Source organism: Sphaerodactylus townsendi, linkage group LG05 (assembly GCF_021028975.2).
Source record: "Sphaerodactylus townsendi isolate TG3544 linkage group LG05, MPM_Stown_v2.3, whole genome shotgun sequence".
NCBI lineage: Eukaryota > Metazoa > Chordata > Lepidosauria > Squamata > Sphaerodactylidae > Sphaerodactylus > Sphaerodactylus townsendi.
Genome location: NC_059429.1, coordinates 109,941,312 through 110,085,490, shown reverse-complemented (window position 1 = coordinate 110,085,490; position 144,179 = coordinate 109,941,312). Strand labels below are relative to the sequence as shown.

The 144,179-nt window shown below is 44.8% G+C and overlaps 3 protein-coding genes across 5 annotated transcripts; 1 reads left to right on the top strand and 2 right to left on the bottom strand.

Annotated features, from left to right (window-relative positions):
- Window positions 1-58,847: 58,847 nt before the first annotated feature.
- SDC4 (syndecan 4) lies at window positions 58,848-115,814 on the bottom strand. Of its 2 annotated transcripts, none has more exons than XM_048496394.1 (5): window positions 115,792-115,814; window positions 64,989-65,133; window positions 63,633-63,670; window positions 62,762-62,942; window positions 58,848-61,597 (listed from the first exon to the last, which is right to left on the bottom strand). In XM_048496394.1, exons 2-5 carry the CDS (start codon window positions 65,113-65,115, stop codon window positions 61,446-61,448), a joined length of 498 nt encoding a protein of 165 aa, XP_048352351.1. In that variant the 5' UTR covers window positions 65,116-65,133; window positions 115,792-115,814; the 3' UTR covers window positions 58,848-61,445. The 2 variants fall into 2 exon arrangements, with proteins under 2 accessions (XP_048352351.1, XP_048352350.1); XM_048496393.1 differs by lacking the exon at window positions 115,792-115,814 and adding an exon at window positions 86,277-86,428.
- Window positions 115,815-115,868: 54 nt separating this feature from the next.
- On the top strand, window positions 115,869-126,598 carry SYS1 (SYS1 golgi trafficking protein). Of its 2 annotated transcripts, none has more exons than XM_048496395.1 (5): window positions 115,869-116,135; window positions 116,856-116,955; window positions 118,984-119,253; window positions 121,537-121,604; window positions 124,978-126,598. In XM_048496395.1, the coding sequence occupies exons 3-5, from the start codon at window positions 119,092-119,094 to the stop codon at window positions 125,216-125,218; spliced, it is 471 nt and encodes a 156-aa protein (XP_048352352.1). In that variant the 5' UTR covers window positions 115,869-116,135; window positions 116,856-116,955; window positions 118,984-119,091; the 3' UTR covers window positions 125,219-126,598. The 2 variants fall into 2 exon arrangements, with proteins under 2 accessions (XP_048352352.1, XP_048352353.1); XM_048496396.1 differs by lacking the exon at window positions 115,869-116,135 and adding an exon at window positions 116,292-116,492.
- A 2,562-nt stretch (window positions 126,599-129,160) lies between these two features.
- On the bottom strand, window positions 129,161-141,611 carry LOC125432634 (neuritin-like). The gene is made up of 3 exons (XM_048496397.1): window positions 141,320-141,611; window positions 140,196-140,358; window positions 129,161-130,078 (listed from the first exon to the last, which is right to left on the bottom strand). Exons 1-3 carry the CDS (start codon window positions 141,360-141,362, stop codon window positions 129,862-129,864), a joined length of 423 nt encoding a protein of 140 aa, XP_048352354.1. The 5' UTR covers window positions 141,363-141,611; the 3' UTR covers window positions 129,161-129,861.
- Window positions 141,612-144,179: the final 2,568 nt, after the last annotated feature.

Genomic DNA, 144,179 nt, shown 5'->3' with positions numbered 1-144,179 from the left:
GAGTTTGGATTTATACTCCACTTTTCTCTCCTGTAAAAAGACTCAAGGCAGCTTATAAACCCCTTTCCCTTCCTTTCCCCACAACCGACATCTTGTGAGGTAGATGGGGCTGAGAGACTTCTGAGAGAACTGTAACTAGTCCAAGGTTACCCAGCAGGCTTCACGTGTAGGAGTGGGAAAACAAATCCACTTCACCAGATAAGAGTCCACTGCTCATGTAGAGGAGCAGCGTATCAAACCTGGTTCTCCAGATTAGAGTCCACTGCTCTTAACCACTACGCCATGCTGATTCTCACTTGGTTACATATTATACTACACTATTCTCTCCAGTGAGGACCCAAGTTATTTACATTGTCATTTGCCAGTCCTCCATATTGTCCTTAGAAAAACCATGTGGTATACCTGTGTCAACTCTAAACTGCAAAATTCCTGTAGTTTTGGAGATGGTGCCCAGAGGAAGGTGGAGCTTGTAGAGGGGAGAGACTTAGCAGAGATGTAATGCCATGGAGTCTACCCTTTGAAGTTGCTTTTTCCTTCCTGAAACTGGTTTCTGAAGTCTGGAGATCCGTTGTAATTCCAGGAGAACTCCAAGCCCACCTGGAGATTGACAACATTACTGTGGTAGCATAGGCTTAGAGAGAGTGTATGACCCAAGGCTACCCAGCAATTTTCGATAGCAGAGTAAGGATGTGAATCCTTTATGCACGCAGAACTTACCCTGACGCTATTTGCTCCACAGTGGGATTTTCCCTGAATTTTTTTCATTTACACAGTACTCCTGCTGAGTCAGGCTGCCATTTACCACCACCACCACCACCACCATCATCACCACCACCACCACCACCACCACCACCACCACCACCACCACCACCACCACCACCACCACCACCACCACCACCACCACCACCACCACCACCACCACCACCACCACCTCCACCACCACCACCACCACCTCCACCACCACCACCACCACCACCACCACCACCTCCACCACCACCACCACCACCACCACCACCACCTCCACCACCTCCACCACCACCACCTCCACCACCACCACCACCTCCACCACCTCCACCACCACCACCACCACCACCACCACCATCATCACCACCACCTCCACCATCATCACCACCACCACCACCACCACCACCTCCACCACCTCCACCACCACCACCACCTCCACCACCACCACCACCACCACCACCACCACCTCCACCACCACCCCCCTCGATTCCTTGTTGTTTCTTCATACTTCAGTGGGGGAGGTTGCTGGCCGCTTTTTTTGCAGGGGGAGTGTTTCAGTGGTCAGGGATTCTCCTCCTGCAAAGTGTCCCTAGCTGATGTGATCCACCATTTTACCTGCCCACAGCTTCCTTGTTGTTTTTATGCAAACTCCAATTGATTGCAGTTTTTGGTCTAGTGTTACTTTGTTAGACAGGCACCCCAATCTGGAGGAAAGGAGGAAGGATCTTACTCGGGAGCCAGCAACCCCCTGCACTGGCATGGTGCCCATCCCACTGGCGCAAGGGGCAAATAGGGCACCACGCAGCTCTGCCTGAACTGGAAGAAGCTGCCGTCACCCAGCCCACCAGTGCAAAATGCTGTGCTGGTGTGGCTGGGGAGTGGGGCTGACCTTAGTCTGCCTCCACGGCCTGCCTGGGCCCTGTGCACTGGCAGAGATATGCCATAATTTTCTGGTGTATCTCAATTCTCCCCTATGAGTGAGTTTCGTGGCTTTTAAAAAAACTTTTGGGGGACTCCTGTACAGCTGTAAAGCCCTTTGGAGAGGGGAGGCCAGTGCCAGAGTGGTGCTGTCCTCACCCACCCACCGACCCACTCAGGACTGGTAAATTTCATGTCAGTTTCAGGATCCATAGCACCAGTGATAGACTTTAGGGCAATGGTTCTCAACCTGGGGGTCAGGACCCCTTTGGGGGTCAAATGACCCTTTCACATGGGTCACCTAAGACTCTCTGCATCAGTGTTCTCCATCTGTAAAATGGATAAATGTTAGGGTTGGGGGTCACCACAACATGAGGAACTGTATTAAAGGGTTGCGGCATTAGGAAGGTTGAGAACCACTGCCTTGGGGGTTAAAACAAAACAAAATGAAAAAGATGAAAGCCCCTCCAATCGCTCTGACCCAGTGGCTCAAAGAGTGGAAGAAACTGCTGTTGTGCAGGCAGGGCAAGGTGAGGAGAAGCAAGAAAACCCAAACAAAGGCCCTTCCCGCACGGGCCATTTACAGCAGCCCAGGGACGGCAAAAACGCCGTCCCTGGGCAGCTGTTCACACAGGAGGCGCTGCTGGATCGCAGCAGCGCTGTCCTGGTCGCCCAGGTCCGGCTTGAAGCTGCTCCTAATGACGAGCGAGGTTATTCTAAAACGCCATCTTCCCATTGGCGCAGTGCGAACCGCACCGCTGGGAAGACGGCGCTTCCGCCGCGCCCTCCATTCACCTCGTCCTCCAGCGTGCTCTGGAGGCCGTCAGGGACCCGCCCACGCTGCCCTCCGACCTCCAGGGGTCAGAGGGCAGTGTGGGCGGGTCCCTGACGGCCTCCAGAGCGATGCTGGAGGACAAGGTGAGGGGGGGGGGATGCAGAAGAAGCGGCTCTGTACGAAGCCACCTCTTCTGCGCCGGCTTCTGCGGGACCGCTCGCACGTTCCAGTGAAAATGCCCCCCACCCCTCCACCAGCATAATTTCTGCTGGTGGAGAGGCGCCCTTTCCGCTGTGCGGAAAGGGCCAAAGCTTAACACACAGTGATCTCCTTCACTATCCCTGCAAAGAGAGAGAAAAAGTTGCACTTCAACACATTTTGGTAACTGGGAAGTCCCTGTTTTGAGCTCAGTAACTTCCAAAGAGGGAGAAAGATGTGCATCACCAAGAATCCAATCCAAAAGGAATATTCACTAAATATGGAGACCACAAGTACATAAGTGGCCTTAATTATTTCCTCCACTTTTACTGGCGTTGTTGTTATGCTTTCCTTACTAATCGTGAATTTGCTGTACTGCCCTCTGGCTTGATCTGTTCTTTTGGGCTGAGTTTTTGGTTTACATTAGGATTGAAATTGGTGCGGCACATACTTTTGCTTTGCTGATTTAAATCACTTCTTAGACACTTAGGTTTTTTAAAAGTGCTACTGTTTAAATCCAATATAACTAAATTATTAACTATAGCTATTTACACATAGTTTATTTGCTCTGTGATTCAATAATGCTGGGAAGTGTGGAGGGGGTTGCTTGCATCCCAAAAGCATTGTGTGCATTCATTCATTCCTGAGGTTTCCCTGTTTTTTCCTCCTATCTTTTGCAAACCAGCTTTGCTATGAAGTCCCACCCACATGGCAGCTATTTTTCCAGATCCTGTCTGCATGGCAGCCCCAGCTGGGTGGGGGATTTCTTAGAGTTATCTGACTTTGAGGATACATAAAGGATAGATTTGTTACCCAGATCTGTGTACATATGTCACGGCCTTAACATCCAAAGGAGTTCCCCTGTTTGCACGGAATAAACATGTGTATTTTGGGCACCTGCGTACTTGGGATCTTTAGCCTTAAGACAGTTTCAGATAATACTCGGAAAAACGGGGGGGGGGAGCAGGGAGCTCTTAACCATGTGTTTTATTTTATAAACAGCAACACAGACCAACTCAATCAGTGAAGTGTAGAAAAGGCAGCTATGAAAGTTGGTATCCTGCCATTTGAGAAATGTAGGACTTGTTGTAATGAACTGATAGTCACTGAACTTTTCATACTGTCTCATTGGGTTTGAGTGGTAATTTCTTTTCTTTGCTTCCTGGGCACTAAATAGTACAGAGAGGCCTTAGCAAAGGGGCTGCCAGGAGTCACCTGCCTGGATGGTAGACAAACACAAGCGTTTGCTTCTATAGCTATATGTTCAGAACAAGGTGATGCAATAGAAAGGGTTCAGTCTGCAGGGGTTTGGAATTACTCTCAAGCAAAGGAAGGAAGGAAGGAAGGAAGGAAGGAAGGAAGGAAGGAAGGAAGGAAGGAAGGAAGGAAGGAAGGAAGGAAGGAAGGAAGGAAGGAAGGAAGGAAGGAAGGAAGGAAGCTTTATTCCCTTCCTTTGACTGCAAGGATGCAAACCTGATTTCACAACAAAGTTGCTGAAAATCCAAACCAGAAGCTCCTGCATAGCTGAGCTGGACCCTGGCTGTTTCCTCACTTTAAAAAAAAAACAGAGGCAAAACGGTTTTGTAAGCTTCATGTGTTTTTGAGCGCGCAGTCACGTTCCCCACTGCAGTTAGTCAAGCGGGGTTTCCCAAAAGGCGCTCTTCCGAATAGGAACAGAAATGACACGCGCTGAGGGGTCGCGAGGGTGGCAGAATTGGGGCGGCTGCGTTGTTGCCACTCTGGTAGTGGGGAGTGCCGCTGGAACTCGCGTTACTTGGAGTGAGTAGCGCGCAACAAAAGGTGAGTGGGGAAACGGCCCCTGAAAAACATGGAAGAGATGAGTCACATCAAAAGGGAATTCAACCTAGCAGACAACCTTCAGAGTTAAAATGAGAAGTGCTGTGAGATAAATAATAGATAAGATATATAACAAGGACCCTTTGTAGTGTTCCATGATACATAACTGTTTGCCAACAGAATTGCTTGCAGCTTTGAACCAACACAGGGAAACAGCTCAGTGTCAAGAGTACATAAGTTTCCACATTCCATAAAACTCTTTGTGAGAAAGAATTGCAGGCGTAGCCTTTCACAAGTAGAGATAGATTCAATGAAGGTGACACCTGGCATAATGAAGCCTGACCACCGTTTGTATGTGTGTGTTTACGTATGTGTATGCGTCTGCGTCTGCCAATTTTTATTTGATTTTTTTCTAACACATGAGGCTAATAGCTTGTGCAAACTAGACCTTTTGTCCTGCCCTTATATGGGCTGTACTTTCTGGGCTGTTTTAATGCAGACACTGTAGTACAGATAACTGCTTAAATTATTTTAAGTTGAATAGAAGCATAGAATTATAAGAGCTGACAAGGGCCATACCGGTCATCTAGTCCAACCTGCTGCTAAGTGCAGAATCAGCCTAGAGCAGGGGTAGGGAACCTTTAACACTCAAAGAGCCATTTGGACCCGTTTTCCACGGGAAAAGAAAACACTTGGAGCCGCAAATAATTTTTGACATTTAAAATAAAGATAACACTGTATATATATATTTTTTTACCTTTTACTCCACTCATTCTGAGAAGCGCATGGATGCGCCCACCCTGCTGCCTGCAGGGCGGGCAAGGATGAAGCCAGCGGCTCGACCTTGCCAGCCACTGGGAAAGCGCCCGCCCGGCTCCAATGGGGCAGGCGAGAGGGGAAGCCCGCGGCGCGGCCCAGACGGCTGCAGGCAATTGGTGCGCTCGCCCTGCTGCCTGCAGGGCAGGCAAGGATGAAGCCGGCTCGTGGAGTTGCAGTGCAAGGGCAGAAGAGCCGCATGCGGCTCTCGAGCCACGGGTTCCCTACCCCTGGCCTAGAGCATCCCTGACAAGTGTTTGTGCGGCTACTGCTTGAAGACTGCCAGTGAGGAGAAGCTCACCAAGTGCCTAGGTAGCCCATCCCACCATTGAACAACTCTGACTGTAAAAAATGTTTCCTAATATCCTGCCAGTACCTTTTCAACTGTAATTTAAATCCTTTGTTGTGAGTCTTATCCTGTTCTGACAACAGGAACAGCTCCCTGCCTTCCTCTCAGTGACAGCCTTTCCATTCTTAAAAAGAACAATCGTGTCCCCCCTCTCTCCTCTTCTCCAGACCAAACATTCCCAAGATCCCCAGCCTTTCCTTGTAGGGCTTGATCTCCAGACCCCTGATCATCCTTGTCATTCTCCTCTGTACCTGCTCCATTCTGTCCACACCTTTTTTGAAGTGAGGCCTCCAGAACTCCACACAATACTCCAGGTGCAACATGACCAATACAGGGTACAGTGGGATAATGACATCTTGTAATTTGGAGGTTATCTCTCTGTTGATACACCCCAAGATCACATTAGCCTTTTTTGTTGCTGCATCACACTGGCTGCTGATATTTAGCTTATGGTCCACCCATACCCAAGGATCTTGTTCACCCACACTGCTGCCCAGAAGTGTACCCCACATCCAGTTATGTGTTCCTCATTTTTATTATTCAGATATAAAACTTGGCACATCTCTGTTGAATTTCATCTTGTTCATATTGTTGAAGCAGTGGTTACTCGGAGTAGACCACCTTGTAGGATGCAAGGTAGAAACAACTGACAGACACACAGTCAACAGTGCAGAAGTTCTATTTATTGCTATCAACTATCAAAGTGCTTTGCCAGACCACAGGTGTTCGTAGGCACACATCACTCTGTTGTCTGTGCCAACTATATACGTATCAGGTTCCAATCAGGTGCTCAGGTCTTATCTGTTATACACACATTACTCTTTTTGCACCCAGCACTAAATCTGCACACGGCACCTGCTTAGGGGTGGATACAACTGTCATTTTGATTTTGCTCATCTAAACATTTACACATGTTCTGACACATATCTGCTCACATTTCCACCATGTTCCAATCTCGTTGAATTCTATCTCTATCTTCTGGTGTGTCTTTGCTGCTGCTCCCAATTTGTCATCTGATTTCCAGGTGTTTAGCGATGATGATGAAATAAATTTGATGAAATAATTGATGAAATAAATTTGCATATTACCAAGTTATTTTGTTTTAAATGAAGGAAGAAATATATCCTTTATCAATAAACAGAAGCTACCACTTATTCTTAGAAGGAAGCACCATCTTTAATGTCAACTTTCCCATCCCATGCTGTAATAACACAATACAACCATCGCTTAAAAGTAAGTCCTCAGTTCTCCATCTCACTAGTTAATCAACTGAATCTTCAGTGGAGTCATTCACCTAATACAATGGTTACAGGTACAATCATATCTCCAAGACTGATAATGCTGCCCTAAAACCCTCTTTAGCTCATGGACTTAAATTTATTTACTTACTTCGTTTATATACCAGTTTTCTCCCCAACGGGGACCCAAAATGGCTTATAGCATATTCCCCTTCTCTATTTTATCTTTACAATACTCCTGTGAGGTAGGCTTGGCTGTGAAAATGTGACTAACCCAGCAAGTTTCCCTGGGGCAGTAGAGATTCAGACGTGGGTCTCCTAGATCCTACTCTGACACACTAACTACTATACCACATCAGAACTCTGCTTAGTATTACACTTTAATTGCTTTCTGGCATCATACCTCGCTGTATTGTTGTGCTCTGTGTCTGGTTGCAGCTACACGTTGTAGGATACACTGCTATTGTTGCAGATGATCGCTGTAGTGCCCTGATAACACCCTATCTAATAATGTGTGGTTGCAGTCCATCTAAACAGAGTCATATTCTTCAGAGCCCTGTCTTTGCCTTTTCCCCCTTTAGGGCATGGTTGAGGGGGAACAGATCCAAACAGCAAAGCTACACAGGAGAGAAAGTGAAATCCATCTTCCTTCCACACTACAATGGTGATTTAAATCAGTGCCCCACCTAGCTATTTTCACTTTTTAAAAATTGCTGGGCTACATCTTTTGATCTCTTGTCTAGCTTGGCCTTCAGACACACACGCACACACACAAAAGGCCTGTTTGTTTTGGAATATGCTAGCCTTACCCTGGGAATTAATTTAAAAGGTTATGAGACACTCCCAAAAGCAGTGCCTTGTACATGAAATAAAGGCGGGGGGGGGGGGGAGTTCAATGCCTTTAGAAACAACACCCAGTGTTGTTGTAAAATAACAATTTGTGTCTTTCATTATAGGCACTCTGAAAAGGGTGTTCTTGCCCAACAGGTTTGCTACATGAGCTCACTCTTGTTTACGGGATAAGAACTGCGCCACTCCATCTCTTTGGCACCTGGTTCTAGCACCACACCTTGCCACGCCCACTCCAGGTTCACATCCGCCCTCTTTTCCCTTCCAGGAAGTGCTTTGTGAGGCCTCACCTGACAAGCTGTCAGAGAGAGGCCAGGCCTCAGTCAGCGGGACTGAAAGGTCCTCTTTGTTCCTCAGGGCAATTATATCCACAAGAGGGAATATAAATGTGCTGAAAATACCTGAGTGAAGGGGTAGCCTCTCAGTTCCTTGTGAAGGTTTCTTTAAAAAACAACAACTACTCAGTTCAAGGACCAACAGAGAACACTTTGTTTCCCCTGGCGTTCCTATATTTTTGGTGCTGGTTCCCCACCCTACCACACTGGAGCTGATTTCAAATGTTAACCTGGAATAATCGGTCGTAATAAAACAAGCCTTGTGCCTCACAAATAAAGGACAGGGCAAAGAACATCTTGAAACATTCTCAATCACATGCAGTTGAAAACCAGGCTGCATGGGAGATTATTAAGGAATACAGTTTTCTCATCTCTCTTCTTTGACAAGCATGAAAGCTCTCTTCTCATTACATATAAAATATATCTCAGACAAGAATAATCTATACCAAAACTCCTATTTATGAGGGAGAATATTTGAGGGGTACACATAGCACCTTTCCTTGCTTATAATGTAATGTGTATGTACTTAATTTGGACATACAAAATGGTAGCAGAACTGGTGCTTATGGAATAAATTATTGTGTGTATGTATTGTACATACTCCACTATTTTTCCTCAATGGGGACCCAAACAGCATGCAACATTGTTCTGTCCTGCTCCATTTTATGCCTACAATATAGTTTCTAAGTCCAGGTTTGGAAATTTGCAGAGGTTGTGGTGGAGCTTGGGTGGAGCTGGGGTAGGGTGGAGTTTGGGAAATTCCCCCCGGGGAACTGATCTCTATAATTTGGAAATCAGTTGTAATTGCAGGAGAACTCCAGGCCTCACCTGGAGGTTGGCAACCATACTTCACAACAGCAAACTTTTGAGGAAGTGAAGCTGCGAGAGACAGATTGACTGGCTTGTGGCCACCCAGTGAGTTTCCACAGCAGAGTGAGGTTTCAAACCTGGGTCTCCCGAATCCTTGTTTAACATTAACCGCTACACCAGCCATGAGTATATGTGAGTTTATTATGTACAGTGCTATTGCACGTTTATTTGCTTTATCCCTTCCTAACAGCAATGTAAGTGCCTCTCCCATTCTTCATCATATCCTCACAAAAACTCTGCAAGGTAGTTTAGGCTTAGAGAGAATAATGCACCCAAGATCACCCTGCAGGGGTTTTATTTTTGGAATAGTGTGGATTTGAATCCAGGTCTCCCTACTCTTAGACCTACACTCTAACTCCTACACTGCACTGCTGTACTTCACATACTCTGTTGGTGATGAATGCAGGTGGATGCTGCCTGGCCTACATTTGACCTGTCCAGTTGGTTTTCCAGTGGCCATGCCAATTGCCAGTCTCAGCAACATAGAGGCAGATCACTCGAATGTGGTGTGCCCATCAATCACATGCACTTTGAAAGGAGGTCAGAAGTGAATCCACCTGTTAGGCAAGATTTTGTCCAAGGGGTGCTACTGTATTGCTCCTGTCTCAGGCATGGGGAAGTTTACACGATTGCTACGGCAATGCAATATGCAGTGTGTGACTCCCTTCCCAATGCATGTATGATGTTAAATGTGTGATGTGGAACAAACATACATTCATATGCATGCATGCCTGGTTTCCACAATCTCATTAAAAATTGGAACATTCTATGTGTGGTTCTACTGTGTAATAAATGTTATATCATGTGTATAATAACAGCTAGACATATACTCTGTGCCAATACACACATGTAGGATTTTTGCGATGATATAACTAGAGGAACTTGTCCATAACTGAATAAGCACAACAAGGAAGCCAATATGGTTAGAGACCAGGACTGTGAACACTGGCCCCTTCCGCATATGCAGAATAATGCTCTTTCAATCCACTTTCAATGCTCTTTGTAGCAGTGCGGAATAGCAAAATCCACTTGCAAACCGTGGTGAAGCTGGATTGAAAACGCATTATTCTGCATGTGTGGAAGGGGCCACTGAGACCTTGAGTCAAATCCCCACTCTTCTATGAAGCTCACGAAGTAGAGAGACAATAATTCTGTCTGTCTACTACCTCACAGGGTTACTGTGTGGGCAAAAGAAGGGGAAGGGACCATGCACAGCGGGATAACAAAAATAAAATTAAAAGCAATGTATCTTTGGGGTCAGGTAGGGATTCTCCATCAGACCAGATTAGCCCAGGAATCCTGGGTTTGATTTTATTTGTTTGTTTGTTTGCTTGCTTGCTTGCTTGCTTCTGGTCATAAGAGCAGGGGCCACTAGGTTGGGTTTACTATGAATTTCCTGCATTGTACAGTGAGTTGAGTTTGATGAACCTTGGGATCCCTCCCACATTGTTTCTGTCTCATCAACCTATTTTCAGGGTATGCCGGAAAGGATCAGAGCTGGATCTCTATGCAGTTGTATCAACGCAGGCAGCGGAAGACAAAAATAGGGGATACATAACTGTTTTGCACAACCAATGTGTGGGAGCCACTTGCACAGTTTGTGCCAACAGCAGCTCACTGTCGTTGTGTGATGGCCTGCTAAGGGCTTGAAAACATCTCTGTTTTTCCCTGGCAGTAAAAATGGGTGATTGTTTTAGCTCCAAGTTGGCTGGTGAACTGCCTACTTGGCTGGCTAGTTTCATAGATTACAAGACACAGAGGTCAGATATCAAGAATGTGGCCAAGGTCCTCGGACAGTTACCATACATCATTTTGTCCCTTGATCTTCTAACTGATCAAATCTGCCAGAGAGGGACTGGCTGAGTGGGTGACAGGAGTGGTAAAGTCTTCCTTAGGAGTGGAAGTTGTGCTACCCATGTTCAAGGAGGCTGTGATTAAACCTGTTTTGAGGGGGGGTCTTTTATGTTATTTTTATTGGATTTATATCCAATCAATCCTAGTTCCCAGATTGCAGACCACCACTCTTGACACCAAGAGTGTGAGACCACACCATCAAGGTATTGATTTTACCCTTTAAAGCCCTACATATTTTGGGACCATGATATCTGAAGGACCATCTACAGGGTTGCCAAAAGTCAGTTGTGACTTGATGGTAACACACACAAGCTTTTATTATGGGCAGTCCAATTTGAAGTTTTTTAACTGTGACTTATAAGTTTTATAAACAGTCTAAGGGCAGGGGGACTCATGCTTGAAGTGAAAAGCAAAAACTGCCTGCCATTTGGCACAGAGCTCATTTACTGCGTTTGGTTTGATGTGGAGATGGTAGGTGGTTACACACGAGCACTATTCTCTGCAAACATGTTGTTGTTGTTCCAGCATTGAGTGTAATTACAATGGAGGAATCACACCTTGGTAGGTATTGCACCATTAAATTTACCTCCTAATTTTGCCGTCCACATAGGATCTCCTCTGTTGGCATCATGAACTCATTCCCCTCTGTTCATTTGCATTTATTTATTTGCATCTGCTTCTTAATTTACTTTTCCGGTTTGAGCTGGGAGCAAGAATATATTCCAATGGCAGAAGGAGAAATTCTGGTGTACCAGCACCAATGTCATGTGTTTAAAAAGAAAATGGCAACTATAGCAAGCAGTTTGGAGGCCGGCAGGCAGATCTGTGCTATCAAATCACACACACATTTTGAAACACATGCTATCTTAAAAACATGGAAAACTAGAACAAAGACCACTCACAGAAAACAAAGACCATGCTTGTATTCCACACACACACACACACACACACACACACACACACACACACACACACACATCACAATAAATCAGCTTCATGGGGGGGAATGGGAACAGGAAAAGAACAATGGAACAGCAGTTTAAGGACAGCAACATCTGGAAGCTCTGTTACAACTGTCTGTACAAATAATGGTCATTGCTCTACATTTTGCTTGTATGGAACCACCCCTTATGAATGCTGCTGTCTTCCTAGGGATGCTACAAATTTTGCCAGGGATGTGGGCGACAGTTAACTTAACTATTCAAAGGTGTTTATCATACATGAGCTGATCATCCAGCCTGTGTGGGTTAATGCCAAACAGTTACAAGTGACTGCTGGACAGGATTGCATCTCTCTCTCTCTCTCTGCAAATTTGCACATGTGCAAAGTCTCTGCTGATTCAAACCAATCAAAAGCAAACAAACTGAAGTAACATGCTTCATAACCATGGGCGTTTCCCCACTTGCCACGCACTTCCTGGTATGTCACAAGCCAGCTGCTCTCAGCGCATCATCATTTACTGGAGCGATACCGAAGTTTCCCCACGACCCCCGCTGCTCTGCATCGGGAACATCAAAAGGCGCCGTTTGGAAGAGCGCCAGGAATGACGTGCGCTGAGGGGGCGCGACAGCGACAGCGTTGGGGCAGCTGCGTTGTCGCCGCCTCTGTAGTGGGGAGTGCCGGGGGACCCCGCGCTACTTGCCTACAGTAGCGCGCAGCTACTGGTAAGTGGGAAAACGCCCCATGAACCAACTGATTAACAATTGAGCCTGTCCTCAAACAACCAGTTCCCTGTTCATGACTGTTGAACAGGACATGTGGATGTTCAAGCATCCTTCCCCCTAAATGAAAATAGACTGGAGCACTGCATCAGCCAATTTGATTCCTCTGAAGTCATGCTAACTGGTTTCTTTCTCCCCGCTCCCCTTTCTTTTTTCAAAATCTTTGGAAGTGCTATGATTGTACATTTATTTGGTTTTTCTGTACCTGCTTCCCATCATATTGGCTGCATTGGAATACTGCACAAAGCAAGGGGGGGAAATTATACAATCCCATGGGGAGAACTGCAATTGTGCCTGCTTCTTTTTATAGTTTACAAGTTTTTGAATGTAGATAGCGGTGCAAATTATATTCAGAAAAACTCTCCTTTAAGAACATAAGAACTAGCCTGCTGGATCAGACCAGAGTCCATCTAGTCCAGCACTCTGCTACTCGCAGTGGCCCACCAGGTGCCTTTGGGAGCTCACGGGCAGGATGTGAAAGCAATGGCCTTCTGCTGCTGCTGCTCCTGAGCACCTGGTCTGCTAAAGCATTTGCAATCTCAGATCAAGGAGGATCAAGATTGGTAGCTGTAGATCGACTTCTCCTCCATAAATCTGTCCAAGCCCCTTTTAAAGTTATCCAGGTTAGTGGCCATCACCACCTCCTGTGGCAGCGTATTCCAAACACCAATCACACGTTGTGTGAAGCTCTTTTGGAACTGTGGGGGGGGGGGATATTTGTGCAAAATACTTATTAGTGGAAACTAGCTGTACCTTAATAAGCCTTCTCTGGAAGGCATAGCCACCCTGGACCACTGCCACTGATTGAAAAGCATCAAATTTGCCCTTACTGATTTTGTGTGAGGAAGGCAGAAATTGCTTTCCTAGCTGATTTCTTCCCTGACTCCTTCAGTTCTCCTTTTCCACTTTGCCACTCCTCGACACAACTTGTGGGGGAAATAAACTCCAGTTTGTCAAGATGCTTGCATTTCATCATTACAGCAGACTGGAGCAGCATCACACTGTGAAGTGTTCAAAAGCCCCACACGCTAGAAGAGGAGGCAGGTGGAGGAAGCGTGCAAGCTAGCAAAGAAGCTATGTTTGTGCACGACTCAAACAACCACCTGTTTAATTACTTTGTCGTCACATCCGATCATAGCCATACCGCATCATTTGCACAAGGGATTAAAAGCGTTGACCCCTATGCATGGATCGCACACTTTGCATTTACATAGGCAGGCCCTGCGCAAATGTCAAACTGCATGCACGGATCCTAGGCATGTGGAGGAAATGAGGGCAGATTTCGCAGTCGTGGTCCCCCTGTCTTCACATGAGTATTAAATGGTGCTGAACATCTGTACAGGACTTGTGTTCGACAGAAAGAAGGCTTTTATAATTAGGCTGTATTATCCGACAGATTGTGTTTGTTCAGCTCTGAAGTATATATTTCAATGAATTTGGCTCAGCAAAAATGCCCCTTTTGTTAGTCAGACTGTCTTCCTGATAAACAAGCTTTTCTGGTAAACAACCAACAGGTTTGTTCCTGTCGTTAATGGCCTTTTTCAAACATTTCCCTTTAATCTACCTGTGCAGGCTGCAGATAGGGTACCTGTAAATGCAATCTCTTTACACCTATTTATTGGCTGCACATTCCTCCCAGCATATGAATGCCATTTCTTTGTTCAGTTCTTTTTGGTTTGTTGATTTTTCTTGGGCATAACAAAATAGTGTTACTTTGCACATTTCCTCTTTCCGTAAATCTGAGCAGGGTATTACCTCTGTTGTGAGTGACCATGGAGTTTATCTTGTATGCTTCTGAGCTTTGCATTGATCTGCCACGGACTGTATCTTCTGCCTTTCACTGAATTTTGAACCAGTGTTTGCAATATTTTCTTTATATATAAGGGAATAGATGCGTATTCTCAACTGAGGACACGCTTCATGAATCTGATGAAACTGTTTTTTCCCCCAAGGAAAGTGTATTCTGCAATATGTCTTTGCAATCCTAAATAGAGCTACACCCTTTTAAGTCCATTGAAGATTTAAAAGGGTATAACTCTGTTTAGGATTGCACTGAAAAGAGCCCAAGATGGTAAGTTTTTGCTCTGACATTTCTAGCAAAAATGTAAACTGTTAATTAGTTTCATTAGAGCTGGTTGTCAGAAGACTGACAAATTTCATTCTGTGTGTTTTAAAATCAGCTGTTGGGATTCTCAGGTAAGTCTTTGCCATCAAGTCACACTTGACTTATGACAACACTGTATGTTTTTCAAGGCCAGTGACTTTGAGAGGTAGTTCACCATTGCCTGCCTCTGTATAGTGACCCTGGTATTCTTCAGTGGTCCCCCATCCAAATACTAACATTAGAGTACATTCCTAGGGGAGGAGCCATGGCTAAGTGGCAGTGTTGGCATGCAAAAGATCTCTGGTTCAATTCCTGACACCTCCAGTTAAAATATCTGACAGTAGGTGTCACAGAATATCTCTGCCAGACCCTAGAGCTGTGGTGGTGAACCTTTGGCACTCCAGATGTTATGGACTACAACTCCCATCAGCCCCTGCCAGCATGGCCAATTGACCAGGCTGGCAGGGGCTGATGGGAATTGTAGTCCATAACATCTGGAGTGCCAAAGGTTCACCACCCCTGCCCTAGAGAGCCACTGCCAGTCTGAGTAGACAGTACTAACTTTGATGGGCCAAGAGTCTGGTTTAGTATAAGGCGGCTTTGTGTGTTGTGTGTGTGTGTGTGGCTTGTGTCTCTAACCCTTGGCTCTCTTAGGCCATTTATGCACGTTTGTCTCCTTTGTATCAAGCACTACTACAATCCCTTCAAGTTGGATTCTTGGTTATGCTCACAATGCCCCCTCTTCAGAACTCACCGTGCTGTCAGATCAGAGAATCTCGGTGGTTTCTGAACGTTTTCAAAGTATGACTTTTTGTTTCCCTCACAGGGAAATCAAAGGGAATCAGCAACCATTTTGCTCTCTTCGTGTTTTCCTGCTCCTCCCTGCCATCCCCTACCCACATTCAACAGCAGTTTCTCCCACTCTTTCAACCACCACTTCAGAAGAATCAAAAGAGCTGGTGTTTCTTTTTTTAATTTTCATAAAATAGATCCTTTGACATAAAACTTACATAGTCCAGTGAATTAATGCTAGACCAAAGACTAAAAAATAAAAATAAAAAGGTGACAAGCAACCTCCCCAGATGGAGGTTGCACAGAAAGGACCAAAAAAAGGGAATGGGGGGGGGGGGGCAAAATTGTGGCTTGGCTAGGAATACTTTACAGCAGGGGAATCCCTATCTAAATTAAAAAAACATAGGGAAAAGCCATTGTGAACCACACAGCCACAGGGTAAGTAGTGTATGTATAAATGCCCTTAATCTGCTTCTCACAGTCTTAGCCTTGACATGAGTGAGGTCATAAATCTGATCCCTCCTTTTCATGTGGGTCTCACACTATAGGTGGGTCTCATACTGTAGGTGGGTTTTGAAAGGTTTTAAACAGACATAGACCCAGAGTCTCAAAACACTGACAATAGCAGAAAGTTTAGAGGGGAAGGCTGATATGAATGGATCATTTTGGAAAGAACCTCACTGGATACCAGTTGCTGCTGGTCTTTGGGGCCAGAGACCATGTGTTCTCCCATCATCTACATGCTGACATCTTCTCCCAACCCCCTTCCATTAGAGATGAAACGGACAATGTTCTGGCTTGATAAAAAGAGCTTGAAGCACATTCAGTAGCTGGGTGTGAAGTCCAGTCTTCTAGGAGCAAGCTAACCATAAAAACTTGTTGAACCAGCAATGCTTAAGTATCCTGGCAGGTAAGAGGCGTCACCTGTTTCTGAGCTTCACCTGTCCAGGGCTTGATTGAGCTTGATCCTGCAAAGCACTGTGTGCACTTAGACTGTGATCTGACTCAGGGGCTGGAAGACAGGTTGCGTGCCTGGTGGTTCTTCATTGCTGAATTGCCTCTTCATGAGCTCACTGTCTCTGTCACACTCACTGGAAGGGGAGAGAATTGAGGAACTGTTGAGTTGTCCAGGATCTCAGCCTACGGGGCAGGGGACTGGATGCCCTGAATTCCAGCATGAGAGCGGTGCCTGAAGTTAAGTCTTCAGTATGCCTTCCAATGAGGTCTGTCAGCTCCAGGTTGGGAAATACCTGGACATTTTGGGGGTGAAGTCTGAGGAGGGGAGAGTTCGGGGAGGGGAGAGACTTTCATGGGGTACAATGTTATTGAGTCCCCCTTCCAAAGCGTCTGTTTTCTCCAGCTGAACTGATCTCTGTTGCATGGAGATTGGTTGTAATCCCAGGAGATTTCCAGCCATCACCTGGAGGTAGAAACCATACTTTTGACTGAGGCCTTAGGATTCAGGGGCTCTAGACCTGAAAGAGGCTCTGAGTCTGGAGGGGATCTGATAGTGTTGAGTATTCCCATTTGGTCTTCCCTCCAAATGTCCTTCGGCTCCCACAGTCATGATCTGAGAAATCAACTCCCGAATCCATCACCAGGAGAGTAAATGACAGGTGACTATTCAGAAATGACAGGTGACTCCCTTTGTCCTAGCTTTCATGCTCCTGGTTAAAAATGATCCTTTTCCAACAGGTATTTGGCATTAATTAGTGTTGGTTTTCCTGCCCTACTGGATGTTCTTGTTTTGCTTGGTTTTTCCTCTGCTAGGCCTTGAGATTGACTAATTAAATATTATTATTTATTATGAGCCTGTGTTGTTGTTTTTTAAAAAAAATGATTGATTTAAATATTGCTGTAGATGGAGCAGCAATATTGGTAAGCCAAATGGTCTGACGGGCAGCTTCATATGTTCACTGGTTCCAGTGGGCCAAAATGCAAAGTAATCATTTTAAAATTTAGTAAAAATTGATACGTAGCTTTGTTGTCATGACTAACAGAGGTCTGCAATAACATGAGCCAAATCTTAGATTTATATGCCTCTTTTTTTCATTTTGAGTCCAACCCTATATAGCTCTACTGGCAGTAAAAGCCCATTTTTAGAGGGAATAAAATGGGCTGTAGATGGAGCAACAATATAGGTAAGTAAGCCAAATGGTCTGACGGATAGCTTCATATGTTCACTGTTGTCATGTGCATAACAGAAAAAGGCTGTTGCATTTATATTACATTTCTGAAGGGGGAAAGCCTGATTTCATTCAACAGTTCATTCTTCCTGTACTTTGCAATGCATGTGTGATTTTGGTGCTAACTAGCAGTTTCCACAGACCTGGAATATGTAAAGAAGCCAGTAGGTGGCAGAGCAGGATCTCCTCAGATTTAGTATCTATTCTGAGGGCTCCATTCGCCTTCAGGAAATGAATAAAACTTCCCACACAGCTAGTGTCCTACATGAAAGTAGAATAAATGGTCTACTAAGGACACTCGGCCATTGTGAGGTATCTTTTCCATTGCACTTATTTAAATATTTGTAGGCATTACTTAGACATTGTAAGAGAACAGATGACTCCTCCACGCTTCCTTTCAGCTATTTTGACTGGAGATACCTTACTGTCCTGGGTTGTTGCTGAGATGCTTTTACTAGTCACAGCCCCATGGAGAAGTTTCAGGTTATTTCAGCATCATAGAGAGCATTCAAAGAGATTTTCCCCCCCAGAAGATTAACAATTTTGTGAATTAAGATCAGGAAAATAAAGAGTAGGGAATACACCTGAAAGCATCATCCTTGCTTTAAGCACAGTTCAGAGCGCTACCGGTAGTTCTTGCTTGTAATGGCCGACATATCTTGGAACCCGAAGGACTAACTCTTCCCATACTATCTAGCCCACCAGTTAAGTTGCCAGCTCTGATTGAGGAAATATCTGGAGATGGGAGGCGGGAGTGGAGCTGGCAGATGATGAGGAAGAGTTTGGATTTATACCTCCCTTTTAATCCCCACCCCTTCCTCTCATGTAAAGAGACTTCAAGAGGTTTACAAGCTCCTTTCCCTTCCTCTCCCCACAACAACCATCTTGTGAGGTAGGTGGGGTTGAGAGAGTTCTGAAGAACTGTGACTTGTCCCCGCAGGAATGTAGGAGCGGGGAAACAAAATCCAGTTCACCAGATACGAATTGTTGTACTTGTTCATGAGAAGGAGTGGGGAATCAACCCAGTTCTCTAGATTAGAGTCTACCTGCTCTTATCCACTATACCACACTGGATGTTGGGGTGAGGAGAGGAGACGAGAGGGGCCTCAGCAGGGTACAATGCCATAAAGTCTGCCCCCCAAAGCAGCCATTGTCTCCATAGGAACTGATCTCTGATGTCTGGAGATCAGTTGTAACAGTGGGAGATCTCCAGGCCTCACCTGGAGACTGGCAACCCCTACATTAAGGACTTCTTCACAAGCCTGCAGAGAAGAGGCAGGTGGGACTTGCCTCTGGAATGCCCTTCCCCTTAGTTACTACTATTTTTAAGATGAAAATGATGGGCCAAAACTTTTCTTCTGATCCAGGCTTTTAATGCGGGGTGGGGGGGTGGGGGCTTCCATTGTTTTCCAGTTCTTCAGTCCTAGCCCCACTTCACTGTTTGTTCATTAGAGAGCTTTGCTCTTTTATTGAATTATTTTACCCTATTTTGTATTCTGCCTGGAGTCTCAGTGAGGAAGGCAGGCTGTAAATGAAGTTTACAACGATGACAATAGAAGTGCTATACAGTTCTGTTTTTATGCAGAGATGGCAAGTCTGAAGGCAGTGGCGTAGCGCCAATGGGACCGGGTGGGGCACAACGCCCCAGGCAGAGCAGCGGAGGGGGCGTGGCTGAGTCGTGAAAGGGCATGGTCGGGTGTTCCAGGGCGCGGTGGGGGTGGACGGTGCTGTGGCAGGGGTGTAGGGTGCATGCGCCCCCAGGCACAGTTCCCCCTCGCTCCGCCTCTGGCTTATGGTTTGTATAAGAGACAAGAATACAGCCTTTGGATTTCCTTGATGGCCTCCCATCCAAGTGCTAAGCAGGGCTGACTCTGCTTATCCTCTGAGATGTGGGATCTGGCTAGCATATGGGACATGCAGGTCAAAGCCCTATTCCTTTAGCAGAGGTTAAATACCATGGCATGGTGCCAAATATAATTTGATAATTGCTTCACATCAAACTCCTATTACAGAGGCATCTAGAGGAACCAGTTTAAAAGCTGTCAACCCAAATACACCTATGAACCCTAGAATCCGTCTAAACATCGCATTTTCTGTGAGATGTTTTAATACTAGGAGAGACATTCAATCACGTGAATATGAACACTGTGACCATGTGCTCTGCTGATGATGTATTGCTCTGGGACTTTGTGACTTTGCCCTTGTTTTAATGTTTTTCCAGGTTGGCTAAAATAACCCTGTACAGGATTGTGTCCAGACCTAGACAGGCCATAAAAGCCTGCAAGGCAGGGCAAAGCTTGGCTAGGTGCCTAGAAAACCAAGTGCGTGGCAAATGTTTATCAACAAATAGCATGCTGATGCTTGTGCAAAGATGAGAGGTCACAAGGGCCTTTTTTTCAAGCTTGCCATTTAATAATTAACCATGGGCAGTTCCCCATGAAAAAAGTATTTGGCATACTCCAGCAATCAACATTTATCACCAAGGAGCATTAGGAGTTCTATTTCAGGGTGTAGCTGGCTCTTATTATAAAGCATTTTTGTTTTCTTCCTTTGACCATAACATGTGTTTGGTTGCACGGTGGAGAAATACACGCAGCATCCCAAATATGTATTTACATTAGGATTGAGAGTTTTTAAAGTTGCGCAGAACTCTTTTTCAGGCAGAACCACTAGGGGTGCTGTGCAATTGGAAAGGTTGTTGTTGTAAAAAAAAAACCAACCCTACTCCAGGGTGTTTGACAACTCAGTCAGGTCTGTGAGGTTTATTTGAGTTCATTTTCTAAGAAGAGGTTATTATTAGAATACAGAGCTGTGCTGGGGTAGGGTTGAGAGACAAAGTCTTCCTGACAGCAGGTCAGTAGAGAGTATTCCCAGCTGCATCTCACTTAAACTAGGAAGTTAATGGAAGCTTCCTAGTGAATCAACAAATGCTACATTCTGTACATCTTCTCAATGTTGTTATTGCAGTGCTGCAAAGGACTGCATTTCTGTTGTAGTCTTTGTGGATTAAACTCCTGCCCCCAACTTTAGCTGCGAATAGCCAATGAAATGCCTGCTTTACGAGACGCTGAGCTGGCTCAGACCATGGTCAGCATTCCCCTCAGCTCCTGTTTCCTGCTGTCACTCCACTGATTTTGTTTTGTGCCATCAAGTGACTGCTGACTAATGGGAACCCAAGGCAAGAGACTTTGGGTGTTGTTTGCCATTGCCTGCCTTCACACCACAACTCTGGTATTGTTTGGAGGTCTCCCATCTAAAATCCTAACCAGGGCCACCCTTGCTTAGCTTCAGAGCTCTGATGAGATCCAGCTAGCCTGGGGCTACCTAGGTCAGGTCATTCCACTGACTAACAAAAGAGAGAAATTCCAGTTGGCACAATGACATTACATCACTTCCGGGGAAAACCCAGATGTGACATCAGTCCACTCTAGCAATTGCTGGAAACTCCATGGTAAAAGCTGCTGGCACACCCAGACTCCTCCTGATAGTCATTAAGTCTAGTGTACACCACTGAATTAGCAGTTCCTCTAGAGCTGGGATGGGGGGGGGGGGTGGCCTAGCTTTCCCATGAGTCTTTTACAAAATTATTTGTTGAAACCCATAACTGAAACTTTGCACAGTGTGGGGGGAAGTATTATTACCTGTGAAGTCTGTCTCCCAGGTAATGGCCTAGGAGAAAGTTGAAAATTTGGCAACCCTGATTTCATTTTGCTTGCTGTGACGTCTAACTTCTGAGATGCAGTCCTCACCTGAAGAGAAACCGAGAACAGCTTCAGGTGTAGAAACAATACTCAAACTTATGATAAGCTATATTGATGCAGGAGGTTTTTTCCCACCCTTTTGCTTTTCCCTCATGAAAAATTTTATGAGTCCTACTTCTTCCTAAATTTCCTGCACTTATTTCAACATCTGAAAGATGAGCAAAATGACCCCTTTCCTCCACTGATGAAATCCCATATTACAAGCTGATTCATGTCAGGAGTTATTCAGGGGTTTTTTTCCCATCCATTTCTGAATTTCTAGAACAAATATGTCAGTCAGTGACCTAAAACTGTTCCACCCACAAGCCGGTGGCTCCTCACAAAACAAGATGGCCTCTCCTCCTCCATCCCTGCTGCTTCTGTTCTCTTGGAGACCTGCAGAGTCTTATGTGGGAGAAGAAATTCTATTCTCCCCTCTCTGCTGGCACCCCTTTCAGTCCTGTGACTGGCTCCCAGTTTTCCTACTAGGATTGCCAATTCTGGGTTGGTAAATTCCTGGAGATTTCAGGGAAAGGTGGGCTTTGGGGAATATACAGCCCTCATCTTTATCATTTGGGGGAATATTTAATCCCATTCGGGAAAGGCACCAAAAGCTGCAGATCTGGGAGTTCTCTCAGGTCTCCTAAATCCTATCCCTACCTGGTTGTATTATCCAGATTTTTTTAATCCACCTGACCATTAGGGTTTCCACCCTCCAAGGGGTGTCTGGAGATCTCCTGGGAGTACAACTGATCTCCAGGTAATAGAGATCAATTCACCCAGAGAAAATGGCCACTTTGGAAGATGGACCCTATGACATTATAGTCCATTGAAATCTCTCTTCTCCCCAAACTCCACCCTCCTCAAGCTCCACCCCCAAAATCTCCAGGTATTTCGCAACCCAGAGCTGGTAACATTCGTGAACATACGTGAATACCTGAAGCTGTCTTATAATGAAGCCAACTGTTGGTCCACCAAGGTCAGTATTATCTATTCATACTAGTGGTTGCTCTGGCTAACAGTTCCACATCACCTGCTACTTGATCTTTTCAACTAAAGATGCCAAGGCTTGAACCTGGGACCTTCTACACACCAAGAACCTGGGACCTTCTACACACCACTGAGTCATGCCCCCACCCCCAGCCCTATCCCTTGGCTACTGGGTATAAGGTTAACCAGGGGAGGCTTTCACCCTGTGGCTTCATGGACAGTGAACATCTTTGCTTAGCCTGTCCTGCTTCGGTTCCATCCACTGTTCTTATACAACATTCCTATTCTAATTATATTTTGTAGGTCTCATGGAATCATCTCCCAAATGCAACAGTTATACCGCAAAACTTTGCTTGAGGGAGAGAAGAGGAAGGAAAGGATCCACTCTGTGCTCAAACGGAGGTCGTTTCCCCACTTACAAAATAGTGGTTGATACGCTGCGGTTACCTTTGCTGCGGGACCTTTTGAGCGTGGGCTCATGGTTCCCACCGCAGCTTCCTCCCCTTGGTCAAATGAATGCTGCAGCCGCGCAGCAGCTATGCAGGACTGCCCACGATCCGCTCAGGGGCTGTCCTGATTGGCTGCTGCGCTGTTCTGGGGCGGGAATTTTTTTTTATTTTCAAAATAATGAATCCACGTCCCCACGCTGTGCCGAGGAATCCACGTCTATTTGAACAGACACAATACGCATCTATGCCCATGTGCACTCAGAACGACGTGGAGACGTGGATTTTTAGCATTAATTTAAAAAAAAATTAAAACCCGGGGTGCATGCACATCACGCACACCCCGCCATTGCCTAATTGGACGGATGGTTGTATGTCACCAGCAACGGCAGGAAACTTAAACCCGGAGTCACACACACACCCCGTGCGCGCTTCCCCACTCTCCCGCCTGCCCCCACAGCGCGAGGTTTTTTAAAAGGTGCTTGACGATACAGGAACCGAAATAACGCACGCAAAGGAGGAAGGAGAGCAGCAGAATCGGGGTCGCTGCATTGTCGCCACTTAGGTAGTGGGGAATGCAGCAGGCAAGTACCGTGCAACAAAAGGTGAGTGGGGAAACGGCCAGAGAAGGCTACTCTGATGCTTTTTTGTGCAGAAATGGGAGTCAGTAATTCAAGGCTGGCCATTCCAGTAATGGTCAAGCCTGAAATGATTACTAATTTCTGCCGAGGAAGTGTGAACCTGATAAGGGAAATTCTTTGGCTAATTGTTCAGGCACTTTCCAAATGAGGCGTGGTTAGAATGCATCTCTTCAGTTCACATCTGCACCGTCCAAGTGCTTGGGTTCATATTGTGATGGGGATCTCTTTAATGATCAGTCCTACAGATTTGGATTCTAAGTTATCTCACTTTCTGGACAAGTGGATGACTTTTATTTTTATTTTTTTTATTTGGAGGGAATGGAATGCCCTAAAGGGTAGAAAACTCCCTCCAAATTTTTTCACAGTTCTTCAATTTATAGTCCCTGAAATAGTACATTTTACTTGCTTGGTCTAATGAGCATAGGATTTGACATTTTATGCCCAGTGTCTCTTCTTTGGTATATGTGTTGTGTTTTATTTGAATTTATGTCATTTTTTACTTCTACAGAATAATAAAAAATTTAAAACCAGCTGAACAAAGAGCTGTACCATCCAGATTTGTTTTTGTTGTGTATCTGTTGGATGTACCCCTCATGGGTCCTCCAAGGAGCTCAGAGTGGCTTAGAAAAGTCTCGCAGGTGGTCTCCCAACCAGCCACTTTATGAGGCCAAACCTCTTTGGTGGCCCTGGAGCTGCCTTGAGGCACTCATTTGGATGTTTCTGTCATCTTTCATCCAATACATTTGCAGAAAATCATACACCAGATGTGAGGAGAGCTGCCGTCACAAAAGCAGATGGTGATGCACTTCTATTTTCTCCAAAGATGCCACTACTTGACTTGACTTGCCACTTCTTGTCTGTTGCTTCCATAAATCTGTCCATCTTTAAGAGGACTCAAGACTCATTTTGGTTCATGTTTCCTTTGTGCATCCCACTGGGCATTCAAGGCTGGTGGTGTAGGGCATTGCTCAGAAGGAGTATGACAAAAGAGGAGAGAAAAAGCCGTGCTGGATCCAGGATTTGAGGGACTCTCAGGGAAGATGCCTTCAGTACGCCCTCTGTAACCTAAGAGAGATGAGCCACCCAATCACAAACTCTCTTGCATTGCCTCTGACCTTCCTAGGTGCTTTGAGAATGGTGGGCTGCTGGGGAGTAGGGTTATTGCCCACTTTAAGGCCTCAGTTGAAGACTGGCGTCACCACTCTCTAACTTTGGACCAGGGAAAGGAGAAGAGGGAATTACTCTGGAAAATACAGAGGGGCTGGCTGAGTCTCTAGAGCATGAATTCCACTACCCTGATTGACACTCCTAAATGACTTTCACCTTGACGAAGATAAAAATTCCTGTTTATTTTCCTCATATTTCTGATATTAGTCAGTCTTTGATAAAGGTGACCAGAGTAGTACTTGCAACAAAATGAAAGTTAGGAGGCTGTTCAAGTCAAGGAAACTGGGGAAATTAACTAGTGGAATATGCAGCAATGGCGAAATTAACAAACTTTGTGAACAAGAGACCAATCAAAGAATTTCAAGATAAATGGAAAGCATATTATTGATATTATTTCACACACACACACAAAGAAAAATGGTGAAATGCCAAGGGAATTGCTGTTGTGTATATGAATTATCAATAACCTTCATGTTATATCATATAGTCTTTTGAAAGGGGGCTTAAAGGAAAACAGCTAAATGATGGGCAGCCCATCCTGCCCTGCACAATCCAGAGTGGGGGGGAAGCCCCCACTGCATGCAATGGGGGCTTGTGCCGGTCAGGGTGCCCACCCCACCCCACTGCCATAACGGGTACCCCTGCCGGCAATGGGGGCACCCATGCCTCTCATGGCAAAGTTCTGTGGCATCCGCACCCAGATGTGCAGGCAGCTGCAATGCCCGTCTGGCACAGAATTGCCTGCCAAAGGGAGAGCTGGTGTCCCAGAGGTGGGCCCAGGGGTAGAGTCGACTGCAGGCAGCTTCCACCAGACTTTCAAACCCTGGACAACAACGCAGCTGGTCCCAAACTTGTACCGTAATTTTCATGGTGCATGTTCCTTTCCACTATGGGGTTTCCAAGGGGCAGGAAGATTTAATAGTCTCCCTCCTACCCATGCCACCAGGTAACCCAATAAGGGAACCCCAGCCACCAGGCCCCCTCCCGCCATCTGGATTGGACTGTAATCATACTATGAAAGATAATAACATGCCAATGTAACTTTTATCTTGTGAGAAAAAAACCTAGAAATGTATAATAGTAGCCAATCATTAGTTGTGGGAAGGGATAACCTAATTTGGAGTATTAGAATTTACATTGATGATGGTCATTATCAGTAATTGCTTTTTAATTTTTTAAAAGTATTATATATTGTTTATATTATACATTATGTTATACATTATGTTATATATATTATATATTTGTCTCCTCTCTAGAATGGATTGTAACTAAGGTTTGATTCTTTTTTCGGTTTTGTTAATCCTTATCTATATTTAAAAAAATAACAATAGATTCAGCCCTGTTTTCCCCCAGGGGAAAGGCCCTGCACGAAAAAGAGCGGAGAGCCCCCGGGTGTTCTCTGAAAAAGGAAAAGGAAGCCAGAAACGAAGACGCTTCCCCATTTGTAAAGGCATAGCTCAGACGGGCAACAGCCACAGCCTGGAAAGCCCCCTTCTCGTTCTTAGCCTTCCTGTTTTTGTAGCTATTAGTGTGGATCAAGAGGGAAATTGCAACGAATGTGAAACAAAGGGGTTTGCGAGTAGCAGGGGTCTGCAACCTGTGGCTCTCCAGATGTCCATGGACTACAAATCCCATCAGCCCAAATGGCCATGCTGGCAGGGGATGATGGGAATTGTAGTCCATGGACATCTGGAGATCCGCAGGTTGCGGTAGAAACAAGCAGTGCCCGGTCGAGTTCTTATCAGGGGTGCTCCGGCTCCCTCCAGCCCGATGGGGCAATTGGCCTCCCCGCCTCCTTAGCGGGGGATCACAATGACGCTCAGAGAGGCTCCTTCCGCACATGCAGAATAATGCACTTTCAATCCAATTTCACAAGTGTTTGAAAGTGGATTTTGCTATTTCACTCAATAAACACCAGCTGCAAAGTGAATTGGAAGTGGACTGAAAGTGCGTTATTCTGCTGTGCGGAAGGGGGCACAGCCAGAATGAAAACAAAGGACTTTTCTGGGAACATCTCCTGCATTGGGATGCAAGTTGTGAGGCCAACCAGCAGGTGGCAGCAGATTACAAAACGAGCTGCCAGGATTAGTGCAGTCTTAGGTTTCAATTTGATTAGATATAATTTGCAGGGGAGGGGAGTTAAAAAATTTTTTTTGCTTTTTTCTACACTATAAATGCTGCACAGTGGGTTTACCACATGCATTGTGTGGTTTCTAGGTGTCCAGGCTCAGAATGGCAATATTAAAGAGCATCGAAGGAGTTTGGCATCTGGCTTTACTGGCAAAGACGTGTAATAATTTATAAAGCCCTGATCCCAGGCTAAGCCAAGTACCTCAAACCAGTGGAAGAGCAACATCCCCCCTCCCTGTTTTCCCTAGCAGCTTTTGACAGATTCATATTTGACAAAAAGGCACATCTGGAGCCCATGGGCAAGCAAGCAGCTTGTGGGGATGCAAGAGTCACAGTTGGAAGACTCTACTACCTCTCCCATCTTTTTCTCTGCTTTAAATCACCTGCTCCTGAAGACACTATATGGTGTCCCCTTCACAGTTTTGTTACTTGCATTTCTGTGCCTCACAGAGATAGACAAGAAGCCTGGTTTCGGTCGGTCAAGAAATCAGCTTTGGGTACTCACTGCCTCAAGATGTGGTGACAGTCTCTGGATTCAATAGTTTTAAAGGGAACTGGACAAATTACAAAGCCTAGATCTTTTGATGGTTAAATGGAACCTCCATGAGCAGAGGCAGTGTACCACAACATCTTGGTGATTGGGCAGCAATGAGAGGAGAGGGCTGCTGCCTCCATTCTTTGTTTATAGGATTCCCAAAGGCATCTAATAGACTGTCGTGTGATCCAGCATGGTGGTGGAAAGTACCGTCAAGTCACGTCAATTTCTGGCAAACCCCAAAAGCTTGCCAAGGGAGGAATACAGGTGGTTTACCACTGCCTGCCTCTGCATGGCAACCCTGAACCTCCTTGGTGGTCTTCCATCCGAGTACTAACCCTGCTGAGATCTGATGAAATCAAGCTAGCCCGGACCATCCAGGTCAGGGCATGACTGCATTTAGCATCTTTTTATGTTAATAACCCTAAAAGAAAAGGTACTGGTGCTCAAACCTAACTCATAATCCTTCTTCCAAATTGTAAGTGATTAGCAATTGGTGTGGTCAAGGTTGGATTTAAGACATACTAAAGGTCTGACCAGACTGGCCCAGGATAACATGATCTCAGAAGATCTCAGAAGCTAAGAAGAGTTCAGTCCTGGTTAGTAATTGGACAGGAGACCACCAAGGAATGCCAGAGTTGTTGTGCAGAGGAAGGGAGTGGCTAAACCACCTCTGTTAATCTCTTGCCTTGAAAACCCTACAGGATTGTCATAAGTCAGCTGCACCTTGATGGCACTTTCCACAAAACCCAGGAATCTGAACCGGGTCCATTTTAAGAGATCCTACAGCATTGCCAGAAATGGTAATGTAGTAATTTTTTGCCATTTTTTTAATATTAGAGGTTAATAATAATAATGCCCTAAACCAATGGTTCTTTTTGCAATCACAGTTCCCTTGGGCAAGATTATAACCCACATTTCCCATAAATCTGTCCTAAACTTTAGGCAAGTTGAGTTTGCATTTTTAGATCCTAAAAATGCAAACTTTTTTTTTCAGTGTGTTACTGGGACTAAAAATGCACACTCACTGAAATGAACACAGACACAAGCAGTGAAACAGTTTTGTGGAAATAAAACCTGCATTTAAAAATTATTTCTAGCAGTTCAGCACAAACATTAAAAAAGAAAATTTCAAAATCACCTCAGCGTGATGGATGTTGCCTAGATAATCAAGACTAGATAATCAAGGGACAGTCTTTGACAATGCTAAGATCATGTCTTGCATCCAACTGATTTCTAACTTGGGTTTTTATGCTGACAAGGGTTGAAAACCCAGATTCACAGAGACATTGTCAGAAATGGATTGAAGCTGAAAGAGCTGACTTTGCCAAACCTAGGTATGTAGCCGTTTGAGAGCACCAAAATAAATCAAGGATTTGATTGAAGAAATTTTGCTTGAGTAAGACTTTACTCTGCAAAAGGATAAGGTCATCCTTCTGCATGAAGTCCCAATTAAATATGAAGGGATTTTGAATACATGTGTCATTATTCAATTTGTTTTGAATAAAATCATCATTAAAAGACTCCATATTATCTAGATGACTCAAAATATCGTCTTGGATCCACTCTGAGACATTTTCTGTAAACATCATGTTTAAAAAAAACATTTTCCAAAGTAGGGAAATTTGCATAGTCGCATTTCACCAGTCATCACAGTTCCAGATTTTGCTTGAAGGCAGCGACCTTCTCACTCATGTCCAAAACAGTGACTTCTGATCCTTGCTGAGGTAATTCAAGTGTAAGAATATTTCTGCGAGATAGACCAAGTACACAATAAAGCTTACAGCCCAATCCAGAGCTCCAAGTGGCCAGGGACAGTACCACTGCAGCATCGCACCACCATATCCAGAGGCCTTTCTGGTGGCTTGGGGAGGCAGAAAACGCCCCCCCCCCAAAAAAAAAACCCTCTGCCAAATCAAAGCCCTCCACAGGGCTCAAAGGCTTATGCCGCCCAAAGCATGGCATAAGTCCAGGACTCAGGCCACGGCACAACTAGCTGCAAACATGGAGCAGAAACAGACTAAAATCAACTCTACCCCCAGGAATGTCCCGGTCCACCCTTCCCATGTGACACCCAATTGGGACACCAGTACAGCTCTGCAGTGGCCTGGACCTCTGGCTTTTGCTGTTGCAGAACGGAGCGGCAGCCAGCTGCTGTCAGTGCATATGAAACCCAATTTTGGTGCTTTCCGCACAGACACTTTAAAACATTTTGAGGCAGGAAATGAAACGTTTCCTCTGAGGAGTTCTTGTTTTTTCCCCCCAAATGTTTTATTTGCAGTCTCAAAATGTTTTAAGTGAATCCTCTTTTAAAACAATTTGCTGGCTCAAATGTTATAAAGAAGACTTCACTTGCCTGTGCTGTCCCTATGAGATGCCATTTTGTGAGCTAACTCCTTACCTGCAGAAGTTTCTTGCCCTGTTTTGGGGGCATTTCAGAGCATTTTTCTCATTTGGGGGGCATTTCAGAGCATTTTTCCAATTTCCGATGCTTAATCTTTACAGCATCAGCTACAGAAGATTCGGGGAATTGCAGCAGGAGGTTGTGAAGCACAGAAGCACTGATTTGTCAACACACCAGGGGAAAAAAACCAAAACAAAAAATGTTGGCCAAAAATCATCTCAAGGGGATGGCTGTGAACAAAAGTCATGTTATTTGGGAGGGATCTAAAATGTTTTTAAAATGTTTTAGGTGACTTGTGGGGAAACAACCTTTTCAGTTCAGAATATTTTTTGAAAAAGATTCATCTATTACTTGGAGCACATCAGCAATTCTTACGATAGTTAGGAGTGGTTCATAGAAAAGAAATTCTTCTTTAATGCACATATCACTGGTGTATCTCACAAAGACCAAGAGTTGATTGCACTGAGCTTGTCGGCCGACATATCCCTAATTCCAGAATTGATGACAGCGGGAATTCAGCATTTTGTTTGTTCAGTTGGTGCCTGAGAACAACTTCAACCATTAGAAGGGCACAAGGCTTGATCAGAGTTTCACCAACTGTGCGAAGCTTTTTGTTCTTTTCAATTATATATGACACTTTATAGGAGGCCTCAAGGAGTGAGTTTTTGGTAGTTCAAAAACCCAACTTAGTGGGCGTACTTGATGAGTGGAATTGAGCTTTCTTTGACTTCATCATATTCAGTTAGCCTTTAGAATTCCTTTGGTGCATTTTTGGAAAATATTCTTGCAGTTTAACAGGCTTCATATCATTGTTTTCTGCATTAAAAACACTGAGATTTTTTTACTCCTTTTTTTGCCAAGAAAGGATGTGAACCCAAATTTCACATAATCCTTACTGTACTTCCATTTCTTTGACATTTTGTTATCAAAGCACCATCTATTAAGGAAGTTACGAATTGCTCTAGCGAAACCAAACTTGACAGGGGCAAGTCACAAAAAGATCATAAAGTTCCCATCTCTGCATATTCTAGGCTCATTCCGCACACGCAAAATAATGCACTTTCAAGCTGCTTTCACAACTGTTTTTGCCATTCCGCACAGCTTCAAAGAGCCCTGAAAGCAGCTTGAAAGTGCATTATTCTGCGTGTGCGGAATGAGCCTTAGAGAATCTTGTGAACATAAAATATGGCTAAAACAAAATTATAGCTTGGGGGCAACTCACATCTCCCATAGAGTCTTCTATACCTCCCCTGGGGTATAGAACCCCATCTCTAAACTGTTGGTTATTTTGATAACAGAAAGCCACTCTGCACATGCTCAGAGATACTATTGTCTGTCCTCCTTTCATAAGTTGCAGGTCTGCCTGAGTTCTCACATTGACAAAGGGTTCTGGGTGTGAAGCCTGCAGAGTCCTGCCTCAAATTAAGTGCTGTTAACGCTGGATACTGATTAAGCTTCATTTATAGACCTATAAAACTCTGCAACTGAGAAGAGCTGTTCAAATGTAAACTGCTCTCACAGACTCAGGTGAAGATATCTGATGTAGATCATTCTTGAGCGGAACAGCTCTGGGTTCAGCTGCTATCTGGATGTGACTGGCCTGGGAACCAAGCAGGAATCTGAATGTAAACATTGGGCCGCACTAGATCTCTATCAAACAGTGAACATTTTGGTTCTAGAAGCTTCCCTGGGAACAGTTGAGGGAGAGAAAATCAGATGGGAAGCTGGGCCTGCTTTCTCTTTTCATTGGAACAATTTCCAGCAGAACAGCTGTATTAGCCTGTGGAACCCTAAACAAGAACTCTGTGGCACCCAAAAGACTAAAATATTGATTATGGAAGAATATTTCAGGGGCTCAAGGCCTCATCTCCTGAGGCAGCAAAAGGAATCCTCCACACAGCAGTGTTTATACTGAATGAAGAAAGAAGCCATGGCAAATTTTCACTCAAACTGCTTGGATTGTTTATTTTGTTTTATTTATTTGTACCCCACCTCATTGCACCATTTATACGTAGCACTGGAAAATGGATAAAGCACACAAGTGTTTCACAGCCACAAGGACTAGTGATAATGGACTGGTCAAATTGAACCCAAATACAGACTGAGAAAGTTATCAGATCTCTTGAGTCCTGGCCAAGGCAATCAAACCTGTTGATAAATTCCATTTCAGCCATTTCCTGTCGGGAGTCTCTCTCTGAAGTAAAGAATGCTGACTTTGAGATATCCAGACATATTTGTCTGTGTTCACCACATAACCCTCAGAACAGATTCCGGAAGGAGGTGAGGCTGGGGTCCATTTCCCTATCAGGGTTGGTTCTTTACCAAATATCCTGCCCAGGGCACCACAATGAATGCTCTTGGGGCATTGCAAGGACATTACTCAATAGACCCAGCCTTCAATGATACAGAAGGTGACAGGCGTCCTGTCTGCTGCAAGGGATTAGTTTTAGGGATGCCAACCTTCAGCTATGCCACTGCATCCAACTCTGGCCCTCCGTACGTTCATGGACTACAATTTCCATCAGTTCCAGCCAGCATTACGCTGGCAGGGGGTGATTGCAATCATAGTCCATGAACACCTGGAGGGCCAGAGTTGGACACCTCTGCTCTAGGGCACTGTATCTGGGGAGGGCCCTTCCCCTCCCCAAGCCCCACCCTCTCCAGGCTCCATCCCCCCAAATCTCCAGGTGTTTCCCCATGCAGATCTGGCAACCCTAAGATTCGGTTTGGATCCTGCTGGGCCAGTGTGGGCCTAAGAGAAGATGGGTGTACGTTGCTTGGTGGTAGTGATGGTAAAAAGTACCATCAACTCATGGCTGACATATGGTGACTCTAGGGCTCATTCCGCACACGCAGAATAATGCACTTTCAAGCTGCTTTCAGGGCTCTTTGAAGCTGTGCGGAATGGCAAAAACAGTTGTGAAAGCAGCTTGAAGGTGCATTATTTTGCGTGTGCGGAATGAGCCTAGGTTTTCAAGGAGAGAGGTGAACCGAAGACGTTTGCCACTGCCTGCCTCTACACAGCAGCCCTGGATTTCCTTGGTGGTTTCCCATCCAACTGCTAATTAGAGCAACTCTGCATAGTTTCTGAGATCTACTGAGCTCCTGGGACATCCAGGTCAGAACATCTTGCATGCATTGAACTGGCTCCACCTGTCATTCTCTCTTTGCATGGAGTACCCAGCAAGGCCAGAGGCCATGCCCGGGGAGTCTTCATGGTTAACCAAATAAGAGTGATTTACCCAAGAGCTGGTATATCCATCAGAGATTCCTCATTACTGAGGTTTACTTGACAACCAGAGTAGTATAGTAGTAAGACAAGATAAGTAAGTAAGTAAGTAAGACAAATAAGACCCAGATTAAAATCTCTACTCTGCCATGGAAGCTTGCCTGGTCATCTCGTGAGGATAAAATGGAGGTAAGGAATAATGTTGTAAGCTGCTTTGGGTACTCATTGGGGTAACTAAATAAAACAAATACATTGTCGAAGGCTTTCACGGCCAGAATCACTGGGGTGCCCTGTGGTTTCCGGGCTGTATGGCCGTGTTCTAGCAGCATTCTCTCCTGACGTTTCACCTGCACCTGTGGCTGGCATCTTCAGAGGATCTGATAGTAGGAATGGAAAGCAAGTGGAGTATATATACTGTGAGGTCAAAACAAATACATTTTTTTCCTAATAGTTTTGAGTTTGTTCTTTTGTCCCCTGCAGATACCTTTGCAAAAACTCTGTAACTCTGTTACTTTCTTTTCTTCTCTGCTTACCCAGTGCTGTCTCTAGTGACTATAAGATACCACTATGATGCCTTCTAAATTTAGCAAAGGAGGAAAGCCAGGGTGACGAAGTCTCCACTCTACCATAACACCATAACCAGTCATACATACTCTTGGCCTCAACTCTCTCACCAGATTGTTGTGATGTGCAAATGGAGATTGGGAAGACCATGAATGCCAGCATTACCATGACCTCTTTGGAGAAAGGACAGATTAAAAAAAATTATAAAAAACTGTTGCTTTGCATCCATCCCACTCAACATGAAATACAGTTCAGTTGTTCTCTCTCTCCCCCAGTAAAACAGTAGCTTAGAATGAAGAAAAAATGGGGGGGGGGGGTAATTAATATTTTCCATCCCATTCGTCCATTCAAAAATCTGCCTCCCCACTTGCTTTGTTTATTTGGGGTTTGTGTGCGTGCGTGCGTGCGCATGTGTGCGTGCGTGCGTGCGTGCATACTTTTTTGCCCAAGAGAACATTTGTGTTCCATTGTTCTGGTTGCAGAGCAAAGAGGTGAAGCAGCCAGCCCAGATAGTGGTTTTAGTAGCCCAGCTGTTACAAACAAGTAGAACCACTTCATGCCTCTTCCCTGCTTTTGTGTGGTGCAATCACTCCCTTCACTCCACCCTACTGCTCTTGGTAACGTGGTTCTCTTTCTAAAAAGTCTCTCAGTTATATTAGAGAGAGAGAGAGATTATATCGTGCCATGAGCCAGCAAGGTGTAGTGGTTAACAGCAGTGGATCCTAATCTGGACAACTGGGTTTTATTTCCCCACTTCTCCACATGAAGCTGGGTGACTTCACCCAGCCACAGTCCTCTCAGAACTCCCTCAGCCCCACCTTCCTCACCTCACAAGGTGTCTGTTGTGTGAAGAGGAAGGGAACATAATTTTAAGGCACTTTGAGACAAGGTAGAGAAAACTGGGGTGTAAAAACCTTTATTTCTTCTACTTCTGGTGACTACGGAAGGCCCTCCAGATGTTGATGGACCCGTGCATGAGCTTCCTAGAGTTTTTGCAGTAAGAATATATGAAGCTGTCTTATCCCAAGTCCAACCATTGGCTATCAGCGTTGACTTCTTTGAATGACAGTGGCCCCTTCTGTATGGGCTGATAAACTCGAGCTACGGATGGTAAAAAATCCCATTTTGGGGGACGGGGGGGGGGGGGGGGGGGCTTCACATGGATCCTGCCTCTAAAGCGAGCCTGTCCTATGTTAAGTCCTCCAAACTGGGTTTTTTGAGAATCGCACTATCTGCAATTCTTTTTTTAAAGCCCAGGTTGCAGACACTCACGAGCAAATTGCTGCACAGGAGGCGCTTTAATCGGGCACACTTTCCTTTTTAAAATTTTCCTGCCTCACTACTGTGTAGCCACACAGGATCACAGGGACGTTTCATGGCATCATGAGATGTCAGCATGGCTGTGGAGGTTCATTCGTGCCTGCCCACATAGCTATGCAGCAAAGGAAGGTAAAACATTTTTAAAAGACGTGCCTCCATGCAAAGGCGCAACAACAACCATATTGTTTCTGCAGGCTCCGGTCACTGCCTGCACGGATGTATGCGAATGTGAAAACAGGAGAGCGGGTTACTTTATCCCAACTGCAACCTGCTCTACCTGGGCTATGCGGAAGGGGCCAGTGACTGTCTTGGGTCTGGTACCTGATGTTATCTGGAGATACTGGGAACGTCACCATACAAAGCAGATGATCTGCCCTCAAGCTACAGCTCCTTCTCTGCAGGCACAGGCTTGGAACAATGTCAGATCTGTTCAATTATTACAGCCTTTGGAAGTTGCCCATTAGGCAACAGTGAACTCCATAACACATGACGTTCTAAATATTCAGGCTTTCCCTGCCTGACTTTAGTATGCTATGGCAAGTGGTCTTGCATAACCCATAGAAGCTGCAAGATCCAAATCCTTCCTTTCTGCTGTTTTCAGATCTGTCCTGCCCTAGCGAGGCCTTCAAAACAAGACTGCCTGCAAAGCCTCACAGCTGATGACAAGTGGAACAGAATAATTGCCCAGCCTGTCATCCTACATGACACTCGGATGAAGCCGGGCCAAGCACAGCCCTTGCCCTTTCAGGCAGTCACCTCCCTTCGAATCAGAGCTACTTCTGCAGTGGTGGCAGCCATGACAGTGAAATGAAGAGTAATAAGAGAAGGTCAGGCCTGTAGCAGGCCGGGAGAACAACAGACTGAGCAGAAGCAGGCAAATTTGCGAGGTAGCGGGACAGGAAGAAAACAGAGTACAGGGGCCAATTGCACCCTGGGATCAAAAAGATTTGGAAACAAAGGTTCACCTCTTGTGATTTATGGCTCTGTCACACCCAAAGGCAGTTCCTTTGCTGAGTAGGAGTTAAACCCAGAGTATTAAATCTCACCTAATCCCCATCACTGGAAGGATCCCAAGCTTATAGCACTGTTGAAAGCAGATAATTGAATCAACCCAGCTAGTATAACTGGGGAGACGCCGTCAGCTTGAAAGGAAGACTGATAACACAGACTGAGAAACTGCGCTCACATCAGACATTGCCCTTACCAAAGATCACTGTTCTGTTTACTATGGTCATCATTCCAAGAGGGGGGTATCCAGATTAGTCTGCTGCCATCAGAGTAAACAGGAATCACATAGCACTTTGAAAAGTAACACGATTCTATTCCAGCATAAGTTTTTATGGGCAGGAGCCAGCTTCTGCAGATCCTCAGATAATTTTTCCCCATCCCGTAATCTGATATGTAAACGTCTTGAGTACCCTCTATACACATCTAATGAAGTGGCCTCCAGTTCAGCAAAGTGTATGCTTATTTATTTACACATTTATTTAATTTACACCCTACCTTTCTTCCCAGTGAGGCTTACAATATTCTCCTCTTTTCCATTTTATCCTCCCTATGAAGTAGGTTAAGTTGAGAGTGTCAGCCAGGCTTATTATGCATGCAATACTTACCCCGAGGCTGTCTGCTCCGCAATGGAGTCTCCCCACATTTCTCTGTTTACATGCAAGGAGACCTGTTTGCTCTGATCTTTGCTGCCATTTTGCTTCCCCCTGCTTTTGGGTCACTCCAGGTCACTGGTTTAATTGCTATCTTTTTTCACCATCTTTTTAAAAAATGTTTTTGGCTGTTTTAATGTTCTATTGCAGGACCAATGTTAGTGTCAAAAAAACTTTGCCCAAAAAAATGCCTGCCTGGGAGTTTGCAGAACCACTCCTGCCTGGGCAGGGGAAGCCAAGGAGAAAGCCTGAAGTAGGAGAAATGGACACTGGATTTTTCCCTTATCCCTGCACAAGCAGGGAGGTAGTTGCAGTTTCCCCGCTCTTAGAAACTGTGGGGATAATTGTATCTGTGGCACAGTGAGTGTGGGTGGGGGGGAAAGGCATCCATAAGGGAAACTCTGCCCTGAAGGGAATGTATGCTCACCACGCAGTAGATCATGAATGTATAATAGGCCCAAGTGAGTTTCCATGTCTGGAATGCTGGTATAAAAATTAACATAATCCTCTTCTCCTTCTTATCATCACCATTTTATACATTGGAATAGAATATTGTGAATCTTTAAAGTGCTATGAGATTCCTGGTTATTTTTGGTCTTTTTACCTCCAGGTTGTGGCAAGTTTACCGCCAAGCATAGTGATTCTCAAACTTTGCCTAAGGCATGCTAGTATGTCGCAATGACATTGAAGTTGCATGTATCACCTGCCTTAAAGGAATGAGATGGCCCTTACAGCATCTGTTCCAGTGTGAGGGCAGACATGAAGACCGAGACGGCTTCCACACGGCTTATCTGTACTGAGTTCAGTTCTTTTGAAAAGCAGGTTTTATTCCTTCTTCTCTGCATTAGGCACCGGGGGGGGGGGGGGGTTCCCCCTGAATTTTGCCTAATCTTTTTCAAAGCTGCTTGGCTCCAAAGTTTTGGGGGAAATTGCAGTAAGGCCTGGGTGGCTGCTGTGTGAATTAGGAATTGCTGTGAGAAAATTAGGATTTTCTGGCCCACACAGCAGCTATTTCTTTGGCTCAGTCCTCACAGCAACAATTTCTCTCCTCCCATCCCACGCAAGCCAACAGGATATTCACTAGAATATTGTTATATTGATATACTATTGTAACAACAGGTGTAGCAGGTTCATTTAAAAATAAGTCTCTATCTCCTTCCCTTACAGAGCTATAAGGAAGAAAGCATACATTTGCAATCAAAGAGCCTACAGACTTACTTTATAAGACTTGCTATATAAAATCCTGGAACTCAGAAAACCTAGTATACATGTTGATATAAGACTATAAATATAATGCCAATTTTTAAAAAAAAATTGCAAAAACCCTGGGAAGAAACTGGCTGCTGCTAGGGGTTGAAGAGAAGAAGAAGAAGAAGAAGAAGAAGAAGAAGAAGAAGAAGAAGAAGAAGAAGAAGAAGAAGAAGAAGAAGAAGAAGAAGAAGAAGAAGAAGAAGAAGAAGAAGAAGAAGAAGAAGAAGAAGAAGAAGAAGAAGAAGAAGAAGAAGAAGAAGAAGAAGAAGAAGAAGAAGAAGAAGAAGAAGAAGACGACGACGACGACGACGACGACGACGACGACGACGACGAAGAAGAAGAAGAAGAAGAAGGGGAATTCAGATTTATACTTTGCTTTTCTCAGCTATAAGCAATCTCAATGTGGCTTACAAATTCCTTCCTTTCCTTTCCCTATGACAGACCCCTTGTGAGGTAGGTGGGGCTTACAGAATTGTGACAGTCCCAAGGTAACTCAGCAGGCTTCAGGTGTAAGAGTGGGGAATCAAAGTTCTCCAAATTAGAGTCTACTGTTCTTAAACATACAGCATGCAGAGAAATGGCAGGAGCAGAAGAACGACAGAAAACCTGCCACAGGAATTCCCTTGCTGCTGCACTTTATCCGCAGTTGCATGACCAATGGGGATAGTACAGAATTCATTCCCTGTGTGGAAGACATCGAAGAGTAAGGGTGCAGCTGGATTCCCTGGCAAAGCCTGCGTGACAGGTAACCATTGTGGAGGAATCCTAGAAAAACTGCAATTACCCAGAAATCAGGGCACAATCTCTGAGCCCTGGCAAGATATGATTGTGTTATCCTGGAGTTCCAGAAAGGATGATTTCCCATTGTAGGAGCTGTCCAAGAAAAGAACTTTAAAAAACTTGAGCATCCCTCCCATTTTACTCAGGCAGCGGGGAGAAAGCTGTGCCTCAAAAGTCTGAGAAACTTTGCTGCATGTAAGGACATGAGCTGTGCAGAGTTCAATCTGCAGGCACACGTCTTTGCCCAGGAATGTCCCTGCCACCTCCCATAGCCCCTGGCTCCTTTAAGCCAGCTCTGGCCCTGATACTGACTGCCCTTTTCCTCATGCAAGGATTCGACAGAGCCTTCCTGCCAAATAGCTGAGAGTGCACGGAGTTGAGCAAGACACCTCTTATCATTCCCCTGTTCAGAAACAGTCCTCCACTTCTCCCCTCCCCTTTTTTTTTTGGTGCATCATCTCCATAGTTTCCACGTCTGGTTGCGCTTCCCAGAACTTTTTTCTGTCTGCCTGAGATGAGATGGGAGTGCAGCTTCAGAGTTGTGAAACTGACTGAGGAGATCCTAATCAGGCTTCTCCCAGGGCTGTTTTCCCCACGCAAAGGCCCAGTTCAGTTGAATCCTCTCTTTTGGAAGCTTGGGAAATTGCTGCAGGGCTCATGGGCTCTCTCCTCCTTCTCAGCAGCTCCACCACTTCCTGGTTTTCTCTAACCACAATTTGTCGGGATGTCAGAACAGGCGAATGATGGGGAATGCAAACCCATGATTTGAACCATGGCTGTTGAAGAGGATATGGAAGCAAGCAGGGAGCCTAGTTTTTCCATTCAGATAGGAAGGCAGGTATTAAGAGAAGGCCCAGGAAGTGAAGAAAACAACCCATGAAAAAGATGGGAGGAGGCAGCAGGGGAAATTTTGACACGTTGTTTAAGATGTCCAAACTGAGTCCAGGACTAAACACGAGACAGGATTGCATCCAATTGCAGCTCCCTGACAAATACACCTGTGTGGTTGGCAAGCACATATCTGTATTAGTCACGTGTTACCTGTTTGGTGTACATCAGAAAAATTTAAGGTATGAAGTGACACTTCTTTTCTGTTGCCTGCAAGCCAAGTAAGCCCTTAGTGAAAGAAAGTTGAAAAGTTGAGCCCTAGTGTAAAGACATGTAACTTAAGTTTTCATATTGATTGCTCGCAAACAGAATAAACCTCTCAATTAAGTGAAGAAAGTCACTGGACACAAAGACAAATCCAATAGAACATACACAGCCTGCATGGTGTAGTGGTTAGAGTACTGGACTGGAATCTGAACGGTCCAAGTTTGAATCCCCACTCTGCTATAGAAGCTTGCTGGGTGATTATAGGCCAGTCTCTGTATCTCAGAATAATCTACTCCACCAGGTTATTGTTGTGAGGATAAAACAGGCAAAGGGAGAATAATATTGTACACTTCTGTTGGGGAGAAAAGCAGGATATAACAGTGAATAACCACAAAAGGAAGTTCTAAGAGAATCTCCACACTAAAATACATAAACTGTTTTAATGGTTATTCCTTCTCTCCAAGAAACCCAGGAACCTGGCGAGGGATAGCTAATGGGAAATTATTTATAGCCATGTCAAATTACAGTTCCTGGGATTCCTTGGGGAAACCATGATAGGTCTTGGAGGAAAGTTTGTACTCGAGTTTCTTGAATAGTTACAACCTGATACTTCAACTGATCCATTCAGATTAATTCAAATTGCCACTTTTTGTACCTGGATTCTTGCTGATTATTTCACTCACTCAATTGTTCATTGACTTGCTGTTCCTTATGGCCACCCTGCAAGCAACAGCACCCTCTTAACAGTGATTTTAAAAGGCTGTGAGGTCCTAATCCTAATAGGGGCTGCAGTATGGCACTCTTGATTTCCTCACCACCCATTTGCCTTTTCAAGGGCTGCTGGGCACTAGATAAGGCACTGGTGGGAGCAGGGACAAGAACTCACCAGCTTGCTATGCTGTGGGCTTCATGCATTTTTAACCAACTTTAAAATGGCAGCAACTTTCTTGTGGCCACCATGAGGATGCCAAGATGTGTAGTTTGGCCCTGAGTGATTTCCCTGATACTATTCTTTTCTGTGCAACCCTGTGTGGGCACATGGGACACCCTTTCCAGTGTGCAGACAGCAAACACTTCAGTGTTTCCAATCCTTGGGAATTGTTTCCCAGCTCCAGTTAAACAAGTTCAGCAACAGCCTTGCTCATCACTTCGCAGTTTTTTCCCCTGGATTTTTTTCTCCCCTGCTCTCCCAATATTGCTTTTCCATCTCTGTGGTGTTGGGAGGTACACGCGCGGATCCCAAGAATGGCTGCCCATCCCATTGCAAACCCTATGATTACATATTATTAAGGCCGTGCCTGCGGTCCTCTTCCAATATTAAAGCTTTGTTTTGGTCACTGTCAGCCAAAAGAAGGGCCAGTCACAGCCATTAATAGGTTAGTCTCAGAGAGAAATAGTGGAAGGACTGGTGACAAATCAAAATGCTCAGTAAAGAGTCAAGCAGTACAATTAGCCAAAGCAGCCCCTGGGGCAGAATTGGGGACTCTGGAATCCATGCCAGCATTTCTAAAACAGCCACATGGACTCTCAGTCCTGCATAACACTCAGAGATTGGGACACAGGCTACGTTAGAGCAACCTCAGCGTGTGGGTTCTGTGGGGCAAAACTTGGAATGAATCTTGCACACAATTTAAAACAAGTTTTATTTTTAACTTTTCACTTAACAAATCGTATATCAACATAGACCTCAGTAATGCAACAAAACCATGTCCTTATTCAGGTTTAACTATTAACTTTTCCCTTTTTCACAGCTTGGCCATTCCAAGTTTATTTCTTTCCTCTTGTAGGTGGCCCAGGAGGTCTCCAGGTGGACTCTTGGTGCACTGGCCTCAGAAGACGCATGTCCCAAGAGAGCTCCCCCCAAATAAACACAGCCCTGTAACAATACATTCTAAACATTACAATTCAGAACAAGAGTCTCCCTCCTTTATTAATTCCCATACAAATATCATAGTTACCTTAAACAAGGTTGAGAGCCTAGAATTAAATTTCAAGCTTCCAGCTATGCATCCTTGCTTCCTTCAGCTTTCCACCCGTCCTGCATCCTTCTGCCTCTAGAAGCTCTATCCTTTCTTGGCTCATCCAATCCAATGTAGGGGTTACATTAGCAATATGCTCCCCTTCCAATTAAAATTCTGTGCCCAGAGAATCCAGATTTTGTACATAAAAAGACAGACTTCTGCAGACTGTGTATGTTCTGCCCCCCAAGTGAATCTATTTTTGGTGCCCTGTACTTGGCTAGGACAGAGTGCGGGAGACACAAGTCAGGTTCAACAGTTCTTACAATAAGTTTATTACTGGAGAGAATCAAGACCCTAACTCCTCCCTTGGGTCTATCTAAATCAGAGTACTTGCTTGTCTTCAGCAGGTTTGAAGCTGTAGACTGTGTCTTCTCTTGGTTGCTTTCAAGAAAGTCCACTATGTCTTGCTTCCTTTCAGTCCTTTTAGTCCTTGTCTGATTCTAATAGCTGTTAACCTTAACTTGTGCTCTATGGACCACCATATACTAATATGGACATCACGAATATTCCAGTCTCCAACTACCCTTGACACCTCACTCTGACTGACTGGCTAGAACTGAAACAGGGGATTGCTGGGTAAAGAAAAGAAACTTTGAAGCTGGATTTTACTGTGTGGAATATCAAAATCCACCTCAAACAATTGTGGAAGTGGACTGAATGTGCATTATTCTCCATGTGTGGAAGGGACCAGAGCCTTGCCTCTCTATTTCCTGAACGAAAATGAGTCATAGGAATATGTCATTTGTCCCATTGGAAAAATGGGCATGTACTGGACCTGATTCTTAGGAAGCTGAATTGTGCAATCTGAACCCAGTACTCCCATTGGAAACATTTTCTGCACTCCTAAAAACTTCAGCATTATGCTCAGCGTTAGTCTGGATTGGAAGCAGCAGGATCCTAGAAGAAGCTTGAGGGCCTTGTTGTCAGTGTTCTTCACATTGTCTAAATCATAAACAGAGAGCACATATGTGAATAAATGTGACTATTTTGATTTGGTTTGCTGGTGCCTTGGCTTGTTTTAAAACAGAAAGACCCTGTCTTGTGGCACAGGGTTGGAATGAAGGCCAAAGTAAATCTTCTCTCTGGCAACCCCTTCTTTGTGCTCGAGAGTCTCTCTACCATGTTTTCTTTCCATCCTCAGACTACAGCTGGTTTGTTTCACTTGGAACTTGCTTTGCAAATGGAGGGTGGGGGGAGATCCCACTTGGATTCAGGCCTGAGACCAGCCTCATTCCTCTGAAGAGCATACTTGCTGCACACCTGAGCCAGCCACCTCCTCTGCCAGCCCCCAGGGCTTGCCCCCCCCCCCCCGCATATTTAACTCCATCATCCAAAGGCAAAAATTGATTTGTTCTCAGATCCAATTTGCAGGGGCTTTTGAAAAGGGCTCATTTGCTCCAGGGAAGAGGAACAGCCCAGCTGCATGGAACAGATAAGTCGAACAAGGATTACATCATCCTTGGTTTAACATGAAGGAGCAGCCTTAAGAATCTGCTCAACACCTGGAAAGCTTTGCCAATTTTGCGCTCTTGGCTTCTCGTGCCATGGCTCGCTTCCAGGGAGAGCACAGTGCACTGCACAATAAGGCAGCACAGAATTTCTGACAAACCCTGAGGAACAGAGTTGTGAATTCTGTTAAAAGCCAGTCCTTATAGATATTACAATGTTCTAGAACTGCCACAGTTTCCCCCACAAGACCTTCAAGCGTAGGGTTGTTTCCACTTCCGCATATGCAGAATAATGCACTTTCAATCCACTTCCAGTACACTTTGCAGCTGGATTTTACTGGGCAGAATAGCAAAATCCACTTGCAAACAATTGTGAAAGTGGATTGAAAGTGCATTATTCTGCAGGTGTGAAAGGGACCATGGAGATGATTCCCTCTTCTGCTGTTGTAACCTCAGCTTGTGGGTTCTGTGGGGCAGTACTTGGAATGAGTTGCAACAACAATTTTTAAACAACAAAATGGTTTACTTTTTCTTTACAATTAACACTTTTAAAACATCAACATTTAACGTTACAATTCAAGGTCCTGTTCAGGTTGCATTTCAAGTCCTTCTATTTACAGTCTACTGATATTGCCAAGTCCAAATTCTTCTTTGCAAGTTGGCTGGCTCCTGAAGACTCCAAGGGCTTGATGAACAGGTTGCAACATGATGAAGGTCTCCAGGAGAACTCTCACCCATTACAACCACAAAAGAAACCCTGAAACAATAAACTCCAACATTTACAACACAGCAAAACAACAACTACCTTCCCAGTAGTTCCCAACAATATTGAAATTACCTTAACAAGGTGTTAAGGGCTTATAGAAATCAAGGTCCGAGTCTGGTAGCCTTGTTCTTCTGCAAAAGAGCTCTTTCAGCCTCTCTGCTGCTCCGAGTCTCCACCCCTTGCTGGGTCAACCCATTCTGGGCCAACCCATTCTGGGCATGGGGGTTACATTCTCCCCCACTAAAATTCTGTCGTCCCGACAGTAATTACAATGCAACTCTTGAAATCATTGCACAATGATTTCCCCAGAGATTCCTGTACTTGAAGGAACCACATTTGGTGCATCTGAATGCAGAACATTGTCTTTCCCTTGCAAGGATTTCCAACTGTTCCAAACTTAGCTGCACTGGAAGTTTGCAAAACTTTCCAGCAAATGTTGCTATTCAGCCAATTAGTTTGCAGAAGGGATGGGGGGTTGCAACTGGAATCCGCTCCTTCATGCAACTGCCAAACAGAATCATGTGCTTCAAATTAACACAGCAACATCTCTTGAACTTACATAACAAAACAGTTTTATGGGGATCAAACCCCAACTTGCTGCACACTTCCATTGCAAGCAATTTATATTTGCAATCTCACTTCCAAGCCCCACGCTGGTTGGGCGCCATTTGTAACCTCTAACTGTGGGTTCTGTGGGGCAGTGCTTGGAATGAGTTGCAACAACAATTTTTAAACAACAAAATGGTTTACTTTTTCTTTACAATTAACACTTTTAAAACATCAACATTTAACGTTACAATTCAAGGTCCTGTTCAGGTTGCATTTCAAGTCCTTCTATTTACAGTCTACTGATATTGCCAAGTCCAAATTCTTCTTTGCAAGTTGGCTGGCTCCTGAAGACTCCAAGGGCTTGATGAACAGGTTGCAACATGATGAAGGTCTCCAGGAGAACTCTCACCCATTACAACCACAAAAGAAACCCTGAAACAATAAACTCCAACATTTACAACACAGCAAAACAACAACTACCTTCCCAGTAGTTCCCAACAATATTGAAATTACCTTAACAAGGTGTTAAGGGCTTATAGAAATCAAGGTCCGAGTCTGGTAGCCTTGTTCTTCTGCAAAAGAGCTCTTTCAGCCTCTCTGCTGCTCCGAGTCTCCACCCCTTACTGGGTCAACCCATTCTGGGCCAACCCATTCTGGGCATGGGGGTTACACTGTCATTGCTGCTTCTGCACAAGACTATTTCTTGTTCTCCCAGAGCATTTTCCCCTGTCACTGCCTGAGAACTTTTTTGCCTCCTTTTCAGAAAAGAACATGTTAGTAGCACCAGTGGTGGGATCCAAAAATTTTAGTAACAGGTTCCCATGGTGGTGCGATTCAAACTGTGGCGGGGCTTGATGGGGCGGGGGCGGGCATTCCGGGGGCGGGGCATTCCTGGGTGGGGCTGTGGCAAGGACGCAGCCGCTGCGCCGGTCCTTGGGCGGGAAACGAATGCACGCAGGCGCCGGCTGCCACGCACACCGGTGCACCTCCTGCTAGACTGCTTCAAGTTCTGCGCATTACTGCTGAGAGGAGGGGCGTAACTAAGGCAAAAATCACGTGGCAAAATCACCAATTAGTAACCCCCTCTCGGCACACACAAATAATTAGTAACCTACTCTCGGGAACCTGTGAGAACCTGCTGGATCCCACCTCTGAGTAGCACTATAGTGGAATGATGCTACAACAATATATCTACTACAGGAGCAGCAGTGGCGTAGTGGCTAAGAGCAGGTGCACTCTGATCTGGAGGGACCGGGTTTGATTCCCAGCTCTGCTGCTTGAGTTGTGGAGGCTTATCTGGGGAATTCAGATTACCCTGTGCACTCCCACACACGTCAGCTGGGTGACCTTGGGCTAGTCACAGCTTTTCGGAGCTCTCCCAGCCCCACCCACCTCACAGGGTGTTTGTTGTGAGGGGGGAAGGGCAAGGAGATTGTAAGCCCCTTTGAGTCTCCTACAGGAGAGAAAGGGGGGACATAAATCCAAACTCTTCTTCCTCTTCTTCTTCAGTGGTAGGATTCAAATAATTTAACGACCGGTTCCAAAAGGACTCAGTGGTGGGATTACAACCAGTTGTCTGGACTAGACAAAAAATTAGCTACCGGTTCTACCGAATAGGTGCAAATAGGCTAAATCCCACCACTGATCTACTATTCATAACAATAGCCAGCAAAAAGTCTGCCAGCAGGGTAATGGGGGAAGTAAGGGCCCCACATAAATTGACCTACATCTGATGCCCAGTGTGGGCAGGAAGGTGCAAAAACCTATACCTTCTCCAAATCCACTTTTAGGAAAAATGGTAACAAAGCAGGTTTGTGAAGTAGTAGCGGAGCTGAGAAAAACCTGCAAGGTAGGCAGCCATATGATAATGTCATGGGGAAGGCTCACACAGAACCTGGGGGGGGGGGGGGAATGTAGAAGCAATTTAGGAGAGATCAGGGTTACTTACTTACTTCTTGCTACTAGGATGGAGTGCCAAGAAAAAACTCCGAAGTAGTGAGAGATCCAATACAGGATAGTTTGATATAATCTTAAATGTTGGGTTAGGGATGCCTGAGTTCAACTCTACACTAACCATGATATTCAGAGTCACACACTCACAGTCTGATGTACCCCACAGGGTTGTTGTGAAGATAAAATCTGCTAAGCTTCACATACACTTCACTGAGCTCCTTGGAGGAAAAGTGGATTATAAATGGAATTCACTAAGTAAAGATAAAGTATGACAGGACTTAATACAGATTCCACAGCTTTGTCTCCGCTGTCAAATACCTTTTCTAGACTTTGCATTAAAATAGCTAAGATGTTGGATTTCCATATGGGGTTTCCACTTATGCCCTAATCCTCAACTTGTTTACTGAGAAATAAATCCTACTGAATTATGTGGGACTTGTTTCTGATGTTTAGAATGGCAGCTCTGCCTTCCAATCCCTGCTCATCTTCAAAGTTCTCTCGGTAGGCCATTAGCAGGCTGCTATCTCTCAGCCTCACTCGACTGCAGAAATGCTGTGAAGGTAAAATAAGGTCAGGATATACCTTACCCTGCCCTGAACCTTCAGGCTAGGGTCAGCAGAAGGGGGGGGGGGACCCTAAGCTGCTAAATTAATAGCCTTCTGTCATCAGTCTGTGACAATAATGCAAACTGGGGACAAACAGACCTGCAAAAGAACAACAATGGACAGGCATCTATCTAAATACTTACACGTGGAACATAGTTGAGAGGCTACCATATGCATTGCTGTAACTGCCTTCCTGGACTCTCTGTTGTGTTAGTAACATATAGAATCCTGATTGGGAGAAGTTGTGGCTCAGTGGTAAAACGTTTGCTTTGCATGCAGAAAGTCCCAGTTTTGATCCATGACATCGCTCATTATAAGGAACCAAGACCTTTGTTTGAGAACTTGGACAGCCACTGACCATGAAAAAGGCCCATTCTGATTCAGTATAAGGAGGTTTCATGTGCTCATGATGATCCCATGATCATTCCCATGTTGCATAAGCACTAGATTTGGGCTACCTGTGTAATCAGAACTTCCAGGTGTTACCAGCTGTGATCACTAGTATGTGTGCTTGGGTGCCGTCATACCCAGCAACATGTTCCCTGGTGCCCAGTTCTTCCTTCCCCAGTGCAATCAGCCAGTCCATTGTACCTGTTCTGGAAGCATCCATTCCAAAATAGCTGGTTCCATTGTAGGATAATGATCAGCTTGGAAAATTCCTACGTTCTCTGACTGGCTTCAGCCCCCAGGCAGCGATTTTGTTATGGTCCCCACTGCATGGTCTCATAATTCCAACAGAGTCCACAGGCTCAGCATGTCTGGAGACCTCTGGACTAGAGTCTTCAACCAGCCCCTGAGGAAACCAAGGTCAACCCCTTGCTCGACATGAAAATGACCAGTGAGCTTGGGCCAATCATCCTCTCTCCATTTAACCTAAAATCATAGAATCATACAGTTGGAAGAGACCCGAAGGGGCCATCAAGTCCAACCCCCTGCAATACAGGAACGCACAATCAAAACACTCCTGACAGTTGGCCATCCAGCCTCTCTTTAAAATCCTTCCAAAGAAGGAGACTCCACCACACTCCAAGGTAGTGCATTCCACAGGGTTCTTGGCTGGATAAATACAGGAAGAGAGAAACATGTTCATTGCTCTATACTCCTGGGGGGGAAGACAAGTTAAAGTATACAACACCGTGACCACAGAAAAGTGAATGTGGTGGCAATCACACTGCATCAGGGGGCCTTTCCCCACTCTCTTGGATCCCCCCTATGCCGCGCGCTGCTCTCAGCGTGCGGCATCCCAGGCGCGCGCCCGGGCATCCCCACAACCCTGTGCTCTGCGCGGGGTCATCAAAAGGCACCCTTAAGAAGAGCGCCTGGGATGCCACGCGCTGAGGGGGCGCAATAGCGGCAGCGTCGGGGTGGCTGCACTGTCGCCGCCCCTGTCGTGGGGAGTGCCGGGGGACCCCGCACTACTCTCCTCAAGTAGCGTGGGGCTTAAGGTAAGTGGGGAAAGGCCCAGGAACTTATGAACTGAGTAACTGAGAGGCCCTTTGAATCTTCGAGTTTTCACCCTACATAGGCTTCATAGCTTCTATAGAAGCATTGCAAGATGTTATTTGATTTAGAGGGGACTGTAATGAGCCTATGACTCTTTGTTTTTAAATGATTCATCTACATTTTTATTAGCCTTTTAAAAATGTTTTTAAAGTCCCACGGCCTGGGAAAGACTTTGAGGCTAACAGTCTGAACGAATAAAGCAGAGATGATTGAACTCTGACCTTGGGGGATGCAAGGTTGGGATGGGGGATTTGGGATGTCTTCAAGGATGGCTCCCTTCTGTTGACAAGATGGAAAAAAACCAGGGCTGCCATCTGGTCTTCTCTGAGATGCCCTCGTAGCCTTGGGGGAGGGTGTTAAATGTTTGCTCTGTGCTGAGATTAGGGAGAGGGGGTGTCGGTCCTGTTACAAAGAAGGAATTTTCCTTTCTCTGGTGAAAGCAAGCTGTGCAGGAGATAAACACCAACATTAGTAACAGTCTGGCCGGAAACCACTCCTCCACCTTGTGATGGGTCATGTTTCAGGATTGCAATCCTACTCTTTCTCTAGAGGCACAACTGAAAATGGAGGGGAATCCACACCACAAGTTTCTATTAACAGAAAGTCAGAAAAAGGGGAAGCTTGTGCAGTTACACTTGAATCTTCCTTTTACCATTTGGGGGTCACTGGTTGTGGTCTACTTGGGCGGCTAAGGATTTCGAGGTGTCGCCTCACCCTTATCTAGAGTTGCCAACCTCCAGGAGACACCTGGAGATCTCTTCCTATTTCAGTTGCTCTCCAGACAACCAAGACTAGTTCCCCTGGATAAAATGGCCACTGTGGAAAGTTGGATTCTGTGGCATTTTACCCTGCTGAGGTCTTTCCATTCTCCAAGCCCAGCCATTCCTGGGCTGCATCCCCAAAATCTCCAGGAATTCCGCTATCCAAACAGGGCAACTCTACCCTTACTCTCCTTTATCACATATGCAAAGCCACCACTGATTTAAAATTTGAGTCATCCTCACTGTTCCTCTCCTCTCTCTTATACTCAAATTTAAAGTAGACATATGATACACTATTCTTGGTGCATAGCTCTATATCCCATTCAGGTTGTGGGAGTAGAGCCAGTGTGGTGTAGCGTTAAGAGTGGTGGACTCTAATCTGAAGAACCGAGTTTGATTCCCCACTCCTTTATCTGAGCAGCAGGCTCTTATCTGGTGAACCGGATTTGTTTTCCCCTCCTGAACTCTTGTTGGGTGACCTTGGGCTAGTGGTCCCACCTACCTCACAAGGTGTCTATTATGGGGCAAGGAAGGGAAAGGAGTTTGTTAGTGGCTTTGAATCTCCTGACAAAAGAGAGGCAGGGTATACTACATCCAAACTTTTCTCCTTTTCCTACCTGAGGACCAAACTATATGAGGCACTGGAAGCTCCAGGTCTGAATAAGGGGTCTCTGAATCCATTTAAATAAGGAAGACAAGATAGCACATTGGGAAGTCATGCTTCCTTTCTGCCACAGTACCAATCCAACCCAGAGCCCACATGGTACCAGAATATAACAATCACAGGGAGCTCCAGACACAGAAATCCCAGGTCTCCCCCCCCCCCCCCACACACACATTTAGTCTCTGGGTTAACCGTTAAGCGTACATTTTCTTTGGGTCAGATTCCTTGACTAATTTAGGTCACACAGGGCATGTATATCACTGTATACTGTTGCTGTCATAAATAATCTACAGAGCTCTGCAGTCATTTACTATTGCAGAAGATCTTTTCAAAGGGTAGAGAGTGGCATGGGCTGTTTGCATCATGTTGGAGTTCTGGATGAAGTGGGATCAATACAGCTGCTTGATCATACTGATTCATGCCGCTGTAATGCTATACCTCCCACACCATTTCTCAATGCCAAATCACTCCCTCAAGAAACAGCTTTTAATGGAGGAGCAGAGGCTGTATAGGAAAGGGACAGACAAACATGCTCCTTTTCCCATTCCTTTTTCCTTTTATATATATATTCGGAAATTGCTTTATATATATGTTACATGCTGTCATCACAACTGACTTATGGCAATGCCAGCAAGAGGCTTTCAAGACCAGGGAGAAGTGGAGGTGGTTTTCCATTGTTTTCCTCTGCAAAGCCTTCCTTGGTTGTCTCCCGTCCGAGTACTGACGTTGTTTAGCTTCCAAAATCTGACAAGAGCGAGATATACCATGTCACCTTCCCGCTGGTAAACCACTTTGGTCCCCCCCATTTTAATCGTCTGCACTAATGCTTCAATGACTTTCCTTCTGAAGTTTTTATGTGTACAATTTATATGTACCCCTTACATCAAGCAAGTATATCTACTGATGTACAAGGGATGCAGAGAAACTTTCTACAAGAAAAGACATCAACAGGAGGAGAAATGCTATGATATAAAACTCTCACGGGCTTGATTCATGACAAGTAGAAGCAAAATCAAAAGCAGGGAGATTAAACTCCAATCAGCAGGGACGAGAAATTTAATACCATTCTCAGTATGAAAATAATATTCAGTTCAGTTCTGAGTAGTTGAAGAAAATGAAGGAAGACTTTTATAAACATTTCAATTGAACCTTCTTTTTCTTTTGCTATCAAGTAGCAGAATGGTAGCCCCTTAGGGTTTTCAAGGCAAAAGACAGTCAGAGGTAGTTTGCCATTGCCAGCCTCTGCATTGCAAACTTGGACTTCCCTGACTGTCTCCCGTTCGAGTGCTAACCAGGGGTTATCCCACTTAATTTCTGAGATGTGATGAGATTAGGTTAACCTGGCTATCTATATCAGGGCAATATTACTTCTGCATGGATTTTTTTCTCCTCCTTTGCTTCCAAATTGGATGTTGTTTTGTGGAGAATCTGCATGATATCGTTCTCTCCTCTTCCCAGGTTTTCCTCGTCTTCCCTGTCTTCACAAACAGCTTTGCTATTATCTTTCCCAAAAGAACATAGTCCAAGTGGTGTAATCTGGCTAAGGAAGTTTGCATTTTTGAAAGTCTCATCCTGGCCACATCAGCATCATTTTCCTTTGGTTGGCCCCTCAATATCATGATCTTTCCTAATTTGCCACCAGAGGACTTTTTAGAAATGCATTGCTAAAGCACTGTAGCAAACATCTGCCCAATGGCAGGCGGGGGGGGGGGGGGGATGTGGGAAAAATGGCAGCTGATGGAAGAAAATGAGCAGAAAAGTCATGTGAGGATGCTCCATTCTCAGATGAACACTTTTGTATTTGCAGCGTTAATGAATGCAAAACATAGAATCACCACTTTGTGCATGCAGCCAAAAAAAATGTAGAATTTTCATTCCACACTTACCATCCTCAGAGCTAATGGGAACAACATGCCGTCTTTGTTATCTAAAGTCGAGACAGGGAATATAAGAAGACAGAAGGCTGGACTAGAGCATTTGTCCATCAAAGCTAATACTGTCTGCACAGACTGGTGGCAGTTCTAAAGGTGTTTCATATCACCTTTACCTTTTTTAACTGGAGATGCCAGGGCTTGAACCTGGGACCTTCTGTGCAGACGAAAGGAAGCCTGACCAAAGTCTGCAATGAAAATTCATTGGGAAATGTGAACTGTTGTAAGGAGAGGGGAATTAACAGACATTCTTGGCTATTTACCATTTCTGATCCAGAGTTAAAGAAATGTGCAGCTGTGGCCAACCCAAAGTCCTCTGCTTATACTTGTGTCAACAGAGTTTCAAGTGGGTGTTAAGCTATGTGGAAAATCCTGCTGGGTTTTGTGGATATTCAGCACTTTTCATAAAGATTCATACTTGGAAATACGTTCAGCTGGACTCTGGGACTTAACCCTGATGGATGACACATTCAGGATTGTAGTCCTAAATGTAATTGTAGCTTATTTTGCAGTGGAACCATAGAGATTATCATTCATCATGCACCCTTCAGGGTTTAAACATATCACATGCATTTCATGAGCAGTCTTTACAATCCTATATAGAAGATCAACCCCATCTTGTAGATAAGACAGAGCTTTAGAGAAAGGGACCAGGGTCTGTTCAAAGTATTTTGTTGCTTGAAACAAGGTATATCTGTGGTGGCTTTCCTGGTGGGCTAGACATCACTGCCACAGGATTTTTCCTGCCACAGTTTCCTGCATATCTCAGCGCAGTGGAGATTCCAATGTAACTGAAAAACATTGAGAAAATAGAATCTGAGCCTGGTGTAAACCCATCCAAGCCTGGAGTGATATCTGAGAAATAACATGGTAAACTGACAGGCACAAGTTGGTTTGATTTTTAAAGGGAACAAGAATGATTATTCAAAATGCAGCACAACACACAGATAGAAATATTAACACTTAACTAGGAGTTGTGGGATGTTACGTTTCAAACAGTACATGTCTGAGGAAAACTTCCCAGACAGGTTTAAGACATATAAATACAGCACTTCACTGCAACTGTGGCCCCTTCCACATATGCAGAATAATGCACTTTCAATACACTTTTTAATGCAGCTGGATTTACTATGTGGAATCGCAAAATCCATTTTCAAACAATTGTGAAAGTGGATAGAAACTGCATTATTCTGCATGTGTGGAAGGGGCCAGTGTTGCACACTAGAGTCAGTAAAGGGTGAAGGTCTTGAACAATCATAGAATTATAGATTTTGAAGAGACCACAAGGTCCATCAAGTCCAACCCTCTGCCATGTAGGAATACACAATCAAAGCACCCCTGACAGATGGCCATACAGCATCTGCATAAAAACCTCCAAAGAAGGAGATTCTGCCATACTCCGAAGCAGTGTATTCTTACTGTCAGGAAATTCTTCCTAATGTTTAAGTGGAATCTCTTTTCCTGCACTTTGAATCCATTACTCCTTGTTCTAGTCTCTGGAGAAGCAGAAAACAAGCTTGTTCCATCTTCAATATGACATTACCTTCAAATATTTAAACACGGCTATCATGTTACCCTTTAACCACCTCTTCTCCAGACTAAACATACCTTGCTCCCTGAGCCCTTCTTCATAAGGCATGGAATCCAGAGTGACCTTTAATCATTTTGGTCACCCTCCTCTGGACCCATTCCAGCTTGTCAACATCCTTCTTGAATTGTGGTACCCAGAACTGGACACAGTATTTCAGGTGAGGTCTGCAATGCAGAATAGAGTGGTACTATTATGTCCCTCGATCTAGACACTATATTCCTGTTGATGCAGCCCAGAATCGCATTGGTTTTCTTGACTGCCACATCAGACTGTTAACCCATGTTCAGTTTGTGGTCTACTAAGACTCTCAGATCCCTTTCACTGTTGTCAAGCCAAGTGTCATCCATCCTATATCTGTGCATTTCATTTTTTCTGCCTAAGTGTAGTATCTTACATGTATTTCTGTTGAAATTCATTTTGTTAGTTTTGACCCAGTTCTCTATTGTGGTCATTTTGAATTCTGGCCCTGTCCTCTGGGGTATTAGCTACTCCTAATTTGGTGTCATCTACATATCTCCTCTAAGTACTCTCAGGCTAGGGAAACCTTAACCAACAATCTGGCATCTCCATGACCTTTTAATTCACACTCCTGTTAAACTAACTCTTCATCTCATTCAGAGTTTCCAGCCCCTCTCTCTCTCTCTCTCACCTCAAAATCTGACTAAACCTCCCCTCATCATTTCCTTGTACACAACTCCTACTGGTTGGTTGGTTCAATGTTCTGCTGCCACTATCTCCTGTGTTCTTGGGGTCTACTCCTGGGGTCTTCCTGTCACAATAACTAACACCTCTTGGGCCTGTACTGTTATTGGCCATACCTAGGCTGTAGTGGTTGGGCTTGGGCCAAGATGGAGGATTACATGGAAGGATCCAAGGGAAATATACTAATCACCTCCCATACCCCTTACAACTGTTGATAGAAAGTGCTTTCAAGTCTTAGCCAACCTATGGCTACCATGTAGGTTTTTCAAGGCAAAAGATATTCTGAGGTGGTTTGCCGTTGCATGCCTCTGTGTAGCGACCCTGATCTTTCATAGCCTTCAATTCAAACACTACCCAGGACCAACCCTGCTTACCTTCCAAGATCTGACAGGATTGTGGTAGCCTGGGCCATCCAGGTGAGGGCATCACTGATAACTATGTGCCAACAAACCCCTGAGGTACTCAGACAATTAATGACAGGGATGTCCCCTGGCCTTTTTAAGGCAACTGTGATTAGGACTGGGTGGGTAATGCTTTCTCTATGCCATCTGCCCAGCTCCAGTAGCATTCCCCTTCTAAAATGTATTTGTCCACCAGGAAAACAATAATTTTATGCCCCTGCATATGCAGTCACACAAGGCAATATCTAGTGCATATGTGAGAAAGGGTTGCTAACACTGGCTTGGAAAAATTCCTGGTGATGGGAGGTGAAGTCTGGAAGAAAAGAGAGTGTCATTCTACAGCCTCCAAAACTAATCCGTGTATTCTGGAGATTAACTATAAATCCAGGTGCCATACTGAAGTTAGTACCCTACGGGTGTACACACATACACACTTCAGACTGATATTAAAAAACAGCGTAGAAACAATAGGGTTAAACCTTCATATCCTCACCCTCCTTTAAGCATTTGAATATATTTCAAGAGATCTAGTAGTGGATTTCCTGTAGTGTTTTCTGTTTGGCTCCCTGGGCACCATGTCACACTAACACTCCAGCACCTTCATAAGCCTAGCAAATTATCCCACATCTCAATGGAGATGCCGCAGCATCTGCTTTGAATGCAAAAGATCCCAGATGAAGTCCACACAAAACCGTGGAAAGCCTCTGCCAATCAATGTCGACCGTACTGACACTGAAAGACAAATGGTCTACTTACGCATAAAGCTTCGTGTACTTTTTATATACTGACTTTCAGACAATGCAGGTAAAGGTAATTATTTGAGTTATTCCTTCCCACTCCACCCCATCACGGGAAGAAAGCTAGAGTGGACTACCACACCTGGAACAGGGCCACGTCATAGCTCTGCTGGTATTTGAGTTTCCTGTAAACAAGTCAGTGCTGGTCATTTTGCACAATTTGGTGTTTATGTGTGCGACCTGTTTGTAGAGCTGCAGTTATAACCCTATCAAGGAAAAAAACATTTCTGCTAGATGCTGGGGCCAGTGACTTGCTTTGGAACCTGAGCATACTTTAGAGGTGGCTGCCTACAGCAATTTGACTGGAATCCGCAAGGGTTTCAAGTCATTTTCTGCAGAGTGGGAAGATGCCATGCATTTTCCTCCAAAAGGGGCTGATCTATGCCCGATCAAATGCCAGCAGGTAGGAATGACGTTAATTTCTGTCTTACAGAGTAGTTGTGGGGAAACTGGACTTTGCAGTGCAGAGGCACAAGCTGTTGTAACACACAGCTAGTTTATAGGATATAGTTTGGAAAGCAGCAGAGCGGAAGCTGAAAAGGACTGCTCATTGGATTGTGGCAAGACGGCCAGAGTTGGTCTCAGCTTACTGAAATGCTCCCTAGCAGGCCAAGATACCCAGGGCTTTCTTTGCAAAGCAACACATCTTTGTACTTCTGTTTCTCTGTTCCTTTCCATGCTTTGGAGCATTCAGACAATTCCTTTGGCTCAAAAGCAGAGCTAAGACTGAATGGGAAGCTTCTTTATTTAGGAAAAAAAAACCCTCCGAACTGTAAAGCAAGGTCTTGGCTTTCCCAGACCTCCTGAGGTACAAATCAGAGCCAGTGCTATTCACAAGAGTGGGGGGGAGGACTTCCAAAAAATCTACTTCCCGTCTCAAGTGATCATGTCATTTAAAAAAAATATTCATGAGACTAAAACTAGAGGCTGGAGTGTTTTTGATGGAAATAGGACACCAACAGTTCGGGCGCAGGGGGTGTCTGAACGCCCTACTGGCATCATCTGCTTGACACAGGAAAGCTGTTCATATGTCATATATAAACAGAAGTACAGTGCCCCTGCATAGGGACTTTCCTTTAAACCCAATTTGCCATTCTGTTTAAGGGCCCACTGTTCCCCTATCTGCAAGATCCTTCCAGTTCTTACCCTTATAAGTAGATTAAATGGTGGCTCTTAAAGCTTCAGGATCTAGAAACTGGCAGTAGTAGTCGTCACAGGATCCAGATATAGACTGAACACCACACAAAAGGGTATTGCTCTGGGTTGAGCTAGATTAGCTGCTGTCACCTCGGTTCCACAACCACTTAGGTTCCCACTCTGTTCCTCCGCAAGGAGCACAAAGTATGTTTTAACCAGTCTGAACTTACAAAGACATAGATCAACTTGTATTTCACAAATGTGACATGTGGATAACAGATTTATACAATATTTAGCCACAGAATCAGGCTCACTTTAAGACATAGAAGCTCGGACTTATATCCTGCTTTTCTCGACCACAGAGTCTCAAAGCAGCTTACAAACTCATTTACTTTTCTCTCCACACAACAGGCACCTTGTGAGATAAGTGGGGCTGAGAGAATTCCGAAGAACTGGGACTAGCCCAAGATCATCCAGCAGGCTTCATGTGTAGGAGGTGGGAACCTGATTCAGCAGGTTAATGCCCATCATTCTTAACCACTGTACCATGCTGTGTTCTCTTTAAATATGGCCCAGCAAGTTGAGTAAACCAAAGGGTCTTCAGCCTTTCCAGATAAAGGACCCAGTGAACAGCAAACAGGTGACAGGAAGTCAGTGCCTGAAAAGAAATCCTTTCTACTGCTGAGTGTCCTGCTGCTGCTTCCAAGGTGCATCCCAAGTGCCTACCAAAGGTGTAGGAAACACATGCACTGCCCTTTCTCACAAAACAGCAAGTGTATGCCTTAGGTTTGCCTGTAGCGTTTGCTTGAATGGATTTGTCTATAAAGCATGGGGGGGGGGGGTGTCTCTGGCTCTGAACAAAAACAGAGCCTTTAATAAGCACACTATCACACTGCCACCATCAAGCTGGTACAATAAGAGCCAGTGTGATGTAGCAGCTTCAAGGCCCAACTAGGATCTCTCAGGGGTGTCCAACTCTGGTGCTTCAGATGTTCACGAACTACAATTCCCATCAGCCCCTGCTGGCAGGGGCTGGTGGGAATTGTAGTCCATGAACATCCGAAGCGCCAGATACCCCTGAGATATCCAGGTTTGAATCTGTACTCTCCTATAGAAGCTCAATGGGTTACTTTGGGCCAGTTACAAGTGAATCTACCTCACAGGGCTTTTGTGAGGATAAAATGGAGAAGACTGTAAGCTGCTTGGAGTCCTTTTTGGGGATAAAGATGGGGCATTTACGAAATAAATGAGCAACTGAAGGGAGCAGATAAAACACAGGTAGGATGTGAAGGAAAAGGAAGCAGGGAACGTTGAGAACATGGGAGCTGCCAGGAGGAAAGAAATAGGGAATAATGAGCAAAGACAAATACAGGGGGAAGAAGAGGAGCCAGTACGCGTTCTTGCAGGTTCCACACTGTGCAACTGAGCCCAGCATGAAGCAGCTAGACAAGCACTGAGCAAAAGGGCCACTTTTCCAGGAAGAGGCTGCCAAGGAAGGGAATGAGGGAAGCCGAAAATGGGGAGGTGTAGTGGTAGAAATAAAGGCTGGTGGGTTGGAAGGAGAGAATGAGGCAGGAAAATTGAAAGGTGATGGGGGCTTTCAATGAAGGGAAAGAAAATGAGATAGTCCCTGCAGATTTCCTGCTAGGAAGTTTCTCTAAAGATCATCCCCTGATACTCGTTAAAGTGATGTTTCTCTTTAAGGCAGGGGTCCCCAAACTACGGCCCGGGGGCCAAATCAGGCCCCCGGAAGACATTTATCCGGCCCGCTGGGCAGAAGCGGATCTCCCCCTTCTCTATCTCCTTTTCCCCAGGTTTACAAACAGCATTAAGCGCGGGCGGCTCGCTGCTCATTCCAAGCGGCCGGAGGGGACCGTACCAATGCAGCAAGTGGGGGGAGAGGGAAAGGCGGCAGAGCTGCCTTTCTCCTCCTCCCCCCCCTTGCCGCATTGGTATGGTCCCCTCCGTGCCGCTTTAAACTGAGCAACGAGTCTGCCTGTCGCTATCTGTTCCCTGAAGTCGGGTGCCAAACTCCAGGCGGCCCCTGGAGCTTGGCACCCCGACCCCCAGGTTTACAAACAGCCTCAAGTGCGGGCGACTCGCTGCTCATTCCAAGCGGCCGGAGGGGACTGTACCAATGCGGCAAAGGGGGGAGAGAGAAAGGCGGCGGAGCTTCAGGGCCGGATTGGAAGGGGACCGCGGGGGTGGGGGGCTCGGCCAGGAGCGGGTCGAGGGCGGATGGATGGCGCCCCCCCCCCGCAGGCGGCACTTGGTCCGGCCCCCGGCTGGGCTCTGGCCATGCGTGAACTGGCCCCCTGTTTAAAAAGTTTGGGGACCCCTGCTTTAAGGGCACCTCAGTCTCCACTTCCTCATTTTGGATTCAAAACAGGCATCCTAAGCACATAGGAAGGGAACTGGTATCACAAAGGGAGAACTTTTAGGGCTGTCTCTATGGATATAGGGAGATAACCGACTGTCCCCAAAGTAATTGGCAACGTTCGGTTAATCAAGACAGAAACCAGTTTTAGAAAGTACCAGTTTATTTTATCAAATCAGTGACCGTGAAAACAAAAAGCAAATATACAAGAAATCTCATCTGAGCAACCGGTGGCAGATGCGGGATTTGTGTTTTCCAAGTAACAGCTACAGAAAAGCGTTCAATATATTATTCCTCCACCAAATAGCTGAACTGTTCCAGAAGTTAAGTTTCCAAGAGCTATGCTTATGCCGAAGCAGGTTCCTTCACACAACTTTTTATTCTTCACCCCATTCATCCTAGGTGGTTTGCAAAAACAAAGTCATGGTACAACCCCACCAAGACTGAAAAGAGCATGTTTCCAGAGTAATATTGGCAAGAGCCAAGAAGCCACAAACTCCAGTTTTAAAAGCTACTGCTGGCATTAGGGGTACTATAAGAGAAATTAAAGATTATGTGCAATGCAAGGCGTGGTAAATTCATACCTCCTGTTGTATGGCAATTCCACTTTTAAAAATAAGTTGATGAGGACATAAAATGATTCAACCGAGTCAAGTTGGGCCCTCAAAATGAGTGCTGGAAGTGACTAATATTTGCTGGGATACCATCACGTACACAACATGATTCTGTGAGTCACTGAGCTGACACAGCAGGTGCCGTGATGCAACCAACGCAAAGGACATTGCGAAAGCACTGAGCTACATCCTCCCAGCAACCCGCTCTAGAACATTAAACCCTCTCTGGTGCAGCAGAAACCAGCTGACCCCTGCATAGCAAAGGCATGCCATTCAAAGGTTTCCTTACTGCTCTGGCAAAAGCAAGTAAATTGAAGCTATGGATGCAATGTGAACTTGCCCCAGCCACAGAGAGGAGGAATCAAGATTCTCTTCAATGTGCACAAGTACAGTCAGCAACATTTGCAGGTGGGGAGAGAGAAACCAATGGCCACAACTAATTCTAAAAGTAAAACAAGACGCTCAATACAGGATTAAGTCTTTTTTTCTCCATTAATGCTTAAGAACCAGGTGCCTCCAAGATTTTCTCGCCACCACGCCTTCAGCTGGCTCAGATGCATCTACAGGTGAGAGGCAATAACCACATCATGTGGTCCAGCTGTACCCAAACTGCCAACAGGGAGTTCATCCTGTCCAGGGGGCAGACACAAGTGCAAGCTCTAGATCCCACCCCCAAGCCCCCTCTGGTGGAACTGCTCAACGGGCATTAATTGGCCTTAATTAACATATGTGATGTGATGACTACATTCAGAATGGGAAGACATTGGAGGAAGTTTACAGATCAGAGTTAGAAGACCCATTCCCCATGCAGGAAAGATGCACACAACCCATTCCGGTATTTACTTTTATAAAAATGGCGCACTTTTTACTGAAAAAATATAGTTCTATAGCACTGATCATATATTACAAAGCTTAAAAATGACCCCCCCAATTATTTTAGTCAAGTTCAAAGAAAATCTGATTTTGCGTATAAACATTAATTCTAGCAGAGGTTATTGCTGTCTGAGTATAATACACAGAATAAAGCTTAAATATTTTCACAATCATTAAGAGTTTCATTATATTAGTGTTTTACATATAAAAAAAAGACGTTACCAAAAATGGAGCAGCCATCTTAGAAACTATAAATAGTTCTATAAAAAAAATCAACACACATATCTTTGCTTTTATTCTGGGAAAAATATAAATATTTTCTTCTCAACTGCCTAGAGCAACCAATGATTGGCGCTTAGAAACCTGTTAACAAACTGCAATTGCTGCTTCAATTCTGGCAATGACTGATATAAAATGCGCTATAGGCATCTAGAGATGTCTTCAGCCAGAAGAAATAAGGGATCAAAAATCAAGTCTTATGAAAATTACAAAAAAAGCATTTTATTTACGAATATTTTCTACAAACTTTTATAAGCAAGCTATTATTTTAAAAGTTTTTTTTTAAGAAACCCTCCATTAAAAAAAAGTTCTTCAGCTAAATTGGGTTAAGATTTGCCTCGCCTACCCAGCCAGCCAAAGAATGTGCTGCTTTTGTAGCTACCAAAGCCTGCTCCCCGGCCAAGAAGAGCTTTGCTTCCTCCCATGTAGCCATTCCTTCCAATTAAATCCTGATGTTATGTAGAGATGTTCAACTCTGCACTATATCAGGCCAGTTACTCTGTAGTGTAGGAGACGGCATAAATAAATCCTTTACACAAATGCCTTGCGCAACGGGCCCCGATGCAAGACAGTATTTTTTTAACTAGTTGAACTGAATTGATACCTTTTACCAAGCAAGGACAGTTGGAGAACAGCAATCAGGTGAAACTGGTTTCATACTGTCTGCTTTCTACGTTTAACCTCCAGTCAACCAAATATAAAAATTTGGCAAATTTGTTTTGCATTTTAAGAATACACATGTACTGCTGCCCCACCCCCGCCCCATTGGGGTTCTCTTTTATACACTGCCTTTTTCGCTTTGTGTCCTCATTAGTTAGTGGGATGGAAAGGGCCACAAAACAGATTTTTTTTTAAAAAAATCGCTTTGACATTAGATCCAAGGAGAGGCATTTGTTCAGAGCTTCTTGTCTGCAGTCCAAAAGCTTTTTACAAAGTCTGTCTCTGTCTCCCAAGTGGGTATGTGGCGTTGGCAAGCCTTAGGCGTAGAATTCATTTGTAGGCGCTTTCTTGTAGATTGGTTTCTTGCCAAGGTCGTAACTACCCTCATCCTTTTTCTTCATGCGGTAGACCAGGAGGAGGACCAGGAAGATGGCAAACAACAACCCGACTGCCCCACCTGCAATAAGAGCTTGGGGAGGGAGGGGAGAAACAGAGTTAATACACTGTCAAGCAGAGCCTTTTCATCCACACTAGCAAACATGCATTCCATTTAACTTCCAAATCCTAACATCTGATCAGTACTGAGCCTCTCTGCTGTTGACTTGCCAACAACTTTCCATCCAGCTTTCGTTCTATTTGTTATCTGATTTTCTATTGCTGGAGAATACTGAACAATTTCTACCACTTGAGGGAGGCAGGGATTTTTCCCTGATTACTTCCAGGTAAAGTGGACAACTCCTCAGTGCCAAAGGAAGCCAGGGCTAAAAAGCCTAAAGACAGCAATTTTCCTTCAAAAAATCCTTATTTAAAAAGCCCCTAAAGTTACACACTACAAATCAGAATGGACTGGCATTCCTGTTAGAGAGGCCCGCCAGCACTAAAATCCAGATTTGGAGTTTGGGCCCTTCAGATTAGGATTTTAGAAAATCTGGAATTTCCAAAAATTGATTAAAATCAGTAGAAATGGCCTTTCCCCACTTTAAAAAACACGCACACGGCAGACCATTTTCAAATGTTTCCCTCAGTCCACTGACCCTTTTGCTGTGCCAATGCCAAGGAGTTGAGTAGATGCAGCAAATGCACAAAGCAACAGCCACGGTTGCCAGGCAGCAGTGCCAGACATTAGAAAATGAATGCCATCTGGACAACCTTAACAGTGCAAATGCCTCCAGGGTAGCACTGGTCATGGGACAATGGAGCAGAGGACAACTGGAGCTGGGGAGAAGGCAAACACCCCCAGGCACAACAGGAAGGCAGCCATGGTGAGGAAGAAACCTAAGCAGTAATATTCTACATAAGACAGATTTGGACTGAAATAGCTGGATGTGGAGCTCCTTAGCAAGGTTCACATCCTCTTTCCCAATCACATGAAACTCGTGTGAATGTGGCAACTTCAGGCAAAGTTTTTAACATGGATAAAATGTGCCAGTTACTGGGTGTCCAATGCTTAAATTCTGTCTGGATCCTCTCTCCCCTGTGCTTCTTTCTCAAATAAGAGTTCTCCTATTCTCCATGTTGACTCAACACCTGTGTGCTTTGCATTCCTGATGAAAGCTTTTCCTTAAAGAGACATTTATCTTCCCGCTTTGTGGCCACACCATGGTGGAGAACGTGAAGGGCTGAGGGTGAATACCTGCAAGGACTTCTGTTCTCTCAAAGATGCTGCCGGTGGCTGTGCTGGCCATTGATATCTTGTTGGACACGTCTTCTCCTTCGGGAGGCACAGCTTTGTTGGGAACGATGATCTCATTGTCTACCATATGTGGGTCACCGTTATCCTTGCTGTCTTTCTTGATCTCAGGGATAGAATTGTCCTGAATAAAAGGGAGAAAGAGAATTGGCCTTCTTAGTACGCAGCTGATGGCAACATTGGGCCTGTTTGAGAGTCAGGTCATATTTCTCTTGCTCTGAAATGATGGTTGGTAGCAGCATTCAGAGGCACTGTGGCAAAGCTCACCTGCAGAAGCAGACTTGGCTGATGGGCAATTTAGCACAGGTGTGTCATACAGCAGGACAGCAACTACACTATATCCACTACAAACACATGGGGTTGGGTTAACAAATTTTCTAGTGTCTCTCATCCAGCATCCCTCCTTGCTGAAGCGCCCACCCCGTGTGGCTTTTGTTCTCACAGGTCCCCTGACCCTCAATCACTTATCTATGCCAAGAATTAGATATTGTACATTTAACCACCATTTCATATTCCCAATTTTTCAAGTGTAGTGGAGGACTGATTATACATTTTGGTAGGTAGATTCTCTAGTCTCTTCACACAAGACACCATAAAATATGCTAGACCGTCTAAATCAGGGGTGTCCAATTGTGGCCCTCCACATGTTCATGAAGATTCACATCAGCCCCTGCCAATTGCTGATGGGAATCATAGTTCATGAACATCTGGAGGGCCATAGTTGGTCACCCCTGTTCTAAATGCACACATTCAGACAGACAGGGCTGTGACAAGAGGGGTGGGCAGAAGGCTTTACTGAAGAGTAAGTACTTACATCTGGATGGGCAGGGACTGAAGACGCAACCTCCAGATCTGTGTATACAGCAGGGGGGGAAAACAGCGTTTGATTAAAATGAAAATGAACCACAGCAACTTACACCAACACTGGCTTCATTTTCGACATTCACAGGGTTTGTCTTGCCAGGCTGTGTCAAACAGCACACAACCGCATAAGGCAAGCTCCTTCCCCCACCACAGCTTACTGAAGGTTGCTCCCAGCAGCTGGTTACGAGGCGTTGCACTACAAGTCTACACAGTGTGCAGTTTAACTTGCTTTTAAGAGGAGCTGCCCTCTTTTCAAACACCCATACCTTGGGGATAATTGGCTCATGAGAAAAACCACCGGATCTGCCTCAACTTGCCATGTGCTAGTTTCAGAGCTTGTTTCCCGCCCCACCACTTGAGAACACAACATGTAAGAGGGCGACAAGTTGCTGAATGAGCCTGTGCTAGTTTTTTTTTTAATGAGTGCATAATGTTGACTATCCTACCTTAAAGGACATGGAAAGAAGAACAGGGCTTTAAGTGAGATACGGTAACCTGAGAGCAGCCCAATGAAAATCAGAGGACGTTTCCCTCAAATACAATAGCTCTCAATTGGGGGTGGGGATCTGCTTTTACATCCTTGACACCAATGTGCAGTATTTTTCCAGCTAGCTTAAAAAGGCTTGGCCTAAGGCCCATTGCTTCAGACTTGCTTGTGGCATATTCCCCTGTGATGGGTTTATGCAGAAGAGGAGTACTTGGTTTACTTTTTAGATAGGCAGGGGCTTCAGAAAGATCTACTTGCCACTTCTCCACCAACCCAACTCCCATCCACACCCCATTGGCTAAGGAGATATTCTGCCCCAACGCAAAACTCGAACTCGAACTCTGATGCCCTAAACTTACAGGCAGCAGAGTAATCTTCAGCAAGACTCTTAATAAGATAAACAACTAACATGGATCAGAGATGTATTCATTTCAGATTTATCAGCTGTGGCCTACAAGTATAGGCAAGAGCCCTACGCACAAAAAAAAGACTACTTGTATTGTTGAAGGCTTCTACAGCTGGAATCACTACAGTGTTGTGGGTTTTCCAGGTTGTAGGGCTGTGTTCCAGTAGTATTTTCTCCAGACGTTTCAGCTGCATCTGTTGCTGGCATCTTAAGAGGATCCTGTGAAGATCCTCTGAAGATACCAGCCACAGATGAAGATCCTCTGAAGATACCAGCCACAGATGAAGCCGAAACGTCAGGAGAAAATGCTACTGGAACACGGCCATACAACCCGGACAACCCACAACACCCTAAAGACTAATTGATTTGGATTATTAAGTTCAGAATGAAAGACCCTCTCTTCCTTAATATACCTGCATCATCTCCTGAACCTGACGATTCAATGTCACTTTCTTGATCAATCGTAAAGTCTGGCCTTGAGTCTTCATCATCTGGCAAGTCACCAGATGCAAATTCCTCAGGAAAGAGCTGTGGGTCCATCGTCTCTGTTTCTCTCACCTAAGAAAGAAAACAGCCAAGTCAGGTCAGCAAATCAGAATGCTGGCAACTAGTTCTCAAACAAAAAGAAGCAAGAGATTCAGGGCTGCAGCCTTCACTGTACCATACTACACCTGGGGCTTCATGTGCGCCTGCAGTTAAATAGGATCGGGAAACTGCAATTACCTGATAGATGCCTGGGCTGGCCACGCCAATAATTGGTAGTGCGTACTATTCTGCTCTGCCAGCATGTAAACCCCTCAAATAATTAAGATTTGGTTGCCAGATTATTAGCTGAAGGTAGTACCTGTCCCACTAGGAGACAAGAGATAGCATCCTTCACTGCCTAGCAGGAGACCAGCATACTATAGCAGGCATGAAGAGAAGGTGGGTGACCAGGATCCAATATAAGTGACAAGGGGACAGGGCTGGGTCTTTTCCACACTCTGCAGACTTCCATCTTGCCCCCACTGTCCCGGAGCTGAACAAACCTCTGGCTACTCTTCCCTACCCTGCTGATGCTTCAAGCCAGCCATGTTTAAAGTGGCAATGTTTGCTTCACTAAGGCTTTTGAATTCAAATACCATCACTGTACAAAGGCTGGAACTGATAGATTTGTTTGCTTCTCCATCTGAACATTCTACTGACAGAGGATCAAAGGGTTTTTTGTAATAAACACTAGCTCACTTGAATTAAGTGCTCCATCAAGAACACACAATTTAAAAAGCAAACTCAGCAGCTGCTCTTTGGAAATAAAACCCCCCTCAATGCTGAGGCCCAGTACTTTGACCGATACGGGCATTGGTTCACCACCAGCAGCAATAGATAAGTTACTCTGCAGTACATAAAAGCCAAAGTGACTTTGCTGTGGGTCAGGTGATTTCATTGTAGCCTGTTTACCCCAAGCTTTCAACGAACCAGGGCTTAACGAACCAGGCAGCTCCCCATTTCAGCTCAGTACTTTGAGGCATGCCCACAGAACTGCCCACAGCCCGACATTCTAGAATCGCCAAGTTGCTTCTAGCTTGGGAGCTGTCAAGAGAGAATCCATTTTGTTTGCTGTAAGAACTAGCAGAAGAATCCTTTTTCCTTTTCATGAGCTCCGTGGGTTCAGAAAGCAGGTGTTTGTTCATTGGGAATGAGCATACTATCTCTCCAGGGTCACAGCACTTGTTAGAAAGTATGCAGTCATCTTCATGAATTTCAACCAGCTGGAACTGATCAGCGAGAGAGACTAATTGGAAACGTCTCCTTTCAGGAAGGAGTGGTAAATTTACTCTTCATCTAGAACTTTCTGATCAAGGCAGACTCTGGCTCGATGATCTGTGATCACTTGACATGGCTAGCCTAAACCGTAAACTAGTTCTATCAGTGCTAGCAGTTCCTTTCCTTTGTCTACTGTGCTGTTTACAATGCCTGAACTTTGCACATGTACTGAAGATACCTAGTACCTTTTGCCTACAAGTACTTCTCTTGATATGTAGACTTGAGGTTTTTATGTTTTATTCATGTAACTGTATTTCACCTGGATTTTGTGCTGACTGTTATGTTTTTTAAAACCTCTGTTTTACTTTCTTTCTTTAATAAATTGTTTAAATTATCTTTTGAGTTTAGAGTTCTGATTCAGAGCCCACAGCTCAGAGTTGTTACCCCCCCCCCCAAAAAAAAGGGCAGATCAGGTCTTTGTCTGGAGCTTAATTCTAACTGGGAGCACATGGCCAACAGCTTAATTCTAACTGGGAGCACATGGCTGAGGAACTAGCTCTTCCCTATTGCAAGCTATCTTAACAAACATCTGACTGCAGAGCAGCAGCCAGTTAATTAGAACTTGCTAAGAACAAAGAATAATGCTGCACAAGCTGGCTTTGAAACTCTGCACAAGCCAGCTTTGTGCAATACGAGCTGGGGACTGGAGAGGGACTGCCTGAATCAATGGCACTAGTCAGTGGAAAGACAATAATGCTAGGAAAAGTTGAAGGCAGCAGTAAAAGAGGAAGACCCAATGTGGTACTGATTCCATCAAGGAAGACACGGACCCCAGTATGCAAGACCTGAGCAAGGCTGTTAATGATTGGATGCTCTGGAGGACTTTGATTCACAGGGTCGCCATGAGCTGGAAGTGACGTGAGGGCGATTAACACATACACAGTAAGGAGGGAGTTACACAGGGAATCTAGGAGGGGAAGTCAGGAAGCCTTCAGGCACTCCTGTTCCTTGGTACCAAGAAGTCTTGTTATGTAGCGCCAAAAGAGTAGGTGCAATGCAAGTTCTGTACCAATTTCAGAAGGTGCAAAGCAGATCAGATCATGGTAGTAGGCCAAAATTGCTCATATCTCCAGTTTCTGCCCACACTTCCCAGAAGCCTCCTTGCTTTCACCCCTCTCTCCTTACGGCCTTGATGGAAGGTTTCGGTTTTGTCAATAAGACCAAGCTCTAGAAGTCTGCTGAAGAACTCTAATGGAAAACTCTGCAAGCGGGATAAATTTCAAAGTATAACCAAGTTGGGTAGAGAGGGGGAGAAGAAAGAGATGAGAATGGGATGTGAGCCTACATACTGACGTTGACTTTTGTTCTCTTTGTAGGGCAGACTGAAATAAACAGGTGTTGACTGCTGAGACACACCTATATGCCAGCTCAGACTGTATTCACTGCAATGAATCACAGATGCCGTTTTCCTTTGTGCCCCTGTTGCCTGACAAGAGACTCGAGAGACCAAGCAGGAGGGCTATTAAAAGGCTGAAAAGGAATGGGTGGCACTTATTATCAGCACAGAGAATGACCAAGACAAGAGGCAGCCATTTTCTGGGTGCTCTGATTTGCAGCAGTACAGTCATCAGACACAGAGTCACTTTTATGACTGAATGTTGTACCAACAAAAAGTTTTGATGGGGGGGGGGGGGCACGAGTGTGGTAATATAGTTAGCCATTAACAAGGGATCAGTCCGTGTGCTCTAGAGCAGGGGTGTCGAACTCATCTGTTTCAAGGACCAAATATTGCATAAATGTGACTTGGTCAGGCTGGGCCCTGGGGAGGAGGGTGGCTGCCTCAGCTGGTGAGCCCCCAGGAGATTCCCCAGCCCAGATTGGCACTGAGCGAAGGCTGGCTCAGTTTGAAAGGGCTTATCAGGCCCACGAGCCAGTTAAGGCAACCCCCCACCCGACCCAGCCAGATCAGAAATGGGCACATTTGACAACCCTGCTCCAGAGAAACCTGGTTCACCTAGATACAAAGTCAGTTCAAGTCACTCTCGACCTTCCTGTCCCCCCATCTGTAGTTTTTTAGCTATTTAAACTGACTCCTTTCTAAGAAACCTTTGACGGATGGAAACTTTAACCAGTGGGGCAGAGAACGAGCAGAAAGGCACTTCCATTGCTGACCAAACAGTGCTCTCCTGAGAAGTCGCAAGGCAGTCCGAGAGGACTCAAGGATATCCAGATCCACTCTGACAGGAAACAGGATCACTCCACATCATTCACAGAGCAGTAGTTCATTCTGATTCTCTCCCCTAGCTGGGGCCTCAACCACAGCTCCCGAGGAAAGGGAGGGGCAGCAAGTCCAGCCTTGCCCAGCAGCCTCATTTCTTGCTCACTCGAGGCACAGCCGCTCTTTAAAGCAGGTGAGCTTCCTTAATGTGCTTCCCACATACACGAGGATAAGCTGCCCTGTGTGAGTTCATGTGTAGTTCTTTCAAATCTGCAGCTCAGGGAGAACTGCTGAGCCAGCCAGGGTTGCCAATCTCCAGGGTGCACCTGGATATCTGATCTCCAGACAAACAAGATCCGTTAATGGCTGCTTTGGAGGATGGCATTATACCCTGCTGGGGTCCCTCCCACTCCCCAAAACCTGCCTTCTTCAGGCTCCATCCCCCCAACCCCCAGGTGTGCCTTAAGCAAAGCTGGCAATCCTTGAGCCAGTCAACAAAACTACTGGAGAGTTTACTTTATACAAGTATGCGCCAATGTACACAAACACCAGGAGAACCCTTTCACTTCCATGGGCAGGCATGTCTTACAAAGTAAGCAGTAAACACGCAATGCTGCCCCGTGCCCAAGCAGAGATTTTGTCCCTGCTGTTTTCTCTCCTCCCTACAGTCCGAGCGCTGCACCAGAGGTGACTCACATCTCTTTGCCTTAACCATATTTACATTATAGTTTGCAGACAGATGTTCACACATAATGAAACTCGGCTAGTTTTTAAAATCCTCTCTCTATCTCTATATATAGATGCTCTCTATATAAAATCCTCTACAGATTTTTTTCTCTCTCGAGTAAAGCCTTTGACACCTTTTGCTGTTGGCAGAATTGGACAGCAATGGCACACAGGGGACCAATTTTCATCCCTCTGGGCTTCCGCAGGCATCGATTTGACGAATTCTTCGACTTCCTCTTCTCCCCCACCAAATAGTTAACAGCTAGGTTTTCGCTACTTTGGTCTAGTCTGGGTTTAAATTCTTCTCTAATGAACCAAGATCTAATGTATGCTACATTTCTCATAGGGGTCTGGAACCTAGGGAGGAATTGGGAGGGGGTTATTATACATGTGGTAGAGAGTCTGGGCTGCATGGCTTGCTGGCCATGACTAGTCCTACCTCATCCTTAAAGCTCCCTTTCAGAGTCATGTCTCCAGGATGCCGGCTTCTAAATTTTGTATTTTCCTTCATTATTTCAACACAACAGCTGAACCAGAATAGGCCGGAATACTTCTTATCAGGGACAGATTTTTGACCATGAAATTATGGCAACATACAACAAGCCTTGCTATTAATACGCTCCCACTGGCAGAATTCTTTAACTACAGGAGCTTGTCACTTTGACGTTTAATCCATTTGCAGCATGTTTTCCCAGTGTTAAGCAGCTTTTTACGCAGAAGGAGTGTCAAGAGAGATTTAAAAAATACATCATTAGGAGAAAAAGGGCCTATGCTACAAATTGCTGAAAGGTTTTCCTTCTCTGCTATAGGCCACCAAAGACCAAAGCCTTTGAACTGCTAGCCTGATCTAGTATTGCTGCAAGATAATTAAATGTTTGGAGCATTGTGGCAATTCATGTGCACTAGAACATGCCAACGGATAGGCAGGGATGATTTCTGGTGTGGGGACTGTTCGTAAAAACGACAAGTTGTAAAGAAAGAAAACAAAGAAATCCAGAACAAACAACTGGTTCCTTCAGCCCAGCCTAATACTTTTCACACAGCCTGACCACCATTTGTTGCTTTTCAAAATGAGCTTCTCACCTAACCCAGCAAATAACCAGATGAATTAATGGGGGGAACACTACTTTTAACCCTAACCAGAATCATATGATAGGCTATAGCAGGGGTGGCCAATCTATGGCACTCCAGATGTTCATGGACTACAATTCCCATCAGCCCGCCAGCATGCTGGTAGGGGCTGATGAGAATTGTAGACCATGAACATCTGGAGGGCCATAGGTTGGCCACCCCTGGGCTATAGGATTTGGATCTGCAGTAGTGACTTGTAATGAAAGCATAAGTCCCTTTGAAGCTGCTCTAAGCTGCCCGTAGACTTTGCTCTTTGCTGTTTGTTCATCAGTAGGCAGATCAATAGGATTTCTTAAAGGACAGACTGAAGCTTCAGAGTTTACCGTGACTTGAGCTGCTCAGGATAAGATACGTGATGTATGAGGAGTAAATAGTCAAAGAAAGAAAGGGATACCTTCAAGAACAAATAGAAAAGATCCCTTCCACACTGAATACCTCAAGGCGGAGTAGTACGTCTATTAGAAACTTGCAGACTATAATCAGTCTTCTCATATTCGCTCCAAATATGTTTGCCAGATTAACACACTCTTCATCTTAGAGTGAAATCCATATTCAGGAAGGGTGCTTTTCTGTGCTACGTGTGTGAAACAGAAAGAATAGCTATTCTAGTTCTGCCAGGGGTTCTGCTTCATCCAACAGCAAGCAACTCCCAAAGGGTGTGGAAAATACTCAGCCGTCCAAGGAGCTTTCAGAGCCATTCAGTAAAGAATATTGATTTTAATAGCCTTTATGACTCTTGCTGATCTCCATTCTTTAGCGTGCTTGCTCTTGACTGTATCCTGAGTCATGCAGGAGGGTGTCCGGAAAAGAGTACAGCTACTGGCTCTAAGCCAACGCCCCTGCCTCCTCCCATGGACTCCAACTGTCCCACAAAAGGCCTGACAAGTGTACTCTTCCTTTGACCAGCTCTCAAGCATGAGCCTGCGTTGACAACTGTTGCATGACTTCCACCAGCCGGTATTTCTGCTAGATTGTGCCTTCTACCCTCAGCATCGAACCCGATCCGATTATGATTTGGTAGGGGGAACCTTAGTGCTAAAACGAGTACATGTTACTTGCTTTGGTGTAGTATCCCCATCAACAGTCCTACATATTTCTCCCTTTTTTCCCATCCATTATTCTATCCTTCCCATCTCCTTCATTCTTTCCAACAGACAGCCCAATCAGTTTTACACATCTCAGGTTTATGTTCCTGTACATATATCTTTCTGTTTATTTCTTGACAAGACCACACAAATTCAAAACCACTGCTTTAAAAGTAGCAATGCCAAGGTTACTCCCACACAGAGAGCATGCTAAGTGTATTGCAATTTGACAAAGAAGGAAGAATTAAGCTTGTGTCCCAATGTTCAGTAGCCCACAAATCATAAAATGAAGCAGCAAGCATATATTGCATACCAGATACATACAGACATACTCAGTACGTAATTTCTGCTACTGTAATGCCTTAAGGGATTCAATGAAGTGGTACTTTCACAAGCAGATTCATGAAAATATTTTCTTGGCCAAGTACATTACATTACAGTGTAGCTGTAATGTAGTTGCAGTTTTAAGGACACTCTCCTGAGAGTAAACCCTGAATAGCCCCATGTAGGATTCTCAGTAGAGAAGTTTCAGATTGCTGTCAAGAATGACCAGTTAGAAAAATATTCACATTTCCACATCCAACTTAACATGCCCAAAGTGGAATGAAAGAATATTATTCCTTGCAAACTATTCCTTGCCCTTTTGGCCAGTGACAATGCCATGAGTTAATTTTCACATTGTGTTATGCCACTGGAGATAATTAAGCCTTGCACAAAACCATTACACAACCAAGCAGTACGGTATGAGATGCTAATTGTGTTACAGTAGTGCAAGCGATCCCACTGGCAGCCAACACCAAATTACACACCCCCGTGTATGATAAAGGCCTGTCAACGTGAATAGAGTTCTGGTCACAAATTCAGTGCTACACACAGACCTCTCGTGAATCCCATCTGGCTTTTCAGTTTCAAATCCTTATAGATTTAAGATGGAACAGTGCAGTATATAATCCTGTTTCAATAATGTAGACTAAGCTTGCATTCTAGGAATCCTTACTGAAACAGCAGATCCACAGTTCACCTCTTGATTGAACTGCAGCAGCAGGCAAAAAAACTACGGATAAGAGTCAGCTGCTACCTCTTCAAGTGGCTACTGCAGGACAAGCAAGACAGGTGCGTTATTAAGTTACATATGCAACTTGGGTAACCAATACTCTTGGCCAAAACATGTGGAACAGTTTAGCCACAAGCATTATCACCAACCCCAAGTTTACTCACAGCATCTGAGAATTCTGGGAAGAAGTGCTCTCGCGGCCCTCAAGATATTCTTGATTTCATCTTGACTAAACTGGTTGGATTTTGTAGTCATAAGGCATTTCTATGAAGTAATGTGTTTTCTCGGGATAGCTGCACATCAAGGCTTTCCTGCAGGTAGAAAGTCTGAATGGCACTGCTGATAACATTGTCTTCCTATCCATTACAGAAACCCTATCAAAAGGGAAAGAAGCCGTTTCCCTCCAGCCTAGACCTCATTTGCCTTCTTTGCAGGAACACAAGTCTTCTTTTGAGCTGGGAGCATGTAGTAGCACAACAGCCTAGCTGATGATAAAGTCAAACATTCTCAAATCATCTTCCATCAGACAAAGCAAAGCAGTGGGATTTGGGGAAGATTACAGAGATTCACCCCCAGCCATCTGCATTCCTCTGCTCGACAACTGTACCGGATTCATCTCCACATCTCGTGGCTGTTCAGCTGTTGTCAGAAGCTTCTGCGTTGTATATTCCTTCCTTGTTTCATATCTTGCATAAGTAGAGACTATTCAAGAAGATACAGCCAGAGGCAAATTTCTTTTGGTTTTAGCTACAAGGTAAAAAAAAAAAACCCTCAATACTAGCTGTGTACAAACTTAGCTAGGCAACATTCCCTACCCCCTTTTTGTTGTTGTCAAGTTTGCAGAGGACTTCTGGCAACCCCACAGGGTTTTCAAGGCACAAGACGTTCAGAGGTGGTTTGCCATTTTCTTCCTCTGTGCAACAACCCAGATGTTTCTTGATGGTCTCTCATCCAAATACTATCCGGGGCTGGCCCTGATGAGATCGGGCTAGCCTGGGCTACAGAGGACTTCAAAACATATCAGCCCATGTTAAGAAGCTTCAGTTCTGCCTGACAATTGCACTAAGCTCCCTAGGTTTACCTAAAGTGACTTAAGTAAACAAAACAAGCTATTTAGACAGGGCCCTATTGACAGAGCTGCAAAAGCATAGACTAGTCGGCACTTCCCTCCATTTCTTCTCCCTCATTCATTGTCACGTAACCACTTGGTTGAGGCAACAACCCTCAGGACCACACAGATTGCCAAGGTAAACTTTGTGCTTCTGGGATTCTGCAGTCTATGCTCAGAAAACTGCCATTTGAGACTCACAGACCATTTGGGAAGATCATAGCAAGCAAAGCCCGTTAGAATTCTGACTCAAACTTCCTCAAAAAAACCCCCCTATGCACGGCAGATACGAGGCCATGGCTTCCAAGAACAGCTGAGAAGGAAAAAAGAAGCATCACTTGATTCAATCTTATGACTTTTCAGTTCCAAGGAAGTTTAGGGATTCCTCCTGTCAGCAGATCCTCCAGCGAAATTATGGTCATGCATTTATTTTAGACACTTTAAGTATCAGATACAAAGGCTTACTGTGCAAAAAGCTGGAAGTTACTACGAAAAAATGCCAGCTACATTTGAAACAGCAGAGCTCTTGATCCAATGAAACCCAAGCTGTAGCCCAAGCAAGGCAGCTATTGGACACAAGCACCTGAACTTGCTCTCTACTCATATGCAGACTGCTAAAGCCACATTTGGGGCCAAGAGAAAAAAAAAATCCCATCCAGAAATTATTTGAGTGCTTTACCGTCAACACAGAAGATGGGCCAGCTGGCACCCGTGTCTCATAGTAGGAAAGCAACAAGACCAACATCTCCTAGGTTGGGCCAGCGCCATTGTTAAAGGGGCGATGGTGGTTGTGGTGGGGGTGTCTTTTGTCAACAAGTGATAGAACAACTTTTTTTCCAGTCACAGAAGATTCCTAGCTGGTTGCAGCAATCATCTAAAATTTGCCCCAGCAAGCACAAAGGCGCTTACTATCTCCGTATTTTGCCTATTGCTTCATGTTCACTGCTCTGAACGGGTTTCTCAACGCTGAATAACATTCCAATGCCAAGATAGCTAAGGTTTAATTGTTCATGTGTCTGGCACCCCAACAGTTATCAGACTCAAGATAGGCAAGGAGATCAGACTTGCTAGAGAGATTTTAGGCAGCAATTTGGCAGCTACACAGCAGATCTGACCTGCAGGCAATCTAAGCTTGTTTGTACAGCTGAGCTCCGGCATAATCTTATATAGGTGTCTATTCAACACAACACATATTAATCTAATCAGGAGGCCCAGAGATTTAGTAGAGTCTTCCACATCTAGACCCAGTTAAGACACACCCAGGGAACTCTGGCAATTCTATCCTCCGGAATAACATTAATTGCACAGGTATGGGAGTTTTGTCCACAAGGTCTAAAGATCAGCAATTGATAGATCCCAACAGCGTTAAGTACTGCACCTGCAACAGAACTATTTGGCCTTGAAGTTGATAGGTCAAAAATCACATTAATGTTAAATAAGGGTGCAAGAGGTGGTTAACTGACGCAGGCAATGTAGATTGCCAAATAGGATACCAAAGTGATCCAAGAAAGACTTTGTTAAAGTCGTGGGCTGTAGAAGCTGATGTAAGAGACTCATTTAAAGTTTAGGATGGTAACTTTGTTGGCTTTTCTGTTCTCCTTAACTGTTAAGACAGTCATAAAAATGAAGTGCAACTTGTTTGCATATCTCCCAAAAAGCCTAAAAGGTTAATTTTACCAAGATTCAAGGTTACTTCATTTTAAAAGTTGTTTTTTGTTTGAGTTACCCAAGCTCCATTTGATTTTTATTTCATAACATCACAGCATTTTCACTATAGCCATGCTTTGTTGAATACTTTTGTTTAACTGCATCCAAGGAAGCATACGATTGATTAATAATCCAAATAAGACCATTGAACAAAATGATGACCAAACACATTTAAAAATCACTAATGTATTATAATCGTGTTTTAATGAAAAAGGGAAGCATTATAACTTCAACCCACTGCTGTCTTCTGTGGCTAGGCTGAATGAATGTCAAACACAGAAAAAATACTATATCAAGGCTATATACAATGCCAAAAGTGAAAAATTTGAAACAATAAGAAAAGTGCAAACATTTTGTATCGAACTAAAAAACTAGCCAGAATATCTAGAATAATAATATAGTCCACAGTGATTCTCCAACACAGACAATTCAAACCTTTTAGATTCAAAGCATGATACATCTTAGCTTAATGGAAATTGTCACATCTATGAATTCCTCATAATGCACATATCCTATGACAGGGACTTCAGAACATACAGCTCATCCCCTTGTTTGGATTCTTTGCACAATTGTGAACTATATTATTATCCTAGACATTCTGGCTGGTTTTTTAGTCTGTTCCAAGATGCTTGCACTTATCTTATTGTATTACATTTTTCACTTTTGGCATTGTATTTAGCCTGTATTTTGTCTATGTTTGACTGTCTGTGCACTATACCTGCATTTAGTATAATCATAAGGCTGAATGAGACACATCAATAAATAGCAGAGACCCCAGCATCAATGTTATTACTATATTTCATCAGCCCAGTAGTAAGAAACCTTTCCAGCAAACCTACTAGGCTGCATAGAACAGGCTTGCTATTCAATCCTGCAGAGGCGGAAAATAAGAATCATTCATAACTAATCTCACCTATTACAAAATACTGATTAAGAAAGGGATCATCTCAGCCTAGGACTTTAAACAGCTAGTCTCCCACCCCATCTTTTCCAGATGAAAAAGATTTTCCAGATACGCATGTTTACCTACTTTGGATTTAAGACTGACATAGTGATATGATTCCCAGCACAAAGGAAGAAAGCTCAACTCTTCCCAGAACCTATTGGTAGTGAGGTGTTAAACTGTAGCCTCTGTTTCCTCTGGGGCCCCTTCCATACCTGCAGAATAATGCACTTTCAATCCACCTTCACAATTGTATGCAAGTGCATTTTGCTATTCCGCACAGCTGCATAGTGCATTGAAAGTGCATTATTCTGCATGTGCGGAAGGGGTCTAAACTGTTTTTTTAAATTGCCTGCAATTATAGATGCATTCGTGAGCCATTACATTATTAAGGCTTAATCTTAGTTAGGCTAGGAACAGCAGCCAGGTTAGCCACGTTGACATTTTTCTCCCAAGAATTTCATTGCTGCAACTGTCAACTACCTTTTCCCTAGAGCCATGCATGGGCAGCTTTTCACCAATGCACTAGCTTTTTTCCCAATGTGTGCAAACTTCATTTTCTCAAATGTCTCTTGCTGTCAAACAAACCCACCCATTCTTGCCTCCTTATACCTGGAAGGGCTGTGGCTAAGTGGTAGAGCATCACCGGCAATTGCAAACAGGTCACAACCAGAGATTACAGCATCCATTAGTCCTCCCCAGTACCACCTCCAACACCTTTTTAACCACTGAAACAGCCACTGGAGAGGTGAAAACAAAGGTACCTGTTCCTGTTGCACTGTGGGTCTATCCAAACGTTTTAAAAGGCCCAACTATGGATCCAAAATGGCAGCAGTGTCCACAGGCTGTTTCCCATGGATGCTCAGAAGAGATCTGTGAGCACAGAACCGTATACGTGCAAATGTGCATTTGGTGAAATGGCTTGTAGTAAAGCTGTGAATTGCTAACTGTTCAAATATATATTTCCAGGAATAATTGTGCCCTGAGCACCCAACATCTCCAGCTAGAAGGACCTGGTGGCAGGTGATGTGAAAAGCTGGAGACCTTGGAGAGCCACTGCCAAACAGATTGACCTAGACCAGTGGTTCTCAAACTTCCTAATGCCGCGACCCTTTAATACAGTTCCTCATGTTGTGGTGACCCCCAACCATAAAATTGTGTTTTCCAATGGTCTTAGGTGACCCCTGTGAAAGGGTCGTTCGACCCCCAAAGGGGTCACGACCCACAGGTTGAGAACCGCTGGCCTAGACAGACTAAATGCCCGACTCAAGAAAAGGCAGTTCCTTGTGCTCATGCAACTCCTTTTCTGCCCAAATGTGGTACCACCTCTTTCAAGTCCAATCCCTATGAATTCACCCACTATCCTCCCTTGCATCTGCGTCCATTCATTCCCTAACAGCCTTACTTTTTCTCCCTAAGAAGCATGGAACACCTCTATCGCAGCAGCCTGACTTCAACGAATTTAAACAGGGGGCAAGGATGAAAAGGCATGGGAAGTTAGCAGCCCCTAGATGTGTGGACAAAATACAATACAGGGTAACAATATGGCATCCAAAGCCAACATACTAAGCTGTGTGGACATGTGCATGACAGTCTTCGCTTTTCTCCTCTTAAAAATGTGTTCTTTATGATCGCTTGGTAGAGTTGCAACATCGAGGGTCACTGAATCAAGAGCTCCACTTGTACATACGAAAAGAACATTCATTCCCATATGATGTAGCTAATGAATCAAATTAGTTTTCCAAACAACGTGCAATTCTCAGAAGCCTGAGTCAAGCAACAGACTGGTTCACCATTACTAATTATTCCTGGAAAAATATATTTGAACAATTAGCAATTTAATGTTTTACTACAAGCCATTTCACCAAATGAACATTTGCACATATGCAGTTCTGTGCTCACAGATCTCTTCGGAGGGGAAGGGCAAACTCAGTATGGCATTCATCCGTCCCACCCACCCACCCACCCACCCCCCATGTCAAATCTTACACACTATCTGGTCACTGAACACTTGAACTTGCACGAGCTTATATCCTAGTTCTGCCAAGGGCGAGCACGTACAAACCTTAGCTAAGCAGACACATACTTTTGATTTTCTACACGCTATACTTCTACGCTTTCAGAACAAAACGCCAGCAAATAATAATCTTGTTTATTATTTTTCCAAAACATTTTAGATTTTCCATAACAAACCCAGCCTCAGACAGCTCCTCATTTTACCTCCCAGCTCCTATTTTCAAGGGAGGGTGGTAGAATAGGAAAAACAAAGGGGGAGAAAGCCACAGAACAGAAAAAGAGAACAAAAAGTGCGCTCACCTGATCTCTACACTAGTCAGCAAACAGACAAGCACCGGGAAGAAGCAAAGGTCTTCCTGTACCTCCTCCTGACTTCTCTGCCCCTGACACTCCTCACTGTCTGCCTGGAGGAATGTCCAGGTCCCTGGGCAGGAGAAGCTCTGCGGTTTTCATTTCAGTGAGGCCAAAAAGGCAGCACTGGTCATTCCTGCAGGGATTCCCTCATACCTTGCTTGTGTAATTTCCACACACATTAAAATTAGCATGTAAGAGGGATCATGCAGGAACATCTAAGAGCCATTCTTGGCTTTGCTTTCAAAGCTGCAAACAGGAATACTTTCTTTGATAAGCAGAGGCACCCTGGGAAACAGAACAGCGCACCCTCCGAAGAAAGAGAGGACTAATAGTAAACCCAGTACCTATTCCTGTTCCAGCGTGGTGCAGGTGGATTCTAATCTGGAAAACCGGGTTTGATTTCCCACTCCTCCACCTGAGTGGCAGAGTCTTATCTGGTGAACCAGATGCATTTCCGCACTCCTACATTCCTGCTGGGTGACCTTGGGCTAGTCACAGTTCTTCAGAGCTCTCAGCTCCACCTACTTCACAAGATGTCTGTTGTGGGGAGAGGAAGGGAAAGGAGCTTGTAGGCCACCTTGAGTCTCCTTACAGGAGAGAAAGGTGGGATATAAATCCAAAATCATATTCCTTCCTCAACTAACACTTCTCTGTACAAACAGCACAGGCATTACTTTCCACTGTAAGACTTTTATTTATTGTCAAGTCACAGCTGGCTTATGGTGACCCTGCAGGATTTTCAAGGAAAGAGACATCCAGAGATGGTTTGCCACTGCCTAGCTCCATGTCAGGACCTTGGTATTCCTTGGAGGTCTCACATTCAAATACCAGCTAGTGTTGATCCTGCTTAGCTTCTGAGATCTGACAAGATCAGGATAGCTTGGCCTACCCAGGTAAGACTTCCGTGACTTTATTAAACTGAATTTACTACTTGCAAGAAGATGGTGAGATTGGGCTGCCTTCTTTAGTCACAAGTTCACCTGCAACTGGTCATGGAAACATCTGTTAGTAGTAACTAACATCTAACATCTGTTAGTTAACAAACATCTGTGAGCTCATGGTAGGGGTCCTCAGAGTATGATTTTTCTTAAACGTTTATTGAGTTGTATTTTGCTAGGATTACGTGTCCAAGAATCAAATTCTCATACAGTACTTCAATGCCTTCAAGTCAGACCTTGTGTACCCTGATGCAATAACTGTTGTCACAACCTAGTGTGAAATATTGTATAGGTTTCTTAACTTATTAAAATCAGGTTGTGCAAACCACTTCTAGCTTGTAGTCACTGTGGGCATAAGTAAATGCCCAAAATGGGATCAAAGCAACGACCAGGAGATCAAGTTCATTCAGAAAAGCTTTCTTCTTGCAAGTGTGTAATAATTCAGATACAAAAAAAAGGAGACATGAGTTTTCACATCATATGAACAGTCTAGGTGGCACAGAATGTATTCAACACACATCTCAATTCCTTGCTACTGTGGGAAGAACAAGAGTTGCACCATTAAACTGTACTTCCTACAGTACTACACCACAGGGGGTGGAAACCAAACAGAAACACAGTGCCTGTTCTTCAAAGATCATTCCCGATTATGCTGCAACACAGCCTTCCCCCTGTTACCTATGTGACAGAAGTACAATGCTTGGGGATAGCATCCACCCCCAGAAGCAAGTTTCCTCTCATTCACCTTCCTTCTCATGTAGCAACTTGTCCACAGTACCAATAAACCACAGTAGTGTGTCATACTGTCTCCACATGTTTAATTCTTCCCTACCGAGTTTGAGGTAGAGGCAACCAGGTGTATCAGGCCAAACAAGCTGGATAAGGTCACTCTATCATTTCTCAAGCTATTTACACAATTTTTAATGAAAGGAACAAACAACAAACAAGTGGTCATGGCCAACAGCTGGACAGAAGATCCTTGTTCTTCAGGGCAAAGCTTGATACATTAAGGGCCTTCTGTCAGCATGAATGATGCATCCATCCTGTTCCCGGTATTAACAATTAAGATACAAAGTATGAATTTACTGGGCTCTGTGCTTTCAAAACACCAAAGATGACAATGTAACCTGCTCTGTCCCGGCGCACCGCTAACGTTAGCAGGCTGAAACCAGTCGAATTATCATCAACGTTGGTTTGAACTGACCCTCTTTCCCATGCACCCTCAGACCAGCTTAACACTAAGAGCATTATAAGAAACCCACTGAAAATCAGTAAGATTCAAACTCTGGGCTCCTAGCCATGAAAGTCTCTGCAGTTCCTTGAAAGGAAGGACTTCAAGCAGCTGAGCAGCCCCCAGAAATTCAACTGTAAGAAAGTCACTGCTTTGGCTGCCAACCCATTCAGCTTTTCCTCGAGACCTTGAGATGTTTGTCACAACCAGCACCGGTGTCATGGGTTTCTTATAGGAGAAGGAAGTTTGCAAAGCAGATCTGATGGGGCCAGTCTCTTGCAATATGTCACATCAAAGTATGTGACTACAGACTGGCTGCTTACCAGCTTGTTAGTAGGAGTAACAACCACACAAAGTATTATTTCTCTCTTGCATGTTTTTCTGTGGCAAGGATTAGGAAATTAGGCTTTTCTGATTTTCCCTGTGGTTGGGCAGCCATCTGAATTAGTGACCCCTGGCAGATGACACCGAGCAGGGAATATGTGCCCATAAATTGTAGAGTTTGGCAGCTAGCATCTTTCTTCATGCAACTGGTTAATTGCCACCACTGTCTTCACTTTTTAAAAAGATTCATAACATCAAATGTTTGTCGTCCTTTGTAATAGTTAAATACTTGCAATTTTGAAGTTTTTTTCAGGTCTCTCATACATACTCAAATGCACAGGGATTTTTTTAAAAAAGTGACCTGGAATCATAAGGTAACCTCTATTATGGTTATTCGTGGGTTGTCTGATCAGGGAGGTGGGTAGGGCATGTTTTTGCTTAACTGCAATGCTTTAAAATTTTCAGAGAATTTTTTTTCTACTCTGCAAAGGAGCAGATCAGTGCACACTGGAGGCACAGAGAGGAAAATCTACTTGACTAGAGATTACATGCAGAAAATGTATATGATCCCTACACAATGTGGACTTGTTTAACCTCTCATTCAATCACCTACTTCTGTAAACAAAGAACCAGGAAGATGCAAAAAAACATAGCTGCACTGCATGTAGGGATACGTAGAACCAATATAGTCACTGTGTAGCAACAGGACAAGTCAGTAAGAACTGGAGGGAGGGAGGCGGGGAGATAGCAAGGAGAAAAATATGTTAGCCAAAACATTTAGGATCTACTTTGAGTACAAGGAACTTTCCCCCATATACTTATCTGTCTTCACCTGGAGTTTCATCCCACTGTTGGTAACCCTTGAATTCAAATTGGGAAACACCACATCAATAGCTGCAGCCAACCTATTTCGCTCTCACCATGTTGCAATAAGGCTGGTAATGTATGAACCTACTACATTACTGACTGATCACACTGTGATCAAGGAAGAAAAGGTATACTACTTGACTTGCAAGTTAATTGCCTCCACATTCCCCACAAATCCAGCCCAAGAAGTGGAATTATTTCTTTTTGGATTTTATAGGCCACCATTCTCTTGTGGGCTCAGGGCAGCTGACAGTAGTAGATAATATTAAAATACAAACAGTTTCAATTCCTGGTGTGACACCCCATGATGGTAAAATACAACTGTTTAATAGGAAAGGAACAAAGCAATAATGTAAAACAAGGGGCAGGGAGGTCAGCTCTGTTGGAAATACTACTGCTGCCCTTAACCATAGGCTTGGAGGGTTAGCTGTGTCTCGCAGGCCCTGCAGAACTGAGACCAGTCCCAGCTTAGATCTCGACCATGCAACTTCTCAGTTACTGTGATGTTAATTTATACATTCAGAGAGCGATCTTAAGCAGGGCTAACTCAGAATCCAACCCAGGTAGTATTTAATGTGGCTTGCTCCCTGGAAAGTGCCTTTAGTGCTGCATTGTTAGTAGCCTGGAATCTATGTGAACTTGACGTCAGCAGCACAAACCCCGCAGACACCACGTCATCACTGTAATCACTTGCAGTGTTTTTATTCCGAATTTATTCCCTCCAAGTGTGGAAACCTGGAGGCAGCTGGGTACATAAGCCTGTAAAGAGCTAAAAACCAGAATTCAGACTTTATGCGCTAACTTGATCCAAATATAATACTTTCTTCTATCTTGCAGATGGCAAACATTCCACTCCGTAACCACAAGGACTAAGAACTTTCACAAAAATTAATAATTGGGATTAGTGGAATTGCTGGCACCCACGTGGCACATTGGGAACCATCCCCCCCCCCCCCACAAAATATACATTGCCTGGGTCAGTTCTAGACTGGAGAAGAAGAGTGTGGATTTATACCCTGCTTTTCTCAACCATAAGGGGCTTACAAATTCCTTTCCTTCCTCTCCCCACAACAGACACCTTGTGAGGCAGGTGTGGCCAAGAGAGTTCGGAGAGAACTGTGAGAAGGGAAGGTTCATAATCAATTTCACAAAGCTGGAGAAACTGACTAATGTCAAATTTCTATAGAGCAGGCAGTTATAGTACATTTACCAAATGAGGGCGCACCTGAGCCGCATTCAGTTGTCTGAACCTGTCCCAAATCTTGCAGCACAGGCTGAGAATAAAAGTTACATATTCAGGTTAACAATCCTGATTTGATTGGGAGAGACAGAAAAGAAAACTGGGCAAGAGTAGAAAGAACAAGCCTGAGGGTTTCATGGCAGCCAGACGGGCCAAACCGGTTTGATCATTTATAATACTGTACTACTTTTCAAAAGCACTAAACTCAGCCAATCTGATATTTATATATTTGGAATTCTACTACTGTTTTAACACTTCATGGACATTAAGAAGGGAAGTCAAACTGGCATGCTTCACGCAGGCACCTTTACTTCTCACGACATGCAGGACCTAGATATAATTTTACATAGCATACCTTCCTATACAAAGAAAAACTAACAGCACTAGGAAATATCTGCTAGTATTTGCTTACTTCAATTACACCCTCCATCTTTCCCCAATACGGTACCAAAGAAGAAGAAGAGTTTGGATTAATATCCCCCCTTTCTCTCCTATAGGAGACTCAAAGGGGCATACAATCTCCTTGCCCTTCCCCCCTCACAACAAACACCCTGTGAGGTGGGTAGGGCTGAGAGAGCTCAGAACTGTGACTAGCCCAAGGTCACCCAGCTGGCATGTGTGGGAGTGTACAGGCTAATCTGAATTCCCAGATAAGCCTCCACAGCTCAGGCGGCAGAGCTGGGAATCAAACCCGGTTCCTCCAGATCAGAGTGCACCTGCTCTTAGCCACTACACCACTGCTGCTCCTTTTACAACTTACAGTGTTTCCCTCTCCTCCATTTTTGTTCCACAACAATGCCATAGGGTAAGTCAGGTTGCCTGTGGGTGACAGGCCCAAGGTCCTAGCAAGCTTCAATGGCAGAGAGGGGATTCAAACCCAGGTTTCCCAGATCCCAGTCAGGCACTCTTAACCAATACACCGTGTCAGTAGTCCAGTACTGTTGTGGGTAGATCTAGCCAGGGATCTGAGTTCAAAAAGATTGTACAAAGGACACTTTTTAACAAATGCATCACACTGGAAGCAATCTGACCATTTCAAAGTTCCAGGTTTTAATTGCGACCAAACGTGCTCAACAGCCACTACTGCACTGAGGCATTTCTAAGATTGTACATTTTGACACTCCGTCCTCTTCAAACTAGCTAATTTAGAGGGCTCCAGAAAAACAAAGATTCTTCTAATTATCATGACTAAATACCTAGATAAGATTCCAGCTTTATGTCAACAGCACTTTAGTGAGAAGTGAGTTAAAGAAACCTCAGAACTAAAGTTAGTGATCTGGCCTGATCCTGAAAATGTCTTGATTTCTTGAAGGTTCCTCACTAAGGAAAAAAAGCCCTGACAATTTGATTGTTGCATTCTGGCTTCCGTGGTCCACAGTTGATGGGAAAGGAGTTACCGATCCAGCCCCCTCTGGTCAAAGACTCGGCCAGCATCTGATCAGCAGATTAAATATGTATTTCACCAGCTAAAGATTATCAGGCAAAAACATCCAACAACACACAAGTAAGTCTATTTCCATTGAGAAGATACTTCCAGATCTCCCATTCCATCACCTATTGTACCAACAAGAAAGGAAGCTAGTATAGGGGACAATTTCAGAAAACTATCGGCAAACAAGGGCTCATATATAACAGACAGTAATTAAGACACCAGACTAAAGTGATTAGGGGGAGATTAATTAGTAAAGGGGGAGTGCAGATAGATCTGCAAGAAAAGGGGGGGGGGGTCAAACTCCAGCCCTATTTTATAAACATCAACAGCCCAGGAAACGCTGGGAACCCTCACAGCATTCCTAATCAACCAGCCAAAACATCCCCAGGTCTTTTCTCAGTATGAGACGCTGGAGGCACAAGCCATCCTGGATCATGCCCCTATTCCTTTCTGTCTTGCTTTGCAACCTCCTCGTCTCTCTGGAAGCCAAGTTCCTTCTGCTAGCATATATACAACACCAGTGAATCCGTTGGAAGACAAAGCTCTCTCACCACCCTCTCGGCTTTCCCATAACCCCAGCAAGTCAGCTTTGGAACAACAATACACATAGTGTGAGGAAATTTGGCGTGACCAAAGGTCGAGCGGCAAGGGTGTTTACCAGAGAAATAACTACCTGTACAAACAGCTAAAGGTGTACGCGATGGAGTGGCAGGGGGCGAAGAGGGAAATTTATCATTAGCGACCTAGCAATCAAATTCAGATTTACAGGAAACCCCCAGATTTGCAACTTGCCAGCACCCTGGGGATTTCACTTAATGGGTTCTCTATGACGTGAGGGAATTGCGCCAGAGCCGGGCTTTGGGTCAGCAGTTACTCATTCCACAGCTATGAGCCTGAGGAAGTGCTAAATAAGGCAGCACTGCACGTTATTTGCCAAATGTGCTGGTATTTGGAGATTTTAGGAAAAGGAGGGGGAAGGAGCAGAAAGACCCACAAGGCAGCCAAGGGAGTGACAAAACGTAGCCTGGTTAGAAACCGGGGTGGAGGAGAGGGGGGAGAAAAGGGAATGTAGGAGTCTCCTCCGTTAGGCCCTGCACATTAGAGGAACTATCCCAGATCAGCCGCGATAGGGTCAGACAGAAGAGTAAGAAACCCCTTCGAGGGAAAAGGGCACAAGAGCAGCGAGTTCATCTCAAAGAGTTTAATTCGAAGTACGAGGGGCTAATCTAAGCTACCCCTAAAATGACACATGCATCATTCAGCACCATACATCTGGCAAATGAGGAAAGGCTCGTCAACTCCTTCCAGATTTCCTAAGGGAGAAATATGGGTTTATTTGTTTTTTGCTTTCTCCGCCTCAAATACGGTACTACACAGAAAAGAGCCCTATTTCCCATGCAGCGCGTCCCACTACACTTTCCAAAGGCGCGAGACCAACTCCTGGGGATTCTCCACCTCCCACGCCGCATGCACACTCTTTGCATCTGGGGAGCAACAGCTCGAGAGCTTTCCAAAGGGCGGCCCTAACGATCCCGCCACTAATCTCCGAGCAGGGCACCGACCAGCCACCCATCGTTCACTCACCGACTCTGCAGTCACGGCAACGGCGAAGAGCAGCAGCAGGATTGCGGCGCACAGGCCGGCGGGGCGACTCAGCTGCATGGCGCGCGCGGGTCCTGGGCAGAGATTGGGAAGAGAAGGAGCGGCGACCGAGTCGTTTGCGAGGTAACCAAGTACCCCCCTGGCGGCGCATGGGATTTTATAGGCGGCCCGGCCCGGCCCACGGAGAGGAGGAGCTCCAGCGCCGTAGGCGGAGGAAACTCCCGCCCCAAGTCTCTCTCCCCGCCTCGCAGGCTCCCAGAGATGCCCCGGGCCGCTGCAGAAAGACTGGAATATCTTTCTTCGACTGTTGCTGAAACGTCACGGCTCTCCTCCTGTTTGCTCGTCGCGTAGTTTGGCCGCCTTCCTCGGGGGCAAATCTCAGAGGGGTGGCCCCGGGCCCGTCCGTTTGCAGCAAAATGCAGAACAAACGTCTTGGGGCGATTTTGCACAGATTCGGGAACTTCCCCGGCCGCTTCCCCGGAGGGCTTCTCACTAACTTGTCCGCAAGGCGTAATCTTTAAAAGTATCCCGTGTTATTCACTTAAATAAAATCTGGCCTTTCCACCTACATTAGGTCTCCCGCGAGCAACAACAAATTAAAAATGTTAAAAACAGCATTGAAAATAGATAATGTTTTACAATATAAACAGACTGGAGTTGCCAACTCTCCCCTGGGAAATCCCTGGAGATCTGGTGGTGAGGACTGTGGAGTGGGGAATACTGGGAGGGATTTCTCCTATGGTGCACCATTCGTAAATGCCCTCTGAAAGTGCCACATTTCCTGGGGAACGAATCTGTAGGTTGGAGTCAGAGAGCAATTGTAATTCTGGGAAAACACAGCACAACCAGGGAGGGACGCTAATAACAGTCTCCTGGGACACAACAAATGAATCAAAAATGTCTTTTCCTGCTGGTGGAAGACTATGACATAGGGAGATCTCCTAGGGAATCTCAAAAGTTTCCGCACCATGGCTTTCAGACTTGCATCAATTTATTTATATAGGTGTGAAATTATCAGGTGGGCTACAGTGGGGGAAAATGTTTACATTTTGAGAGATATTACAGTTTCACCAAATTCCTGTTCAATTTCTCTGCACAGATGGCTAGCCTCTGGAACTACCCCCCACCTTGCAAAGACCCAGTGCCAGCTGCAGGACAGGCATCAATTCAACAGGTGCAAGGAAGGCTTCCCCGCACCCCCAGGGTAGGGGTGGCCCAGCCTATGACACTCCAGATGTTCATGGACTACAATTCCCATCATCCCCTGCCAATTGGCCATGCTGGCAGGGGATGATGGGAATTGTAGTCCATGAACATCTGGAGCACCATAGGTTGGCCATCCCTGCGCTAGGGGGAGGGTGATATAGAAGTGTAATTAATTAATCAGTCAATTAATGTAAATCCAAACTCTTCTTCTTCTCTTCTTTTTTTGCAGTCAAATGCTCTGCCACTGAGCTATACCCCCTTCTCTTCTTGATGGATAACACCCCTATGCTATTTATTTATCTATCTATTTATAGTCACCCTTTCTCACTGGGACTTCAGGTGGATTACACAGAGTGTAATCCATTACATCCATTATCTTGTGGGGGCAAGAAGCCAGGTGGCTTTCTCTTGCTATCTACCGCCGACCTTGGGGCACCTCAACTCTGGGGACTATTTTTCACAATCTCTTGGGAAAGTGGGAGGGGGGACTTACAATGGGATAACGGGGATGACAGCCAAATTTGTCAGAACTGACTTTACCAAACTTTAATATTTAGTGTAAGTTAGTGTAAGGACTAATTTTGGGGACAGTAGCGAATCTGAGTCCACCACGGTGGAGAGTTTTTCGCCGGGGAATAGGTTGGAGGGTGATAGTGGGAAATGGGGGCCCCACCTGGGGGCCTGGGGATCCCGGTATTAATGGGACGGGGTAGATATGACGGTAGGCGGGGGCCATATGAGAGAAGGCGAGGGAGAGATAGACATGTTCGCTCGTCTTCTGACCTCCGACCTATCCCGAGGAACGTAGGTGGTAGGGTTCAGAGCGACTCCGCTTCGTCACTGGTGCTGATCAATGCCAGGTCCATTAACAATAAGACCACAGTCTCTCCGGGATTTTCTCGGGGGATCTGCAGATGGATTCCTGGCTTGTGTCAATCGGTGAGACCTGCGTGCGTGAAGGCGAAAGACCGCCGCTTAAGTGAGGTCTCGCTTCCCAGGTTTCTCGCTGCAGGTTTGCCAGTAACCGGTCACGCAACACGGGCCGGGGAGGCGGGCAATGTTCAAGTCTCCCTGGATTACTCATCCCTTTAGGGCAGCCCCTGTCCCGAGATTGATGGTCTAGAGTGTGTCGGCTTGGAGTGGTTGGCCCAGGAAAGGTTGGCTGTTCTCCTGGTGTGTACCGTCGCCTAGCGCGCCGGGAGATAGCCTGTCCGCTGCTGCTAGAGGTGGTGGTTGGCTGACTGGGCATTGCGGGTTCCCCAGGCTCTTATTGGTGCTGGGGGATTCTCAACGTCCATGTCGATCATCATGTACGGCCGCGACCTGGTGTCATCCATGGCGGCACTCGGGCCTGTCCTTGGTAAATTCTGGCCCCATCTCATGAGGTCCGGTCACACTGGATCTCTGGTCTTCGGGTCAAGCCATGGTCATGTCCTTCTATTGATAGAGTGCCATGGTTCTGACCATTATGCCCTCTGAAGGTTCTTCGGATAGACATGCCGCTAACAACCCTGTCTGTAGGCGACGGACGATTTTGTCCGGGCCTCGCTGAGACTTCTTATGGATCCTATTGGATTCCTGGAATGCCTTAAGGGACTCTGAACCCTCCGGCACCCTCGATGGGCTAGTGGAAGACTGGAACTCCCGCCTTTCCGATGCCATCGCAGGCGACAGCCCTCGGGCGTCTCTTTTCTTACTTCGGCCATGGGCTGGCCCCCTGGTATACCGAGGAGCTACTGCATGAAGCTGAACTTAGACGACTCAGGAGCCGAAAGTGTGGAGGAAAGCTCGGGCGACGGGGTTACACCTAACATCTTATAGGACGCTTAAGAAAGCTCTATGAGGTGGCTTTGCACGAAGCGAGGCTAAGAGTATTCTTCTCCTCCTCTCGCTGGCCTGCTAGCTCTCAGCCTCGGCACACCAGCCAGACATTCGGTCCTTGACCTCACTGTCCGAGGGGTCCACAAACTGTCAATTGGCTATTAGCTGTGAGGCATTTATGAGCTTTTTTGCAGATAAAATCATGTCATTCGCCACGACCTACCCCTAATCTTAGAGACAATAAGTGAGCTGGAGGCTCCCTTGTCGCTTTCTGGCCCTCGTTTGGCTCCAGTTCTCCCTGCTCTCGGAAGTCACTGTTGACAGGGCCCTGGCTGCTGTTAGACCTACTACCTGTCCTCTGGATCCGCGGCCCTCCTGGCTTATTAAAGCGTACAGGCGGAGCTACCTAATTCCACCTGCTGAGTATCATCAATAGCTCCCCTGAGCAAGGAGGCTTTTCCCCTGGTGGGCTGAAGGAGGCAGTGGTCCCACTCTTGAAAAGACCATCGCTAGATCCTGGTGATCTGGCCAACCACCCCCCCGCTTCGAATCTGCTTCTGTGGTGCTGCAATTGAGAGAGTGGTGTTGGAGCAGCTTCGGGCTCTCCTGGAGGACACATCGGCTTTTGATCCCTTCCAATCCTGCTCGCGTGCTGGGCATGGGACGGAGACTGTTCTCGCCGCCGCCACAGATTTGCTCCGCTTACAACCAGACTAGGGAAGGATCGCGGCGCTGCTGGTTTTGCTAGATCTAACCGCGAAATGCTTGATGGGTTTCATCATGACCTTTTGGCCCACCGCCTGGCCAAGCTCGGGTGCTGGTGCACTGTCTCTGAATGGGATTGCCTCAAGCCCGGGTCGGACGCAGCAAGTGTGGTGCGGGGACCAAGCGTCCCGGAGGTGCCCACTCCATTGTGGGGTGCCTCAGGGAGCGCTGCTGTCCCCGGGCCATTATTTAACATTCATATGCGACTCCCCTTGCTCAGCTGGTGCGCGGAGCTTTGGGCTGACGTGGTCATCAATATGCTGACGACACTCAGCTCATTCTGCTGATGGAGGGGGGAGCGTCGCCGCCGCCCCTGCGGCTCTCCAGCATTGCTTGGAGGTCGTGGGCTGGCTGGTTGAAACAGAGCAGGCTGAAACTGAATCCATCGAAGACGGAGATCCTGCTGAGACGTGGGAGGTTGGGAATTTCCAGCCGCCGGTGTGGGAGGGGGCTTTATTGGCACCAGCCCCCTCTGTTCACCCCCTGGGGGTCCACCTGGATTCGTCTCTTTCAATGGAGACCGAGGTGGCCCATATAACCTGGGTCAAAGGCGTTTTACCATCTTCGACAGGCCCGACGGTTAGCTCCCTTCCTCTCCCGGGCTGACTCTGCCAATGGTGGTCCATGCAACGGTCACCTCCAGGTTGGACTATTGCAACTCGCCCCACGCAGGCCTTCCCTTGCGCCTGATTCGGAGATTAAAGATGGTCCAGGAATGCATGCACGCATGCTTGTGGGAGGTGCCATGGGAGAGCATATTACACCCATGCCACGCTTGCACTGGTTGCCAATTGAATACCAAAACGCCAAGGTGCCAGTGTTAACCTTTAAGGCCTTATTGCCTGTGGGGCCTCCGCATCTACGTGGACCGCCTGACCCCATATGTCCCTAACCGGTCTCTATGCTCGGCAGAGGCCAACCTACTGGGTGATCCCTGGCCCCTCCATGATACACAGCTGGCTTCCACCCGGGCCAGAGCCTTTACAGCTCTGGCCCCAGCCTGGTGGAACGCTTCTACCTCCAGGTTGTCCCACTTCTGCGGGACCTTTTGCTGAGTTCCGCGAGGCCTGCAAGACTGAGCTGTTCCACCGGGCCTTTGGGGATACTAGCCGTTGATAGGGTCCCCCTCCCTCTCTTCCTCCCTTCCCGTTTTATGAAGACCTATAAAACCCACTCTGTGACTTCTGTGGGAATGATATTAGGTGCCATCCCGGGCTTTAGGAGTATTAATGCTGCATTTTAACAGAGTAAGGGTTTATTTTTAATTTGAGCCATCCTTATTTATATTACATTGTATTTTAATTGATGGTGCTCTTTATACTGTTCACCGCCCTGAGCCCTTCGGGGGAGGGCGGTTTATAAACCTAATAAATAATAAATAATAATAATAATAATAATAATAATAATAATAATAATAATAATAATAATAATAACCTCATCCATAAACACTACTGATCAGCACTACAGAGTCCATTTATTAATTCAACATTCAAGACCTCACATATAATCCCTAGCAGATTTCTTTGTATAGTTGCATGCCTGACGCATAGCAATATGAAACATCCCTGAGAGGGTTGTGCTACTCTAACCTTGGGGGAAAAGAGTAATTTGCCGAAGGCCACATGAACAGGCTGTGGCAGTGGTAAAACCAGATCATCCAGATCCAAGTTCAGTTCAGTTCAGTACTGGTACTTATATTCCTCATCTCTTGCACATTGTGTAAAATAACTAAAATGGCACGGATATTTAATACTACTCTCGAAGTCTTTCACAACCAGAATCAACTAGCTGTTGTGAGTTTCCTGCTTTGCGGCTATGGTCTGGTAGTTCTTCCTCCTAATGTTTTGCCCACATCTATGGCTGGCATCTTCAGAGGCATGTCACGGTAAAATGTGATTGTCTCTGTGACACAGTGTCGAGTGATTATGTGGTGGGAGATATATATATATTCCACACACCATCATGGAGAGTAACACATCTCAGCATTACATGCCTCTGAAGATGCCAGCCATAGATGTGGGTGAAACATTAGGACCACGGCCACACAGCCCAGAAAACCCACAACAGCCAATTTTATTATTAGTCTGTTTTCCACTAGGGCAGTGGTTCCCAAAGTAGGTGGGATTGCCCACTGAGTGAGGTGGGATTAAGAGGCAAGGGGGTGGCAAAGGATGCTGGAGATGAACCCGTTCTACTGCATTGTTCACTTATGATTGATCAGGCTATAGCATCATGCTGGCAAATTGGTGCTTTATGTTGCTGACTGTGCCTATTGCTAAAATCTGGTGGAAGTTATTGGAATTTTTAGTAAATATGCCACCAGAGCACTAGTCAGACCAGCATACTGCATTCGGAAAAACTGAACTCACTCCACATGTTTTTGTTTCTGTGGTGCCTGGGGAGGGTGGAATTTAGGGAGGAGGAGGAGGAGGAGGAAGCTTGGCAGGGCTGTGATGCCATAGAGTTCCCCTTCTGAATCCAAAGTTGCCATTTTCTCCAGCGAACTGATCTCCGTAGTCTGGAGGTCAATTGCAATTATGTGAGAACTCCAGGTCCCACCTTGAGGTTGACAACAATGTCCCCCTGCTAGCATGGGACAGGCAATGTGGCCCCTGCAGGGGAGTAAAAGAGGCAGAGAAATGAGGGGACAGCCACCTTGTAGAAGGCCAATTGGTGCTGCTTTTCACTGATGGCTGGTGAGAACAAGGAAACCCTATGAAATCCCTGCTGTACGGAAGACCCATGTAGACTAGTAATAAAGCAGCACACTGCGAAAGTACATTAATTTAAAATGGTCTTAGTAACGAACAGAAGGGGAAAAGAAACAGGTACGGAATATGATGTTAGATCTCAAAGGCTAAGCAGGGTTAGCCCTGGTTGGCATTTGGATGGGCAACCTTCATGAAATACCAGGCTCATGACGGAGAGGCAGGCACTGGCAAACCACCTCTTACCATCTCTTGCCTTGAACCCTATGGGGGTCACCCTAAGACAGCTGTGACTTGACGGTACCAAAAAGTATGGAAAATGCAATTTCCTGTAACACTCGGCCTCAAGGGAAGATGCATGGATCAAATGCGCACAATTATTACTTCCCCTATCCAGTTTTCCATGTCCTTTTCCTCTGAATTTCCACGTCTCCATTTTCCATTCCAGACTATGTCTGTTTATGAACTTCCCAGCATTTGTTTGTGTGCCGTGCTATTTGTTGCCCATAAACAAATAACAGCTGATTATTACTGAAGGGCTGAGCTGGTGCTCATATGTTGACAAAGAGTTTGTAAGGAAATGAAGAGGGCTGCTCACAATGAGAGGTTCAGGGAAGAAGGAACAAGAAAAGACAATAGCAAATACCCAGCAGATGGCTCCCTGCAAATGCTTAGTTTTGTCTTGCATGCTGCGATCCTCAAATGGAGTATTCACAGTGAATAATTAATGCCAGTGCTGTTGACTAGTGAACTTAGAGGATTCCATAAAACCTCACGTTTCATGTGCATAACCAAACACTACTGTTTTCTTGCTGAGAACGTCATTTCTTTTTCTTTATTTAACTGACATATCTTGCCTTTCAAAGCCCAATGTAGCCCACAAATAAAATATGTAATACAATAAAACCACCACAGCATCTAACAAAGTAAACCAATGAAACAAACCAATTATTAATTGCCAAAGCTAATACCAGTACTGCTAATACCTGGGAATAAACTCTTAGTTTTCTTTCAGGCCTTCTGGAAGAAATCAGCTTTCAGTTGTCTCTGGAAGACTTATTAGAAGAGAACTAAGGAAAACTCCTAGATAAAAGGTTACAAAGTTTGGGAACAACTGCAAAAGGTCTCTTTGGCTCCTTTTCAATACAACATTTTAAGGGGTTTGTTAATAATTAATATATATCATTTCAGAAACCACCTTTTCTGCTCCTCATTTTTTAGGAATAATATAAGTAATATTCTTTCCACTCATCTTGACATTCTTTAATTCGTCTTTTATTTGCATAGTTCATTAGTTTTGCCATTACTGCCTATTCCACTTGTTTGCTTTCCTAATCCTTTCAGCATGAACTTTTGCTTTCCATCTTGCTGCAAGTGTAATTCTGGGTGCCATTATCGTGTATCTAAACAATTCTTCCAAGATTTTTGAAATATTTTTGGGCAGCATGCTTAAGAGCTCAATCCGGGGGGGGGGGGGGGGGGCAGATTCACCTCTGGAGCCAGCGCAACCTTGCACTGGGATGGGTGCCCCATGTTAACTCCCCTGAAATGGTTTTTTTAAGAACTGTGCTATCTGTGATTCTTTGGTTTTAATGCGGGGAGGCAGGCATAGACCCCCACAGCCATGCTGATATCTTGCGATACCCTGAGATGTCCCTATGACCCCATGTGACTACGCAATTGTGAGGCAGAGACTTAAAAAACCCTGCATTAAAACCAAAGAATCACAGATAGCACAATTCTAAAAAAAAAACACCATTTCAGGGGAGTTAACATGGGGCAGCCTCATTTAGGGGTGGGAGCTGTGCGAAGTTCCCCACCCAAACTGGTTTTTTCCCATCCTCAGCCCTGGTTTATTGGCAGTCCACAATATCAGTAATTTTCCTCCCATATCACATTGCAAATGAACTGACTTTTCTGTTAGCTTTTTTTATTGTCCAACTTTTACATTTCCATATAGTAATAATGGGGAATGCTTTGGCATGAATTAACTTGATCCTAATTGGCAGTGACACTTCCTCATGCTTAAGAATCTTTTCTAACTCCTTTATGGCTGCTCATCTCAATCTCAAATAATTATTAATATTAAGATACTAACAGCATAAAACAACATTCAGCAACTTCTATAGCTAGAAAAAGCAAGCAAGCAAGCAAGCAAGCTACAGATATAACCCTGGGTAAAAATGTTTTTGCCTAGTGGCCAAGGTACAATAGGGTAGGGACCTGATAAGACCTCAAGTGGAACAGTGTTTCAATGGCAAGATGCTACAAGGGGTGTAAAAAAATGGTATTTTTTTCAGAATTTCCAAGCCTAGCAGAACCAATGACAATGTCAAGCAGAACCCAAGTGCTTATCAGGCAGCTCAACAAAAATAATGTCGAACTGGAGAATCCCAATCCAAGCAATTGAGGCAAAGTGACACAAGGCAGCTCTGGTGAAGAAAAACAAAATGCTTGAAATTGACAGACTTGAAATAAATGGAAACAGTAGAAACCCTAAAGAGACATGGGGAGAAAGGGGGTGGGGCAGTCCCAGGAACCACCAAGTGCTGACTTCTAATCTTCCTGGCTAATATTGAATACTTCTGGAATTTTTCAGAGACATTTTTTCAGTATACCAAAGAATCCACAGATGTATTTGAGGTGCAAATATATTGATACTGATGTAGTATTTTTCAGACAAATTTTTGTTTTTGTTTTACCCAAACGCACATCTGCAGGTGCCACTGCTGAAAAAAAATAAGCCATTTCTGGCCACCACCCACCTGACTTCTGCAGGTAGGACATGGACAGCAGGACTTGGGAGGAGAATCTTAATGGGAGGAGGCCATTCTAGTTTTCCCAGCAACCTAGGATTGCCAAAAGGCCTGGAGAAAAATGTCCTGCCTCTTTAATAGAGGCTTAATATGTGGAAATGGGCATCTGAATCTTTTCATGGCATGGAAAGAAACATCACTTAGTAAATACATTAAATTAAGCCTCTATTAAAGAGACAAGAGCACTTTTCTCCAGGCAGTTGGCAACCTTACCACAGAACGACAGCTCCTCTCTATTCATTTGCCACCAGAAAATTACCTATATATTTCAGTAACATGTACGTTTACAAATGGGTACAAATGTCTAAAATGAGCCTTTTGGGGTTTATTTTGTCATCTTGGTAACCATCTTTCCAGAAACCTAGAGAAGTTATATTCCATGTAACACAAAATGAAAGTATTAATTTACTAGTAAACCACAAACCTGGAAATCTTAAGAAAAAAATAACTGTGTTTAAATTTGCATAGCTAGACTGTCAAAAGTGCAAAACCTAACTGGAATACAAGTTTTATCTCACCTTTACGAAAAGAAAATGAAAATAGGTTGGTTAGGAATTTAAACTTCCCCTGCTGTGGTTCTCAACTTATCATCCCAGACTTTATGTCACAGGAAATGTCTCTGACATCTAGAAAGTATAAACAACTAGTTAATATTTTACCCTTAGTACTACATCCAAGAATTGTTCGTTGCCCACAGTTCGCCAAGGACTGTGCCAGACACAGAAATGACATGCCAGTTGCTCAGAGTGTTTGTACTGTGAGGTCATGTGACGGCAATATTTGCGAAAAGTCTGCAACAGCTATGAGTCTTTCCATTAGTGGTTCGGTGGCTCCGAATATTCATTTCGTTCTAGACAAAGAATTATACAGAGTACATATTTTCAGAACTGTGTGATTGTTTGAGACTTCTTGCGTACTTTCTTTTCGTCTCTTCAATTTTATCACTATTTTGATAGACAGGATCTATTCCTCAGTGGCAGAACTCATGAATAAGGTTCCTTCTCTGGCTCTCCAGTTAAAATGATTTTTGATGGAGGCCTCAGAAGATCTCAGAAGATCTCAGAAGACCATGTCTGAAACTTTGAAAGAACTACTGTCAATCAGAGAGGAAAGTGGTGGACTAGATTGGCCAAAAAGAAAAAAAAACAGCATCAAATATTTGGTTTTCCCTCTGAGATCTTGGATTTTTAGACCCTTTCCACACAGGGATTTTTGTCTGCATAGAGAACAAGAAGCCTCCTCAGTAAAGGTTACCATCCAGAGGACAATATGCCATTTAGCTCTTGTTTTTCCCCCTTTATTCCAGAGAAAATATATTTCTCCAAAGTAAATGGAAAACTGCAGTGGAGCATGCCTGTAGCCACATCAGGGTAGATACAAGTTCCGCCTTCAAAATGGTGGCAGCTAAAATTTGCATTCCCTGCTTGAGCCATTTAAATGGCTTCTCGTTTCATTATGATACAGTGGAGGGGGGCGGGAGAAAGCTCTTTAAGGCCTTTGAAAAGGAGCTGTTGACTGTTTGGATCCTGCTGAGTGCCTAGATACAACACGAGTAGGTGTGGATGGGGCAGAAAAGGAGCAAATAGCACTGAATGGGGCAGGGGGACACTATTGCTGCTTGTTTCCACGCCATTTGCTGTAGCTATTGCTGCCATGGCAGAGATACGTTTTTGCAGTTGAAAGATGAAGTAATTGAGAATGGATTCACAATACTATTTCTTACTCAATAAGTCGGTGAGCTATGTGGTGACAATGGGCGATTCCGCACATGAGTAAAAAAGGTTCAATCCAGTTCCCTGAGAAGGGTACTGACCTAGGTCGAAGCCATTGTTGTTCCCCACTGCAACCAGCTTGATCCCAGCTCGGAGGGCGGAATCATCCTGTGCCTCTTCGCCGCTCCGTTCCAATTGGCTACAGTTCTACGGCCATGTTCCGTCTATCCCCACACACATTATAAAAAAAACTGCTACAGGAATAGAGGGACAAAGGTGGCGTTTTTTGATTGGCCAGCTGTACGCATGCCCGAAACACTCATCTGTGATTGACTGAATGGGGGACTCCTGGCACCAGAGATTCCGCACTTTACTGGAATCGAGCTGAGTTCGAGCGTGGTTCCCTGAAAAAGTAGTAGTTCCCAACTGGAGTCGGAAATTTGACCGTTACACGGGGCGAAGCTGGTACAAAACCACGTCAATCCCAGTGGTTGTGCGGAGCACTTAGGTCGAATGCAGCTTGAACTTAGGTCGATAACACAAGTGCGGAATCGACCAATGAGAGTTTTCAAACCCCAGCAGGTACTTAGGAAGAAAAATATCTCATCTCCCAAAGAGATAGAGAGGATCTGAAATATTCTGGTTTGAATCAGCATTCGAATATGGAAGCTCATTCGAGTATGGGAGCTCATGAGGTGACCTTTGGGCTGTAACATGCTCTCAACATAAGCTTGTTGGCTGTAAATGGGACACGGGCAAGCTGAGGGGAACAGGAGCAGGTGTTGTCCTAGGCGCCCTTTTCTCACGGTACTCCTTTGCCCTCAAATAGAGGACAGAATAAAATACAGAATAAAGATGCAATAGAGGACAAATAGAGGACAGAATAAAGATGCAAGGCACTTTGGGTCCCAATTGGGGAGAAAGGTGGGGTTTATATTAATAAATACCCAGGGACTGAACCATCACTTTATACCAATGAAAATTACTTTTGATTAAAAGTGAAAGGAAAGGAAATCCACAAAAATGGATCTCAGGCTTCAAAATACTTATTTGTCTGACTAGCTTTCTAAAGCCAAGCTATTTTTGCTAGTGAAATTCAGCACATTTCTATGTGCCACATGGATGATTATATTTTCATTTTAATCATCAACTAGTTAATAATACGGGCAAAGGGATTTATTTATACTCTTAATACTTTCAGTGAAAGAATGCATTCAGCAAAGTTTCTCTGGTCTGTGACCAAAATGATAAAAATCTCTGCCTTGAGGTCAGTAAGTAATAAAAGAAATAGGAAATGAAAGTCGCTGCTGGTGTGTTTTCTGACCTTGAAATATTTGCATTAATTCAGACACTCTGGCATTTTCTGCACAGTCCAAATATTCTGGGATGGGGTAGTGAATTATTCCGGTGTGTGCAAGATTTCCCCACAGTTCCCAGTACTAAATCGGGGGCGCCCTGCGCAATTTCCCTTATCCCGGGGTTTTAAAAAATCACCAAATTGGCGGTTCTTTTCACATGTCCTGTGCTGACCCTGCTGCCATGCAAACACCACTGCAGCTGGCCAGTTTATTTTTCCCGCCTTGCCGCCTGATCTCCCCGCCCCAGCAGCCTGCCTCCCTGGCTTCCTCTTCTGACATCTCGTTCTTCTCTCCCGCCAACCGTTGCAGCCCTTCTGGGTCCGAAATTTCCCCATTTCCCTCATTGTGCTTGGGAACCATGCTTTTGCGAAAGACATGTGAGTATTTCATCCTGGTCGTCACTCGATTCCTACATGGAAACACGCAGCCGTGCAAAGGGAGGAGCCGGGATAACACTGACCCAGAATTTACGATCCTGGTTGTACCCCACTGTAATTATGCCGTGCGGAAAACACCTCTGATTACTTCTCCCCTCCCCCAATTGACTGGATTGAAGCTTTCTTAATTCCTGCTACTAAAGAGGAAAGCTTTCTTAATTTCTGCTAGAAGTACAACCCTCCAAGGAATATCAGGGTTGTCATGCAGAGGTAAGCAATAGCAAACCACCTGTGAACATCCCTTGCTTTGAAAACTCCACCAGATATTACCATAAGTCAGATGTGACTTGATGGTGATATAGATGTAGATTTATTTATATGGTTTCTAGGCCCCTTTCCCCAAACAGGCTCAGGGTGGCCTGCAACATCAGTCAAATAAGAATAAATTGATAAAACACTCTTATCTATATCTGGCACCATTAATTCCAATAAAGGATAACAATTCCAATAATGGACACCACAAGGTCCCCATAAGGACCCCAGCCACTGCACTCTACATCAGCTGGAGGTTCCAGAACAGTCTCAAGGACAGGTTCTTAGAGAGATCTGTCTTGTGTGTCCATGGTTCCAGTCTCCGGCAATATATACACAAATCTGTGAATATTCATTGCCGGAGACTGGAACCATGGACACACAAGACAGATCTCTCTAAGAACCTGTAAAAAACTCCAGATTTGCAGAAACCCACCCCCTCCCCAAATGATAGAAGCAGTGCCTTTAGCTTTAAGAAATGAACATCCTCATTGGCTGCTGCTAGATAACCACAACAGTATTCCTAGCATCCATGCCTTGGTTTCAGGCTGTAAAAGGCAAGAGGACAGGGTGTGTTTGGGCCTTCTAGGGATGCTTGGATCTTTGAGAAAAGATCCATCTGGGCCAAGGTCAGCAGCAACCACCAGGCAACTTACTACAACCCAACAACCTGGCTGCTTGCTACTGTTCAACAGCAGATGCTTCACAAACACCAGTGTTGTATAGTAGCTAGAGTTTCAGAATAAGGTCTGGGAAGGACAAGTTTGAATCCCCACTCTGCCTCAGAGACTGATAGGGTGATGTAAGCCCAGTTACATATTCTCAGCCTAATCTACCCCACAGGGTTGTTATAGGGATAAAATGGAGGAAAGAAAGGCATAAGCTGCATTGGAAGGTTGGTTGGTGAGTTGGAAGAAATGAAGGAATCTGGAAATGTGAGGATATGGGGGTAGCAAGGAGAGAGAGGAAATAGTGTGAGGAGCGGGGGTACAGGGAATAGCAAGGTGTCCTCTTGCAAGGCTTTGCTGGTTCCACATCATGCAACTGGGCCCAGCAGCTACCACTTTACAACTGGGCCACAGTTTTCCTGGAAAGAGGCTGCAAGGAGGAGGGGAAGCTGACGAAAGGGGATAGATAATTGTATGCTAGATGGTGGATGGGAAGGAGAAAAAGAACCAGGGAAAGGGGAAGAGGCTATAAAGACTGTCAGGGAAAGGAAAGAGGAAATAGTGATGAAGGGTTAAACGAGATGCCTCTTGCAAGTCCTTGCAGGTCCCCCACTTGTATATACAGAGTTGCTATAAAGAGTAACTTAATTCGTTTTGTCCTTCAAAAGTTCTCCTGACAAATGTTTACACTCGTGGTTCCCTGAACAATACTGGCAAAATCTTAAGTATACATGAAATTCTCAGAATGCAACAGAATAAATGGGGCAAAAGGTTATGTAACTGACTGTTGCTTTGCCCAGGGGCATTGCGCAAGAAGTCACAAAATCACGACCAGCTTTCCAACAGAGCAGCTATCAAGACGTGCTGTACTGAGGAGAATTCCTTTTTCAGCGACATGAGACCACTGTTTGGAAAACAAAATCAGAAGAAATTGACTGGATTCTTTGGGGATTTTCTCCCAACTCCCAACAATTCATTAACATTTTAAAAATCTGATCAAAAAGGACCCCTTAAAGAAGACGGACGGGTGGCATCGGCTTCCGTGGAGCAGCCAGATGCATAACTCTGCAAGATTCCTTTTTGATTTTCCATCAACAGACTAACAAGGCTGATGTTGTGGAATTTAAAAACTTTATGGGATTTTTGCTTGCAGTCCGCAAATACAGGCACATGCTCCAGGCAGCCACTGGTATGCCCCCCACACTCCTAAAATGGTGAAAATCATGTGATGCCCTACTGCTCTCCCTCCTATCTCATGTACTGCTTATGCCATCTTCAAATGCAATTCCTGCCCCGTTTTGCAATGAAAATCCCTGCCTTCCCCGACTCATGCCTGGTTTGGAACTCCGGCTGGCCAACATTCCACCTTTTGTGTGCCTTGGCTTGCTGCGTGGTGGGATGCTGGTTGTTATTACGAAGCCTCCTCTCTGTCCAGCAACCAGGGCCAAACATATTATGTGCACCCACTTCTCTGAACAGTGGGAAATTCCAGAGGCTAGCACTTACCCAGGTTGGTTTCTTCAGTAATGGAGACTTACAAAGTGTTGTTGTACTTGCTTTATTTATAAACAGAAAGGAAGACCCCAGGTGGGGACAAACAGGCATTCCTATAGTGCAGCAGATCCTCTAGATACCTCATATCAAATCCCCAGAGAGATCCTACAGCTCCAAAATGCTTTAGCCAGCTTTCACAAGAGTTTGTCTGTTCCTCTCTCTGTCTCTCTGTCTCTTCCATCATCCAAACAATGGCCCCTTCCGCACACGCAAAATAATGTGTTTTCAAACCACTTTCACAACTGTTTGCAAGTGGATTTTGCCATTCCGCACAGCTTCAAAGAGCACTGAAAGCAGTTTGAAAGTGCATTATTCTGCATGTGCGGAATGAGCCAATGCTTTCTTTGGGGTGGTTTCCAGGCAGTATGTGTGGTTTCCGGGCTGTATGTCCATGTTCTAATAGCATTTTCTTCTGACATTTCACCTGCATCTGTGGCTGGGATATTCATCAGGAGAAAATGCTACTAGAACACGGCCATACAGCCCGGAAACCACACAACACCCCAGTGATTCCGGCCGTGAAAGCTTTCGACAATATAATGCTTTCTTTTTCATACAGGTACTCACTCACCTGCCCTGCCCTTCATTTAGAAGTAGCAGGAGATCACCTCTTCCAAACCCTGATGGACATTTGAACAAAACTATTTCCTGACACTCAATATTCATGGAAGAGATATCTACCGTTGTTACAACACATTACCACTCACTTTCTCCTAAAGGATAGACTGAGCCACAATGATCAGCGACCAATCTACAACACTGATAACCATAGGGGATTCTTATATAATTCTACCATTGCTCTGGTCCTGCAATTATGACATCCAAATATTGTAGGGCTGCCAGGAGGTGGGAAAGTGGAAATAGTATGGTAAGGTGAATACAAGGAAAGTTAGGTACATCCCCCCTCAATCCTTGTGCTGCACGTAATTCTGAACTGGGCCATAGAGAGACAGATTGTACAAGCCTGGGGAAACCCCATGTTTGCAGAAAAATAATGAAATCCCCCACCCAAAAAAATTGTAGGTGCCATGTTTGCTTCTGTAATAGAAGTATGCCATTGAGAACTTGCAAAATTATGTTGTAAGATCTCAGTGGCCATTTTAGTAGCTGCTAGGCAATGTATAACCAAATTAGCTGAGGATTCCAAGCTGCAATTAATATCAGAATACAGAAAGGTGGAAGAGACAGCATTATGAAGCCAGCATGGCAGAGTGGTTAAAGTGTTAGACTAGGCTCTGGAACACCCAAGTTTGAATCCCCACTTTGCCAGGGAAACTTGCTAGGTGATCTTGAATCAGTCACAAACTCTTAGCCTAACTTACATTATTGTTGTAAGGATAAAATAAGAGAAGAAGAGAATGATATAAGCTCAGCTGCCTTGGATCCCCATCGGGGAGAAAGGTGGGATATGAACAAAGTAAATAAAAAGTAACAAGTAAGAAGGAAAGGCAAAGCTGGAGGGGAGCAGAATAAAAACAGGTAAAAACAGGAAGTTGAAGATGGGAAAGGGAATTAAAAATAGGGAAGACAGACTGTGACAGGAGAAGAAGAAACAGAATAAGACAGGTAGGTGGGTTGTGGGAGAGAAGGATAGGACCTACAGGAATCTCATTGGTGAAGGCACAGATTGGTGTGGATGTGTGTGCAAAAGTGAGAAAATGAGGAGACTAAGTTTGTTATTACAAATTACACCATAAGCTCGAGCCAGCAGTCATCTGACCACAGCGCAATCAGGTTATGCAGACTATCTCAAAAGCAGAGGAGTTATTTTTATTTTAAAAGTCAATATAAAGGCAGCATCAGTTTATGGCATCAGGAAAAAGAATATGGAAATATGACCTCCGCAATAAAAGAATGACAGATATGGGTCATTATGCCAATTAGTTATAGACTATGCTCATTACAATTGTTCCATATCCTTGAAAAGGATTTGACATTGGCCTAGTTCTGACTGACATACTAAATGTCTGTCTGAGTAATGCCACGTCAGACTGCAAGTGGTGCATGGAAGGGTCACAACACTGAATGCTTCCCCTTATAATTCTCAGCATAAAGAAACAGCACATCAGGAAGAAGAATTCTCTTCCTCACATTCCTTACATGCTAGAATCCTCTTCCTTACGTTTGGTTTTTTAATACTGATTGTCTCATGATAATACCAGAGTGGCAAGCAGGTTACTAGGTTGCAGGAAAATTAAAGAGAAGTCCAGTGGCATCTTTACAGGCGCATGTTTTATGCTCGGATGATGTGGGTTTTCTGGGATGTATGGTAATCTTTGGTCCTAACTGTTTCACCCACATATAGGCCTGGCATCTTCAACAGCAGGCTGGCATCTTCAGGGGTGAGCAAAACATTAGGAGCAAAATTCACACAGCCCAGAAAACCCACAACAACCATTTGATTCCAGCCACAAAAGTCTTCTACAATACAAAGTTTTGTGTTTATTAATAGTTTAATACGTTCTAAATACACAGACATAGGGATGGAGTGTGTGTGTGTGTGTGTAAAGAGGTGCATTCAATCATATCATTTCTCCCCTGCAGTTTGAAATGGTACTGCCCGATTACAGATGTACGTTCTCAGTAATGAATTAGCCCCCTTCCCCCTGGGTAGCCGAGGCTAGTCTGATCTGGTCAGATCTCAGAAGCTAAGTAGGGTCAGTCCTGGCTAGTACTTGGATGGGAGACCACCAAGAAATAACAAAGTCTCTATTCAGAAGAAGGCAATGGCAAACCACCTCTGTTAGTCTCTTGCCATGAAAACACCACAGGGTTGCCATTAGTCAGTTGTGACTTGACAGCACTTTACACACACAAGAATTAGGACATGGTTCAAAGTTCCTGACCGAGCACCTACAGCAAAATTAGAAAATGGAAACTTGTGGTTTCTTTAAAGCACTGGAAAGGGGAAGTTTTGTGGTTTGTGCTTCCTTGCAATGAGCAGACAGTACAGCTGAGCTGGGGCTTTCCCAAACATAATTGTTCATTACATCAAAAATGACATCATAACCAAATCATTCGGAAAGTGCTGTGCCAGCATTTGTTGCCTGGAAAAGCTATGGCCACCCGCTGTGCCTCCTCTTCTCAAAGGCTAGTGATACTTGTCGGGGGCATACGTAATACTTGTGTTGGCAGAGCGCAAGTTACGCAGAGAAGCAGCAGACTCACTGATTCAAGATAAAGTTAAATGTTTATTAGGGAACTACATTTCAGATAGGAAAGCTGAGAGACAGAAATAGACTTCACCTACCTCACTAGCTGGGGAGGGAGGGAGAGGATACTTCCAAGAAAAGGGAGGAAATTAGACCTGAGATTAACAATCCGAGAAAGACAAGAGGTGACATGAAAGGATGGGAGGGTCTCAAATTTACAGTCCTGATCACTTGCCCACTCCCTGCGGGGTCTTCTTCTCAATTCCTTTGCATGCTAGACATTGTTACTTCCAACAACTTGTTGTGTAGTGTGTCAGCAGTGATGACACATGGAACAGCAAAGGGAAAAGAGAAGCATGGAAATTTAGTATAAGGAAATTCCTTGCCAAGCAACAGGACAAACTCAGCTGTGCACTGGAATCTAAGAGAGAGATAAGGACAGTGAACCTTTTACTATTCACCCAGACCTGGAATTTTTACCTCACTGGGGATTTTTTTAATTAATAAAAAAAAATCCCACACAGTTACTTCTACTTTGTTTTTCTTCCACACAACATTTTCTAAACCTCCCACCCCACACATGCCTGAGATAATATCTCTCCATTGTCCCATACACTTTTAGAAAATTTTGGAAAACAAAAGTCAATCTTCATGCAATATTCATATTAACTTTTTACCCCGAGTTACTGCAAGAGTTACTGCACAGTTAAGGTCCCAGCACAGAAATTACCACACATGTCTGATCATGCAGACCCAGGGAAGACATAACATGTAGATAGGTCTAAAATATTCAAGAGGACAAAAGGAAGATTAAGTTTCTTGTGGACAGTGGTATTAATAATTCCAGTCAAGAAGCAAGCAACCAGACCCCAAGACCCACCTTTCTCAGCTGAAAAGAGTGGGCTGGTTATGTGTTGATGAAGAGAAAATATAGTTCTGATGCTGGGAGAGACAGAGAGAAGGGACAGACAGACTCTACACGAGGCATCTGAAACAACTTCAGGGAGCAAGATCTCTCAGTCTGTCTGTCTGTCTGTCTGTCGTGCTCTCTCTCTCTCTCTCTCTCTCTCTCTCTCTCTCTCTCTCTGGGGATCTAATGTGGTGCAGGTGGCTGATTGGTAAGAGGCCTTCTGTCCCTCACCCTGTATATCTGGACATAAAGCAAATACTACAACGTGTCACAAGCCTCAAGTGCCCTTAGGTTTGCCAGGTTGTCCTTGGCCACCTGTGGGTGGGTGGTGGTGTGGTCTCTCAAAGCAGAGATGTTAACCTCCAGGTTGGACCTGGAGTTCTCCCAGAATCACAACTGATCTCCAGATGCCACAGATCTGTTTCCCTGGAGAAAATGGCAGTTTTGGAGGGGGAGTTTGTGGCATTACTTCCCTACTGAGCTGCCTCCTCTCCCCAAGCTCCGCTCCCAAATCGTCAGGAATTTCTCAACCTGGAGCTGTCAACTCTAACTGGGGGAACCAACCACCCTGGAACTTCTCACCGCTCAAAGAAGTGAAGCATGTGTAACAATACAGCAAGGAGCCGAGAAGGTACAGTTATCCCTTCCATATTGCTGGGGTTAGGGGTGCCCCCCCCCCCCCCATGATCGGAAAATCCATGTAAAAATCTTTGGCTCTCCCTTTGTACCAGAGACTAAGTCTGTTTTCTTTCTTTTCTTTTAACTTTAAAAAGAAACTGTGTATATTTATAGTATTCAATGATAAAATATGTTGATATTGTACAATACTATACATATTTTTATGCATTTCGGAGTTTCTAAACTTTTTCTGTGTCTGCTGGCCCTTGCATGTCGTCTGTGGCTTCTGAAAACCTCCCCCCAAATTCCCATTTAATTTCTTATGCCAACCCACAATATACCAAACCACGATGGGGAGAGTCGCAATGTGAAAGGGATAACTGTACTGTTGAGCATTTTCCATTTTCCCAAAGTGTCTGTTTAATTTATGGTAAGTGAAATAGCAGACAATGTTTGTTCCATGTTCAGTCCAAAATTTGAAAGTCAAACAAAAACCCCTTGCATGAGATTATGTTTCCTCTCTTGATCCCAGCCTTAATCCACACCATTAGTATTATCAACACCATCACTATTTGCAAAATCTCAGCAGGGGAAAAAAATATCCCCAGTTAATGCTAGTTATTTGGAAAGGAGACAAAAGAAAGGACAACGAAAGGGAAAGAAGGGTAAGAAAGACCATAGCAACATCCAAAGAGGTTATTTGAAATCTAAGTGAGAAGGTACACATTACAAGACAACACCCATTTATTGTGATCAGGTCGCTCTTGAGAGCATGAAGACACATCCACATAGCACATTCTCTGTTTTTTCCTCCAGAGGAAAAGCAGTTGTTTAATTCCATAGAAAATGTACTGAGAATTGCTCTCAAAGTTTGGATCAAAAAGGAAGTGGCCTTTTATAGAGCACCCAGACAACATCATCCCCTAATTGTTCTCTTTCTGTGTTCCCTTCCCCCACCTACACATTGTGCTGCCATCCATCCCAAACCTGCTTTGCATTCCATGAGGACAGGAAGGTATATATATTTGCAAGTACCGCCCACATCAGCACCATTTCTTTGTATTGTCGAAGGCTTTCACTGGAATCCACTGGCTGCTGTGGATTTTCACTGGAATCCACTGGCTGTTGTGGATTTTCTGGGCTGAGTGGCCATGGTCTGGTAATTTTTGCTCTAAAAACATCATCTATGGCTGGCAACTTCAGAGGCATGTAATGATACAATGTGTTGGCGAGAATCACACCATGACATGCCTCCGAAGATGCCAGCCATAGATGTAGATGAAACGTTAGGAGCAAAAGTTACCAGACCATGGCCACACAGCCTGAAAATCCCACAACAACCATTTTCTTTGTTTCAGTCCCACTAGCAGCTGCCATTCCCCTATCACAACCCAATGCCACTGGTAGTTTTTTTTAAAAAAGAGATGAAGCTCATCCAGTGTCAGAAGGGTATGAACAGTAAGATCTAACATTTTTCCTGTTTCCCTGTCACACATTGCGCAGCTACCATGTGCTCGAAAGGTCAACTTGAACTCATGTCCTCTATACTGGCATTGAGTTCCTGTCATTAAACATCATTTGGGAGTTCCCATCTCAGAACTTAATTTCCAGGTGCACACACCCACATCATTTGGATTGGAAATTTGGTTTCTGAGGAGAAGGGGCTCCCCCTTGCACCATTTTCCTGACTTGAAACAGCCCTGGGGAGCCACTATTCATTCTGTGAGGGGCTAAAAGTGTACTGAGGGGCTACACATCAGGTTCCCCAGAGGGAAAAATAGCAACTCCTCAAGACAGTTGCGTCACGCAAATGCTATGGGGAAGGCTTAAGCCCAGAGGTGGGATTCAGCCAGTTTGCTCCGGTTCACAAGAACCAGTAGCTAATTTTTTGCTGAGTTTGCAGAACCAACTAAATCCCACCATCCCAGGGGAGGGGAAGCAAGGGGACTTTCAGAGCCTTGAAGCAGCCTTGCTGCCAGGCTGCTCCAGGGCTCTAAAAGCCCCCTCCTTGCTGCCAGACTGTTCTGGGTCTCTAAAAGCCCCCCGGAGCAGGTGGGCATGAGCAGGCCTCCTCTAAAGGCCACACCACCGACCCTGAAGTGTGCGGCCTGCTTGGCGGTTGGCCAGCCCCCCACGGGGGCCTCCAGTAGCCGCCGTCCCACGGGCCTCCCGGGATATGCCAGAAAAAAGCCCACCCAGGCTGTGCAGCCAGCCCCCAGGTGCACAGTCCACTCTGAGGCCAGCCACCTTCCGCGGCTGGACAGTGAAAAGAAGCCGGGCCCATTCTGTGGCCGGGCATCTGGCCTGGCGGCACGCAGGCCAAGCCACAGCCTCCGCCTTCCCTCACCTTCCCCCTGCAGCCCAACATGGAAAAGGTGGGGAGGTGGAGGAAAAGGCCCCGGCTGGGTCAGCCATGCTCCTCCACAGCAGCCAGGTAAGTGGAGGGTGGCGGGGGTGGCAGTGGGGGGGGGCGCACAGCAGGGGGGCTCCCGAATTGGTAGATAAATTAATAGAATCCCACCACTGTTTAAGCCCCACAGCGTCCTATGTTCAAATTATGTCCTTATTAGCCTCAAGGTCTCCTTGAGGCCATTTTCAGCCGCAAGTGAACAGGCCGCTTTTCCAGCCTCCACTTTCAGGATGAACTAAGGTAAGTGGGGGGAGGGGGGTCAGAAAACCCAGAGTGTGCACTGGATGCAGTATTGCCCAGCTACGCCTCTGTCTGGATGAGATAATATGTATACCGATACAACAGATAAAAGATAAGGCAAAAACTCTTAGCTAAGCTAGAGGTTCATTTGCAAATCAAACTCAGAAGATTGCTCCACTGAAGTCTGATCTTATCATCTAGTGATGGAAAGTTATACTACTGAGTTCTGAAAAACCTTTTCTACCTCTCACCTCTGTATAGGGCAGTGGTGGCGAACCTTTGGCACTCCAGATGTTATGGACTACAATTCCCATCAGCCCCTGCCAGCATGGCCAATTGGCAAGGGCTGATGGGAATTGTAGTCCATAACATCTGGAGTGCCAAAGGTTCGCCACCATGGGTATACGGCCTGGATGCTCACAGCAACCTTTCCTTTTTCTCACCTGACCTGATCCACAGTGCTACATAGCTGCCACACGAGGCTCCTTAACCAGTGGTGGGATCCAAAAAATTTAATAACAGGTTCCGATGGTGGTGGGATTCGAACAGTGGCGCCGCCACACACACGCACATCCAGTCCCTATTGGGCAGGGAGGTTCCTTCTCAGCACTCAGAAAAAATTATTAACCACTTCTAGAGAAGTGGTGAGAACTGGTTAGATCCCACCTCTGTCCTTAACCACGTGGTCAGCTGTCATATGCTGGGAACCCAGAGGCAACCTATGTACGCCATGATGTGTAAAGAGTTGGTCTAGATCCTACAATTTAAAAAAATATTTTTGTTTGGAATTTTAGAAAAAAAAATAACAACTCTAATAAAATTATCTCAAATTATTTCCAAAACATCTTCCAGCCTGACTTGCTTGGGCTCACAGATTCTGATCTGGGTCAGTCAGTTTCCCCATATCATTTAAATATATATAAAAGGCAAGGCCTACTGGTGACTACTCACATTTTAAAGAGCTGCGCAGGCACGCGAGCGGAGGGTGGAGGCTGCAGTAACGCAAGAGCGTTGCGTAATGTAAAAGGGGTGGAGCCTGCCAACTGCTGCTGTGTACAATGACAGACATGATCAGCATCAGTTTTCTAGAGCTCATTGTATTTTTCGTATAATAGGCTTTATTGCTAGTGTTTGTATACATGCAAATCATATATATATATATAATATAATTTGCTACTGTTATTACGCTACTTTCCATAAAATGTGAAAGAGATGTGCGAATATTGTACACTTAACTAAAATGATTTTAGAAGAATAAAAAACACAGCAATCAACTAAACAGCAAACAATGCAACAGCTGGGCAAACATAAAGGTGAGAAATGCCGGCAGAGCCAGAGCCAGAATAACCACTCAGGGGAGGATAAACTTGAGCTTTGAGGCAGCAGCTGAGAAATTATTTTTCCTTGTATAGACCTGTTTGACTTCCCATAAGTCAGTACCGGAAATAGAACCTCTGTCTGAGCTTAAACTTGGCAGAGTTTGAAATGCCCTTCATAAGCACATTCTTACCTTTCCAAAGTTGCACAAGAATCCATAAAGCTGCTTCATACTGAATCTGACAGATCAATCCTTCATCTCCTGAATTGTCTTGTCCGCACAATGAAATCCAGTTGTGAATGTTTACCTTAGCACAACAGTCAACAATGTGTGGATGCAGCTGATCTGTCCCCGTTTTCGGTACTTTTGATCTTCAGGAATCTCCTGCTACTTTCCAACAGAGTAACACTACATCCAGTTTCTGATTATTTTTTCTTTTTCCCATCATATTGCAGCTGGCACAGGGTAACCCCATAGGGTTTTCAAGGCAAGAGAGGTTGCCCGTCTCTTCCTCGGTGGCCTCCCATCCAAATATTAACCAGGGTTGACCATGCTTAGAGTCTGAGATCAGACAAAATCAGGCTAGCCTAGACTACACAGGTCAAGGTGATGCTCTCCAAGCACTTCTGAATGAGCCATGGCAGGATGTGGTAGATATTTAATAGGTCGTGGGATCCGTCTTGTTATTGCCTGAAATGTGTCTGGGCTGGGTGGCATGGAAGTGACCCTTTTTGCCTCCTTTTAATGCCTTTCTTATACCCATTACACTGGGCCATGCCCTTCATTTTCTTTTCCTGTTGCAGTGTAGCCTTCCCCTCTTTGCCAAAGTTTCGTCCATTTTATGTATTGTCCAAGACTCATGGCTGGAATCATCTCGATGTTGTGGATTTTTCAGGCAGCCATAGTCTGGCAGATATTGCTCCTAACAATTCACCAACATCTATGACTGGCATCTTCAGAGGTATGTCACATATGGCATACCTCTGAAGACACCAGCCATAGATGTGGGTGAAATGTTAGGAGCAATATCTGCCAGACAACAGCCACACAGTCCAGAAAACCCACAATAGCCATTTTCCCCCCATTTCCTCTTCAAAGCCTACCTTGAAACACAATAATATCTCATTGTCTACAGATAAGGCGACCAACTGCCTGAAGAGAAAGTGACCTGTCTCTTTAATGGAGACTTAATGAGCTGTTATCTATCGAGTGATGCTATTTCCCTCTATATGTTGGGGAAAGCTTCAGCTGCCCGTATTTACACATTAAACTGCTATTAAAAGGATAGCACATTTTTCTCCAGACCATTTTTCTTCATAGCAGTATCACAACCTGGAGAAAATCTAGACAACGTGCAACTGCAAACTTCTTATGCTTAAAGCTAGTTCTGCACAGAAGTCTTATCACCCAATCTAGAAGCACATAACAAAACAAAAGTTGCCACCTAATGATGACAAAGCAGTACTACATCAAAACAGATACATCAGCAATTCTGACACTTTTGGAAATGGGACCCCCTTGCGAAGTAACTGCTCCACAATATTTTCCCCTTCTCCAGTGCAAGAATCAGACATTAGTTAACGCTGCATGTTTATTATCCCCATTTTATAGCATTTTTAAACATAAGCCCCGTTCCATAGATATTTAGAAAACTTTGCAGAGGCAACAACAGAACTAATTTGTTATTTAAGATGTTTTACTGCAGTTTTCTCTGCGAGTGGACTCAAGGCTGCTTACACAGATTTAAAATAAAGATTCTTTAGGAAGGAAATTATGGGGTTTTATTTTATTATACATGGCTTTCAGTTTTGAATTATTTGCAGCCTTAAGCCTAAAGTGGAATTGCTAACTAGCCTGAAGAAAAGCCCCCCCACCCCACCCCCTCCGTTTCCAGTGAATGGACTTAGACCTAGAATCTGGGAATAATGAAGTAATGATTAGTCACAAAACTTGTCTTCTAGTCCTGTAAAGTCACCTTTTAGACTCTTAGGATTAAGGCAAAGCTTTTGGGTCACGCAGTATGACTTGACAGATTTTAATCAAGACATGCACCGCACGCTGTACTTCATTAAGCCCTGAGACACCGCTACTCCTTTGTACTGAACATCCAACCTGAGAATTTCAGGGAACTCAAAAGTTAACACTCGCTATGTTGTGATATTTTTGATGGTTGTAATAAAAAAAGCTGTTGTTTTGGGATCTGTCACTTTTGAAATTAAGTACATCTGGGACTGCTTCAGTTCAGATAATGAAGAGAGTGAGCATATCAAATGCGGACTTTAGCCTGTCAACCTGGATGCAAAAAAAAAAGATGTTGATTGCTGGGGATAGCTGGTTACCCCATATCGATTTTTGTGTTTACAAATGAGCTCTAATGAAATCTGGAAACATAAGTCACTAAGTATCAGAGTACACTCTGCACACCACCACAATCCCTCTGCAAACTTTAAACGTACATAGTTATGTCTTGTGGTGTATGTTTGTATCTCATATGAATGTTCAGTGACCAATGATTCTCTTGTAAAAGAAATAGTCTTATTGAATATAGAACTATATTAGCTCAGTGGGGGAGGGGGGATCCTTTTTCCCCTGAGGACAAGGAAGGGTGATCAATTTTCCTTTGACAATATCACACATCAGACTGTCAACAACGGTGTCTCACTATCTTTTTAGTTTTTAGCACAAATCCACCTGGGGTAGGAAATTACCCCAAAGGTCCACAAAATGGATTTAGCTTTTAATATGCCTGCTTACTTCATCTACTGTCCTCTGACAAGACTCAGGACAAATTCAAGAATTACATAAATAATGCCTTAATACATAAAAATGCAATAAAACTGCAATAAATGTATTGCAAAAATGCAATAAAACTGATTAAACAAAGAACAGTGAGGAAAAACAGTATAGATGGGCAGTATAGATTGCATGGATTTCCCAGTTAAGAGTCCCATTTTCACTTTATGGCCACATATTCCCTTCTGTGTTGGACACTCTTCTATAATTGCCATATATGGCACATTACATCATCCAAATATTTACTTACTTAGATGATAGCACCCATTTAATTTATGTCATCCAAATGAAACCTACATAATGCCTTCTACCAATGTGATAACTCTGGCATTGCCGGTCCCAAGCCTGGATGCGAAAGGAGGAAGGTTGAACGTCAGGCTAGCAGCCCGTCCCCATAAAGCCCCAATGGTTCTGGAAACAACAAAAAGAACTTCAAACATTTATAATAAGCCAGGCACGAGTTCGGTGTCATGATATGATGGTGTCAGAGCAAACAGGCACTGGTGTCCAGTACTTGATGTCAGAAACGATCTTCCCTGCCAAACACATTGCAAGAGCTGGAACATGGAACATACAAACCCTATACCACATTTGATGACTTGCCCAACTCCTGTGGGCATTTGACGACTACCGGCTGGACATTCTTAGTGTCAGTGTGGTCAGCTGGACAACAAACAGCTGGATCAACAGCAATAGCAAGACCATCTTGTATGTGGGTCATGAAGATTGGCATGGATGTGGGGTGTCTTATCCTGAGCAATTGAACTGAAAAAGCACTCATTGGTTGGCAACCCATCAATGACCGGATCATCACAGCAAGTTTTGCTCATAGTCATGCCAAAGCAACTGCTGTACAGGCCTATGCCCCAATGGACAGAGCAGATGATCCAATAAAGGATGAATTTTTGCAAACAGCTCCAAAACATCTCTGTTAACATCCCAAATCACGACCTAAAGCTCCTGATTGGTTTCAATGCCCAATTGGGTGGCAGCTGACAAGAATTCAAGAATGACTGAAGCAGAGGCATATCTGGGGGAAATGGCGCCCAGAGACAATTCGCTTCCTGGACACACTCCCCCATGCCCCCCCCCCCCGCACAGGTTGCATCCATGTACCTTCAATAGAGGGGGGAGGGTTGGCTTGGCATTAGCCTCTCCACCTCCATCAAAGGCCTCTCAGGATCTCCGATAAAGGTGCGGAGGGCAAGCCCAGCTGCAGCCTGTGCCCAGCTCGGATCCTGGCAGGATCAGAGCTGGGCACAGGCTGCCTGCAGCTGCCCCCTCCCTACCGCAGACCTCCGATAAAGGTGGTGAAGGCAAGCCCAACTGCAGCCTGTGTCCAGCGGGCACAGGCTACCATCGGACTTGGCTGCCAAACACACACACCCGAAGATGGTGGTGAGTTAAAACTGGATATTCTATTGTCCCTTGCACCTTCACAATTGTGTGCACCTTTAGGGGAGACTGATATCTGTGTTACTAGATTTTAATAACAGTGGACTGATTACTCCCTTGAATGAATCTTGTTTTAAAATGGCTTTGCTTTGTACCATCTCCTCTCATGCCTTTTTGCAACCTGAAATGTAAATACATTTGCTTAAGGAAATTGTGGTTGGTTCCCAATTTGTTCTTAGTTCCCACTATTGCCCACTGCACTTCAATTTCCCAAGATGCCATAGCTCCACTTGCACTGTCATCAAGATTTGAACCATGCCAACCAGCTCGTGAAAGCATTTCTCCTGGAAAGGAGATAACGCATTAGCAATATCATTATCAGGCCTTGAATAAAACATTATGCTGTATTTACTTCAAAATTAATGATTGCACCAACTGTATGATCCTAACGTTACGATAATACATATGCCCATTAAGAATAATGTTTTGTTTTGTGCCATCAAATCACATCTGACATGGAGACCCCTGGTGAGGTTTTCAAGGCAAGAGACCTTCAGAGGTGGATTACTATTGCCTGCCTCAGTGTCATGACCCTGGTATTCTGAGGTCTCCCATTCAGTTGCTGCAAAGTGGGGAGCGGAGCCCCCCAGGCAAATGCACAAACACATTTCCCCCACATTCCCACACAATCTTTGGGAGCAAAATTCCCTGAATGTGGAGGTGTATGATGTGAGGTGGTTCAAACTTCATTTTGGAGTGCAGAGAGCATGCATCTGTTCCAGTTCCTTATTCAAAAACAGGCTTCTTGTGGCAACCAAATAGAAACGTGGGGTGCCAGAACCAGTATCTGGACCAGGCACCCCATATATCTTTTTGCAGAGGAGAGCCTCCGGAGTGTGGGAATGTAAGATTTTGGGTGCTGTGTGGTTTCCGGGCTGTATGGCCGTGTTCTAGCAGCATTCTCTCCTGACGTTTCGCCTGCATCTGTGGCTGGCATCTTCATGTAAGATTGTAAGATTGTTTTGGGGTTCAGCTGGGCTCCACTGTCTGTATGTGCATTTGTCCTGGGGGCACTCCGTTTCGCAGCAGCTGCCACAAGAAGCTTTGGACCAGGAGCTACCATATATCAGAGTTCTTTGAATGTGAGGATTCTTGATGCGTGGAGTGCAGAGCTTTTTAAATTCTCCAAATCAGGATGCAGAAACAAGGAATGGCAAATAAGAAACTAGGAACGAACCAGGAACCAACTTCAGCCTCCTCTCTGCTTAATAAATGCATGGTTGGACGATTGTCGGAGTGACTGCAATTAAAAGCTGTAATTAAAGAGGCATTTAACTTAAACCGGAACTGTATGCTGATGTAACCTGAATCTAGGGTGGCGTTGGCATCTATCTCTAGCCGCTCCACGACGACGCTCTAGGATCTTCTCGTTGCTCTCACGCACAGGAAATCCCGGGACGGACTCCTGGTACTCTGGCCGGAGACCTCCCAAAGCCGTTCCTCCTGGTAAATGCAACTGCGTCTCCTTCAGTGCTTCTCTAGGCGCGGAAATCGTTCTCTGTGGTTGCTTGTCTTTGTGGTGATGACATTTCCCTTCCCTCTCTATGGCTGAGCTGGACTGTGTTCTAAGCAGCGGTGCGGGGCGGACTCGGTGGTGAACCCCAGGAATCAGTCGTCGGCTGTCGAGACGGCTCTGGCCGGCATTAAGGTGGGACAGTATTTTGGACGAGGCCTGGCTCAAGGTCCGGGGAGGGGGAGGGGGAGGAGGGTGCAAGTTAGGAGAAAAGTAGGGAAGTTAGGTGCCTGTTTGGGAGTTTGATGCCAGGGTATCCGGTAGGGAGGAGGCGCTGCGCTCATGGAAATGGGGGTGAGGGGAGAGAGCAGTGCGTGTTCTTCCTTCGCAGATCTCCCTGCGTCTTTAGACACCTTCGTGAAGGGCAGAAACTCAACAGGTGCAGTTTTCCTTCATCTATGGGGGTAGCCATATCCGTTCAAAGCTAGGTAGCTCTTGATGGGAATACTGGTGGCCTCGAGAGTTTGTGTATGACACAGTGTGCCTGAGAAGGTAAGTTGCGCTGCTGGAAATTATAAAAAGAACCCTGCTAGTAACTGGATCTACGTAGTGGTTTTGGAGGGACCCCAGTTGGTTGAAGGGCAGGTGTTATCCTGGCTGCAGACACACTAGGTGGCCTTACAGCCACTTTCCCCTAGCCTGAGCCTCCCCCTTGCCCACTACTACCACCACTAGTGTTAGGGTAATGCTGGACTTCACAATTACCCACAATGTGCTTCATGATCAGGGATAACTTTGAACCTTGAAAAGTTCTTATATAAAAGACACTGTGTACAATTTCTGCATAACAGTTGAAGTGTACGTTTTCATATACTTAGGATTCAGACTAATTCTTGCATGCTTTCTTCCTCATAGGAACTCTGCTCTGTGTGAAGCAATCCTGAGTCAGAATTTGACCTTTGCTGCCCAAGTTCCACCCCTGCCATGTTATCTACTGCATCACCCTACTGACTAGGTAAAGTTTCCAATACACAGATTCAAAACAGAAGGACAGATTTTGGAACTGAGATAAGAAAAATCTGTTATGTACATGAGCAGCATTACGGGGGAGGGGGGCGCGGAGCGCACATCTGCTTACGTTGGGGTTTCCCATGGGTAGAGAATGGGCTTAGATCCCTCATGCAATAACTTGCGTGGTCACTAAGTGACCATTCACCATCAATCTCTCTTGTATGTGCACAAGAAAATTTGTGTTAATAAAATTGAAACTGGTATGTATAAGTGCTAGCAGTGGAGAGTCAGTCCTTCTACTGATTATTTATGTTTGTTTGTTTATATTTTCGATTTATTAGCCGCCCTCCCCCAAAGGGCTCAGGGCGACTTACAACATAATAAAATCATTATTATTAAAATCAGACAAGGAAATAATATAAAACCAGAATAAGATCCACAACAGTTTGGAAGGCGATAAAATCCCACTCCCACCCCAAGCCCACTGGAGGCTGGGATGATGACTTCAATAGTAATGTTTTGTCAGAACATGTGTTTAGATGGACAAAATCTAGATGACAGGTGGACCCTCCTTCCAGCAGGTGCCGTGTGCACAATTAGGGCTGTGTGCACAACTGTGTACCGTGTGCAAAGTCAGATAAGACATGGGCACCTGATTGGCACCTCAATTGTATATAGTTGGCACAGACTACAGGGTAAAGTGTGCCTGGAAACACCTGTGGTCTGGCGGAGCACTTTGACAGTAGTTAGCAATAAACAGAACTGCACTGGTGACTGTGTGTCTTTCGGTTCTTGTTTGCATTGCATCCTGCAAGGTGACCTACTCGCGAGTAAGCCGCTGCTTCAACAGGTTATGGGCCCAGATAGAAGTATCTTATCAGCAACTCTTAATTCTGAAAGCTAATTGGCAAAACTTCCCTGTTCAGAAGCAATCTACCTGTGATTACCATATGCTGGGGATAAACAGGATGTTACAGCTGTCTCTCTCATTCCCTGTTTATGAGTTTTCAGAGCCACCTAATTGGCCACTCTTGGTCAGAGAATGCTGAGGTAGAGAAATTTTTGGTCCAACTCCAGATTGCCAGTTCTTATGTTCTGTCCCTATGGAACAGGATCCTATTGTGATATCAGTTATATTAATTTTATTGGCTGCTTTTTGTAAGTGAAACATATTTGGATCTGAACGCTGCCTTTGGGCTTTAAGGAGACCAATTTTTTTAAAAAAATCCAACAATGCCCAGCCAGCCATCCAGTATCAGTTTCTGTTTCTTGCTTTCCTTCTATCCATATTATTGATGCAATGTTGGGTCAGGTTTGTGGTGGTGTCTCTAGTCCAATTGTGTCGTTGTTTATACTGGCACTCTTATGGGACCTAAGGTCTTGCTATGCCTGAGCAATGCCAAAGGATATGAATGCCAGTGCCAGTCTTGTGTATGGATCAGGAGCACACTAGGAAGTTAAAATATCTCTACAAGCCAGTGCAAAGGGGGCCACTCAGCTTAGCAGCATCAGCAAATTAACATAGAAGAAGAATTGAATTTATATCCTCCCTTTCTCTCCTATAGGAGACTCAAAGGGGCTTACAAACTCCTTTCCCTTCTCCTCTCACAACAAACATCCTGTGAGGTAGGTGGGGCTAAGAGAGCTCCAAAGAACTGTGACTAGCCCAAGGTCACCCAGCTGGCATGTGTCGGAGTGCATAGACTAATCTGAATTCCCCAGATAAGCCTCCACAGCTCAGGCAGTAGAGCAGGGAATCAAACCCAGTTCCTCCAGATTAAAGTACACCTACTCTTAACCACTACACCAACTGCTGCTCCTTTGGCTCACCCAATGCATTTTCTCATAAACCTGTGGCACTGCGGTTTGTGAGCTAATGCCAGTTATCATTACTGCAACAGCACCAGGGCAGCAGCCCACTGGGATATTTTCCAGTAGGTTACATAGCCAGTCTGCTCTTATTGGAGAGCGAGTTGGTTGATGATCCCTTTCTCTGTAATGATTTACAGTAATGACTTGTGTTCCCTTTCAGGTTCTGATGGCCTCGCTCCGTGTTGTCTTTGGATATTGACATGTGCACTTGGGACGTTATGATATTACTGGCTCGTATGTGATCAGCCAGCTGGCTCCCGATTGAGGAATGGCTCCCCAGTTCCGCAGCTATGTCTGGGATCCTGTTCTCATCCTCTCCCAAATCGTGCTTATGCAAGTGGTTTACTACAGCTCTCTAGGGCTTTGGTTGGCTCTGGTGGACAGCCTGCTACGGAGCAGCCCATCCCTTGACCAGATTTTCAGTTATGAGGTAGGCATCTAGTTTGAGGCAGGGAAGTTGTGATAATTAAATTTGGTATTGGATAGGGTAAGAAAAATACAAAACTTTGAAAATCAGCATTGCTGTGAAACAGGATTGTTGCCACCTTTGAGTTCCAAAATTGCTTAGATGTTTGCCTTAAATTATGGGCATGTTCCAGATTTTGTGTTCTCCCCTCCAAATACAAAAGAGACCCCTCCCAATACAAAAGAGGTCCCTACATTTCTGTCACTTAGCAGAAGGTGCAGAACAGAAATTTTGAAGAAGATATTTTTAGGAATGGACTGGAACTATGGTACAATGGAGCAGTTCTGGGGCACTTTCGTAAAGGAATAGGATTATCGTCTGTTACGATGATTATTGTATGTATATCCTTTTTACTGCATTGCCTTCTACTTTTTGTAACCTGTTTTCTGCCTTATTGTATGTTATAGCTTGGACAGTTTTTTGTTTGCATTGTTTTGCATTGTAATTTGCACCCAGCTACCATATATACTCATATACCGTATATACGCATATAAGTCAAATTTTTCAGCACATTTTTTGAGGTGTATTTTAAAAAATATTTTAGGGTTTTTACTTTGTCGGCCACTAGGGGGCGCAGTTTTTAGGCTAGCACAGGGGTAGGGAACCTTTAACACTCAAAGAGCCATTTGGACCCGTTTTCCATGGGAAAAGATAACACTTGAAGCAGCAAATAATTTTTGACATTTAAAATAAAGGTAACACTGTATATATTGGGTTTTTTTACCCTTTACTCCGCTCATTCTGAGAAGCGCATGGATGCGTCTGCCCTGCTGCCTGCAAGGCGGGCAAGGATGGGGCCAGCAGCTCGGCCTCGCCGGCCGCCGGGAAAGCACCCGCCCCGCTCCAACAGGGCAGGCGAGAGGGGAAGTCCGCGGCACGGCCCAGCCGGCCGTGGGCAGTTGGTGCGCCCGCCCTGCTGCCTGCAGGGTAGGCAAGGATGGGGCCAGCGGCTCGGCTCGTGGAGCCGCAGTGCAAGGGTAGAAGAGCCGCATGCGGCTCTCAAGCCGCAGATTCCCTACCCCTGGGCTAGCAGCACCAAACTTTCAGGGTATCATCAGGTGACACTCCTGATGATACCAGCCAGGTTTGGTGAAGTTTGGTTCAGGGGGTCCAAAGGGGGTGCCCCCATTGTTTCCAATGGGAGCTAATAGTAGATGGGGCTACCCTTTTGAGGGTCCATAACTTTGGACCCCTTGAACCAAACTTCACTAAACCTGGCTGGTATCATCAGGATAATCTCTTGCTGATACCAGCCAGGTTTTGTGATGTTTGGTTCTGGGGATCCAAAGTTATGGATCCCAAAGTGGGTCCTCCCAGCCCCCATTGTTTCCAATGGAAGCTAATAGTAGATGGGGCTACCTTTTTGAGAGTCCATAACTTTGGACCCCCTGAACCAAACTTCACCAAACCTGGCTGGTATCATTAGGAGGGTCTCCTAAAGATACTCTGAAATGTTGGTATTGCTAACATAAACATTCCTCCCCTGACAGGCATCCTCAAATTTTCCCCAGATTCTCCCTTTAAATCATCCCCCCCTCCCCCGAGTGGGTTTAAAGGGAGAATCAGGGCTTACAGAGCTAGTTTACTGTTTTGCTTTGAAGTAAATATTAAAAAACATTTAACCTACTGATGCCTCAGTTAATGTAATTTTATTGGCATCTATTTTTATTTTTGAAATTTACCACTAGCTGCTGCATTTCCTTGATTTAGTATCACCAACCAAAGGGTTTCATATGGAAACAGTTGCGTGTCATATAAAATGTGTCTATGGAGAGTCTTAAGTTCTACTTCATGTCATTTTTAGAAATTCATTGCAGAAACGCAAGGATTTTTCTTTCTCTGACTGTTACATGTAATATATTCTTTCAAATAGAAGGGGTCCAGACTTACAACAGAAAGAGGATAAAACTAGTTGGTTGAAACCAGGATTTCAGGTCCTCTTTGGATAACTGCACCAAATGCAGCTTTTCCTTCTGCAACTTTCCCAAAGTCTTTGCAGTACTATTAAGTGTCTACTTCTAGGCCTTCTATGATTTATTCGGTTTGGGTGCTTTGCTATGTTTATTTAAACTTGCACATACAAAACTACATTTTTAGAAGAAGCATTTGCTTGAATTTTTTCGTGCCCTAAACTCAAGAAATGGATTTGGCTTCATGAGCAAGAATGCCCAGAAGTGTTGTATTTTGTAGATCTTGAACTGGTTTCTAGTTTATCTACATGCTTCCTGCCTTTGTAATCCTCTATAGATCTTGGGATTCTCCACACCCCCTGGGAGAGTTTCTATGATGGCATTTGTTCTAAATGCACTCACCTGGTAAGTACCCATCTCCAGCATTTCTAAGCACTGTCTCATTTTTTCTAAGATCAGATGCAATATTACAGGGATGAAGTAACAGGCCAGCTTTTACTCTAGACACACAGGCATACAATCTATAACTTTTGGGGGCCACTGTCCCCTTGGTTCCATAAACTCATGTCCCAGTGCACCCTACCCTGCCCTATAAAAAGTATTATTCAAAATAGCGGTTTGCACAACCTACTAAACAAGATAATAATAACATTCGGAACAATAATGACTAATTACACTTTTATTCAAAGTCCAGTAAAACTTTTTGGTTTCATTTATTTATTCTGTAAAAAGGATGAGCTTGATCTAGTGATACCAGCTTTTCAAGTCTAATAAAAAGAGTCTTAGATGAAGAAGAGTTAAATTTATATCCCCCCTTTCTCTCCTGTAGGAGACTCAAAGGGGCTTGCAAACTCCTTTCCCTTCCCCCCACCTCACAACAAACACCCTGTGAGGTAGATGGGGCTGAGAGAGCTCCGTAGAGCTGTGACTAGCCCAAGGTCACCCAGCTGGCTTGTGTTGGAATGCACAGGCTAATCTGAATTCCTCAGATAAGCTTCCACAGCTCAAGTGGCAGAGCGGGGAATCAAGCCCGGTTCCTCCAGATTAGAGTACACCTGCTCTTAACCACTATGCCACTGCTGCTCCCAGATACCACATTTTAGCAACTGCTTCATTGTTCAGTAAATTCTGAATGCAGTAAATAGGCTTGATGAAGTAATATCAGTTTCCCAATGTATAAAGACATTTAACAGGAGCCTTAAATTACCACATTTAGTGAATTTTTTTGCTTGGACAGAAGTAGGATGGTGACACTAAAACCACATCCCACCAAATATGATGTTGGAAATTCGACAAGGACATTCTTAACCACTGTTCATAGTGCTGGATAGCGATCAGAAATTTCCTTCTGTAACCAAATCTCTTAATATGATTTTGGCTTCAGCTCAATGAAATTTTGTGGCTCAGCTCTTCCTGCACTACCCAAACTTCCACAGTATGTGCAAATAGTTTTATCATCCAATCTGGAATTTCTATTGAATGAAAATCTTCAGATCACATTCATTCATTCATTCATTTATTATTTTAAATAAATTTTATTAGTATTAAAAACATACAAAAAGTATATAGTTGCTTTGAATGCAATCTAAGAAGTAATTCACTTCTCTCATGACAGTTTGGTTTAAACAGCTTAGAAAATCCTTTATGTTTATTTATTTATTATTGATAAATATTTATACCTTGCCTCATACCTGTGTCTCTGGGCTGCATAGACAAGTTGAAACAATCAAAACCCACAATAAAACATCATTAATAAAATATAACAATTAAAACAATAAAAATAACATTAGAATAACTTCCAGATTCCCTGTCAGGGACAAAATACATTCCCACATCCCAAACTCCAACTGAGGGCCAAACCCACAAGGTTACGCTTACGTAGCCTAGAAATATTAATATTGGGCAGACTGTGACAAAAATAACACTAATACAGGTAAAAATCATACTACATAATCAACAGATTCAGTTACTGAGAACACAGAAAAATAAATACCACACTCAGTACTATTATTTTAAGGACTTACCATAATAACTTGAAAAATGATACATGTAATGGTAACTTCTCAAAATGTGTTGTGCTTACTGGTTTGACTAGAGCTCTCTGGTGATGTACTTACTAAAAATTCTGATAGTTTTCACCATATTTCAGCACCATGCAGAGGAGCAGAAACTTGAGGTGCCATTTGCTCGCATCTAAACTCCAGCCTGATCTTTAAATTAGTGAACTACACAGTTGAAAGGGCCCACCCCCATTGGCCCCCTGATGCCCTCTTGCCTTTTAACATTCTCTAGGTAATCCCAGCCCCCACATGGGGTGATATCACGCATTTTGGAAGCCACTGATCTATATTGGCATGAACTAAGGCACAGGTGTTGAACTCGCGGCCTTCCAGATGTTATGACTACAGTTCCCATCATCCCCTGGCATGATGCTGGCAGGGGATGATGGGAACTGTAGTCCATAACATCTGGAGGGCCGTGAGTTTTACACCTATAAACTAAGGGGTTTTGTGAGGAAACTTCTGGAGGTGATTTACTAAAGCACCCTCCGCTTCTGCTTGGCATTTGCTGAACTGCTCAGATCTTCTGATAGGACAGGGTGGGGAGAAGATGGAAGAAGTTGTTTACCAAAAAGATGGCCAAGGGAAGGACACGATAGAGCCGTGGTGGCGAACCTTTGGCACTCCAGATGTTATGGACTACAATTCCCATCAGCCCCTTCCAGCATGGCCAATTGGCCATGCTGGCAGGGGCTGATGGGAATTGTAGTCCATAACATCTGGAGTGCCAAAGGTTCGCCACCACTGCGATAGAGGCTTATAATTTGAAATAACTGGCTAAATAGGCCTCTAGAGAGCCAGTGTGGTTTAGTGGTTAATCCTAGACTAGCATCTGGGAGATTCAGTTCGAATCTGCATTCTTGCCATGGAATATCTCACTAGTTGAGCCTGGCGCAGTCTCTAACCTACTTTGAAGAACTGTTGTAAAGATAAAACGGAAGAGGGTACAATGATGTTCCAAGCTACAGTTGGCCCCCTGTTGGGGGGGAGGGAAAGTGGAGTATATCTTTTGATCTAGACCTGCAGCCTGATAAATTAGGAGTTACTTCATTTAGTTTTCACCAGCATGGCCAATTGGCCATGCTGGTAGGGGCTGATGGGAATTGTAGTTCCTGAACATCTGGAGAGCCGCAGGTTCCCTACCCCTGTTCTAGATAAATGAATCTGGTTTATTAGCATCAGGTTTATGAACCAAAATATTTGTACTTTTCCTTTGGGGGTGTGTAGAGTGAGATGTGAAGAGAGGTTCATACCCAAAGCTCAGCCAGGAGAAGTAAAGTTGGCCAAATGTAAATTCTGAAGATATCCAGGGATAAATTTGCCTAATTGGTCCAACGTAGCTGTAGTCTGAATGACTGTAGCTATTTTAGGCAGTAGTGGTGATATATTAACGTCTGGCTGTGTCAAAAGCTTAATGGGGGGTGGGGTGTAAGATTTGTCTGTTAGTACAGAATAAATACTGTGGGTCGGCGCCAACCCACAGGTGAAGAAGGGAGGAAATAGCCCTCTCTGACCAACCCCAAATGCTAGGCTGGGGATTGGGAGTGCTGTATAGACAAGAGACCTGTGAGATCGCAACTTCAGTAAGAAGAGGAATTGAACGAAGCTGAGTGTGTCCCCAACCCAGTCATTTCAATTCACTACTTTCTTGAGTCCCTCCTTGCCTGAATACTGTGATTCAGATAGAATAACGCTTTTCTTTCCCTCACCTTTCACAGTGCTGTGGGTTTACTGTATTTTGTCCGGCGCGGAAAGCAGTGCTTGGATTTCACGGTCACCATTCACTTTTTCCACCTGCTGAGCTGCTGGATTTACAACAGACGCTTTCCCTCTTCTTTGACCTGGTGGCTCATACATACTGTGTGCACAGCGCTCATGGCTGTGATTGGAGAATACCTCTGCATGAGGACTGAACTGAAAGAAATCCCATTAAATTCAGCCCCCAAATCCAATGTATAGATGTCCTGTCTCATCCAGTCGGCTTCTGCAATTTGGTGCTCATGAGTGGTACGAGGGGTTGCAGCTAAAGCGGTTCAGTGGGGCCGTCCTAACTTCTTTAAAGATAGCAGCGGCTGCAAGACTGAAGTTTGTGATCCTCCTGCCCCCGAACAAGATGGACAAAGTAGATGTTTCATTTTGATGTGACCCACCTTATCACCCTTACAACAGGACCTTCTCATTTGGCGCAGATCTAATTCAGTTCTGAAAACAACACATAAAAGTAAAAACAGAAGTTGGATGTCTTTTGGTGACGTGGACCGGGTTGTGGCAATCAGAGCTTTCCTTTCTCTACAATAGCGGCGTAGCCTTCCAAAGATTTCCATAGCCATTGAGCAGTATAGACATATCTGATTCTCCGAAACACCTGACACCTGCTTGACTTCAGCTGTCCCTTTTTTATTTGAAAATTGAGAGGATAAAATAATGCCCCTTTCCTTCAAAGCCAGCAAGCTGTGATCCCAGACCACTGGATTTCTTTTGCAAGTGGAGCATAAGTAAAGAAGAACATGACTGTTTTTATTTGAATTGAATAAATTAAAAATAGTAACAATAGAAACTTATTTTGCCGTCAGAGTATTGTAGCTCATTGAATAGACATGGTCCTGTTGTTGCTTTATACATCAGCAGGGAGAAAACAAAAGTGGCCAGAAAGGCACACCTGATAAAAAGTTGCATTTTCCCCAGCCTACCAGTACCCAAGAAGTGAACAGCATGAGACAGTTAGCCGCAAGGCTGAATTTGGCGGGGTAGCCGTCACTCATTGCAAGAACTGAATTCTAAGCTAGACATACTTCATGAGCCTGTGCAACATACATCACAAACACATGCATTGCCATAAAGATGCAAATATTTTCTCCAATTGTCAAATTCTGTTCTTCATAACCAAGGGCCCTTGTTCTGCATTGCAGGGACTGCTAACCGGTTTCTTTACGGCACCACCATTGGGAGAATCTTACTTTGTATACAACATCCTCTGGACAGAGGTTTCAGCAGCTACATGACAGCCCATGTTCCGCACAGCCAAGGGAGCATTAGTCAGTAACAGGCCCAGATGTCAGTGGATCTGTCTGGCTTTTTAACCATGAACATTGCTTCATCTGAGTCACGTCACTGAGATTTGTATGTAAATATCTGTGAACGCTATTAGTTTGTATAAGTTATATTGGTAAATTAATATGCAGTTTGTAATTACTGGAGGGGTAATTTTGCAAACAGGAATTTGATAAATCGTCCCAAAATGTTTTAAGGGGTTTCTGTACATACTCTGTAGCTGGCAATCCTTCACACATAGTTCTTGTCCTTGATTAAATATTTGCTCTGCCTTGCACTGGGAAGGAGGCAGCTGTTTTCTTGCCCTGTTATTTTGGTCAGGCGAACACACCTGAATCAAAATCCCCTTTCAAGGTTGGATTAGGCACATAGGTTTCCAATTTTGTTCCAGCAGATGGCGCTGTTTTCCCCTTGATTGTGTTTCATGTTTCCTCTTATTGTCTGAAAATGGTCTTTTAAGAAATCTGTTTGCAGCAGTTTATTGCACAGCATGCAGTGAAAGCCTGTCCCTCTCGGATATCCCCTTTGAAGCTGCATTTAGCCCAATATTGTCAGCTAGAAGTGGCTATGCTATTCTAAGGCCTGTGGTAGGTCACTTTTAACTCCAGAGATGCTGGCCTTCAGGCCTTGATCCTTATGCAGCAAAACACTTGCTCTTTCAGTGAGCTGGAAAGAGGCAGGAATAATTGCCAAATACCTTATGGATAGTTGATGCTATATTTGGCCCCCAGGAATAAAGGAAACGTGGCACTTTTTAAGGAAACTAACATTTTGCCTAAGATAACAAAAGGTTTTTAAAAAAACTTTACCCTTTAAGAAGCACAGGATGTCTTAATTACCACTACCACATCTTACTTTTTTTTCTGTCAAGAATCCAGAGGTCTAGTCTACCACTGAAAAGGGGCTGGAACCATTTTTGGACCTACTTGGGGCCAGCAGCCAATAAGTCAATCCCACTGGCAGCTCTAGAGCCACCCTGCACCCTTAAGTGGCATTTTCCTGGTCCTTAATTGCCCTGACACCATTATTGGAGGTGGCCGAGGTACCCTGACAGTAAGGAAATGGGAGGCTTGGCTCAGGGTTCCCACAGGGCAGCCAAGGGAAAGTGTTTTACAAGTGAGAGTGGAGCCCTTGGGCCTTTACATTTTTCAATGCCATTAGTTTCTATGGGAGACTTGGCTTCAAACTGGGAAGGTCAGGTTTACCCCCACCAAAAATAATGCCCATTTAAAGGCCCAAGACCCAACTCTTAATTCCCATTAGTCATCCCCTCCCAGTTCTAATTCCACATGGAAGACGACAAGCATGCCTTTCTATTAATTGTTGAGAGGTATTCTGATATTTCCTAAGTGAGTTTCTAATATAGCAATACTCCCAATATGTAATGGTAAGCAAGTCCTTCTCTGTATGGGATTAAAGTAATTTTTTTTTTACCTGCAAGCCCCTAATTAGAAGTGTTTTGAAAACTTAGAGCTGCATCAATGCTAAAGGATACTTGCTGGGACCAATCAGGGTTTGTAAAGCATTGTGAAAACTTACATAAAACTCCCCCTCTTGCTGGAATTTACAAAAAAAACAAAAGGAGAGAGAGCAAAGAAGAAAATATTTTTATGTGAGGATGCAATGCAAAACCTTTTGTTTTACAGTCCTAACTCTGAAATGACAAAAGAAGCCTTGGCCAGCTTAGACTACAATTGTGTATGGGCATCCTTGAAAATTAAATCCCATTGAATTACGCCTCTGTTAAACTCTAGAGTTCTATTTTGTGTAGCAAAATAGGGCACCAGCCAGTATTTGAGTGGAGGTGTAATATTTTGAGGGTTTTTTCCCAAAAGACAAGACTGTCCTTTCTCCATCTCTAGCCTTTAAAGTCCAACTTCCATTTTTCCTATATTTGTGCTCCTTTCTGCTGCCTATGCACTGGTTTGGAGTAGATGAATGACAGATGGCTTCCCTTCCTTAATGAGTCTGAACTTGCACTAGCCCTGGAGGGTTTTTCTCAGAGAGTTTCTGCAACACCTGCCTCTGTTGCCAGACCCTTTGGCCAAACCCTGACATTTCGTCCAGAATTGCTAAATCAAGGAAGGGATTTTGGAGATCTGCAGCAACAATTTGAAGAGGGGTTTATCAGTCAGCAAGACACGGGATCCTGCAAAATAAGTAGCCATGGATTCTTAAAAACAGGAGATATTATAATCAGGATACACTGAAACTGGGTGGTGCTTCAGAAAATCTCGAAAAGGTAGCTTTGATCTAGCCTTAAGTAGAGGCAGTGTGGTGTAGTGGTTAAGAGGGCTGGACTAGAAACTGGGAAGCCCATGTTTGAATCCCCACTTGTGCTATGGAATTTCGCTGGGTAAGCTTGAGCTTAACTTACTCACAAGATTGTTGTGAGCATAAAATGGAGGAGAGAATGGCATAAGCCACGTTGAGTCCCCTTTGGGAAGAAAGGCAACGTACAAACGAGTTAAAATAAACACAGTTCCTTTTGGCTAGCTTTTTCATATCACCCCCCTTCAAGGAGCTTAGGTTCTGCATGGTCCTCCTTCCCTTCCTCCATTTTATTCCTGTAAGGATAACACTGTACATGAAGTAAATTATGCTGAAATATCTGCTTTGAAAATGGGCAGAAAAGTAGATCTCATATCTTTACACTACTTGTGTTTTAGTCCTTAGCCTGAAAGGAAAGGGCGGTATAAACTCATCAATACATGGTGGGCATCTGACCCATGATTATTCGCTAAAGGAACTGGCGTGCCTTCCAATGGGAAGAATTTGCCAGACCATAATCCTTAAGCATGTGGGAGAAGAGAAAAATTATCAAGAAGAAAGGTGGTACAGATTGGAATATAAAGTTCAAAAGGTCCATGTTTATTAGTAAGCTTGGTGGTCCATCAACCATCTTTGGTCTGCAGCACTCCATGGTTACACTGTCAAGCTCTAGGATGCAGTAGGGTTGGGTTTATCTTTCTGAGGTCATCATCTTTATGACCCAAAGCATGTTTGCAGATCAGCTGGTCCTGAGAATGGCCAGGTGAGTACCCAAAAATACAGCCATGAGTTCCATCAATGAATGTTTCTTGTGATTGTGAATCCAGGTGAATTTGGTTCTTTAGAAAAAGCCTGTGCCATTCCATGAGGTTATCCAGCTATCCCATTTGCATCAAAGGCTGCTACTGAAGGAAGGTTGTGTATGTCTGTATGGGAGGAAGTCAACAACATCTAGGTACTACTACCAACACGTATCCAAACAGCCAGGCCAAGTTGCAGAGAGCAGGGATTTGAGCTACTGTCTTTTCCCCAGAATCTTTATCTTATCATCTTAAGTCTACCATCACTATGCAAGTTCACATGCACAAGATCAAACAAGAGCAGTTGCTAAAAATACTGTTGATAACACAGGTTTTTTTGGGGGGTGGGTGGGTTAAAGGTTAGGAAATGCTACAGATTGTTTTCACAGACACAGAAAATCGTTCACACACATATTTAGTCAAATATTTGAGAGGAGGGAATATAATTGTACAGATGTTCAAATTGCAGAGCTTCCAGCTTTATAAATTAAGCAAAGTGACCACTGAAGTGATGCTTAGCAGCAATATATGTGAAATTTGCACAGTGCTTGAATTCTGTGAGGCGCAGAGGTCAAATAAGCTGCTTTGGAATTGGATTTTCTTAGATTCCTTTTTCAGCCTCTCCCAGACAGCTGCAGCCTCTCGCTGGCACTCCCATAGAGCTGTCAAAGCACAGGCGTGAAACTCATCCCAATATCTGCAGCAAAGGAATAAAGAGGAGACTGTTAGTTCCTGTGAAATGAAGCAGGGAAGCCACTACGTATTTTTGAAACCAGAGTATGCAGAGTATGTACCCTGATGGTCGAACTGTTTGTATAATTATTACACATTAAAGTTAGGGCCTGCTCCTTCCTTTTTTGGAGTGCCATTGCTCACCCCAAAAAAGATGATCTATTGAAGTCTACAAGTACTCTACTATATAAATAATCTGGTGTGACTTGAAATGAGCATAAACCTTGTGCAGAATCTGTCTCTATGCAAGAGAAATGTGTGAACGTGGCAGGACCTGAGTAACCCCTTGCAGCAGAATTTCATTTGCCATCGTCGCTGTCAGCATCTTAACATATATGAAGTACCTTGCATACTGAAAGTGCTATGCAAATGGGGTCCCAGCAATAATTGAACCACCCTTGTAAGGTGGGCCAGTATTTTAAGCAGCCTTGAAAGATAGGCCTGAGAGAGTGGTTTCCCTAATGCCACTAGCGAGGTCATGGCAAGATGACATTTGAATCAGGACTTTCTTTTAATCATATCAACACAGCTTAAGAAAGCTGTTAAGATGGGTGTTCAAAGGAGCTTAACTCTAAGAACACATGAGTCAATAGTTTGTGTAGAAGGTGGGAAATCCCAGGACAGCTATCATGATAGGTATGGGTTGCTTTCTGAAATCCTCGGTGCACATCTTCATAGCCCAGCACTGCAGCATGGTCTTAACAACCCCCAGTTCATGCAGGAATTTCAAGGTTAATTTATATGTTAATGTACTGTTGAAGGCTTTCACAGCCAGCATCAACTAGCTGTTGTGGGTTATCTTTTCCAGGCTGTGTGGCTGTGGGCTGGTAGTTTTTGCTCCTAGCACTCTGCCCCCATCTATGGCTGGCATCTACAGAGGCATGTCACAGTCGGATGTGTTTCTCTCCAAGGCACAGTGCTGACATCTGAATGAGAGGGCTTGATTTTTTTTCCGAAGAGGCATCGTAGAATTCCCTTAATAAATATTACTAAACCCTGAACATTCTGTTACTTTTCTCCTCAATTGCCCCGTGCTAAGGACAAGATGAGCACCATTAGGCAAAATAATGGACTCCTTGATAACTGATTTGCGGCAGCCATTTCATACCATTGAGATCTCCTGTGATCGTTATGGTTGCATGAATTTGCTCCTTAGTTGTACTTGTGGTATCTTGGGTCCAGAGGCATATCTAGGCAAACTGGGCCCTGGGGACAAAACCTGAGTTTGGCGCACCCCCACCCCCCCACCCCATGGGCCAAACACACAAACCCTTCCCCACCACGACCAAACAATGTTTTTTTTTTTGCACCAGCTCACAAAACACCTCCTACCCCAGCAAAACATATATGGCTCTCCCCACCTCTTTCCTAATTTTGTCCTCACACCAACCCTAACAGGCATGTTGTTAGCCTGAGAAACAGCTCCAAGCCAGTGCAAGTGGGTATTAAGCATGTAAATCTTTCACAAATCACCCCCAGCAAAACATTCACCAAACAAATGTCAGCATCATCTCTCATAAAACACCTCCAGTGGAATCCACCCCCAAACAGCGTCACTTTCAATGGTGTTTAAACTAGGGAGTCCAGATTCTTCTTTTAAATTCACTTTAAAGGGAGAATCTGGAGTCCCCAGTTAAAACAACATTGAAAATTTTGGGGTGGATTCTCCCCCACCCTGAAACAGCATCACTTTCAATGTTTAAACTGGGGACCTTACATTCTCCCTTTAAATCCATGTTGAAGGGGGTGGATTTAAAAGGAGAATCTGGAAAAATTTGGAGGTTGCCTGCTGTCAGGGATGCAATTGTCAAGCTAGCAGCACCAAAATTTCAGAGTGTCTTTAGGAGACTCTCCTTATGATGCCACCCAGGTTTGGTGAAGTTTGGTTCACGGGGTCCAAAGTTATGGACCCTCAAAGGTGTAGCCCCATCTCCTATTAGCTCCCATTGGAAACAGTGGGGGAGGGGCACCCCTTTTGGGAGTCCATAGCTTTGGACCCCCTTCACCAAACCTAGGAGGTATCACCAGGAGGGTCTCCTGAAAGATCCCTGAAATTGTGGTGCAGTGGCGTACCTTGGCAGACTGGAGCCCTGGGCAAAACATGAGTTTCATGCCCCCCATGGGCAGCTACCCTCCCCCACTGTGACCAAACAATGATTTTTTCCACTAGGTCATTTCAAAGTCACCATCACATTATAGAAAATGCCCCAACTCACAAATCTGAACGCAGCAATGGGCCATGCCACACAGCAGAAATAATTTTTTAAAACATTTTCAAAATGCTTTCAAAATGTTTTATTACTGCTATGAAAACATTTTATGGTGTTGTATCCAGTCCCCCCAATTGGGGAAAATAGCATCACTTTCAATGTTATTTAAACTGGGGACCCCAGATTCTCCCTTTAAGGTGGATTTAAAAGGAGAATCTGGGCTCCCTAGTTTAAACAATTGATGCTGGAGTCCACCCCCAAACAGCATCATTTTCAATGGTGTTTAAACTGGGGAGCCCAGATTCTCCTTTTAAATCCACCTTAAAAGGAGGATCTGGGGTCCCCAGTTTAAACAACATTGAAAGTGATGCTATTTTGGGGTGGATTCTCCCCCACCCTGAAACAGCATCACTTTCAATGTTTAAACTGGGGACCTCAGATTCTCCCTTTAAATCCATGCCGAAGGAGATGGATTTAATAATAATAATAATAACCTTTATTAGGCATTGAGAGAATAAAAGAAAGAAAACAAGGATCAGTAGGACGGGAGTGGATTGAAAGGGAGAATCAGGGGAAATTTAGGGGGTTCCTGCTGTCAGGGGTGCAATTATTAAGATAGCAGCACCACAATTTCAGAGTATCTTCGTGAGACCCTACTGATGATACTACCCAGGTTTGGTGAAGGTTGGTTCAGGGGGTCCAAAGTTATGGACCCTCAAAGGTGTAGCCCCATCTCCTATTAGCTCCCATTGGAAACAATGGAGGTGGGGGCACTCCCTTTAGAAGTCTATAACTTAGGACTCCCTAAACCAGGGGTAGGGAACCTGCAGCTCTCCAGATGTTCAGGAACTACAATTCCCATCAGCCCCTACCAGCATGGCCAATTGGCCATGCTGGTAGGGGCTGATGGGAATTGTAGTTCCTGAACATCTGGAGAGCCGCAGGTTCCCTACCCCTGCCCTAAACCAAACCTCACCAAACCTGGGTGATATCATCAGGAGAGTCTCCCAAAAAATCCCTGAAATTTTGGTGCTGCTAGCCTAAAATCTGCACCCTCTGTAGGCCAAAAACGGAAAAAACACTGAAAATACAAAATCCCCCAAACGAACCTGCATTTTTGGCGCCCACCACAAGGGGGCACCCTGGGCAACTGCCCACTTTGCCCAATGGGAGGAACACCTCTGTTGTGGTGCTGCTAGCTTAAAAACCGCGCCCCCTGCTGGCCGAAAACTGAAAAAACACTAAAAATACAAAGCAAGTAGAACATAGATCACTGAGGAAGGAGTTGTATGTAACTAACAAAGACAATTTTATTCATTTACAAGTTGGCTTTAAAGAACAGATCAGCTGCACAGGTTTCCAGATTGTCAAAAGAGAAACCTGGAAGAGGCTTGCTGTGGCTTCAGAGTGTGGTCTGAATTCTCTCGGACATTTACAGAACAAAAAAGCTTTCACTGTGGGATCCTTTTACCCACACAGGATTCCACTCATACCTGCCTGCCCGTTTCCAAGAGTCAGACAGATACAGTTACCTAAAAGATGTCTGCTTTTTAATTCTTGCCCCAGGTGCCATTTTCTGTAGATATACCCATTCTAATAGTATGAGGTCTGCTCATTTCCAGAGATAGGCCTCATTCTCTCGCAGAGGTAGTTATACCACTCTGCCATGCTACCAGGCAGAGCTGCCATTCAAGCAGTCTACTCTTTTGCTGAGGCAGGCTGAGGCAGACTGAGGCAGACTGAAAATGATTTCTGTACTCTCCCTGAGGCAGATCTATACTAATCTTTTGTTGTGCTTCCCTCCAGCGTTCCCTCCACCACATTTGGCTGCAGGGTTTTCGGAGCTTTTTGGTAAATTTCCCTCTAGCAGCTTTTCCCACACCTGCCTAGGAAACACGCACACATCCTGTACTGACTTTCTAACTGCTAAAGAATGCATTGGCTTTCCCAAATGGTATAGGAATAGGGCAGGACACAACTGTATTCCCTGGTACGCTGCTTTGTATGTTCAGTTTCCTTGTGTCGACTTGCCCGAAACTTCTTCACTTGTGAAATTGTCTGATGATACCCCTCAATATCACTCACAAGCAGAGCTTTCAGCCAACAGCAGACCTTGGTTGCAGGGAAGTCCTCCTTTCCCCCTCCAATGCCAGCACCAAAATAGCAATCATTTTGATCTCAGGACGATTATCCAAATGCCAGCTGTAAAGAGCTCATTAAATAGAACTACTGTGGCAGAATAAACATTGAGAGAAAATAATGAGCAGGACCCGTGCAAAACAATGTGAACTCGTTGGGGGCTGTTAAGAGGCTTGGAGCGGCTTAATTGAGGAAGGGGAAGCAAATTGGAGGGCAAGCAAATTAATCAGGGAACAGTTAAAAATTCACACTTCCGAGCAAGACAAGAGGAGAGTCAATTGCCAGCAGCATCCTCCCCACTGCCCTTTTCAACTAATCACGATTCCCAGTATGTTTCATTTTCTACATGCAAGAAATACCATAGTCATGTTGTCTTGTTGGTATTGAACTTCAGGGGGATGTTGCACCTGTAAATTGGACTCCCCTGCCCGCTCTTTTGCCAATTTGCTTTCTGAGGACTCAATTATTCTGTCACTGCCTTTCTTACTAGAAAGATAGAACAGGACAGCCCAACCAAAAAAAAATCTAGTTTCACAAACTGAGAAATTCCTGGAAATCTGGGGGCAATGCCTGGAGAGGACAGAGTTTGGGGGAGAAATAAACCAGTCTGTGTGGCTGTGAAGCCATAGAGTCAGCACCCTGAAGCTGCCATTTCCTTCAGGGGACCTGACCTCTAGTCTTGAGTCAGTTGTAATCCTGGGAGAATTTCAGGCCTCACTCAACATGCAGGTGTCTGTATTAGTCAATAAGGGGGAAATATGCAAATGCAACATTAGTCAAAGCCTCATGAGGTAGTGTGCAAGATTTAGAGTTCCCAAGAACTCTTAATTGGGCTGGATGTTCAACCAAACAAGAAGGAGGGGATGAAAAGGCAGAAACCATCTCTCCTGGTGTGCCATATTCAGGACTTCACATGTCTAGGAGCTGAATTCACAGCATGCATGAGGAAGGGGAAGAAGAAGAAGATTTATATCCCCCCTTTCTCTCCTGTAAGGAGACTCAAAGGGGCTTACAAACTCCTTTCCCTTCCCCCACCCTCACAACAAACACCCTGTGAGGTAGATGGGGCAAAGAGAGCTCCAAAGAACTATGCCTAGCCCAAGGTCACCCAGCTGGCATGTGTTGGAGTGCACAAGCTAATTTAGTTCCCCAGATAAGCCTCCATAGCTCAAGTGGCAGAGTGGGGAATCAAACCCGATTCTCCAGATTAGAGTGCACCTGCTCTTAACTGCTACACCATGCTGTCTCTCCACGCTGGCTCTCATTTAGAAGGCATTTCTGATTGAAAGTACTCACGGTGGGCCTAGGGAGGAACCAAGGATAACATAATGCTAGGTGGGCAACCTTTTTGGCCCGGGAGCTATAGAGATGTTAGAATGACAGCAAACAAAATGAGAGAGATGAGATGTACTTGAAGACACGCTTGGAATAAGCCAAGCCCATATGGTGCTGCCAGCATCGCAGAGATTCTCCCGGGACTTGACTGGTGGTTGTGCAGGTGTGGGAAGCAATGATGGGCATAAACCATACCTACTGCCTTCTCCCACCTTGCTGACCTCAGCAGTACTGACAGTGACGCAATTAATTGGCAGAGCTATGGCCAAGCAAAAGGGTCTGATGTGCCACTGGCAGGTACTTTTGCCGGGGTTGCCTACCCTAATGTGATATAGAGTTAGGAGTTTATAAGTGAGCTCATTTCCTTCAAGTGCCTCACTATGCATCATGGTTACACTGGCATAGAGGAACTGTTCCATTTTGCATAGCCTACATATGCTTTTTAAGAATGTCTAAACTGACCTCCTAATGCTTGAGTTCTGTGCCTCATAAAAAATAGCAGGGATTGTTTCGTTACTTCCCACTGACATTTTATCTCTTTGAAATATTTTGTGGCCAATGTGCAAAGGCACAGTTCAGGTGTGCAACATCCCTGTTAGGATTGGGACTATAGAGTGTGGGGAAAGGGGGACTTGTGGCTTTCACGACTCCTACTGTTTTCATAACCTGAAAATGGATCCAAGAAGATGCTACTGGCCTCCATGGGGAAATGTATTCTGATGAGGGGCATATGGGGTATAAGAGCCAGCGTGATGTAATGGTTAAGAGAAGTGCACTCTAATCTGAAGAACTGGGTTTGATTCCCCGTTCTGTCATGAGCTGTGGAGGCTTATCTGGTGAACTAGATTAGCTTGTGCACTCCAATTCATGCCAGCTGGGTGACCTTGGGCTAGTCACAGTTCTTCAGAGCTCTCTCAGCCTCACCCACCTCACAGGGTGTTTGTTGTAAGGGGGGGATGGGAAAGGAGTTTGTAAGCCCCTTTGAGTCTCCTTACTGGAAAGAAAGGGGGGGATCGAAATCCAACTCATTTTCTTCTCCTCTGTAACATGTGATTAGGTTCAGTTAAACAATATATCTCAGTCCAGCAAGATTTTTTGGGCATACAGATATCTGACAAAGGAAACTTTCTCAAAAGCTTATATATAAAAAACATTCTTGTTGATCTCTAAGGTTCTTGTGGACTCAAATCTAGATGTTCTGCTGCAGAACAATAGGGCTACCCTCTAAACTATATCTGATCAGTTTCTCTTCCCACTTCAGGTCAACTTCCCTCTACCATTCATCCTCCCAGATCTTTCCTCCTTGTCTCCTTCATTAACCCCTTAACCCTGAGCGAACAAAATTGCTTTTGCCACCTTCACCTGGCTTGTCATTTTGTCGGTTCCTGTTCTTTATTAGCAGAGTCATTCCTGCTTTTCTAATCTTCTCCATTCTTCTCTCGGGACCATTCCTGGCCTATGCCTCCCCCAAGCGCTAGCTTTTCCCTTGATTGCTTTCTGCCTTTCCGAATTTCTTTCTTGCCCTTCTTACTCCCACATATTCATTCTTCAAACTTTGAATGACAGCCCTTTCCTCTTAGCAAATCCTTCTTTTCTTTCTCCCCTTTCCCTCGTTCACTTTTAATCAGATCCCCTCTACCCAGACACATGCCAGGCTGGACTTCAAGTGCCTTGGACGCTTGACTCCTTTATCAGTTCTGATTAGATGACTAATAGACAAATGGCTGCATGCACCTGAACCCCACATCCTTCAGAAGAATAAATCCTTCCCAGAGTTGAAGTGTCTACACTTGTGTCAAACCGGATTGCTTTAAGCTACTAGCTGTATGATCAATTAATCTTGTCAACTAATAGTGCGATTAATTAATCTATGTTATACACTTTATATATTGTCAATCTTGTAGTAGTCCTCCCAGCAATGCTTAGGTTGGCAGCATGAGTTCCTATTTTAAAAGTAAAGGTCTGAGAGAGACTCAAACCCATCCAGAGAATCCAGGAGAGAGATGAAGAAGCCAGATCTCCCAGCTCCAAGGCTGCATTCCCATAAACAAAGCCATAGTGCAAGGGTTTTTAGAAAGTGGGTGGGGCCAGATGTTGCCCAGAAAAACTGCCGATTGGTCATTGGAGATTTGACTGACTGTGAAGATGAATATTGCTTTGGCAGCATAGCACAAGGATCTTAGCTGTGTTACTCAAGCTAAGCTGTAACAGCAGTGGCGTAGCACCAAGGGGCGGGGGTACACGATGCACCGGGCGCGCACTGGTGTGGGGGTGTGGCGCGGGGGTTCTGGGGCATGGCAGAAACGTGGCAGGGGCGCAGGCGCACGCATGCCCCAGGCATAGTTTCCCCTCGCTCCGGCCCTGTGTAACAGCCATTTCATGGCTGTGCCCTCCATGCTGTGTCATAATTCCAAAGGTGCCTGTGGGTTCAAAAAGCTTGGGGACCTCGGCCTTAGTGGTCATGGTATAATGATTGGTGTGCTGGACTTGGTCCAGGGAAATATGGCTTTCAATCCTTATTCATCACAATAATTGGGAGGAATTTTAGCCAGCCATTTTCTGACAGTTTAACCTACCTCACAAAGTTGTTATGAAAGCGAATTGAGATGATTTTCTATGCAGGGGCGGGGGGCGCTCTCACAATACACTACATATCAGTACTCAAGGAAGATCTCTGTTTCAAAGCTGAAAATTTACCTCAAAATTCAGAGACTGAGTTCTGTAAATTTGTTGGTATCTCTGGATGTTTTGGAAGTAATTGAATATGAAAACACATAAATTGTCAAATACTATCAAATAAAAAAAACACCGTTGTGCGCCATGGTTCAAATACTATCAGCTATTAAGCATTATTGAAAGCAGGGTCAGGCTGAGGGGAAGATGATCAAGGCACTGGGGCACCGGGCCTGGGGCACTGGGCCTGTCATGGGCTCTCCTTTCAACAAGTCAACTGATGAAACCATTGTTATAACCTGAGCGAATGGATCTTCTCTTGTAAAGCAGGCAGTACAGTTTAAAACTGGTGCATCCAGAACTAGTGCCCAGTTCAGTTTCTTGATGTTAGTACTGTTTATTCTTAAAGGTAAAATGTTTTCACAGGATTGGACAAAAAACACGTTTTCTTGTTCACATGTGGCAAGAATAAATACAGATCTGAAAACATGAAAATGCAGTCTTCTGAGTCATGCCATTAGTCTATCAAACTTAGCATTGTCTACTCTACTCAGATAGGCAACAGCTCTCCAGGGTCTCAGAAAGAGCTCTTTTCACATCACCTGCTACCTGACCTTTCAATGGAGATGCCAGAGATTGAACCTGGAATCTATGGCACCAGATGCTCTGCCACAGTCCCCCCGCCCCCAATTTACAGACTCTAGTGCAGAAAAATGTTTGCCTTTCTAGACAGTGATAAATCATGCACTGAGGTCATTTAACACACTGCAAAGATGCTACATTTTTACTCTGTGTACTGCAAGTTGCGCAATAATGATCTTATTGTATTTGGAATTTTTGACACACACCGGTTTTATGCCTAATAAAGGTTTTGGATTTGGATTTGGACACTGCAAAGAAGATTTTTTTAAAATCAGGTGAGCAAGTGGAGGGTGGTAGGTAGGGCTGCCAGCTCTGGGATGGGAAATACCTGGAGATCTTGGAGGTGCAGCATGGGGAAGGTATGGTTTGAGGAGGAGAAGGACCAGCTGGGGCGTACCACCCAGGGGGACATATGGGGTCAAATGTTCCCGGGCTACGGCTATTTAGTCACGTGGAAGGCGGAAAATCACCCCCACACCCCTCCTCTTCCCTCCCGGGTCCATACACTGACCTAGTGCAAAAACAGTTGTTTGGTCATGGTGGGGGAGGGCGGCCACCCATACGGGGGAGTGGAGGGCTCAGATTTTGAACCGGGCTACATTTTTCCTAGATGCACCGCTGGACCTCACCAGGCTATAATGACATTGAGTCCACTCTCCAAAGCAGCCGTTTTCTCCAGGGGAACTGATCTTGATCATTTGGAGATCAAGTGAAAAAGCAGGCGTCCTCAAGGTTGGCACCCCTCATGGGATGGCTGCGGCTGGCCTTCCTAGTCTGGCATGTCACTTGGCTACAGTCAGCCTGGACTGCACCTCACTTGTCAAGTATAGCCAAATATTAGGGGACGCCTGTCATCAAAATGCTGTTGTATACAAAATAACCCTGGTGTGTCAGCCATCAAATACGATCCCATATCGATATCAGCCATTATGAAATATTACCTACAGATCAAACATCTAGAGACAACCAGGAAAAGTTTCCACATCAGATATTTGGGGGGGGGGGGCAAATTTGCTTCCCCTCCTGTTCTAGCAAGAACATGGCAAGTGAGCATGGAGGTAATTATGAGCATGTGCCACTCACCCACAGACAGTGCGCACTTCCTGGCTCTGGCTCTGTTCGTCTTCACTCCCTTCCTCCTCTTCAAAGCTGGCCATGTTTTCCCCTAGTTTTAAGATGCAGTTTGAGATATCTTGGTAAATGTTTTCACATTGAGTTTCTGCAGCCAGAGCCTTGAGCAGAGATGCTGCAAATGGAAATGAGATTCATGTAACGTGCTGATGCAAATCTCCTATGAGCGGCTTCGTTGCCAGATTGAGATCCCGATTCCCAAGGGGTCAAGCAAGACGAAGTTGGTTCCCAGTTCCTTATGTACAGTATTTACAAAAGAACTAGAGCTATGCAGCAAACATTACAAAACTATTCTCTGTTCTCTTCCCCCCCCCCACCCTTTGCAAATGAAGTTGATGGCAAATCAAGATTTCTGAGCCAAAGCTCAGGATTACTGTGAAGATAAAATGTGGGGAAATGTGCAGCGCCTCCAACTGCAGAGAAGAAGCGCAGGAGAAAAAACGTGGTTAGTAAATATAAATGTTGAAAGGTGAATTCGGCTCAATAATTCATTGCCCAAGTTTGCAAAGAGGCTTTCCCATTTTAGCCCCCTTCTATGAAATATTCATAGAAATATTTTCCTGGAGAGCCACTGGGAGTTACTTAAAACAAGCTCCGTTTCCTAACATTTTCCCTCCGGAAGAGATCTGACGTCTTTCACAGAGATGCGCGAGATGCAGAAATTCAGTAGGAAAAGTTTTCCCTGCTGTTTCATGTCCTTTGGGGGAGAGAGGGGAAGCCTTACTAAAGTTGAGACTGTTAGTAGCTGTTACTGACACAGGAGTAAAACTGGAGACCCAACAAACGGCAGGATTCGCTCCCTCCCCGGCTCCCCCATCAAAGCAGAAAGAAGAGAGAGGATGGCCCGTATGATAGAGGATCGCGTTGTAGGAGAGATTAAAATGTGAAAGGAGTGGCGGGGGGGGGGGGGGGGGGATAGAGGGCAGAATTAGCCATTTGGGCGCCTTAGAAACTTTCTCCCCCGCGACCACTTTCCCCTGGGACGAGAACGAGATCCCCCCCCCCCTCCCGTCCCAAGATCCGCCTGACCCCCGGGAGCATCTCCGAAGCCGCTTCCTCCCCCGGCTCGCACTCACCCAGCGCCAGGAGCAGCAGCGCCGCGGCCGGTGCCTGGCCCATCCCGGGACCTCAGCCGCGCTCCCGCCGCGCGCCCATCCCTCGCACCCGGGCAGGCGTCTCGCCGCCTCGCGCCCCTCTGCGCCGCGGGGAAGCGCAGCCGTCGGGTCCCTCGGAGGGCGAGCTCGCCTGGCGCCCCCAGCCCACCCCGGCCTTGCAGGAGCAGAGTCCCAGCCCTCCGCCTGCGTGCAGAACCCAGTGCCTTTGCTCTCCAGCTCCCTGGAGTCTGTCTTCGCCGTGGGGTGCCGTCCAGGGAGGAGTCTGCAGACCCAAGCAGAAGAGCGCTCTCTTGCCCAGGTGCTTCTGTGGCAGACGTGCGGGGGGTGGGGGGGTGGGATTTTTTGCGAGAATCAAGGAGCGTGTGAAGGGTGGGGAGGAAACTCTGGCGCAAGCCGGACTGGTGCACCAAATGTGCCCTTCTAAGCCAGAACCGTGAAGTTCTCCAGGGGTGCAGTTCTGAGTGAAAAGGAAGACAGATGATGCAGAGAAACCAAACGTCTTTATTCAACAAACCGAGGCCCCTTCCGCACACGCAAAATAATGCGTTTTCAAACCACTTTCACAACTGTTTGCAAGTGGATTTTGCTATTCCGCACAGCTTCAAAGAGCACTGAAAGCAGTTTGAAAGTGCATTATTCTGCAAGTTTCCAGATGCTTTCCCAGGACGATGTACCGTGGGCCTTTTCCGTAGTGACCCCCCAAGATGTGGAATTGCTTTCTAGGGGGACATGACTAGGCTGACCAGACATCCCGCTTTTGGCGGGACAGTCCTGCCTTTAAACAATTTGTCCCGCATCCCGTGGGTTCTTCAAATTGTCCTGATTTTTTGGAGGCTGCCGCACTGCCTTCTGGGGCGCAAGGCAGTGCGGCAGCCTCCTGCGCGCGCGGCCGCAGGAGCACAGCCTTCTGGGGCTTGCCGTTTGCCGCCCTGTGACAGGGCGGGAAACGGCAAGCCCCAGAAGGCAGTGCGCTCCTGCGGCTGCTTGCGCTTGCGCGCATGCACAAAGTCGCCTCCTCCCCTCTCGAATCACAAAAGTGACCATCTGGTCACCTTAGACATGACCCTTCCCCCTTTTTGTATGGAAAGTATACTAAAGGGAGCGTTCGTTTAACAATAAAAACAAAACAAAGTGTTTGGATTTTCTGGTGGGAACGCGTTTCTGAACCTAGCAGAGCTTATTTCTGAAGACCAGATCCGAATCTCTCCCTTTTGCCAATACTATGTAATTTTAAAGAGAGAGAGAGCGCGCGCAGTTGCACTATTTGGGGCCTATTATAAAACTGCAGTGTGAATATGTTTACCATTTCAAATTTAATTTTAACTATGAGGGAGAAAGGAAGAGGGATTGTGGCAGTGTGCTATTCTGCAGCAGTGCTATAGGTGCCCCCCCCTTTTTTTTAAAGGGGTGGAGAATGATGATGGCACATGATTGTGCTGAGGAGTGGCATCAGTCCACTTCTTGTGTCAAAGGGAAACATGGCTAATAATGGGGCAAAACCCTGCTGTGCAGAATCTCCATTGCAAGTGCAAATGGTTGTGCAATGTCAATGCATTTGAGTATTTTCTCTCACTCTTTCCATGAAGGACACTGCTTCTAACTGTCACAGAATGTGACTCTAAGCAACAAAGGTTGTGCATATTCACAAGGAAAGATGTACAGGTATGTTGTAGTGGTATGTGCTGTGTACACTACTGAGGATAGCGCACCACCTAGCTGCTCTAAAATTGTCTTTAGCAAAACTCTTGCACTGAAGCCTAGAAAGGTGGAAAGGTGGTCACATTTCTCAGACCACTTTGGCCATGGTCCAGTAAAGTTAAACAGTTTCAGGCTTATTTGTTTGTTTGTTTGTTTGTTTGTTTGTTTGTTTGTTTGTTTGTTTGTTTGTTAATTATTTGAATGAATGAATGAATGAATGAATGAATGAATGAATGAATGAATGAATGAATGAATGAATGAATGAATGAATGAATGAATGAATGAATGAATGAATGAATTTATACTGCACTGCCCCTGTGCAAAGACAGGCTCATAGTAGCTTAAAGTATAAAATGCTTAAGAAGCCACAGCAGGGAGAATTACATTTTTTCAAGTTTTTAAAACCCGAAAAATTTGGTTAAAAGCCAAATAAAGACAAAGGAAAAGCTTTATTTGGCTTTACCAAAAATTTCCATGTTTTTAAAAACTGAATCCAAAATTTATCAATAAAATGCATACAAAAACATACACCTATTCATTGAATAATAAAATCCATCAAACTAAATTACTGTCTGGTGCCATTTATAGTTATAACATTTTGATGGAAGAAAGTTATTTAAATATATGGTATGCTTAAAGTAAATGGCATTTAAAAGTGCTTACCTTTGGTTGAGTTGTGTCCTTTGACTGCTGTTTAGCCAACCCTGGGGTGGGCTAAACAGCAGTCAAAGGACACAACTCAACCAAAGGTAAGCACTTTTGAAAGTGTAACCAAGTGTGATGTTTCATGCTCAAGTACTAAAACTGATGATTTGTTGTCAAAAGTGCAGCTTCACACATCCTATCATCCATTTATGGAATTAATTAATGGGATTTCCTTCACAAAGTCTATCATTCATTTGTGAGATTAATAAGTGGGATTTCCTACTGCATGGACTTGGATCTACAGGAATATTTGTGCAGTGAGAATTTCTCCTTGTGGAGCATGACTTTTTCACTTCCCATATCACACTGCTGCCCACAATGCTCCACCCCCACCCCCCAATGTTGCTCATGATCAGAGGCGGAGCAAGGGGAAACTGCGCCTGGGGCCTGGGGCACGCACATGCCCTGCGCCCCGCCA

Bases quoted from the DNA above. Each gene is read 5' to 3' on its own strand.
- SDC4 (XM_048496393.1), bottom strand. From the start codon at position 86,354: ATGCAGCTGAGTCGCCCCGCCGGCCTGTGCGCCGCAATCCTGCTGCTG. The intron at 63,671-64,988 runs GTATATTAAGGA...CTGTATACACAG, and splicing joins AGGTTCAGGAGATGATGCAG to ATCTGGAGGTTGCGTCTTCA. The intron at 61,598-62,761 runs GTATTCACCCTC...TCCCTCCCCAAG, and splicing joins GAGAACAGAAGTCCTTGCAG to CTCTTATTGCAGGTGGGGCA.
- SYS1 (XM_048496395.1), top strand. From the start codon at position 119,092: ATGGCTCCCCAGTTCCGCAGCTATGTCTGGGATCCTGTTCTCATCCTC. The intron at 119,254-121,536 runs GTAGGCATCTAG...AATCCTCTATAG, and splicing joins ACCAGATTTTCAGTTATGAG to ATCTTGGGATTCTCCACACC. The intron at 121,605-124,977 runs GTAAGTACCCAT...CACCTTTCACAG, and splicing joins GTTCTAAATGCACTCACCTG to TGCTGTGGGTTTACTGTATT.
- LOC125432634 (XM_048496397.1), bottom strand. From the start codon at position 141,362: ATGGGCCAGGCACCGGCCGCGGCGCTGCTGCTCCTGGCGCTGG. The intron at 140,359-141,319 runs GTGAGTGCGAGC...TTCCATTTGCAG, and splicing joins GCTGCTGCTCCTGGCGCTGG to CATCTCTGCTCAAGGCTCTG. The intron at 130,079-140,195 runs GTGAGTGGCACA...CCTTTGCTGCAG, and splicing joins GAAGTGCGCACTGTCTGTGG to ATATTGGGATGAGTTTCACG.